Source organism: Homalodisca vitripennis, chromosome X, assembly GCF_021130785.1.
Source record: "Homalodisca vitripennis isolate AUS2020 chromosome X, UT_GWSS_2.1, whole genome shotgun sequence".
NCBI classification, from domain to species: Eukaryota; Metazoa; Arthropoda; class Insecta; order Hemiptera; family Cicadellidae; genus Homalodisca; species Homalodisca vitripennis.
In genome coordinates this window covers 13,204,969-13,314,263 of record NC_060215.1, presented here as the reverse complement: position 1 = coordinate 13,314,263, position 109,295 = coordinate 13,204,969, and the positions used below count along the sequence as shown (strand labels likewise).

The 109,295-nt window shown below is 33.3% G+C and overlaps 2 protein-coding genes across 3 annotated transcripts; one reads left to right on the top strand and one right to left on the bottom strand.

The window, feature by feature from the left end:
- Positions 1 to 23,242: 23,242 nt before the first annotated feature.
- LOC124368696 (dual specificity tyrosine-phosphorylation-regulated kinase 2-like) lies at positions 23,243 to 39,329 on the bottom strand. The gene is made up of 3 exons (XM_046825996.1): positions 38,124 to 39,329; positions 32,682 to 32,964; positions 23,243 to 24,384 (listed from the first exon to the last, which is right to left on the bottom strand). Exons 1-3 carry the CDS (start codon positions 39,135 to 39,137, stop codon positions 23,948 to 23,950), a joined length of 1,734 nt encoding a protein of 577 aa, XP_046681952.1. The 5' UTR covers positions 39,138 to 39,329; the 3' UTR covers positions 23,243 to 23,947.
- Positions 39,330 to 44,197: 4,868 nt separating this feature from the next.
- Positions 44,198 to 95,151, top strand: LOC124368695 (beta-1,3-galactosyltransferase 1-like). 2 transcript variants are annotated; one of them, XM_046825995.1, is made up of 6 exons: positions 44,198 to 44,376; positions 55,804 to 55,918; positions 67,960 to 68,207; positions 70,138 to 70,409; positions 76,822 to 76,970; positions 86,562 to 95,151. In XM_046825995.1, the coding sequence occupies exons 2-6, from the start codon at positions 55,804 to 55,806 to the stop codon at positions 86,825 to 86,827; spliced, it is 1,050 nt and encodes a 349-aa protein (XP_046681951.1). In that variant the 5' UTR covers positions 44,198 to 44,376; the 3' UTR covers positions 86,828 to 95,151. The 2 variants fall into 2 exon arrangements, with proteins under 2 accessions (XP_046681951.1, XP_046681950.1); XM_046825994.1 differs by lacking the exon at positions 44,198 to 44,376 and adding an exon at positions 50,913 to 51,024.
- Positions 95,152 to 109,295: the final 14,144 nt, after the last annotated feature.

The window sequence follows — 109,295 nt, the reverse complement described above, 5'->3', positions numbered from 1 at the left end:
CTTAAAAAGAATTGTACTCATATTCAAAGTTTAGTTCATAAAGTTAATTTGATTTTTTTATGGTTACACGAGAATGATTACATTTTCCATCAAAAACATCTTTTCAAAATCTCAGAGGGGGCCGTGGCCTCCTCCTCTGGATTCACCACTGAAGTCTTGGATAAATTTTCTAACGTAATGAAAGCCACCAATGAGAGTGTTTTTGCCAGGCTAGAGGTGATATAACAACAGCGACTAAGCACTGCCACTATTGGCTGGACTTTGTCTTCTGCACTTAGATGTAAGAATAAGGCCATGAATGTTCTGCTAGTACCTTGGCATTACCAAAGAAAGAGATCTCTGTACAATATTTAATAAAATTGTGTTCTTAACTTGATATTTTTCAGTCAATAAAAATCATTTATTGAAATACAAAAACAAAAAACATATAAATTGTACTAATATGTGGCTAACTCAAATGTATTAATTTTCACAGTGCAGTGGAACAGTTCCATAAATAGATATTCTTAACTATTTGGTAATACTTGGGCAATTATATTTAGTGAGAAATGTATTATTAAAGTGGAAAACCTCAAACCTGTACAATTATGAAATCTTCCTACCTATAGGCATATGAGGCATGCCTTTCAGTTGCACTTCATTTGATAATAAGTGTGTCTGTACAAACAAATTTGAAACATTTAAATTCTGTGTCATGCATGATACCCTGGAAATAAAGAATCTTTCCTAACAAACAGGAAATCTGAATATACTGAACCAAGTTCTAATAATGTTGTATTTACATTAATGCATTAATCTAAAAAGGTAAAGAATGTCTTATTTTACCAGCCGTAGTTAGGGCTAAGAAGCCCTCTCTAACACTTAACCTGGGGACCAACGGCTTAAGGGTGACTTCCGAACCATCACCAATGGCCGGGCAGGCGGGCTGCTTGCAAGGACAGGATCGCTCAGCAGTCACCCATCCAAGCAGAAGCCAGGCTTGACTTGTTTATGTTTTGATAACCGCTGTACCCTCTACACAGGTTTTATGTCTTAATAAAACTAAATGGACATTCAGAAAATTTGTAATTAAAAAATGAATTTCAAATTAACATTTGTAATTTTATTATTATTGAAAAATACTTGTGCTCTAAATCGTATAAAACAAGACCATACGTGATTACAAGATAATGATTAAATTTGGAACTTTACATTAATTTATTTTATTTAATGCCTTTTCATTATCTTCTATAATCAGGACAGGATGACTCAGTGTATGGCCTCAATGTTTGTTCATAGAACTACCATATTACTGTTTTTAACGCATGAAAATATTTTTTCCAATGTGTCACAAAAATTTGATGACTGTGATAACCGAAGTCAGGAGTGTTCAAAAGATGTTAATGGTGTATGTTCCTATGCCAGGAAAAATTAGTTGGATGCATCTGAAGTTTTCAAAATTTGAATCAAAATTTTTAATACATACTACAGTATACATACAATTACTATCAGGCATAACTGTGGGGAGGGGTGTTGGGGTTTTGAACCCTTAGTTTATTATACTTTCCATATTCAGTATCAAGTGTAGTTCCAGTACTTGCCCTTTCTCTCCAAGAATATCCACCCTAAAATTATTTCTGGGTACACCATATTGTACCAGTATCTATTAACTGGTTACAAAACCTGTTAATATAATAAAGGAAAAAAGTATTTTCTTTTCCTTATCAATTAATTAAATCAGTATAAAATCAATGGGTAACAATTATTCTGTGTCTAGACTTACTTTTAACCTATACTGTATATAGTTTTATTTTTATTTAATTTTCAGTGCTGTTGCTTATTGATTTAAAAAATTTAGTTCTGTAGTAGGCACACAATTTCAACTGAAATTTGAGCTACATATAGAATTAATCGCATGTGACTCTTCATTCAAATTGTGACATGCGATTTCCTTCCTCTTCTTCACCTTTAACCACAAACATGGATCAGCAACATCACACTATTTGTAACTGTATATCGTACAAATATATGTAATATTAAAACTGAGCAGAGTTCAGAATACTTTGTTAAAAAGGGTCATAGGTCTAGTGTTCTCGGATCATTTATCTGGGGTCTGGCCTTGTGTTTCTCTAGAGAACCCATGCCTAATTACTCGCAAAAGCCAGACATGGATGCTCCACTAGCTACGGACAGTGCTAAATCATCACTAAGAATAATAGATGATAAATTCTTGATTTTAATCATTTTAGTCTTAGTTTTTATAAATTAATTAAAAGTAAATCAATACTTATGCCTCCTTGGCCTTGGGTATTAAAGCTATTACAATTTACATAGAGTGTAGACTATCAGAAATTTAATTTCATGCATACAGTTTGTACCTGTATGAATTCACTGATATAAAGTAATAATTTTTATTTGTGACTTTGTTTAAAAAAAGTTATTTCATTGTACTGGCATAGCTTTGCCTTAATTATGACTTTTTGTTTTACTGTTTTGTTATTGTTTGTTAATTTATTAATTATGAGATGAAAATAAGATCGATATTTCGATCTTTAAATTCTGTGCCTCAAAATTTAGTTCCATCGTTTGGTTTTGTACCAAGACTTTTTTATCGTTAGATATATATTACAACAGGTGGTTGATTTTATATTTGTGTGTCAAATGAAACTTTTTACAAATAAAACATGTATTTAAAATGGGTATAGTTATTATTTATTACAAGTTTTATATCGTAATTAATTACAATTAATATTGTAATAATTAGAATATATGGTTTCTATTCTAATTATAAAAATGAAACTTTGTACATTAATTCAAGGACAAAGAGAAATTGCATATAATTTTAAGGGTCTTATTGGTTTAAAAACAAAAACAATGGTATTAAAAATTAAAGTATGAATCACTAAAAAATAGTGTTTATTAAAAATTTAAAGTTTAATGTTGGATAATAAAGAGGACATAAAGTTTTTATATAGAATGATTAAAAATGGTCTCAAGGAATTAATTTACGATAAAGTTTTATAAAACTTCACTAGTCACATAACATTTTTCAGCTCTCTTTGTCCAAATATTAATTTTGAGTTAGTATTTTATCAAACCTAGTGGTAATAACTAAAGTGAAATAACTTATTCATTCCATTACTCCAAATAATTGAGTTACTTGGTTAGTTTTGACGCTTTGTTTACGTTATTTGTCACCTGTCATCCACTTAGTTTGCAAATGTTTGAACCGGGTACTTCTCTCATAACTCGTCATTTCATCTATTATTATTACTTGATAAAATTATTCATTATTTATCATGCAGCGAACTTGTGATGAATGTTTCAGAATACTTTCTCATCAGTCGTTAACAAGTTATTTCGTACATTCTTATTACTTAGTTAAATTATTCCTCACTCGTCATCCAATGAGCTCATGAATGTTTCATTTCATGCTTTAGAATATTTCACCTATTAATAGCCTATTATTTCATCCATTCTTGTTACTCCGTTAAATGATTTGCCATCTAGGGGACTCCTGTAGCTCAGTGTAGTAAGTTTGGAAAGTTGACTTAAAATTTGGACAAATCAAAATCCACATGACTACAACACTCGGCATGCTGCAAACTACCATCTTCCAGCTCATCGCCTAGCGTCCACGGAGAAGAAGCCAACGTATGTCGGAGCAAAGCTGTGGAACGCCCTCCCACTAGAACTGAAGAGGAGAGACCGACTGCAGTTTGGACACAAACTAAAACTCTGGCTTCAAGACCATCCATTCTACACAATAAATGAATTTTTAAACAGAACTTTCTAACCTGCTGTGACAAAATAAAACCTGACGATTGTACTGTTCTCTAAGAATATGTTCAATAAAGAATATTATCATTCATAATTCATTCACAGCTTGAGAATTAACTAAGCCATATAAGCGGTCTTGGATGCAATAGAATTCTAATTTGTCAAACAATGTCTAGTGGTCAACACAATTGAATGCATAAGCAGGATCAAGAGATCCAATTAATAAGTGATTCTGACACCCTACAACCATATAAAGATTCACTACTTTTCCAATTATCATTTGCTCTTTTTGAATTCAAATTGATCTTCAGAAAGCTGGTTGTTTGTTCAAAAATTTGAATCACAAAAACGCCTGAATATTTTTCTCAGGACTGATAAAATTAACGCAGGTTGGTAATATATTTTGGCTTGAGATTTTTTTTAAATCAGACCCACTTTTGCAGTTTTTAAAGTGAGCAGGATTCCTATTTAAAAAGGCAGATTGAGTAATTCGGTCAATACTTTCATGATATGCTTTGAACATTTTTGTATGAGGCATCGCTAAATTAAATTAATAACTCTCTCCCATGAGGAAGTGATGGGTAAGGATCCGGCTCTAAGCAACTGGCATTAAAAACCTGTTAACCTCATCAGCAACTTCACAAGCCTATCCTCAACTTGGGCTTTCATTTGCTTATTATCGTTGTTTTTACTATCCATAATGTTCCAGAAGCACTTTTTGAAGGAAATATAATTGATTTTGACAAATCATATACTTTCACAATATCAACTTTCTGTAAGGTTTGTAAACTTTACAAAATTTTGAAATTCTTCATTGGCTGTAGTTTTGTTAATTCCACATAAAAACTGAAGTTTCTATTTAGAAATCAGAATTTTTTTGTAAACTAAGTATTGTGTGACTTTTTTATAAAAAGTTGACAACTCCCACTTGGGAAATTTCAAATTCACAGGAGAAAGAATGGCTGATACATATTTCAAGTTTTTCGCATGAAAAGTCATACACATAGTTTTTCCAAATTTAAAAGTAGGTTATTTTGAATTAAATATTGGGAGAGATACATCTCTATAATTTGATACATCAAATTACTATTTGGTCTAATTTAAATTTCTTCCCAAGAAGGACTATTTATAATATTATACTTGTATCATCCACATAGCAAGTCTTGTATAAGCAAGTTTTACCAGAACAACAAAGCCTAGGAGTCATTTATACAGCAAACTAATAAAATTGGACCTGGAATCGAGGATTGAGGTACCCCATATTTAATTGTTTCTATAAAGAATCTGTATAAGTTTTTGAAACTTTTATTATCTAGGTATGGTAATCCAACAAATTACTTTTAATTTTTAAGATATGATTTAATCCATTCATATGATTTGCCCCTTAAGCCTAAACCATGTATCTTTATTACAAGAGATGAGTGAGATAAAGAATTGAGCGCTTTGCTTAGATTCATAGTGGTTTAAGATTGCTGTGTTGATCATATACATTGGGAGACTAGAGATGTTGGTGATAGTGTTGTTAACAGATAAATTGTACCAGCAGTTAAACTCTCGTTTGAGTTTTTACTAATAATTCAAGATTAAAATACCCTAGAAAATCACTTGACTGATAGATGATTTTTTAGTGTATTATTCATCAAACCGTTATTTTGTGTTGAGTTAGATCTATTGATAAATATTAGGATTAGAAGAGAAAATTTCTTCATTCTTCTGGGAGACCAATAACTTGCAGTAATGACTGATTCTTATTCACTAGTTTTGTTTATGACTGCTTCAAAATTCTTTTCAGCTGTATCTTTTAGAAAATTTGTGTTTTGATTGAATGACTATACTGGTTCCCTCTTGATACTTGCCTATAGTATGCATTTGCCAATTTGTAATTAGTCAATTATAATTTTGCTAAAATTTTTTAAGTTATTTTGTTGCGATTGTAGTATTATTAAATCATATTTGCACTATTACTAAAAACACTACTGATAAATATAAGAAGGAAAGCGGTAATTTAGTAAGCTAGTTCATCATGTAAAAATATAGAAAAAAGATTGTATGTACATAAATTCAGACACGCTTCATTAGTGAAATAGGATCTCAAAGGATTTTGCCTGAATTTCAGCTTCTCCAATGAAAAATTGTTCTGAAAATTTGGGAACACTCTTAGAGAGGTAAATTTGGTTTTAAAAATATGTACTTACCTCAAAAAATAAAACAGGTTCTTTAACTGTCACTGTTGTAGGCTTTCAAGTTTTGTTTTGTTTACTTAAGGTGAAAACTGTTTTTGTGTGGATGAAAACATTATTGCTGCTGATGAACATAGTGTGATTCTTTAACTATGGACAGTATGAAATCACAAAAATTATAGTGTTAAAGAAACATAATAACAGCTTCACTTTATCACAAACAATAAGTACAACACGTACATCAAGAACCTACCCATCACTTGGGAGTTTTGTTATTGATTGATTTCTCATCAGCGACTCCTCTTGTATCTTTTATTTACTGTAGTGAGGTACCGTTTATTCTTGATGACATTAACATGTACAAGATCTATGCACATCGGCACAAGTGAATCATAATGAAACTTAAACCTTCCAACAATGATTTAGCATTAATTTGTGGTGTGGGATTATCATTGTCAGTAGATTGGACCATTTCACTTTCAAGAATGCTCAACACATCAGCATATATTATATATATATATATATATATATATATATATATATATATATATATATATATATATATATGTTTTTCTAGAAGACTTCTTGAGATCACTTGAAGATGCTTTTCTTATTACCTGGCACCAGATTTACTTCCAAGATGGTGCCACACCCCTGTCTTCTTATATTGTTTTCACTTACAAATAAAAAACACACAATTTCCTAAATAAAATGATTGGTTATAGAGGCTGTACACTGGTTACCTAGATTATAAAATCTTACATTGTTGGATTTTGCATATGGATTATGGAAAATGTTTACAGCATAAATTTCAATGAAGCATTACTCATCTGTGTTACTTGTTACTCTGCAGTTTTTACGACAGCCATGCTGAACCAAGAAAATAAATAAGTGAAATCTGTAAACTTGCAGAAAACTGCATTTGAATGATGAACAAACATCTGCTACATACATAATTTACTATATTTTAAAGAAATTGTGTATAGTATGATAAGTAATCAGTGTAATTGAGATATACAATCACAGTTGTTAGTATGCTTTTTACAACAAAAACAGTTTAAGTAGGCTTACTAACAGTCAAGTCTGTGAATAATATTGAAGTCAACTTCTCTATTGCAGTAAATGAGGCTACTCTGTCTTTGTTCTCAAAGAAACAGCTGATACTTGGAAGTTAGAAGAATGAACTTACTAACTACATTTTGGATTAACCAAATTGACATCTTCTTGAAAAAAGATTGAGTAGTGCCTTGTACCATCATAAAAGATGTTGTTATGCACAACAGAGTTGCATATACCCTGTTTGGCCTATAGTACCCCTTTGAGGGGAGGCTCATTCAGTGCCAACCAAAAAAAAGCTCAACTTCTCCAAAAGAGTCCATCTAGGACCTTGGTCAGTGTGGAGACGCGTTTTAGCGTTGTAATGAGTTTCTTGGAAGTTAATAACTTTACAACGTATATTACAGTGACAAACACCACTGAAATATACGAAGTGGAAGTTATTACTATGACTTCCATTTTGAACTATGAGATAAGTCCCCGTGGCCAGGACAGTGAAAAACCACAGTCTAAATTAAAAACTCAACAAGTACAGAATCATATATAAACAAAGTAAAATTATATTTGTTTATACGTCCCAATGATATCTTTCCAAAAACTTTTGTTACAAAATTGTGAAGCCAACAAATTATATAACTCAGGAGGATCTCCACAGACATTAGTGGTTTTAGTATGAATACAAATCATTCATAATGCATGAATGTAAGCAACAGAAGGGTTAAAAATAATTATTGTAAACTGTTCCAATACTTCTCAGCATCCCTATAAATCGATTACTGTAATTACGTTGAATTTTAAAACTTCCAAGACACTCATTGCGATGATTTGTAATTTTACTATAGCTGCTAAGTGTCTCGGTTGAGACACATTTTGTCACACACTCTTTATTGCATTGTTACGATTGCATAAAATAAGTTTTAGATATTGTATGTTCAGTGAAAACCATAGTTTTATATTAATATGTAAACATATTGTTTTATTTCCAAAGAAATGTTGTACTCACTGAGCTGCTCATTTACATTTATAAGTAGTGACTGCAACATTTGTATTTATAGTTATTTAACAGGTTTTTTTTAGCAATGTGAATGTATATATTATGAATCTACATTATATTTGGTGTATTATGAGTGTTTTAAAAAGTTACATTGTTTCAAAAGAGAAAAACGTTTATGTAATTTTAATGTAATACATTTTGATTAAAAATTTGAGTTTTGAAAACTTTGGATTAAAAAAAATTGTTTGTACAATTTTTTACATACTATTCCTTGTAATTTAATGAAAATAATTATATATAATATTTGGTAGCTAATAGCCTTCCACAAGTAAATCAGAGCCTGAATGGTATTACTCATTTAAAATGTTCATTATACAGGTGACTAATAACGTAGCTAATGGCTTTTCACAGGTAAATCAGAACCTGAATGGTATTACTCATTTAAAATGTTCATTATACAGGTGACTAATAACGTAGCTAATGGCTTTTCACAGGTAAATCAGAGCCTGAATGGTATTACTCATTTAAAATGTTCATTATACAGGTGACTAATAACGTAGCTAATGGCTTTTCACAGGTAAATCAGAGCCTGAATGGTATTACTCATTTAAAATGTTCATTATACAGGTGACTAATAACGTAGCTAATGGCTTTTCACAGGTAAATCAGAGCCTGAATGGTATTACTCATTTAAAATGTTCATTATACAGGTGACTAATAACGTAGCTAATGGCTTTTCACAGGTAAATCAGAGCCTGAATGGTATTACTCATTTAAAATGTTCATTATACAGGTGACTAATAACGTAGCTAATGGCTTTTCACAGGTAAATCAGAGCCTGAATGGTATTACTCATTTAAAATGTTCATTATACAGGTGACTAATAACGTAGCTAATGAAACTCGCTTGTTTTAATGTTTTATGTGAATACCAAATATGAATGTATCGATGTTTAATAACTCTTGTCAGACAATTTAGTTAAATGTTCGTTTGGTCTAAACGTATATAAAATACCATAAAAATAAACATTAATAATGCTTTGTTTTTCATCTATCTGAATGTTTTTATCCCCAAACTATATAAGGTTTAGCATTGCGATTTGGCAAAATTATTTGTTGTACAAGCACCTACTTCTTGGTTAAACATTTCTCCAGTTTTCAAAGATCTATAGAACAACATTTTCCAAACAATCGTAAAACATTATCCATAAAAAAACTTTAAAGTACCTAATTTATTAGAATCGAGTAAAAAAATATACTGAAAAATGTTATTTTTACAGTTAAAATAAATGTAACTCTAAGCAGATTATGTTATATACGGTTCTAGTTATCTTTCATGTGGTTTTAACAGATAATGTATTTAAAAAATGTTGTCTTTTAGTTTTAAAACTATCACCAATTCAAAACTTTTAAATGAACTACTTGCATAATTTTTACCAAATACTGGATTTTAGTAAAACAGAGTAGTGTGTGTGAGTTTTATGACTTATAAAATAAAAATACATACACAGCTGAACAAAAACTAAATAGTTTAGAAATATTTTTTATGGTATTTTATTAAAGTTTATTTTTATGTTTCGGTCATTTGGTATTTTGTTTTGTTTGGAGCCAAAAGATGATTACCAAAAAAAGATGATGACCATTAAAATGTCCAACAAGAGTAAAAAAAACCTTCTTGGTCTGAGGTAACTTAAACTAATTTACACAAATGGATTTAATTAAAACACAGCATGACAGTTGAAATAAAAATTAAAATCACAATTTTATATCAACCATAAGAGCACAAGGTTTTTGACACCATACAGCCACTCGTTAATAATTTAATGTTTTAAAGTTACAAGATACAAAAAATCACTAAGATGGTATGGACTTGCAAAAGACAAGTGCAGCAATACCTACTATTGTATGTACATAAAAATAAGCATAAATAAATGCATGAACATAATCAGATATGTGTTGTTATAGTGTAAGTCGTTGAATTTTACACTAGCTTATCATTTGGAAGCATACAATATTTCCAGTTTGTTCCCAAATACAAAAATTGAAGAAAAACAAATCAACAATATTTACATCATATTTTGAAGCTCTTTGCACTTGAAATTTTTATAGTGAATAAAACAAAGATAAAACTTCCACAAGACTTAATCTAAAGCAGAATGTTTTTAAACAGACCTTTCAATGTGAAGTATAAAATGTCATGATCTTGACAGTTTTCCCAATGAAACTGCAAGTACACACTGTGTGCACACACAACACTTTTATTGGATAAAACAAAGGCAGAAAGGTTGGTGAGAAGTTTTCTTAACACATTGACCACATTAAGGACCATCGGAAGCTCTCGCTAGCTTTGTATCTGTCACCAGACTGTCTTGACTAGGTACACATCTACATCGTGAATCATTTATTTAATGTGACCAAAAAATGGTAATCTCGAGTAATAGAAGCAATGAGATTTGGAGCTGACAAATACGGGGTGACCCCCATGGCATGGACATTCTTTTTAAATCTTGTGTATTTCTTATTTTATCTAATTATATACTACAGAATATATATTCCTGCGATTTATCAGAAATTACGAGATTTCATTTAAGCTGAGAGCCCCCAATGGTCCTCGCAGTTCACAGAGACAGATCTAAAAAATAAGCCTATGGCGTACAAATACAGCAAAAATATACTCTCTGTGTCAGTCAACTTGTTAAGCAGGATGCTTCCAAACGAACTTTGGAATAAAAGCGTTAAAGTAGACGTTCAGCACCTTACGTTTTTAGTCTCAACGAAACCCAGTCGACACTCTAAACCTCACGTTACATATCTCAACAGATTTTGGTTGATGATCTGCAATAACATTTTCTATATAAGATGTTGTGGTAAATAGAAAACTTTGATAAACCAAAATATAGCTTTTAAATGCCATTTTAGTTTTGTAAATTTGGAGTTTGTCGAAAAGCATAATAACATTGAAGTAAAAGGATGCCTGACAAATAATAAAAAATTAAACCATATCCAAAAGCCATGTGCAAAGAAAATCAAAGTATGGAGTAGTTTTTGAGCTCTATTGGAAAATAATTGCGCTATTTTCATACAGTCATTAACTTCGTAAAATAAATGAATTTCTATTTTCTAGTACATTGATCATAACAGGGAGATTTCAGTTCCAACATGCAATAAAACTAAACAGACTTAAAAACATTCACTCAAGAAAATAAACATAAATAAATAACATAATCAATAACATGACATTAAGAGTAATAATTGATCGAAGTCAATTAAATTACAAAGAAAATCTAGGAGTTGAATTGAGCAACACATTTTATCAGTCATCGATAAACAAAATCTGTACCATTTAGCCAGTTAAGTCATGCATTTGCTTCGAGAGGTAGGAGCTAAAAGTAACAAAACAAAATACTAATATAATAGCTCATATGCAATGAAGGAGGAGGAGCTCTTCTTATTGGAATATCAATTTTCTATTATTTTACAAAAGAAAACTCACAATTCTCCAATAATTTGTGTATTTTACCACGAGGCCTTTCGACATCGAAGATGCCATCATCAGGAGTGAATCAACAATTTAAAAACAAATATCAGCTGAGTAAACTAACAAGATTTATATGGTTAAAAGTAAAATAAAATAAAATAAATATTAGTATATCTATAAAAGTTTTGGTCAAAAAAAGAATTTAGTTATATTTTATAGGAATGGTGAATTTTGAATCGGTCCAAAATCATTGTTTAATATTTTATCTTTATGTTTTGTTATGTATAATGTTTCATATGTGTCGAGTTCTTCTTGTTTATGGACTTGTTTTAATAATGTAAAGTTTTTAAAGGTGTGGTTTGTTTCAAATGCATGTTTGGCAATAGCAGATTTTTCAGTTTGTCCATATTTATAATATCTTTCGTGTTCTTTAAATCTTTTTTTAATGGTTCTTTTTGTCTGGCCAATATAAATTTTATCACAATCTTCACAGTTAATTTTGTAAATGCCACTTTTATTTTCATCTAAACTTTTTATCTTTAGGATTTCCAATTAGGTTATTTTATCTTATATGGTGTGTAAAATGTTATGTTCATGTTAAGATGTTTTCTAAATACTTTTTTAATTTCTTTATAAAATGGACCATAACTCATGAATTGCCAGTTCCGTTTTTCTTTTTGTTCACTTTTTAAAGTTGTTCTCGACGTTTTTTGATAAATTCTTCTTTTGTTTTTTTAATAAACTGTCAATTAATTTAGTTGAGTATCCATTGAAAGCTGCTATACTTTTTATGTTTCTTATTTCCTTCATGTATTCATTGTGTTTTAAAGGTGTTGTAAGTAATCTATTAATCACTGTGTGGAAAGCAGATTTTATTCTATTCTATTCTAAAAAATAATAGAAAATAATAGCTCATAATTCACATACCTAAATAAATAACTAAATCGAACAAATTTTATAAGCTTAACCATTACTAAAACACGAGGCAAATTAAAAACAGCAGACAGGAATCAAAATACAAAAAGTTATTCAGTTCAACTTTTAGTCGACTTCAAGTCTAAAATGTAGAATGAAGTGTCAACACTATACGATTTATAATATTTATAGACTTTTCTAAATTAGAGGTGTATTAACAAGTATTGAGACTATAATATGGTAAAAATTAAATCTAACAGACATTTCAAACAAACTCAAATAAATTAACAATAAAACAATATAGTTCAAAATGCAGTCATTACACTATTGGTTACAGTTCTCTGAAATGGCATTTTGTTTAAGTGAATTGGTCGTTGAATTGTATTTGTTGGTTTCATGTTTAATTGAACTCTAAACAATCAAACAAAATCAAGGGCAGCATTGCACATTTTTTGTCCCAAGGCTACTATGACAGTAAGTTTGAATTTGTTTGTTTAGAAGTTATGTCGAAATTAAAAATACTTTTAGATATAAAAGTACAGAGAATGAAGCTCTAAGCCCCTGTTCCTCACTCATAACAATATTCTCTGTTAAAAACACTTTTACAATAGATTAAATGCAATCCAGTATAAAAAAGTTTGTAGAAAAGTGAGTGTTGAAAATAGGAATTAATATTAAATACAATTACTGATTCTAAAACAAGGTAAATAACACATAATAATTTAGAATGCATGGTCAGTACAAATACAGTTGAGTTAAAAAGCACCCTTTAAAATTAACAACATGGTCTTAGTTATAGTACAAAATTCATTACTCTGTGAATACTGTAAAAAGTTGTCCATGATGCTTTCAATGGATTTTTGAACACAAATGGGTATTTTGTTTCTATTCTTACTTTGAACGCATTTCACACCTGGAAAATTATATAAAGAATGAAATACTGTATTTAAATACTTTTATGAATGAATGAAATACATTGTTTTTGTTAGCTAAACCGATCACATTTATATTAGTTTGTTTTACATTAGTAAATGACTAAAGAGGGAATTTATATGACAGTGAGAGAGGTAAATGTGGAAGTCACTAGTATATGTATAAAAATGTGTTTCATATGTAATTAACATTCCTTTTATCTAATCCTCAGCTGTAATATTAATATATTTATTAATCTATGTAGTTGATAATCATACTGTATGATAATGTGTTATTAATTTAGTGATTAACATGATGCTATTTTAATACAATATATACAGAGTGTCCATGTTTTTACAAAAAAAAAAGTTTCTCTAGGTGTGTGAGTAATAAAAACTTTTAATTTCTGTATTTAAGTCACATTTATGTTGTATTACCACCCTAAAAAATTTAACTCTAGGTCATGGCCACTCTGTATAACCTTTATTACAATATATGCATATGTGTGAATAAAGAATTTTGAAATTGAATTGACATGTTGGTGGGTAAGATGTGTTAATAAGGCTAATTTAAATAAAAATAAATTATTAGGCATTTTGCATGATACACTATGTGCTGATGACTGTTATAACATGTATAAATCTTACAAAAACACAATAACCATGTGAAATCTCATGCCATGTGGAGTTTCTGCTTTTTTTTAGCTAAATTGCGCACTATAGACAAAAGTATTTGTTGAGAAAATTAGTGATAAAAACTTAAAACATTTACTAAGTTTAACTTTCACAACTTGAGCCAAGACAAGAATATTAAACCATCTAAAACAGGACCTACATTGTAAATGTTTCAAACTTTAAACCAGCATAATTCTTTTTTTTTAACTAATCCCTTTCAGGTCAAATTTGTGGCATTGTACTGTACTAATAAATTTGATGTACTACTCAACCTATGCTCTCATTTAAGATTTTCTTCTGACTCCTTGCGGTTATATATGATATGGTAGTTACTTCAAAAAGTACATTTGTAGATGCAGTAATGATGTACCAAGTTTTGTTGCTTTTCCTGTAATCATTCGGGAATTATCAAGCCTCTGTAGGACTTTTTTACACCTTTCATTTGATGTACTACTCGATCTATGATCTCACTTAAGATTTTCTTCTGACTCCTTGCGGGCTATTCCAATGACATGACAAAAATAGGGTAGTTACTTCAAAAAGTACATTTTTAGATGCAGTAATGATGTACCAAGTTTTGTTGCTTTTCCTGTAATCACTCGGGAATTATCAAGCCTCTGTAGGACTTTTTTACACCTTTCATTTGATGTACTACTCGATCTATGATCTCACTTAAGATTTTCTTCTGACTCCTTGCAGGCTATTCCAATGACATGACAAAAATAGGGTAGTTACTTCAAAAAGTACATTTTTAGATGCAGTAATGATGTACCAAGTTTTGTTGCTTTTCCTGTAATCATTCGGGAATTATCAAGCCTCTGTAGGACTTTTTTACACCTTTCATTTGATGTACTACTCGATCTATGATCTCACTTAAGATTTTCTTCTGACTCCTTGCGGGCTATTCCAATGACATGACAAAAATAGGGTAGTTACTTCAAAAAGTACATTTTTAGATGCAGTAATGATGTACCAAGTTTTGTTGCTTTTCCTGTAATCACTCGGGAATTATCAAGCCTCTGCTGGACTTTTTTACACCTTTCATTTGATGTACTACTCGATCTATGATCTCACTTAAGATTTTCTTCTGACTCCTTGCGGGCTATCCCCCTGACATGACAAAAATATGGTAGTTACTTCAAAAAGTACATTTATAGGTGCAGTAATGATGTACTGTAGCGTTTTTAAAGCTACATTGGTTGATTTTTTAATTAAAACTTAAATTAAATGAAAATTTTGGGAAAGAAATATTGGGATTTAATTTTAATTAGATTGTTAGGATAAAACGAATATATAATCCTTTGGCAAGTTAGTGCTGGTAACTTTAAATTATTAGGAAGGCAGTTCACGGCCTTGAATTGATCAGAATTTGTCTTGTGTACTGCAGTTACGTCAGATCTGAGAGGGCTATTGTTTCTCGAGTTGGATACGGCTGGGCCAATGAGAGAATACCGCGGATGTCCATCATAAGGGGGTGGAAAGGGAACTATAAAAACTGCCAGGTCATAATTTTCTGCCTTCTTTTTGGTAATTATCGTGAATTTAGTTGATGCCAGTGCGCTCTGTTTCTAAATTTTTTTCCGCGAGGGATTTTGAGGTAAGCACCAAATTTATTGTACGTTATATTGAAATAGTCTTCCAGATCTGATATTAAATTAATTTTGTTGTCTTTATTTATAGAAAAAATTAAATTTATAGAAACTACAGAGCAATCTGCATAACTGATTCTTAACAATACAAACAATACAATACAATTACAGTACAATAAAACAAAGAAACAATAGAACAATAAACCACAATAGAATCAAACAAGTTACATTTGGTTCAAACTTGCAAGAAAAGTGAATTAAAATTGAACTTTGATTGAATGTTGGAAATTTAGTAATTTATTAATATTTAATTTTAACTGTTTTATTGTGAATTTGTTATTGGAATTTAATTCAACTTTAAAAATTGTATGAGAGAGTTGTATCTGAATTGCAAAGACCAAAATTAAGGTACAACTAGTGGAAAGACAAGTTTAATTTATAATTTTTGAATTTTAAGTGAACTTAGTTAGAAGTGAACATTTTTATTTTATTTATTTCCAAGTGGTATTTGAATTTTATTTGAAAACTTTATTATTTTATTTCAGGAGAGAGCTCTGATTTTTAGTTTGATATATTTGACTGAAATTGTTATTTCTTGCCAAAGGAACTTTTTACTATTACTAAACGGTTTGTCAATTCTTCGGTGAAAATAGAGAGTGATGAAATTCTAAAACATAGAATTTTTGAATTTGCCAGTTTAAAATAAATCCATTATTTGATTCAGAACTGTGATTTTATTTTAGACAAACCAGATAATATTTAATAGTTTAAAAAATGTAGTAATAAATTTTATTTTTTTTTATATATTCACTCGGAGCTTACTAATAAAAAAATATTTTATATTGTCTTGGATTCTTTGTTAGAAGGTTATTTTTGACGATGGAAGGATTGTGAAGGAAACAGGATTTTTCCGGACATTTGCCATCGTTTAGTGAAACAAGAAATCGGTAACACTACGTTTCGAGATCTGCAATCTGATCTCTTCTTCAGGTAAAGAACTAACCTAATATTTGTAATAAACTAATGTGGAGTCACAATATGGTTTTAAGAAGTTCATCTAGCATGAACCAATAATAACGAAAGGGCCCATTCCTGTCTCCCCTCCTTTTTATTTCCGCCATCTTGTTTTTTGTCTGTCGTGACGATTACTATTGGTGACCCTCTGGTCAGTCGTAGGTGGTTAGTAGACGAATGAAGACGTATTGTGACCTGTATTCCGTAGTTCAGTTTTAATGATTAGTGTTGTATATAGTTTTTTATTAAGTGCATGTTTTTAGAGTTAGTGAGTTGACAAAAACATGGTGGTTAAGATTACTGACTTAGGCGTGCCACAACGCTTTGGTAAGATTTGTTTATTTTAACCTAGTTTGTAATATGCATTAGGTTAGTTCTTTACCTGAAGAAGAGATCAGATTGCAGATCTCGAAACGTAGTGTTACTGATTTCTTGTTTCACTGAACGATGGCAAATGTCCGGAAAAATCCTGTTTCCTTCGTCTTGGATGTCTGATTGATAATTTTAATCATAATATTCTGTAATATTAAATATCTATAATCCAAGTCATTTTATGTACCAAGTTTTGTTGCTTTTCCTGTAATCGTTGGGGAATTATAAAGCCTGTGCGTTACTTTTTTACACCCTATATAAGACCTTTCATTTGATGGACTACTTGAACATCAGACTCCACATTCACACTACTACTCACATACAAACTACTTGCTCTCATTTAAGATTTCCTTCTGATTCCTTGCGGGCTATCCCCTTGACATGAGAAAAATATGGTAGTTACTTCAAAAAGTACATTTGTAGATGCAGTAATGATGTACCAAGTTTTGTTGCTTTTCCTGTAATCATTCGGGAATTATCAAGCCTATGTAGGACTTTTTTACACCTTTCATTTGATGTACTACTCGATCTATGATCTCACTTAAGATTTTCTTCTGACTCCTTGCGGGCTATTCCCATGACATGACAAAAATAGGGTAGTTACTTCAAAAAGTACATTTTTAGATGCAGTAATGATGTACCAAGTATTGTTGCTTTTCCTGTAATCACTCGGGAATTATCAAGCCTCTGTAGGACTTTTTTACACCTTTCATTTGATGTACTACTCGATCTATGATCTCACTTAAGATTTTCTTCTGACTCCTTGCGGGCTATTCCAATGACATGACAAATAATAGGGTAGTTACTTCAAAAAGTACATTTATAGATGCAGTAATGATGTACCAAGTTTTATTGCTTTTCCTGTAATCGTTCGAGAATTATCAAGCCTCTGTAGGACTTTTTTACACCTTTCATTTGATGTACTACTCGATCTATGATCTCACTTAAGATTTTCTTCTGACTCCTTGCGGGCTATTCCAATGACATGACAAAAATAGGGTAGTTACTTCAAAAAGTACATTTATAGATGCAGTAATGATGTACCAAGTTTTATTGCTTTTCCTGTAATCGTTCGAGAATTATCAAGCCTGTGCGAGACATTTTTACACCCTATATAAGACCTTTCATTTGATCTATTGGAAATCTATTTTGGTCAAAATCGTGCTGGCATAGTTGAGTTTGCTAGGACTGAAAAGCCTATTACCACCTAGGGGAAAGTCCTACCTACTTCTTATGTACTTCCGGTATAATGAAATGAAAAATGTCTTTTAGAGGCGAAGTTAGGACTATAAAGTCCCCTCTACCACTTAACGTCTATAAGGGGGAGATCCTTATTAAGGTTATGCAACATTCCAAAATAATCATTACAGTAGACTCCCGTAAGTTCGGCCTCGGTTAGTTCGGCCGCCGCTTAGTCCGGCCGGTCGGCTGAGCATGAGTCACACGCACTTGGCGCCAGCCAGAAAGCGGGCAGCACGTCTCTACTAACAGTGCCGTTGTATTCTTTGGTTAGTTTACTGCTCTGTCAAACAGCTCATCAGTTCGTCTCGAACATTTCATACTGGGTGGTGCTCGTCATTTTTACAGTAGACCTACAAAGTCAGTTATTTTCTTTTAAGTTTGCGTTTTGTACTGTTGTTTATTTACTCGTGGGTTTCTGTGATTTCTTTTTGTGTATGTACAGTACTGTTGTTTTCATAGTTTTTGTGTGTGTGCGTGTGTGTTTGAACAAAAACTGTTTTGCATCGTGTTTTAATCTGTTTTTTAAAATGAGTGAAAATGCGTATAACGTAAGTACAAGTCCAATGGAACAGAGACTACAAGCTCTGGAGAGATTAGACAAAGGAGAATCCGTGCAAAGTATTTGCAAGGATTTAAACGTGGGCAAAAGTACAGTCAACGACTGGCGACGCAAACAGAAAAAGTATTGAAGGGCTTTTGTACACAAATTGATACCGAAAAAAGTTCTAGAAAAGCGTTGCACACTAAGGAAGGCCAAACACGAATTGGTGGAAGATGCTCTATGGTTGTGGTTCGTTCAAGAACGAAGACGAGGAACGCCATTAAGTGGACCAATATTAAAAGAAAAGGCCATGATCTTACACTCAAAGCTTCAACCAGAAGAGGCGTTCGTGGCTAGTGATGGATGGCTCTCTCGTTGGAAAAAAGAGACACGGCGTACATTTTATTGGAGTTTGTGGTGGAGAAGTTATCAGCAAACCCAACAGCGGCCACCGACTTTTCTGCAAGATTTTTAAAAATTTATCGATGATGAAAACTTTTGCCCAGAGCAAATATACAACATTGACGAAACTGGGTTAAATTTTAAACTTCTGCCTAGAAAAACATTTGCCACCCCGCAAGAAACGTCTGCTGCTCCAGGGTTTAAAACCAGCAAAGACAGGATAAACAGTCGCCTTGTGTTCAAATGCTTCGGGGGACTCACAAGTTACCCCTATTTGTCATTGGCAAAGCAGCAAAACCGAGAGCGTTTTTAAGAACATAAACATGGACGCTCTCCCAGTGTATTATCGGTCACAGAAAATCAGCGTGGATGGACACGTACTTGTTCAAGAGAATGGTTTGTATGCGAATTTGTTCCCAAAGTGAAAAAACATTTGGCAAAATCGAAACTCCCCGCCAAAAAGCACTTCTACTTCTTGACAACGCGCCTACTCATGATGAACATCTTCAGTGTGACGATGAAAAAAGAAATTAAAACTGCTGTTCCTACCACCCAATGTAACCAGTCTTCAACAGCCGATGGACCAGGGGGTCATTGAGTGCTTCAAGAGGAAGTATCGTCGTAAGCTACTTTCGGAAGTTCTTTCCAAACTGGAGACTGATGACAGCTTAGACCTTACCAAAGTGTTGAAGTCAGTTAACATGAAGGATGTTGTGTACATGTCGGCCAAGGCATACGACGAAATACCACCATCCACGTTTGTAAAGTCTTGGAAAAAACTTTGGCCAAAATATAGAAGATAGCGTAGATCAAAACAACACAACAGCAGATGAGCCAAACAACATTCTTGATGGCGAACCTGATGACAATGCAGCTCTATTGCACGACCTTCAGCAACTACCGAACTGTGGTCCATTGTTGAAGAAGATGTTTTGGAGTGGATCTAACATGGAAAAGGAGCTAGACAACGAGGTTCTGAATGATGACGAAATCGTCGAGTGTGTCATTCGCCAGGACAACGAGATGAATAACGACGCAGATGGTGCTGAGATTGAAGAGGAAGACGAAAGAAAATAAAATGAGCCACGCTGAAGGAAAAAGCAGCTTTGCAACTGGCAGCTACTTACATCGAACAGCAAAAAGAAGCAACTGCAGTCGATGTAATTTTTATTAAGAAGTGGCGTGAGTTTGCACATAAAAAATCATTAGAAACAAAAATTCAGAAAAAAGTGACAGATTATTTTAAGTGTTAAGAAGCTAAACCACCAATGTACAGTGCAGTACTGTATTATTTTATTTTATTTCATTAGGTCTGTGGTTTTGTAAATAAAGCGTTACTCTGTGTTGTATTCTATGTGCAAGTGTTTGATTCCTACACGCATTGATTCCCAACATATGCAGTATTACCGTGTTTTATTGGTAAGTACAAATTTAAAAATTAGTTTAGTAGTTAATTCTGTGTTGGTAATGTTTGGAAAGGTTAATTTTACGGTTATTTCATAACTTTTATTGAAAAATTACCCTTGCAAACAATAAATGGGCATTTTTTAAATAGGCATCGGTTAGTTCGGCCGCTTTTAAGTTCGGCCTAGGGTTCCGGTCCGAGGTGGCCCGAACTTACGGGAGAGTCTACTGTATTAAAGTTTTGCGTTATACTTGCTTTTTGGACTGTAGCCAGGGAAAGAATGAATCGTTAAGGTATGTTAGTATTCATTTCTCTTTTTTCTTTTTTCTTCATTCATTCTTCTTCTGTTTTTCCGTAAGCCATTGTTAAAATGTAATATCACAATGTCAAGGAAGCCCACCAGTTTAAAGTAATTTATGTGAAAACATTCATAACTTTGTTCATTAAGGTTAGTTTTATAACAGTATTTAATGCATTAGATGATTTTAATTCGTCACAGGTGCAATCTTTATACATTAATGTTTTATTTACTATCTTCATTACACTACCGATCGAGCACTGTTTACTTATTATTAATAAAATCTAAATGTAAACAGATGTTTCAGAAAGTTTGTCGAATTATAGCTGTCAACAGCTGTTTAGTGCCAGTTTAATTTGAATTATGAAACGTTATTACGTTTCGTTCTTATCATAACATTTGAATGTAGACAAACTAATTTTTCAATTTGAATTCAACTTTATTTAGTGAAATGAATGTGTTATGGGTGGTAAAAAGCACTCTAAGTGTTAATTCAGACCAAAAGCTATACCTGTTCCAAATTTCAGCACAATCCGCATAGCAGTTTCAGCGTGATTCGAGGACAAACCTCCAAACATCCAAACTTTCGCATTTATAATATTAGTGGGATTTGAGATACACACATAGGTCTAATGTTATAAATATTTTTGACAGATGTTTGGTTAAGAGAATAATGGGATGTTTTAAAACAAGGTATTATAAGTCATTCTGGGCTATTATGTAAAATGAACTTAAAAAGGTTTAACTTATTTCAATTTTGGTTATATTAACAGGTGTGAAAAAAACTTTTTTACCCAAGGAATGGAATTATATGTAGTTAGAATTAGGTATTTTAAGTTTACGTAATAAGATATTTTTAGAACTCAAATTTGATTTTGCTGGTGATAAGAGAGAGCGGAAACAACATTATTGGCGGATTGTTGGGATGCATTAATAAACTCAAGAAATAGGTCATTGGTTTTGTTGTACAAGTGATTAATTTTGTTTATTTGTAAGTGATTACCGATAAGGAAGATTCAGTAAACAAATGATAAAGATAAATGATGACAAGGAATAATGTGATGGGAAACAAATCAAAGTGTAAAACTTTTTATCAATATAAAATACTAATTGCAAAACTTTATTTATTTAAATGATCTGTGGTTCGGACTCAAACATTTTTTTGAGAATTAAATTATATTATACCGGAATACAAAATATCTTTGGCAACTCAAATAAAATAAAACTCCTGAATTACATTAAAACGAAGGGGGTGAAAGAGGTGAGCATGTGGGAGCACAATCTGTACTGGAGGGGAATGGATACAATGATATTTATGCAGCCGAGTGTTTTCTGCTCCTGGCTCATAGCGGTCGCGGGTGCCGTGGGAATTTTTTGAAAACATTAGATAAATTTTGTACATTTTGTAGGTGGGCTTGTAGGCTTTGATAAGAGCATTCAACTCTGGTTTGTGCATCATGCTTGAGTGATTTGCCGAGAATATTATGCTTGGAAAGCCATTTCACAATTTCAGCCTTTCTACTTGAAGTTGTTGGTGCAAGATCTTCTTGTTTGTTGTGATAGGAGGCGTTATCTATGACAACAGAACTATCTATCAGATTAGGGATTAGTATAGTTTTTACCCATGTTTCGTAATTTTCTTAGTTATGTCACTGTGGTAGTCTCCTGACTTTTTTCCTGATTTGAAAGTAAGCAAAGCATTATTGACAAATCCGTCTTCCCAATCTGCATGGACTATTATTATAATAAATAAAAATGTCTTTATTGGTCGAGCGTTCATCAAAGTACAAACTCTGCTTTTCATGATAACTCCTCTCAAAGTGTTCAAAATGCATCATACATAGATCACACAATAATAAAATTACGAGTAACATTTATCACTTAAATATGCCTGTAACACTTTCTTAAATTTTAAGAGGCTGAGGTTTTTTATTGCAGTGGGCACAGCATTATATTCTTTTGGTCCAAAGTGTCTAAATGCCTTTTTCTCTGTCTCTAAACTTGTCCTTGGTAGGTGTAATAGACCATCCTGTCGAGTACAGCGCTGACTCACCTCGTGCCTGAAAACCAGCTTTCTCCTAAGATATTCTGGCCTTCCCGTCTGAAGAACCTTGTGAATCAGCTTAACTGTTTAAAAGACGGGAGCAACCCTCTACCGACATCACCCCAGCACTTAATCGGTACTCGCTTATGTAATCAAACTTCCTCAAACCGTAAACAAATCTCAACACCCTATTCTGTAAGCGGGTGAGAACCATCACGTTTTCCTGTGTTAAACAAAAAGCAAAGGTTGGAAGGGCATATGTTATTATAAAGCATGTCCTTTACTTAAAGGTGTCTTAAGCCCAGAAGTACTACCTCAGTCCAATTGTTTTGGTGTGTGTATAGTGAATATATGTTTCATCCATGCACACTAAGTTTAAAACAAGTTTATATAGGTCATTATTAAACCGAATGTGTGAAACATATCATGTATGCATGTATTGCTAAAAGTATTGCATGGATATATTGCATTATATGTATAACATGTGTATACATGGTCCATGTTTTGATTGATTCCTTGGTTACTTAAAAACCTATAAAAGTTCTGTAAAACAAAATGTCGGTGGTGTTATTTTCTATACAATAATAATATAAAATAGATATATACTGTTGTGGTAAACGTTTTTCACTAACTCCAAACAAACAAAAAATGCTTAATCCATTTGAAGCATCATGATAAACTAAAACAGTAAATGCAAAAAGAAAAATACACAAACATTATTGGGCAGTATTAGCAACCCCTGCATACTCAGGCCAATAGCTTTCTACAAACTAAAGTCAGATTATTTTACATATTTAAATGGTGTCTGCAATATATAATTTTTTTACATTTTTATATATCCAGCTCAACTAATAAATGTACAATACATTCTCTTGAAAGCTCTTTTACAAAACTACAACTATTAAGTTTTACAATGTCAACAAATTAAAGTACACAAAATCACGGCAACCGGCGGTCAGTACACATGAGGATCAAACTAAATAAAACTAAACCGGACCGAATCAGTTGGAGATCAATGTAGTCCGTAAAGACCTATATCACTCTAAGGCATCGTGATAGCCCGAGGGGGCGGGCTATGTCGGTGGTAAGGCATTGGCAGAGAGCTGGGGGAACTTTCCCGAGGAGTATGACTGGGAGTGCCGGGAATGTATCGTATTGGCTCTGTCGTCGGACAGCACGGCCCGCGTCTTGTTCAAGGTGTTGGTGAGAGTGTTACGTGGCACGGGGGTGCGCAAGCCTAGAGAGGCAGAATCGCTGGCCGGTGGGCGAGGCAGTCGCCTACGCAGCCAACCGTGGCGCAATGCCGCGCTGGGAGTCATACGTTGCTCTGGGTCCCACTCCAGACATCTGCTGACAAAGTCCAGGAAGAGAGGGTCATCACACCCCTTGAGTGCAGTCGACAAGGCTTTGGAGCCTGGGGGGCCTCGATGCTTCCCTCTTCTTGATAACCCTCCGTTCAGCACTGTCTTGCCGTCGGGCATGGTTATAGCTGAACAATACCGAGGGTAACCTGCGTACACACACAGAACACATTGATCATCAATTAACACATATTAGAGTAATAGAGTAGAGAGTTCTACGGACATGGGATTACTAATCAATTTTCAACTTGAACAAATTTTGCTGCTCTTCTGTATTTCAATTGTCAGTTATTATGTTCCTAAATTTAATATTATACTTGCAGCTGCTTAACTAACACCTAAATCTGATATGAATAGTTTCTTATCTTTTTTAAAGAAATGTCTTGTATTTTTCAAAAATAATTTGAAAATCTTTAATATTAATAGGCATTTATGAATAACATTTATTAATATTAGTTCTTTATAATCAAATAACCATAGTTAAATAAACAACAATATCGTAAAGAAATTGTAAGACAGACGTAAAGGGTAATACTAGAAAGCCTATATGGGGAATCTGCCTGTGCGTAGGCTTAGTTCCATTTAGCTGCCAACATAAATTTTTTTTTTAATTCTTTACAAATTAGATATACAACATAATATAAATATAAAAAATTATTACTAAGACATTTTCAATAGAAACTGAGTCTTTTTTTTAAACATGCGTTACTCAATCTAGTTTGTTTAAACCATACAGAAACTAGAAGACAGGCATGCCTGGATAATATTATTACTAATCTAGACAGGAATAATATTGAGTGCAATGTGTTTGAGCCAGTCCTATCTGATCATGCTGGTGTCTTCACAACTTTTCACAAATGAAGGCCAGCAGAGTAGATACAGTTAGTAATAAAAATCTTCCATCAATACAAGTAAGAAATACATGCCCTGAATTAAAATTTAAATAACAGTTATTCCACATAAACTTGGCGCTATTAATACAATTTCCAAATGTTACTAAACATTTCAGTATTTCTTTTATTTGATGACATTTTCTTTATAAGAACGCTGCAAAATAAAATGTTTGTAAGCTGGAAATAAGAAAGAGTTGATAATGTAGCTGAAAAGATTCAGAGGTTTGTTATCAATTTGCTATCACTGTTTTCAAAAAAGTAAAGGTACAGTTAATAACATATATAAAAATGAGTATAGAGAATATAACAAGTACAATCATAAAATTATATAAAGACATTTAAGTAATAGCAGTAAAACTGCTTGGAATATCATTAGGTTAAAATGTAATAATTAAAATTAAATACGGTTAGATAAATACACAAATACAAATAATTTCAATCAATATTTTGGGGAGTCCGTAGTTTAGGTCAGTCAAAGAATATCTATTAATGTACTACAGTAAACTATTTAAATAAATATTTACTAAGTAAAAAAAGGGGACAGAATACTTTTAGACAGAAGAGAATTACAAAAGAGGACATTTTTAAATGTATCGCTGTATTGAGTACATAAAAAAGTGAAGAAATTTGTGGATTTTCATACAAAATAGTCAACGAATACATTTATGTAATAATTGAACCATTCCCTTATCAAATGGGTGCTAGGGAATTTTTTTTGAACATCTTAAAAATAACAAACATTCATCCTGTATATAAAAAAGGTCAGAAATCTAATGCAACAAGTACTTCTCTTGTTGTCATTTTTTTTATCAAAGATTTTGAGTAATGTATTAAAAATAAGTTGTTATTTTTTTATGACAATGAACAAATATGACAGGACCAATATGGATTTATTAAAGGCCTTGCCACTGTTAAAGCTGTTGAAAAAAATTATTGAATAAGGTAATAAATAATTATTAGAATAAATTTATTTTGTCCGCTACCTTAATTTATCTTTTACAAGCACATAACTGTATTTCACATGAATTGCTTATAGAACAATTATAAAGCTATGATTATTAAAAATAATCACATTTTGTATTTCTCTCATTGGAGTTGACAGGGATCTGCATTCGACCCTCTCCTGTTTATAGTGGCTGTAAATAATTTTTCTTACAATATACCCTGCCAAACTGTACTATATGCTGATGACACAACACTTTTGAATCAGAGTAAAAATATATGTAATCTAATCACGGAACAAAAAATATAGATTATTTGGCTTTGAAATGGTTTTACTTAGATGGATTAACGGTTAATAATGATAAAACGGAAAACATTCCTTTTTCTCTGAGTAATGACATTTTTAAATATATTAAACATGTTAAATTATTAGGTATACATTTAGATGCCAGATTAAATTAAGATTCACACATTAATAACCTGTGCAATAGTTATCTAGAGTTACACATTTATTACGAAAATTAAAGAATTACGTAAAACCACAGTGCTGATCATAGCCTACTACGCATTTTAATTCTAGTCGCATTGTTAATCTACTCTCTAGAATAACTTCTAGATACTTGGCCACATTAGAATATGTTATTGTAGTAACCTCCAGAATAGGTTGATGTAACTCTTAAGTTTCTTTTTCTTGTAAAGGTTACTATAGACCCTCACCATGACACCAGTGGCTTATAAAGTCAAGGGCTACACTAAAGTACAGTACAGCATCAATAATCCAGATTAATCAGGACCAGGCATCTGGTCCGGATAATTACTGAATTATCTGGATTTTCAAAATAAACCCATAGAATGCTGGAAGAGATCTAAAATGTCAAATTACTAAAAAATGAGCCACAATTCCTTCTAACTATCAATGAGAAATGAATGTGTGAATAAAATCATTCATGTACTATAATTTTAACACGTTTTAATGTGGAAACATACTATTCTTTGGCACAGAATTATACTTAATAATTGCGTTATTTTATGAGAAGCATTGGTATAACAAAATAAATCTGAGTGCATCAGTAAATAAGCTGATAACAAATACAGAACACAGTGCTTGAACTTGATAAACATCATATATTAATGTTTTAACTGTAGCAGGTGCTTGTTTTTACAGCTAAATCCCTCTTTCATTTATGAAGAGGGAGCAGGGTTGGTGTGCTTTCATTTCTTTTTTCAAGCCACATCAGTGTCTCTGCCTCCATAAATACTTTTCCAAATGTACAGGTCCTGCTTCTTGAATGTCACTTTCATTCTGGTCCTCATCTGATTCTACTATTTATGTAGAACCTTTGAATTAAATGGAATAGTACGGCTAAGTAAACAAAACAAACAATTATGTTTCCTCCATCACTGCCCAAATCGCCACTATCCAACACACAATTTGCACACAACTCAGCGAGTTTAAAGTAATACAATAATGTATTTCGTAAGTTTTTGCCAAAATTTAATCCAAATTATTGATATTCTACAGTAACTCTATTTCTGCTCCTGATCATAAATATTAGATCGTCACCGTAACACTGTAGTTTTATAGATCTTTCAATTGCTTTAGTCAAGTGATCATACACTACCAAGACCCATAAAAGAAGAAACCGTGCCCCTCCTTAAGGGTAGTCTTTCAGGGCCATAATCGTGGCAGTTTCCTCTCCGAGCTTTGCCCTAACTTAATTACTGTTTAACAGACATTAGATCCATTGCTGAATCCATAGAAGCATATGGTACCCATTGAGGGCTCCTTCAATAACCATAACACTAACCAGAATTTCTTTGGCTATAATACTGCTTTTCTTAACTGTTTAATGAAATCAGTTAAAATCAATTTAAACTCAACAGATACGTTGTTCTTTTGTCAAATTCTCAATAAAAATACACGATACAGGTTTATGATACAAATATATAATTTCTTAATATATAAACATAGGTCAAGAGATGTCTTGTTTAGCCGCTAGCCTTCATTTTTTATAAAAAAAATTATTATCTTTAAAACTAGTTACACTAGAGAAACCAAATTTTGCACTTAGGTTTGAGTAGATAAGAGGAAAGTTTTAAAAATATATTGTTTCGTTTTCTTTAATATTAAAAAATGGAGATTGTTGAAAATTTATAAAGTCAAATAATAAAAACTACAGTATTGTTATATAAATTGTACTAGACACCAACTATTTGAACAATTTCATTAAAATTCCAATGGTACTTGTTTAAACAAAATCTGTCAATGCATAAGCAAACATGACCAATTTAAAGATACGCTTACACAAGCCAGGAGCAACAAACTGATACCTCTCAACTGTGACATGTTTGGCGCTCCCAGGTTGTGCAAGCGTATCTTTAAAGTAGTCGTGCTTGCTTATGCGTTACGGGATTTCAAAAATTTGTATAACATGTAAAACATAAAACAGTTGATGCCTATATAAAAAAATGTTTGCTGCACCCAGCTAGTACAAGCGCATCTTTAAAATGGTCATGCTCGCTTATGCATTGAAGGATTTTTTAAAAACAAGTACCATTGGAATTATAATGAAATTGTTCAAATAGTTGATATCTCGTACATTTTATATAACCATACTGGTTCTTTTGTTATTTGACTATAAAAACTTTCACCAGACGCAATTTTGTTAATATTATATATACATTTTTTTGTTCTGTTACTGTGATGGGTTAGATATGCAAAAGAGTAAAAATAAAGAATCACAAATAAATTTAATATGTAAACGAGGGTTATAAAACAGTATTAGTTGACTGTGATAATATGATGTGTAAAAAACAACTTTTCTGTTAAACATACAAATTTTTAAACTTGCTAGAGAAATTATTACTTTCATAACAAATGAATACTGTACAAATTTGTTACATCGCGCGTATTACATTGTCATGCACACAACACCTCGGTTTGGGCTCAGTCTGATGACTTCAATCCCTCCTCATTCTTGCACAACCTGTTAGTCCAATTGATAACCACTGAAGATTGAGTGCAGCAACTAAAAAGAAGTTGCTGAATGCAGAAACAGATGCTCCAAATCCATTGCGTGTTGGGTGCCGCTTATGCATGGTGACATAAGTGGGATTAATTTCATGTTTCATGGACTAATGAAAACTTTAAACACTTTTTATCAACAAATCTATAGCAAATATATACTAGTGAGCATTAAAATTATGAAAAGCAGAGAATCACCATACGAGGCAGCAATATATTGTCAGCATAGAATGTACGCTGAGAGTGCCTCAAGGTGCTAATATATTGCTGTTGGCAATCTATTGTAACTAGGTTTATTTTAGTTTATGTCATACAGTTTATGTCAAAACTAAAGAGTTTTTTTTTAAATAGTCAATAATTTTGTTCCCTTCATTTTAATTTGTTAATGATCAACAGATTGTAAACTTAATTTTGTTATACATTTGAATCACCTGATTGCTTATTTTGTCTCGATAGAACAAATCACGGAGTTCTCAAGATGTAGTAGATTGCTATGGAATTTTCATGACAGAGTATATTTGCAAATTAACTTAGACTATAACCTTATCAACTTTGTAAATATTGTAAATATATTTTTAATTTGTTTCTAAAAGCTATGAACTATGAGTATCTCTTCAAACTTTCTTATAGTTCTAGTAACACATGCATATTCATAGTTAATATAGCTAAATAGGCTTACTCAAGAAATTGTTTTGCGTTTTAGAATCTCGCAATAAAACTGCAGTTTTCACTCAAATGTTTTCAAATTAGTATGATTATAGAAAAAACATTTTTAAATTAGTTTTTGATATTAAAATAATGTGTAGTGATTTTTATAAAAACTATAGGCTACACAATAAGATACGAGGGCTGTTTTTTTTTTCAACTTCCGATCGTGCCGCTAGACGGCTGGGCGAGCGGTATCAGTCAGCAATGCGCGGCAGTCGACTGCGCACCTCTCCCACTGCAACCTCACTCATTTTAGGACGGCCGACGCCATTTTCAATTTATCTACCGACACATAAACATGGCTACCATGATAGAATCTCCCGCCAAGTGTGAGTTGAGAAGTGTCATTCGTTTCTTGCAAGCTGAAAGGTTATCTGCAGCAGAAATCCACCGTAGAATGGAACGAGTATACGGTAAAAAGCTTTATGAGTGACAGTGCAGTGCGTGATTGGTGTAGGAAATTTAAAGATGGACAAGTTGACATTCATGATGAAGGGGGCCAAGGACAAAAGTCGGTCGCAAACGAAGACCTCGTTGATCGAGTTGACCAAAGTGTAAGAAGCAATCGAAGGTTTACGATTACGGAGCTATCCAATCAGTTTCCTGAGATTTCAAGGTCAGCCCTATACTCTATCATAACTGACAAGTTAGGCTACAAAAAACTTTGTGCGCGATGGGTGCCGAAGATGTTGTCTGATGACCACAAAGCTCGGCGAATGGCGTCAGCAACGTCTTTTCTGAACCGTTATGAAGCTGATGGCAAAGATTTTTTGATCAAAATCGTGACAGGAGATGAGACATGGGTTCTGTACGACACCCCAGAAACGAAACAGCAGTCCCAACAATGGATACATTCAAACTCTCCAAACAAACCCAAAAAATCTTTCAACAACAAAAAGATTATGGCCACCGTGTTTTGGGATCAAAAAGGTGTATTGCTTGTTGAGTTTTTAGAGCCAGGTACCACAATCAATGCGGAAGGATACTGCGGTACGTTACAACGTTTGCGGAGAGCTATCCAGAACAAAAGGAGAGGAATGCTCACATCGAGAGTAGTGCTCATTCATGACAACGCCCGTTCTCACAGTGCTGCTTTGACAAAGCGTCTTCTTGATGGGATGTTTTTGACCATCCGGCGTATAGTCCTGACTTAGCGCCGAGTGACTATCACCTTTTCCCGGAACTGAAGAAGATGCTAGGAGGGCAGAGCTTCTGAACAGACGACACGCTGTGAGACGCCGTGAAAACCCATCTCAAATCACTGGCGGCAAACTTCTGTGAAGAAGGTATTAAGAAGCTTGTACCCAGGTATGAAAAATGCCTCAATTTAAATGGCGATTATGTTGAAAAGTAACTAATAATGTACCTAACTTTTGATAATAAATTTATTTAATTACTCTCCCTAGTTTTATTTTTATACCACATCGGAAGTTGAAAAAAACAGCCCTCGTATTTTTATTTTAAAAACAAACATTTTTAAAACAATAACACATTTGTTTTATTACAAAAGTTATATATTCAATGCTTTTTAATTTACGAATGTTTTAATCAGTTCTCATAAAAACAAATGAAGTTAATGAATATTTTTCTGAACATCAATCAAAGTTTCATTTTCAGCCTGGTCTTTTAGGTTATATATCAAGTAAATCGCATTAAAAATTTCACAAATCAAAAATAATGTCCGTTCCTCAAAAAAGAATTAAACAATTGTTTTAAATCATAACATTTTTTCTGGTACATAAAGAGTAAAGTTTATAATGTACTTTTTATTAGGGTTGGTCTGGGTAATTTGGATATAATTGTATTTATTTTAAATAAATGCAATACTAAAATCTGTATTAAAGCAAAATTCATGTTTATTATTTCTTGCAGCATTGTGAATAATATTATGAGAGAAATTGAGCTGGCAGCACTGAAATATAAAAATAAAATTAAGACAGATTTTCTGCAAAAATCAATCTACCGACTCACCATTGTTTATAGTTGATTGCCATTAAACAAGCTACAGAACAATTACTAAATCGGGGTAAGTATACATTACATATTTTAACCCTTTGCAATTCTATAAATGCAATACAAAAATCTGTATTAAAGCAAAATTAATGTTTAATATTTGTTACAGTACTGTGAAGAATATAATGTGAGGAATTTGAGCTTTTGGCAATTGTGTTGTATAATAATTTTAAAGAGAGTTTTGTATGTGTACTAAACATTATACCCCTTTCTCCCGCCCGGGGTAATTTGGGTATATGTAAAATACATTTTACTGGGTTAACAATACAAGGTTTAAATTGATAGAACTTGCACTTACTTATAGAGAGGAAAGTCAGAATGCTAACATATATAAAAACCATCTAAAAGGGTTTACATGGAAACTAACTAGAGGACTTTAGATTTTAAAAATGTTGAATATTATAACCAAATTACCCTAACAGTCTCCAATAGGTTTTCACTTTATAAGGAAAATATTAATATTTAAAAAGGTTTTTGAGCCTGGCAAAAAATTTTGTTTCTTTACTGAAGTTCTAACACTGTGAAATATCTGGGCATAAAATATAGCAAATTCTTGGACCAGAAAAACAAAAATTATGTAAACATTTTATTTTTTAGGGCTCAATATTTTTATTTTTATTAAGTACAGTATAATTTTAATCCTGTCCAGTTTAGACAACATAGTTCTACCCCATTCTGCTTCTTATGGAATTCAAGACTACTTTAAAACTTTGTTAAAAATATAAACCAATTGAATTCAGCTTTTAGTTACATGATAGATAGCCTTTTATTCGTTAAATTTAATACAACATACTTTGTAATGAGTGAAAAAGACAATAAAATAAGCATAGTTAGAGATCTAGCCTATCATAGAGATGAAGCCTACCTTTGGAGCTTATGAAGTGTTTGGCCCTCTTACAGTTGTCAATCAACTTCTGAGGAGGCATCCCAAGCAGTTCAATGATGCATGCGAGCTGATCTGCTTCATCCTCTCCTGGGAGCAGCGGGAATCCCGTGAGCAGTTCTGCTAGTATACAGCCCAGACTCCACATGTCTATGGGCATCCCATAGCGTGCGCCAAGAATCACTTCAGGGGCCCGGTAGAAGCGGGACTGTATGTAGGTGTACACTCGTTGATTTTCGTAACAACTCGATCCAAAGTCAATCACCTAAAGCAGAAACGAATAATTGAATATGAGCCCCAGTACCCATCAACCACACATATTGTTTACGCGACCTGTTCAACATAAACTTTATTTATGATTTTAGTTTATCTGAAAGTTGCCGCGGTACTCATAGGCACTAAACTCTTTTACAAAATCATATGTATTTATCTCTCAACATAACAAATTTATTTAAATTCAAAATTACCTTAAGAACGTGTCTTTGGAAGGTTTTTGGTTGAATATCTGAGTTTCTTGAGTTGGGAATTTAATATACCATCTAACAAGACTTGCCCACTTGTTAGATTAGTCTCTCTATGATTATTTACTGTATATTGTTCGTTTTTATCTTAGGCATTAATTCTGGACTATGATTAGGACAAATCACCTTGTATTTCTTAAATTAAATTAAATATTTCTTTATTTCTGAGGCATAGTTAGGGCTGTTTTAGCCCGCTTCTCCACTCAAACTCAAGTTTATACAATTGTTTTAAATCAAGAAACCAGAATTTTCCACAGAAATGGCTTTAGCCAGATTTCAGTTATGGAACTAAAATTTGGCTACAAACAGATTACACAAGAAAAAAACTCAAGGTATCATAAGGACACCTATAAGGCACAGTTTTGTTTTTAATTTATTAAAAATGTTAAGAGTTGGTTTCAATAGACAATATTTTAAGGTTCTCCAGTCACACAATTAATCCTACTACTAAAAAGGCAACAACTGTGCCAGGTACTATCTTGAAATAACCACTGTGCTTTATTTTGTTCTGGAACACTTGTTATAGGTTTTATCTTAAAACTCCCTTTTTAATGTAAATCTTATTATTTTGCTGTGGAAATTAATCATATTAATTATCTTTAAAAAACCTCAAACGTGTAGGGAGGAAAATCTAACGCGTAGGTACTACACCAGGAACTAAAAAGGAAATCATTTTGCTATCAGCACATATTTTTGGTTAGGCTAAACTACCTACAAACTCTTAGCATATAAACAATTTTTCTTTATGTTAAGTATTCCAAGAACAAATTGAAGCCAAAGACCTACTCAGGTTTATGATGCACTCCCACACACACAAAATATTACCACAGTTAAAACCCTTGGCTGTCAGCACGATAGTTTTGGTTGGTCTAAACTACCTACAAACTCCTAGATTAAAAAATATTAAAAACACACTGACATACTATTGTGCTCATTTAGCTAGAAAATTCCTATTTTGTCACGGTTCGACTCGTTTTACAATAACAAACAAACTACAATAACTTGAGGTCTATAGGAGGTATAGATAAAACTTCACCAAATTAAACTTTGAAGTGTTTAAAATTGATTAAAGGAATAATAGCCTACATTTCATTACTAGTCTTGAACGTAACCTATTGCGAGGCCTTGCGTGGAAAATGCTATTAAGCTCAGTAATACAACTTTCAACATGATTATTAAATAATAGTTTTCATCACAATGCAAAAAAGCACATGAATCTTTCAAAAGATTAACTAACATTTCACAGTCTAGTAATCATTATTGCTTAGTGTGCTGAAGATTTAAACTACTACAAAGTATTTTGATGCAATTTAAAACCAAGTTAAAATATTTTGAAAATTACTAAGCATGAATACTTTATGTAGCACTACTAATTCTTTTATTTCCATATTCCTAAAGACTTTATGGACATAAAAATCCATACGAGTAGGCCTTTTGTTTATAATGTTTAACAATGATATAAAATGCAACTTAATAAATACAAGAAAAGAACATTAATTAATTCACAATATTGTACTATAGACATAAAGTTTTGAAGCTAATTCTAATTAGATGATGAACATATTAGCCTATATAACACATACAAGCAAAAGTGAATGTTTTTACTATGATTAACGCATTAGGTTTCAAATTCTCTTTCTTGTCTTCCCAAGATTGGGTTTTGTATATTTACTTCTATGTAAAACTTTACCGTCATAGAAATAAATATATAAACATAATTAAACTAAACTCAAAGAAATTAAAACCTTCACTGTGTAAAGATTGTTGAAATAACCGCTGAGGACGAATAGTTGCACTGACCCTCGATTGTGACAACAACGCCCACGATATCATCTGGGTCAGCTCCAACATAAACAAGTGAGGTGAGGAGCTCCTAGTATTTATTTTTAGATTTTATTTACAATAGGGACTAAACCTACTTACTTAGATATGTGGGCTGAACCTTTGATTATCTATAATACAATCAAAGGTTTTATATATATAAAGATTTCTAATAAGTAACCGTATAATTAATAAACTTAACACAATGCAATATTAAAAATATCTTTTGATGCCAACATCCTATTGATCGGACCCCAGAGGTTCAGGCTAAACCACCAACATCCAATTGATTGGAACACTGAGATTACGCTAAGGCTAAAACTGCCAATGTCCAATTAAACAGCAGTTTAGGAAAAAATTATTTTGAACTTTATTTACAAGCTTTTGAAATTTGATACGACTGATGAATTGGTTTTGTTTTAAAGAAAATAAGGAAACCTTTTTACCAGTTTCAAAGCTGGTATCACAGTGATGACCTTGACACAGCTGTTTGTTTTTAGTTATTTTCTCTCCTTTTTTACTTTACGCTTATTATAAGAATTTACAATAGTTGTATTTGTGTTAAACTCCAAGTTATGTGTATTCAAAACCACTTGGTTTCAAGTGTTATAGAAATAGTTTGTTTCATATAGAACTTCATTATGATATTCTTTGACATACTTTATTGTTTCCAAGATGTATAAACTATAAACCATAAGGATTTTAAGCTTGGTGAATAAGAGTTTTTTTTTAAGTAAATATTTTTTAAACCGAGCATAATTCTTATAGCCTTTGTTTGTTTAGTAATAATTTTATCCAAGTTATATTTACAATTGGTTCTATATAAACATATTCCATATGACAGGCCTAAGCTTGAATTTATTAAAGAATGATAAATGGTTTTAAAAGTGGCCAAATCATATTTGACTTTTGCCATAATGTGGATGACATTGCACTCACTATATTCTCCACATCATTTGTCCAAGTTAAATTAACATCAATTGTTAGCCCTAAAAATTTTGTCTGGTTTGTTCTAGATATTGAGTTCTGATCAATTTTTATATCCAGGTTAAGTTTATTTTTGTTTTGCTTAGTTAAAAAATATACATTAGATTTTCTCAAGTTTAGTAGCAGATCATTACCATTCAAGAAATCCAATTTGTATTTGATGAATTTAGATTAGCTCTTGTGATATGATGTTGTTCAACTTTCCTTTAATAATTAAATTAGTACCAACTGTATATAAACACTTAAATTCATACTAATTTTCTCTGGCATATCCGATAAAAATAGAAAAGGACCGAATATGGACCCCTGAGGTTCTACAAGCATTACAGTTTTATATTTGCAATTGTATATTCTTAAGTGTTAACAATACCCATCTGCATAGTGAGTAATGACATCTGCAAGAACAATGCTGATGCACATGCACTTTTTGTGTCAAAATGTGTTTTAAATTGAACATTGAACAATGATTCAACAAACTACAAGATAATGGTCTTACTACTCGAAATCCAAAATGTCCAGCTTGTGGTAAGGAGATGAAAACTAGAATAAAGATGTAAATAAAATGTGTTTCAGTACAAGAAAAGTCATAACAAACACAATGTTACAAAAAATGCACTAGTAAAGATTTTTTGTGAACACTCTAAATTTGGTTCAGTGAATATATTAATAATCATGTACTATTTTAATTGGAACTAAACCAAGTTTGAAAATGAAGAATTATTAAGTAATGAAGGAGTTGTAGTAGAAGTTGATGAAACAAAAATTGGAAATAGAAAGAACAACCGTAGAAGACTAGTACATGAATGACAGGCATTATGGAAATAAACATAAATATAGACATTTTCAAAAGGGAAAGAATAGGTGGTAGGTTCCGTTTGAAGATTTGTCTAGAAAATATACCCGTTATCCCGTTAACCATGTCAAACCATGAACAACGATAGTCACAGATTTGTGGGAAAACTATTTTGGTTTAAACACAAAGGATATGGCCATTTTACTGTAAGCACCCAAGCAATAGAATCCAATTGGAGAGCTACAAAGCAATCATCACAAACCAGACTTAGAGTGAGTGCATTGTCAAATATCTTGCAGAATAGATGTATTGAGAAAAGTGATGATTAATAATAATGATCCATTAAAGCATTTCACAGAAAATGTTGTTACATGTTTACCCTGTAAAGTAATAGTAAGTACTATGCTGTTTTGTTTTTTATATAAATGCATATATAGATATGAAAATATAACTAATTTGTTATATTTTCTATAATCTTAATACCTATATTTCTTTTATAAATAAAAATAGAATTTACCTACTTAACACAATCTTAGCATACTCCATTCGACATTATTGATCCAAATCATTGCAAACAAAGTAAAATCATGTGTATCGTATTTGTGCAAAATATACATAGATCATTTTAAAATTCATCACTAAATTGTTACTTTTTAAAATAAAAAACAGCCAAACTATGCTCTAATATTAAATACCTAAAACATAATTTGGTTTCAGTACTTTTATGTAATCATGAATATTGAAGATTCGATTCTCTTGGTGGCTGCTTATTACACTGCAGCCGATTAGGCTAAATCTTTTACACCAAAACCTCCTTACCCTCGGAATACTTGTGACTATGCCAGAAAAGATATGTTGTGATATTTAACTATCAAATCACTTGCTTAGGAACGCACAAGAAGAAATAGGTTGACCAAGTAATTAATTGATTAATACATATTATGATTATAAGAACTAAAATTCATGCGTATTATCTCAATATATATCTAATAACACCATGCAGTATTTTAAATTATATTATGTTTATATTTGCCAACTTAATTTGGTGAATTGTAAAAAACAAGGAATATTTTCTATTAAAGTTAACTATTCCTAAAAACATGACACGACCGTAATGTAATATGATAGTTCAAAGTTTCTTATTGTTTTGCCTTAATGCGCAGAATAATATTTTATCATCTCAAACATGGCTATCATCTATCACTGAACAAAAAACATTATCGCTAGACCCACATATTATCTGTAATAAAGGCCTATAACACAATATGTATGAAGTAACCCTATTAATTATAGTAATCATACCTTGATACCACTTCTTCCTTGCTGCTTAAGAAGAACGTTTTCCGGTTTCATGTCACAATGTATAATTTTGTTCCTATGTAACGCATTTAAACACTGTAAAAGAGAATGTGAAAATTTCCGCACTAAAGTCAGGCTGAAACCTTGAAATTTATTCTTTTTTATCAGTTCATATAGATTTATTGATAGAAGTTCAAATGTTATACACATATGACTACGGAAAGTAAAACTGTGATACATATGAATTATATTCATCGTGTTATCTTTGTCTTGTTTCCTGAGATGATCCAGTATTCTAATTTCCTCTTGTGCTTGGCGGTGAAACCTTTTCTCATTTCGCACCATTTTCAAAGCAACGTGTTCATGAAATTTGTGGTCATAAGCTTTAACTACTTGTCCGAAGCTGCCTTTTCCTATTACCTTAAGGACTTCATACCTATAACCAACATGATCGTGCGGTATGTGAATATAAGAGCCTTGTTCATTGTCAAAGCCGCAGTTGAAAGGGGCACATGCATTGCCAGGCCTTTTCTTTGCATTTGCACCAATAAAATATATTTCTTGGTAAGTGAAAATCTCATGAACTTCGTAAGGAGTAAGTTTGTTGAAATAGAGCTTGACAACTTGGTCAGGGGTAGCCACCATAGCCTTGGGTTTGGAGGACCCATTCTTTGTTTGATTAGGGCTATGAGTACCAAAGAGCAGATCTCCTTGGGATATAACTGTAGGTAATATTTGATTTGGTATGCTAACAGTAGCGCTTATATTACTAACACTTGATTGTTTGGCAGATTTGTTTTGTGTGTTATGACTGTTGAGTGCAGCATCATCAAGAGTTTGTCCAGTTTTCAAAGGAGGCAAATGATTACTATTTTCTTGGACTTGGGGAAGATATGCTTCAGTTGGAACACTTGTTGATGCACCATTAATATTATTCATTAAAGAACGAGTGCGGGATAAAGCCATCTCGATATCCTGAGGTGTAGGATGATGTAGAGCATTTATGATTGAATTCATACTAAGGACAAAAACAAAGAAATCGCCACTAATTCGCTAGATGGTACGAAATTGACGTTAAATCCATTCTTCCACTCACGAGGCACACGTTTCGTTGTAAAAATTATAAACTATATATATATCCATACTTATTACCAACTAAAATATACAGTCTTTACAATTCACAAAATGCTAACCACTATCGTCTTACAAACAAACTCATAGGTTAGTTAGCAGTGACAGGTTATACTTAGAAGGCAAGTACTATAGATGGAGAAATTATATATATGATTTGTCATAATATATTGTATTATATGATGTATTGGAAAAGCTGTTAGTTACAACGTAACCATATAAAATAAGTATATTAATATCATACAGAAAGTTCAAATAGATTTTAGTACAATCTCCATTTACTATTATTTAGAAAAATATGACGGAAAATAATTGAACTTTTAATAAATGAAACAGCATCAGTCAAACTTAAATAACTGTGCAGATTGTAAATATGCTATATTGAGTAATAACTGTATCGACATTCCTAAGACATCTCCTAATTTCACTGTGGGCTTTATCCTTCTTTCGTGATTGCTATATTTAGCAAGTTCTGCCTACTTTGGGAATGTCCCATCAATAAACATGTCTTGTGTACTTTACTAAACACACCCTTTTATGAATTCACTTTACAAGCTGGTAATGGTTTTTCAATTTGAGCTAAAATTGTTTGATTTTCTGGTGTTGGGATTTATTGTGTTGAGACTAGTATTAATCACTGTAACAGTCTTTTTACTTAATCCTATTTAGTGCTTTTTATTGTCTGATATATGTTATACAATTTTGAGAAAAGTCTCAAGCGGAAGATCCTTGATAGCTATATGACGATACTGGATTGGTTGTAGACCCAATCCAAAGATAGAGTGTTTCACGGTCACTCCATAGGCCTCTCAGGCGACTTCCTACTCCGAAACCGGTACAGACCCTGGACACACACCTTATGTTAGATCTCATGGATTGGGACATTTACGTTTCTAGACAGGTATTACAAAACTTAAAACTATTATTGTTTGTTTATACTCTTTTTTATAGTTTTCCTTATGGATTAAAACAAACTTACCATTTATAATGACACATCTAGATAAACATTGGCCAATACCCCTTTTGGTACATAAGGAGGATTAATTTTCTTTGATTTCAGTTTTTCATTTATATGGTTCCTAATTAGTTGTGATGGGTGCTTTCAACAATCAAACGTTAGAGGTTTTCAATAATTCACCTAGATTTATAGATGATACCTATTGGCGTGAAATAACCGTTTATTTCAAATTAGGTTTTATTAATGCAAGCGTGACCTATTCATGATATGTTTATGTTAAATATTTTATTTCTAATAATGGAACAGTTTTTATACTACTGGGAAGAGCTGGAGCAAGAAAATAATGCATGTTTTGTTTCGCTAAAAAAGTTTCTCAGGTGCAAAGTGAAATCTAAATGTTCGTCTCCTGCTTGCATTGCCTCATTTTCAAACCTATCAACAAGCTTATAAGGGCCATCCCAATGTGACTTGTAACCCAATGCAAGATAAAACTCTACCATGTTTCAAAATGTTACGGACAATAGACTATGCTAGACTGTCATACAAATCAGCTCTACAAGCAGTTTTATGGCAAGTATGGAAGCTTTGGAATCCGAAAATATTACAATTGTTTACAAGTCTGTGCATTTGTCAGTTCCGCAGCTTTTTAATGGCATACAGTTCTGCTGTAACACTGGATGCCTTGCTTGATACTTGTAGTACGTCCTGCAGTTATACATGCAGCAGAGCTTTATCGTCCTTGCTTTGAAAACAATCAGTAAAAAACCTTAAATTGTCTGCATATTTAAGATTAATTCGATTTCGTTAAAGTGACCATATGATTTTTAGTGGGTGATTTTTTCATAGGCGTCTTTTCAGTTCAAAGTCTATTCTGAGGTCTGTAAACAATATAGAACTATCTATGCTTTCAATAAGACTTGGTTCATATACCTTATTTTTGAAATTAACTAAATTGTCTACTCGATGGTAAGTGGTTTTTAGTTTTCAGTCAGTATTTATGGTGGTAAGCTACATTATTCAAATATCTTAATTTAACATATCATGAATGATCTGGTTTACGTAAAGTTTAAAATTATAATTTCTCTCCTAAATATTCTATTCGTGTTTGCAAGTTGTTGGGGAGGTGTAAAGCTGCATGTGAAATGAAAGTTGTAATTGGAGAGGATTTAATTATCTCTAAAAGACATCTTAGAGCGTGATTTAGAATTTTGCTTTTAAGGTTGGCTATTCGATCATGTCTTAAAGAGGAAGAGGAAGGTTCCGTATTCTAGCTTTGCTCTAATTACACTCTTATATACCTTTGTTTTGATTGACTTCTGACTGAGTGTGAGTGTGACTTCTGACTTTGTTATATTGAGTGTGAGCGTTTAAAGCTCAACTTAATATAACATGTTTACTAAAAACTATGGTTATAAATGTCTACCTTCCGCATGTATGCTGGACTTATATTGGGAGTTGCTTGTTAATATTTGCGGTACATAATGCAAACAAAACAGGGCAAGCACAAAAACCTCAGGAAAGCACAATACGCAATATTGAAAAGATACCCTGATTACTTCTAAAAGTCAACATCCTATTACTTAACCATTTATGGATGCGCAAAATAAATCTTGTAGAAATACTAATGGGTAAGTATATACGGAGTGTTCCACGAAGAGGTATAAACATTTTATTTTATATTACTTACCCATTTATGCGCCGAACATTTTAAAGCTCTATACAAGTCATTAAATAGGTTTTAATAATATTCTATGAAATTTTCAGCTCTCTACCAATTTTTGAAACAAAATGGTGGCATTTTAAAACACGATACTTAAAAAAACAGTATTTTTGGGTTTGTAAAATTATTTATTGTCATATTCTAGAGAAATAAAGCAAAAATATAAAAATAATCAGAAAATTAGAACATAGCCTATTAAAAAACCTACAATTAGAGTCCACGATTATTCGAACTGTAATCTATCCACAGCGACACACTAATAACAGCGCTTAACAAATGAATCGTAAGCTCTTACAAAGAAATTTTACATTATCCGGAGAAGTTCCTCTTCAATTGATACTGGCTTAGGAGTTTCACTTTGGCTCAGAGCACAAAAAAGCCCAGAGTGTGTTCGTAAGAGACCAAGGAGGTCAATGTTCGCTTTAAATAAACAGCAGTTTCAGATTTTGTTTCGCTCTAAAATCAAACTGACGGAGGAAATACAGTTCGATTCCAAGAATTCGAGCAGCCTAATGTTAATAATTTTTTAGTTTTGGAAAACACAGGGCCTATATAAATAGGCCTGAAAGAGTCGATCAATTTTTTTGGGTATCTTCCAGCAGTGAATAGTTTCGTTGATTATTTAAATCATCAGGAAAACGCTCTAAGACACTGATGCATTAAAGAAATTGTTAATGTAGAGGCTAACTCAATAGCACACTCTTTGACAAGTGATGACGATATGTAAAAAATATCCTTTGAATAACTGTTATTGAATGATAAAAATATCTGTACAGTTTCTTCAACCAAAATTTTTCGAAAATTCTAAAATGTGAAAGTGTTGAAATGGAAGTAGAAATATATGTGACTAAGAGATATTAACTGTTATTTAAAATTGTAGTTATTTTGAAAATGAAATATTTTAGAAAGAATCATTTAGAATATAAACTTTTTGCTATTAAAAAACACAACCTAACCCGCATATTCCAGCCAACACACTCCACGGGTATTGGGATTCTTGGATAGTCTGCAGCTAATAATAATTCATTTCAGGTCGCTCTCACAGCAAGAATTAGTTGCCGGTGACGATGGCTCAGGAGGTGATGGTGAACCTGAAGCTCATCAGGATTATCAAGCTGCAAAACATATGCATCACCAAACTGCGCCGGACCTCCTGAACCTCCTCAGTGAGCAACGTGAGCTACCTGGCATCCACGCTAGTTTTCTGACCAATGGAAAAGAAGTGTTTAGGAATTTTATGAGGATATAATAAAACGTTTAAATCAGTATGTTTATTGAGTTATTTTAAAGAACTATCCGTCATGCATAAGATTGAAGAAGTGTCGTAATTCATCCTGCTTTCTTCAAGAAAATATTCTTATGTATATAACCTTTTTGATAGACGTTCGTTTATTAAAAAAAATTAATGTTTAATTTGTTATTATATTGTAAAAGTAAGAGCTATTGTTATAGGGGGTTTCTTTGATAAATAGTGGCGATACAGTTAAATCTATTAATAAGATGAGTGAACTAATGAGACTTGTTGGAGGATTATAAAATGTTGATTATAATGTCACCGACAATCAAAACAGGACCGGGGTCTTTGTTGATCATGAAAAGTACGTATACTTTGACTTATATTATCAAAGCACTTGAAGTTTTTCTTGGATGCTGCGTTTCATTTGCTTCCCTACAGCAAAGGGACTGGCCCCTGTTTTATTGATTCCCAACTTCAAACGGGCCTGAGTCTTGTGTTTCCTTCTCTGCAGAAATGTTTCCTTTGATACTTTGGGAGGATTATTTTCCTCCCTGCTATAACAGAATCATTGTTTTTCTTACAACTAGTATTGATGGTATTTATAACTGTAAACCTTTATTGGTCATTTAAATTAATTTCTATGACGCTTTTGCAGTTTCAAGATCAGGACTAGACATATTAGTTGAATCCGCTTTAACGGGTCCACACTGATCCTACAATGGTGCTAGGCGGGTTTGGAAGTGTTCGAAGAGATAGACTTAGGCACGGCGCCGACTGCGACCGGCCCGGCCCAGCCCAGTCCGGACCGGTCGCAGTGGGCGGAATTGATTGCGTGTATTTCGACTTCACAAAAAGGTCGGGCTGGACATATGTAGTTAAACGATTATTGTTGACAGTTAAAAGATATTTATTTAAATACCTGTTTTATTAAAAATACAATAATATATGTTGAAAGGAAAAGAAGTGAAGAGAGAAGATGTAAAACATCGATGTTGAGAAACATCGAGATCAAGACATCGAGTGTTGTTTCTCTATCTTTCTCTCCATTCAACTAAGGAGAATCAAAATGGCTAGTTTATCAAATTGAGATATTGTTTTGTAGATTAGGTTCTACCTCAATTTATTTTGTATTACAATAATTGGATATATAGTGGAGTACAGTGGATGTTTTTTTATCATATGATAGTTTTGACAAAATGACTAGATCAAGGTTAGTAAATTAGCAGATGATTACCTAATACTGAATTTAAATTCTAACCTATTACTCTATGATTAAATAATTTGATTTGAAAATAAATCTAAGCATAAAGTGATCAAGTCTTAAAGTTAAATATATATTATTTATTCTAATTACATAAGACTATTTAGTCATATAATTTTGGTTTAAAATGCGTTTTCTAATAAACCTATCCAGGGTAAGGTAAAAATCCCTTCTAAGAAAATTGGTTTAATATTACCCCATAATTGCGTTTTTATGACAAATTAAAAATGTATTTATTAGCAAATGCAGTTTGTATTATTAATTTGTTACTAAAATAATATCAAATTAGTGCATTGTCATTCAAATTAAGTATCAAAAGTAATAATGTTACGGTGAATGAAAAACAATCTATGCTAAATGTATTTATAAATATAACAAACAAATCAGTTTGGAACAACTGAAGCCCACACTGATGGTCAGGGGCATTTCTTATCGATATTTTTCAGACCTCAAATCACACCCTAGACCGTACACCGTGATCTAATGTTGGATGATCTGGGACTTGATCTGAAGTGGGGAAATACCGATCAGAAATGTCCATGGCCATCAGTGCGGGCTTTGGTGGTGTTGAGCGACGCCACCCGCATTACTGGCGGAATGAGAAAAATATTTCTCCCGATAGTACCCAAATTTAGGCTCAGATTACGTGAAGCTCTTGTTAAGGTTATCTTTAACTTTTCATACTTATAATAAGCCTAATAACAAAACAAATAGTAGATAAGGACTTCATAGTACGCAATAATTGTGTTGTTTAAATCCATTCTCTCGACTTTCCATGCAGTTGCACGCAGGCACACATTTGTACACATACAAACTAACTAAATTCATGGGATCAATCCCTGGGATTGCGACACTGTTGCAAATATCAATCACAATTGTGCTTATGAACTCACCAACTGAGTAAAAAGTACAAGACTCCAGGTAGTGTTTTAATCGGGATTTAATTTTTGTTGTTGATTTGTTTCTAAATTTAGTGTTTCAGGAAGACTCTTAATGAGTTTGATCCCAGCCTGAGAAGGGAGGTGTTCAAATGCTGCTAGTATTAGAGTATTTTTCTTAACAGGGTAAACATTAAAAATGTCTGACAGTATTTGAATAGTTCAAATCGTGATTCGATATTCTTGATCATTCGAGTGTTGGGCGCTTGTTATACTGCAGCCCTAATTGGTAATTGTTTATATAGCACTAAACAGTATTTGTCAAAACTTCCAACTCGAAATTAAAAAAAAATAAAGGTATAGGAGCGTTGTACAATACTTATAAAAGAGAAAGCCTAAATAATAACTGAAATTATGTAGGAATTGTACCAATCTGAAATGTCTCTGGATATCAGTGCGGGCTTCGGCGTAACCCTACACTTGTAGCAAAACAAAATCCTTGTGATAGTATCTAAATTCAAGCTCAGATCACGTGAGTGCTCAGTTCGACTAACATGATCTGATGTCAGGAAAGTAGCATCAGGTTCGTCCTGTATGATCTAACGGATATAGAGGACAATGGCCACCACATTTGCTGCACAAAGAAAAGGGATGTAAATTCTATATCAAACTAAAAACTACACAATATTAGAATGTCCTTCAAACACAATGAAAAGCTTGATAGAGCACCCACTACAAATTTTGTCTGTAGGTTAATAATTTTTTACTTTTAGAATAAATCCATCGATCGAGTGGGTTACTATCACACAACCACAACACAACTTGAATACAAAATGGCTAATGACTATGACAAAACATTAAGAACAACTTCTTTATTTTGAAATGTACAATGTAGCATAATCTGACCAATCACGAAACGTGAAATAATATAATAATTTAATAACAAGATGCGCAAATAAGATGTGTAGGCTATTGGCAAATAAAACTGAGAGCACAGAGGAAAAACGATAATCAAAGTTCACCATAGAGGTAGAAACTACTGCAAAAATAACGAAAAAGAAGAAAAAGACCAGGAGCTCTGGGGAAAAACGACAATGACAACATTGCCATAGTGGTAGAAACTGTGTAAAAATGGTGAAAAAAGTACAGAATAACACTATTGAATTATCCTCATATGCAGTTAGTAGCTCAACTCTGTCCTCTAACATTTGTTGTATTTTTTCAAGTGAATGTTGGTATCCCGGTTATCCCCTCTACCAATGCCCTCTGAATCCCCCTTGTATGCTAGATTGATGGACTATTTGAGATATAATCTAAAGTTTCATACATATTATCAGTTATTGTGTAATTACGGATTGCAACCGCTTAAAAAATTCTTTCTTAAAATAAAAACATACTGTTTTAAAAGATCGATAAAAGTGGTTTTAGATCATTACAGTTAATACGGCTTATATAAACATTATTAGTCCAATTACATCCTAAACTGTTTAGGTATTTCTATTCATTTAATTCTTATAGATGCAAGCCTGAGAAAACTTCATATTGTTTGCTATCCTGCAAAAGTTTATAAAATGTTGTACATTATTTGTAACTAAGAGTTTACAGTGCATAACAATTGAAAACATTGGTAATTCTGAGCTATTATTGGAACCACTTCAATTGTTTATTTGAATTACACTAAAGGAATGTTTTATGCTAAAAGTAGTTCATAACTCCTAAAGTGTACTAATGTAGAAAGGAAACATATAGGTAGAGGAAATATGAAATAAGGAAGTTAAAGCAGAAATCAAAGAGTTTATGGTGGTTGGCTCTCAAGCAGGCCCATTAGCCCACAGGTAAGATGGTCAGCCCGACAGGTCCGACAGTTATAATAGTCAGGGTAGAACTTACAGTTATGTAGTTATCACCAGTATACTTCAAATAACAACTGTTAAATTACAAACAAAACTCTTGGTTAGGCTGGTTGACCCACAGGTAAGATGGTCAGCCCGACAGGTCCGACAGTTATAATAGTCAGGGTAGAACTTACAGTTATGTAGTTATCACCAGTATACTTCAAATAACAACTGTTAAATTACAAACAAAACTCTTGGTTAGGCTGGTTGACCCACAGGTAAGATGGTCAGCCTGACAGGTCCGACAGTTATAATAGTCAGGGTAGAACTTACAGTTATGTAGTTATCACCAGTATACTTCAAATAACAACTGTTAAATTACAAACAAAACTCTTGGTTAGGCTGGTTGACCCTCAGAACAGTAATGTGAGGTTTGATTACTTTATATCACATTGTTAGTTATCCCCCACCCAGTACCTAAGGAAATAAATGAAAACTAAAAGTCACAAACGTGAATTGCTTCTGCAGCAAACGATGACAAGTTCAACGATCTCATAGCATGGGGTGACATTATATGCACACAGCTTGGTGTTAAATCTGTGAACTGGCTTAGTAAAGTTTACCTGTAGGCAAATACTAATTCATTATTAGCATAGCATTAATGAATTGTTTAACTCTTTGACAAGTTCTGATAAACCCAATACGGTAATCTCCGCTATCTTCTTTGTGAGTGTTTTTACTCCCTCATTATGTTGCATAAAACCCACATTGATATCAGTACATTTTCTATGTATACAGAATTGATTTCTAAAGTATACGTTATACAACTTTTATACTGTACAGAATTAAATGAGCAATGACTGATTCATATGACGGGTAATTGGACTGTACATGGTTACATTATGTTTGGGTTGATTTTTATTTTTTGAACGTAATAGTCATGTGGTGATTAGTTTTATATGTGTAATGCTGATTTTTGGGTGTGTGGATGATATCTATTGACAGTGTTGTCTACACAGGCATTCGTGTTTGTTCGTTTATTGTTATCCTTAGTAATTTTAAAAAGTGTATCAACAAGCAGCCACTTCAATTAGGTATTTCTGAGGTGGAAGACGTCTTGTTTATGGAAGTCGAGACATTTGACTTTCACCTGTTTTTTACTGTCTCATGTGCGCTCACTTGCTTCTATGTCTCATAGTTTATAGTTCTGAATATCTTCACAATGCCAACCTAAGTATCTGTGAACCAAAATATTAACTACATACAAATTTTAAGATGCAACTAATCAATTTTAATATTCTTATTTTCTATTTTTTATGCCATTTAAGATTTTCTTCTTTTTCTTTGTCTTTTTAATTATATTGGTAAGTTTTTTACAAAGGGTTAACATATGAGATATCAAATTCTGTTCCTTGTTTTCTGCATGTAGTGAGATATACAAATAAAAATATTGATTAGATATTCAAAATAAATAAAGTAGGTATGTGAAATAAACCCAATTCTTCTCAAATACTAAAGTAAAACTTATATATTCAATTAAATGTGTTTTTATAATAATTATAACTTAAATTATTTTAATAAAACAAATATTGCTAAATTAAAATTTAAACCCTATTTAAAAATATTACTGTTCTGTTATTGTCTAAAATTTTTATCAAACCATACTGGCTTTAAAAAAAAGTTTAAATAAAATATTAACCGCTTTTGTCGAGTTAATTCATTACTGACTTACAATAAAAATTAGGTCTGACGAGGTAATCCATCATGCAGCAATGACGGATTGTTTTATTTTGATCTATGACGGTTGACAATTTGACTAGTGAGTAAATGGGGAAATAAATAACAATAAGTAGTTCATTTACTGTTTTACTGCTAGATTATGATGGCATGCTGATTGGTTAACATTGAGTTGCGTAGTATGCTAGAAGCATAATGTGTGCCGAGAGTCGCATTACTGGTGCAATGCTGCGATGTAGGTTTATGCGCAGATTCTTGTGTCAGGATTTTTCATACAGAAAAACTACTAAAACCGGCATCCACAAATGAGGGTGTATAAATATGTGTAAATAAAGTATATGTTTGAAAAGGTTTTATACCTTATTTTCATTAATTTAAAAGACCCATGTAAAATTCAACAAAAACACTCAAAAAGCTGTTTCTTGCAAATTGTTAGTTAATATATATATATATATATATATATATATATATATATATATATACCAGGTGCCCCATGAAGAGGTTTAAACGTTTGATTTTATATTATTTGTCCATTTATACACTTAACATTTTCAAACTCTACACAATCCATTAAATAGGTTTAAAAAATATTCTATGAAAATTTCAGCTCTAACTTTTAGTTCCTAACTTTGCCACTAGACTGTAATAGCAATCAAACAGCATTACTGCGGGCTTAACTTAGTACAAAGAAACTACTAGAGTAAATTCATTTCCAGCTGTCAGGCATCGTGTAACCAAATAGCTGTTTACAAACGTTTAAACACGGGCGTGGCCGTTTACCGCAGCTGGGTTGCACGTGTTTATACGTGCGTGGCAGTTATGGGGCTAATAAGCCGTTAAGGGATTAGGTACCTAGTCATTTTGTCTACCCTGACAAAATGTTCTATATGTGATTTTTTAATTGTAATTTACCTTTCGGAAGCACTAACATTATCTTCACGACTTTTTAATAATTGCAATTATTAAATCAATAATCCCAATATAAATTAAAATAATAATTATAATAGTAATGTTTAAATAATGTTATCAATATAAGAGAAAAACTTATATTAATCAATACAGAATCCTTGCAAGACCTGTAAGTAAACCGGGCGAAAGCGGCGGTCATATGTTTTTATACAAAACCCAACCCCACTGTAAATCTCAATCTCAAATTTCATGGTAGTATTAGCTTACTCGCGAGTTATGCACTGTCCGGAAACGTGTTAAATATTGTTAGGAGTAAAAGATAGAATCTGGCTGTACCTGCTTCGTGTGGCACTTGCGGTTGCATTAACTTATTCGTGAGTTATGCACGGGAACCGGAAACGCGTTTAACTTTGTTAGTAGTATTAATAGATGGAATCTGGCTGTACCCGCTTCGTGTGGCACTTGGTTGCATTAACTTACTCGTGAGTTATGCACGGGAACCGGAAACGCGTTTAACTTTGTTAGTAGTATTAATAGATGGAATCTGGCTGTACCCGCTTCATGTTGTACTTTAACTCATGTTTACACGAGTTTTAGTTATCTGCAATGTTTGTATCACTGTAAAACATTTATAAAAATATAGGTGTGAAAGAACTTATAAAAACACAATGTATGAAAACAATATGTAAATTCATTTCTCACCGAATTTATGTTTAAATACCTACTAAAACATTAAAATAGTACGATTGTATTACAATGGTGTTTAAGAGACAATTTTTATTGCAGCGGCAGTAAAAAAAATTATAGATTTTTCACGTGCAAATATAGGTGAAAATATGACTTACTTGTATTTATATTATACAGTTTATCCCGATTCACTCTAAATATTTTTAAACTTACATTGCAAGATTTCATGATTCTGAACAGGGTAAAGGTAGGACAGGAAATAATTTGTTATCTTATCTGTGAAGATACGCTTATCTATCTGTTATTAGGATTCCTTATCCTGAACACAATAATTGCGGTTGGCTGCGGATAGTGTGACGCTTGTAAGTCCAATCTACGTATTCGAAGAAGTTCGGTGGTAGTCACAAACCTTTGTGGACGTGCTTTGTGTAAGCCTAAGCGTACTGTACTATTTTTTAATAAGTTTGTGTTTATGACCTTATGGTCTAAAATATATTTATTCTTTTTCTTCTCAGTGTCGATTTAATATGTTCTCACAGAAATCAAGGGAGGTAATCAACACAGTAACTTGTAATATAAATATAACATAAAATAGCACAAAATACAAAAATAAAGTAAACAGTAGAGTTGTGTGTGATTTTTAGTACAAATAAGTACTTTTGTAGTTGAGTATTATTTTTATATTAATAACTACGGTACTTTAATACTTCAAATTTATTACTTTTACGTAACTGTAAGATTTATTTAACTTGTACATAGTGTACAAGCAAACTATAAACTGCCATTATCAATTTATATAAGTAAATACATTTATAGTATAAAATTAATATTTTTATAACAATTACTATTCTAGTAATTTAAATTTATCACAGTAATATCATTTAGTTGAAAAGTAATGTAAATTGTAACGTGTAATTAGTTTATACCTAGAACAAGAAGTCTGCTTCTTAAACCTTTTTGTCTAAACTTAACAAATAAGTTAGAGACGTACATATATTTATATGACCGAAATAACGTACTCTTTAATACACTGAGTTAACGGACGTGGCCCTGGGAGTCAATATCGAGCATAGTAACACAGGAACTGCCGTTTGTATAATTCTTATGACCGCTCCATACTGTACAGTGAACCTGGAACCAAGTTTAGATCGGAAATGCTGTCCACAGCTTTCATCTGGTCTCATTTACCAGATGACTCTCAACACTCTTTTTTGAAGAGTGAATACTCTTTTAAAGTTGATGACGCTAGAAAATCCCCAAAATATTATTCCGTACCTCAACAAAAATAAACCTAAGTAACTCAGTTTAAGAACTTTTTCTGAGGCAAATGTAGAAAGTTGAAAATTGTTAGCACGCATCATGTGGCATTTACAAGTGGCCTTAGCGTGCTCTGTAGCTATGCACCGTCTGGAAACATGTTGAATATTGTTAGGAGTTGGTATATCCCCTTTTACTTATTATTTAAACATTGCTACAACAGGTTAAACATTTTGAGTTGCAGTAAGTTAATGTTAGTTGTTTAAATGCAATTGTCTAAATATAGTTATTTATTTATACTGTCATGTGTAGTAACAATAGAAACAAACAAATATCTGTAATGTGATACTGGCCTAGACCCAAGAGCAGCAAAGAAGACAGTTGAGGACTTGGCCCATAAGGCGTGCCACTAGCCTCATCCAACCCGTTGCTAAACTTTCCACTCATCTTGACTGAGGGATCTTCTTAATCTTTAATCTTGGTGCTCCGAAACAATATGAGCGCTCCTCTTAGTAGGGAATAGGGTGGGTTGAAAAGAATAATTTTTCTAAACTCTAGTGTGGAAAAGTTGTCTATTGTGATAAAAAAATGAAGTACTAAATAAAAATCAGTTAACTTCCTCTGTTTATGCATCATACTATAATTTATGAAACATTTAAAAAATGCATACATTTTGGTAATTTTCTTAGGTTGATTTAAATGTTAAAAAAACATACACTTCATTTATGGTCTAACCAACTTAAATAAATTTAAAACAGTTCAATACACACCTTACTTTGTCAAGCATTGCCAAATGAAAAAAAATAGAAATTGATCAATATTTCATATTTCGCCATTTTCTCAGATTGTTAAAACAAAACAATCCATATCTCACCACGTGGAGGTGGTTGCACATTGAGTTTCACCTATGGCATTACACAACCAACTATCAATTGTTGGGTATGGTATTCATATTAAATTTACAAATATTTATACAGATTTTCCATATACAAGCTTCTTTAGCTTGCTCAGGGTTTTAATTTTCTTTTCTTCACCAACTACACATTTGAGAAATGAGACGTTACTGCTCTAGACATCAGTGTTGCTCAGATAAAGCCATCTCTAACATTGTGTGTATGTACTTTATTTGATGTCTCTAACAGAGTTCACACATCTTTCCATAGTCTGGGGGTGACAGAAATGTTTCAGTGTCTCTGGAATTTGGCTTGGTATACGCATTTTTAAGCAATTTAATATCAATCTCACTTCGGTTCTGTGACATTGGAGAAAATACACCAAACAAGAATACCAGTTGATAATTTAGTGTAATCAGAAGCTTCAACGTTGTTCTTTGCGGGCATGAAATTTCTAATAGCCTTCTTCTTCGATTCGGTTGTCTTGCTTTTTCTTAACCAATCTTTTCCTTTTCAGAAGAATCTTTACTTCTATAACCTATCTCCTGAATGTGTTCTCTTTCATCGCAAAACATTAAAAGAACATTCTGTGGGTGTAGAAACGACACATAGGGCCTATCGTTTACTGGGTTGAGAACTTAAAGTAATTTTTTGAATAAATATTGTGATGTTTGTATTACTTGAAATACTTGTTTTGGTCCTTTAGTAGAATATTCTCTCTATTTGATAGCAAACCATACAGGCATATTTCATTTTAAGATGAATATAACAATTTCTGTGAGGTTTTCTGCTGGATCTGATGATCCTTATATACAACCTTTGTTGGACGCTGCTGGCTATCTAGAATGCCCAGAAGACTTGGCAAATTGGGACCCTGGTGTGACCTCATGTGATCACATTTGAAATGTCCAACAAATACTGTTGGTATTTACACAATATTTTCTTGTCTATAGTTTGTCCGGAACCTCAAGAGCCCCAGAGAATTAGGTGACCCTCCCACCCCGACGTGCACACACTGTCACATGCATAGCCCGACTTACCTGTCATCATCATAGATTCGATGACGCACATGCTAGGCAGTAGTCTGCAAAAATATTCATTTTTAACGTTTGTTATTTTAGGTTAATGTTGTTAATTTTTATGTCTACATTTAAAAAAAATGAAAATAGAGTCCAAACACAAATTGACCACGGCATTCTTGATTTTACAAAGTTAAGTTGATCAACTGACACCTTTATTTCTAACATATGTCAGGAATGTCATTGTTATTTCTAGTTTGGACTATTTCATGAAACAAAATTCAGATTTATAAAAGTACAAAACTATTAACCTAACAAACAAATGCAGTTTTTCAGAAAAAAAGACCTGCCAAGTGAGTCATCAGCACTGCAGCAGTGCATGTGACTGTGTGCGAGGTGCACGGGTACAAGGGTCGCTGTGTAATCCCCTGGGGCTCTTGATCCAGCGGACAAACTGTACATCAGGGATCAAACAATGCGTTGTTTCTTAATCTACCACAGGGAGTTTTTCACAACCAGTGAGCTGTTGGCTGACTGGCTCAGTACAATATTTAGGTCCCACAATTAGACCATCAATATTCTGAAAATTGTTCATCACACTCCAATAGAACATTCTTCATTAGTTTCCAAATACTCTCCTAGAGAAGAACATTTTTAGTACTCAGTGGTTGCTGTAGATTGCAAGTAAATATCTCCGAGTTGTTCCAAATTGTAATTCCTTTGAAGGTACATAAACCTCAACTCTGTGATGGGAATTTTATTTGTTTTTCACACGAGCATTCATTTAGAATTGCACATTGACAAACATCTGGCAGTTTTTTGCTTGTACAGTTTATAGCCATTGTGAATTTACAAGCAGCGATATCAAAAAGTTCTAACCTAGCTTTAAAAAAGACTTACGTATTTTATCACATTGATATGACTTTCTTATTTTCATATAAGAATAGACGAATGAACGTAACGAAGAATGGTTACGTATGAAGTACCATCAGAATTCTGCAGTTAGAAAAATTGGTAAATATGCAAAATATTGATGAATTTTATTTTATACATGACAGTTTGTTCTTACCTTTTTTAATAATATTGACCTTTTTTACGATATTATAATATTTAACCTAAGTGGGCTATTGGAAATTTAAATTTTATATTGGCTAATTAATGTTAATATGCATTTCGAGTACAAATGTGTGAAAATATTTTCAGCAGTCAAATTATTAAACAATACATTTTTATTAATTGTTAAAGTATTACAAACTGATAAAGAATAAGCTCTGTCACTTTTACTGTACTTTACTTTATTTTTTCTGTTGATAACATGCTGATAATCTACAAATATTTGATTATGCTCGAATCTTATAGTAATTGTAAATTACTAGGTTCAAAATGAAAAGGAAGATGTATCATCATTTGTCATGTTGGGTCCAATGAAGGATTTGTGAAAGAAAGTTGGATTTTCAATTCATAACTATAAACTTAAAGTATTTAAGGATATTCTGTGTTTATATTTACTACAAAATGTCAAAAAGAGTGTGAAAACAAGCTAAATTTATTTAAATTTGCTAACAAATGTCAATAAATTCTTCAAATATGGTTATAATAATACCTTATCAATTAATTGGCTCGCAATAAATATTGAGATTTACTTTCTAGCAAGAATGGTCAGTTAAAGTAAAAAAGTGTATAATATAAACGAAACTAGTGACATTGTGCTGTACCCTATATCACAGAAATTATATGCTTAACTAGAACATCAGAAGCCCTTCGATAAATTTGTGCTAAGTAATTAAAGCCATATGGTAGCATTATGATGAGAGCATTTTAGCCAAGCGTGAAGCGATATGGCAGCAATGACAGTGTCCTGCCACTATCTGTCAGACTCCAACTGTTGGATGTAATCTCCTGTGCTCCTGTTAGTGAGTTGGTGCTGTGAGATCATTCTTTTAATTGGTGGATATATTATCCTGGATCTGTTTCCTGTTGGTGTTTATTTGTTTGGTAAAGAAAGTTAATTAGACTTGTTATTTTATGTATGTGTTAAATTACAGCGTTATATAGTTGAAATCCCAATAGGCTTATCCAGTCACAATTGAATATCTGTATAAATTGTAAATTTTTAGTCATGTTTGCAATTATTGATAATAATTTCATCATAATGTTGCAGATGCTTAGGAGGGCTGAAAAACGATGTTTTCGATATGGCATCATCTTGCTGTGCAGTATATTCTTCTTATTCGCATTGTATTCTCCTGTTTACCAGCCTTCTTCACAGAGGGAAGGTAGGTTTCTTAAGATGTTTTCAGCCTATAGCAGTTTAACGTTTCTCAGTATTTAACCCCAGCCTTTTTTTCAAAGGATGTTTCATAAATTCCAAGCCATTTTGGACAAAATGTAAGAGATTTGTAAAAAAATTACCATAATTCAGATATTTTTTAGGGTTATTTTGGTGTGTTATCCGTAGGCCACTATTTTTAGAAGAGTTTTCCTCACAAAGGATGTAAAAAAACTACATTAGCAGAAATAATAGACCTTATTTGACCTACTGTAAAAGTTACATGTCATTATGACAGTTGGTTTTCTTCCTCCAGAAGAAAGCGAAGTCAGCGAGAAGGAGGGTACCCTGTCCTCATCTACTATTAGTTATTACATGATATAGCTAGGTTTAGATTAGATTATAATAAATATGGTACAAGAAGTACCAATGTTATAGATAACCTTTACGAGTGCTCACCTGATCTGAGCTTGAATTTGGGTACTTTTCCGACTTTAAATGACGTTGGACGATCTGGCACGTGATCTGAGGTCAGGAAAGTCAGATCGGGAAATGCTCCTGGCCACCTCTCACTTCTGACAGTAAAAGAAAAACATCCCTTGAAATCGCATGTAAATTCAAGCTCAGATCATGTAAACACCCATTAACTTTTTATATTTATAATATGTATGTATGTATTTATCTACTTATATAGCGTAATGACAAATAGTTGATAGAGACTATTTGTGGCTTTTTGCTCACCAACATCGCTTCTTTTTGGGAGGCAGAAAACAAGAACTGATTGTAATATTAACATGTAATTTTTACATTAAGTCAAATAAAGTCTGTTCTCTCTAATTAAAAATTTTTTACGTCCCTGGTCATAAAAACTCACAAAAATAGTGGCCTCCGAATAATATAAAATCGTTTTACAGTTTTAATACCGTTTTAGGTTATGAAGTTAATTTTTCTTATGTCACTTGTTAAATGTAGTGTATAGAAATAACCAGATAATATTTTGACAAATCCTTTTTATTAAAAAAAAAATTAATAAAATATTTTCAAATCTGTTTTAAAACCATTTTATACAAAATAATTTGCTACATAAATAATTATTTTCCTTATTTTAAGGGAAACGAAATTATAGGCCTACTTTATTTACTAGTGAATTAACATCAAATTTTGTAAATATGTAATATTTCTTGATTTTGAATAGTAAATGAAACATTTAATCCTGAATTTCATTGTTCTCACAATAAAATATAAGAACAAAATCATTTCTCATAAAATTCAGTACCTAAACATATCATACCTCTATTTACAAAAATAGAAAAATGTTTATATAGAAAATTTAGATTCAGTTACTAAATATGTTACAAAAAAATGCAGCTAAGTTGCTTATCATAGTACAGTATTTTCACTAATGGGAGAATGTTATTCTCTTATTAATTGTGAAGTTAAAAGAATAATAAACGAATCAAGTCAATTCTTTATAGCATATTAGAATATAAAAATATGTCACAAGGTACTTTGATTTTTATCTCTAGCGTTACTCTGCTCTGTTAAGAATAAACATTTGGGTTACTTATAATACAGTAAAATACTTTAGTAATATAAATTAGGCTTTGAATAAATGTTTGCTATGGTTTACTTTGTTGAAGATTATTTTCTCTTTTACTTGTCACTATTTTTCAGTATTGCTTCAGGCAGAGTACTTCCTGCACTATATTCTCAGCTTACTCTATGTGTAGTATGTGTGTTACGATCATATTGAATATGTCCGTAGGAAACAATAATGCACTCTGGGACTAGAGATGTGCCAAGAAACTAGAACTAGTTTCCGAAACAGTTCACTTCTTCAGAACTCAATGTTCCGTTGGAACAGTTACTATTACGTGCCAAGAAGTTCAGGGTGTTGTGGTTCTGTTATGCGGAACGACTAGGCTTAGCTTCCAATCTAGTTTACAAGTAATGGCAATATTTCAAAGGTATTTATACTGGATTATTTAAAGGGCTGTTGCAATTTGAGATTGACAGTGGTTATTAATCCTTCAAAGTGTTTTTACTAAAATAATGAAAAACCCTAAATATAGCAGTGTATTTTACAATTTTAAGTTCATGTTCTTAATATTTAATTATGTTTTAGCTTCTGAAGTTGTATTTTCTATTATGATTTAAGGGGATGTTTGGTATTTCAAAAATAATATATATCGTACTTTTGATGTAAAATATTTCTTTAATTAAATTGTTTAGTTTACTTTAATTAATTATTAATACTGTCTGTAACGTTATGAGGGAAGTTAAAATTTGAATTGCTGTTATAGTAGTAGGCATCATGCTGTTATAGTAGTAGGCATCATGCTGTTATAGTAGTAGGCATCATGCTGTTATAGTAGTAGGCATCATGCTGTTATAGTAGTAGGCATCATGCTGTTATAGTAGTAGGCATCATGCTGTTATAGTAGTAGGCATCATGCTGTTATAGTAGTAGGCATCATGCTGTTATAGTAGTAGGCATCATGCTGTTATATTAGTAGGCATCATGATAGAAATTTATAATGGTGAAAACCAGTTTACCAGAGAGACGTTTTGTTTAAAATATATAAATATCACTAAGGCATGCATCTATGTAGTGAAATGTCTTGCATCTGAAACACAATTATCAAAGCTTTTATGAGGAATGATTCATGTACTATATCATTCTGCAACAAAATCATTCAGGAATAATGTAGTCAAGAACTTATCGGAACGGAACACCTGGACTGAAACTGTCTCGAGGAACTAGTTTCAAGCCTGGAACATTCTGGTTGGAATGTCCTGGAACATTCTGGTTGGAATGTCCTGGAACATTCTGGTTGGAATGGCCTGGAACATTCTGGTTGGAATGTCCTGGAACATTCTGGTTGGAATGTCCTGGAACATTCTGGTTGGAATGTCCTGGAACATTCTGGTTGGAATGTCCTGGAACATTCTGGTTGGAATGTCCTGGAACATTCTGGTTGGAATGTCCTGGCACACTTCTATTTGGGACACATTACAGATTTTTGAATTAATGTTGATTTAATTATGTTTAAGACTTGAGGCAAAGGTCTCCAACTCAGACTTCTACGAAATTGTTGACTTTTTGCTGATGAACCAAAAGTACAAAAGTTAAAATCGATAAAAAACTGTAGCCCACTAACACAAAATAAAATCTGTCTGTAGCGTATGATTAAATAATTTAGTAAATTTAAAAAATTCTTAATGGTTAGTCAGTCAACAAGGAAGTATGAATACTCTGACATTTTTTTGTAGAAAAATGATTTTGTTATCTTCTTTAAGGTGCGATCGGTTGAGTTAGTTTCAAATTAACTGTACTATGTTTACTAGTGTGTTGACATAGTATTGAATTAATATATAAGGGCTCGGTGTACACAATTAATTGGGACTCAGTTTATCAAGCATTTTGTCTTCTCTTATATCAAGCTATAATACATACTTCAGTAATTGTAATTTGCTGAATCATCCCCGGAAATTTAATAGTCTTCTCTGTTTTAATTTCAGAAACTATGATTTGTTGTAATTATCAAATAGAGGCACCAAACTTAATTACATAATTCAAACATATTAAAAAATATTGAAAAAACTTACAATAGTTGTAATGAAGTTTTGTAAACAAAAGAGTTTGAGCATAGCAAAGAGTAAATGCAAAATAATTTTAATGTAACAACTATTGTCAAAACTGATTTAAATTATTATTAATTCTATCCATTGAAATTTCAGAGTGAACCTAAAATAAAGTAGTGATCTACAAAGCATGGGTTCTTCCAAAAAGGTACAGTTTGATAAACAAAAGTTTGGTTTTGTAATTTTGGCACCAGTTTCTGTGTGGAATTGACAGCACCCGTTACAGGACCACTGCAGAAAACTGAACTCTCCAGATCTATGTGAGCAAACTCACTTTTGAAATAATGAAAACTTCAAATTTTAATAATTGTTTTGTTGTATAGAGTCATAGTAGAATGTAATATAAAGTTATATAATTGTTTTTTTATTCTGATCTAGCATTTATTGTATTATACATTTTTAAATCAGTACATTTACCAGCAGCTAATTCTTCTATGGTGCACGCTCGATTTACATGGATAATAGAACTCTGATCAAAGGCTCCAACCTTATATTCAGAGGGCAACCCTTTTTTTTATCCTGAGGGAAAGAGACGAATTATTTCCACACTTAGTCCTAAAAGGACCTTTTTGCCTCCATTGCTTATATTTGTGTCCTCAGAATCTGAGACTTTTACAGAAGCTGATCAGATTTGAGGGCTCCTGTTCTCTGATGTCCTTGGGGCTGAGGAGATATGCTCCCAGGAATCTTTTCCAAATTTTTAGTATGGCAGGACAATTTAGCCAAATATGCTCCTCTGATTTCTCCTCTTCTCCGCAGAGTGCATTCATCAAACTGCATTTCATCATACTCTGGGTAACCCTTACAAAGAGAACTATTGATGGCAGGTAGCCATAAGGGCGCCAATTCCGACCCTCATTGCCCTGTTTATTAAATAAACTTCTCTAAATGTACTGCTTAACTAGACAGGGTAAAGTATTCTGCAGTCTAGCAGGTTAGGGACAGAGCTGATGATCGCAAACTTTTTAAATTGATTTCAACTTGAAAGAGTGGCCATTTGTCTTGACGTTTGATTTCTTATTTTTGTTTAAAAAATAAATCTAAATTTTAAAATGATTTAACAATTGTGCGACGATATTCGAAAAACTGAATTTGGAAAGACTGGGTCCTAAATAATAAACGAGGTCGTGAAACGTTGATTGGAAGGTAGGCATACGATATTAACACCAAAACACCGTGCCGGTTCGTAGAGGGAGCGGGCAGCCAGCTTTGATTTTGTAACTCCGACCACAGAAAACTCCAAGATGTCCTTGCCCTATCGAAGTCAGAAGAGAAGAGGACAAGAAACCTAATTCCCGATATCTAGAAAACCTGAAAATACTAGAACCAATCAAAAAGCCAGAAAGCCACAGAAACATCTAGAAAGAGAACAACCATCTTGGTAAAACAGATGGCTCGACCAGCTGTAAGGAAACAGCTCCCGGTCCGTCCAAAGACCAACAAAATAAAAGTGGCAAACGCCACATCCTCCCCCTCTAACCCCGGGAGAGAAAAGAAAAAAAACTCAAAAGGATAAGGTAGGGAAGACAAGGACGGAAAGATTAGAGACTACAACTGGTACTGCTGTCGTTAGCAAACAGCTAGAAATAGCTCTAGTATGGATATCCTGCACGCTCGCGAGGCGCTCCAAAAGCGTAACGGCTAGAATCCATTCCGACTGACCACACTACTCAAGATTAAAATCTTTTAGTTTAAAGAGGCTTGAGGAAAAGCCTAGTAGTAGTAAAGAAAAACTTGAACAAAATTAACTACTTTCTGTGGTAGCTACCAATAAATAAAGGTCTGAAGTGTTGACACAAGGATGGGTTTTTTCGTTCGTTTGTTTCTACATCACTAATACGCTTGGTGGTCAAAAGGCTACAAGAGGGTGTTTCAGTAAGGTTGGGAAGGAAATTAAATAAGTGTACACTTATTAGCCAAAGCTTATTAGCCAAAGCACTTCCTAAAGTCTCCCACCATCCGGGTATCTCCACCCCGGAACCCAAGGGCCACTTAAGCACCCGAATGGAAACCCCGAACGGCTGCGGAACTCCTTGGACCGCCGGAGGGAGAGTATTACTCCAGACATAAGGTCTGTATTTTTTTTCTTCAAAGATGGAGGGAGGAACAGAAGGGATGGAAGAGACCATTCCAAAGCGAAAATTAAAAAATATGAGAAAATTACACCCATCATAATATCAACAGACCCAAGTTCGTGTTGTAAAGGCTAATTAGGTAAAAACCTGGTACTGGCAAAATTTAGCAAAAGTGGGGCCAGTACTCTCCTCCCCCTACGGGACGGCTGAGAAAAAAAAAAATTGGTGGCCAGTGGGAAAAGACAAAATAAAGTTTTATTTTTCCATACTAGTTTTTTAAATTTAGAGACTTGGAGCAAAATAAATTCAGGCTCTTAAAAAGGCGTGAAAGAAAAAACTGTAGAGCTACGGGAAGAGCTTAACGGAGTAAGGAAATCATTTGGTCGTGGTAAAGTGGTTTAATTAGGAACTTTAAAAAAACAAAAAAAAAAACAACTAGTTTCTAAGTGTTGGCCAGGAAAGGCAAAAAAATATCCTGGAATCCTAAGGAAAAGAGACCCAAAAAACTAACTGGACCAAAACCCAACAAAATTAGGTTAACAATCAATAAACCTCTAAAACAATAACAATAAAAAAAAGCCTTCAAAGGATAACAGTAACAACAGTAAAAAAAAAACACTTCCAATATAAACACTAAACAGCAAATAAATAAGATAGCTGCTGGAACATTTAGCAGCTTCAGAGACAAATTATAAAGTCTTTAAAGACACAAAGAGATAACAACAACAACTAACTACAAAAAAATATATAGACAAACTACAATCTTCAACAATATTTTCAACAATAAAAACTAAACCTATCCATCGCTGCTAAACTTAGCTGAATAACAAAGAATTCCACCTACTGCCAAAAGACTGACCCTACTAAGCAAGAGAAAGACAAAGAAAAGGAAAAGGGAAAGAAAAAGTAAGCTTTGTGTTGTAAAATGTAATGGGTTGGCCGAACCAAGGATAGCAGGCTGCGCGACTGCATTAGGGAATGTTAAAAATAAATAAACATAAAATTCACTCCCAATGTACAGCCTAGAAAAATTGCCGAAGCAAAAAAAAAATTCTTAAACAGCCAATGCTAATCCTGATCCCCCGTGTATATGTACTGTAAAAGAAGAGGAGTAAAAGTATCAGAGTGTTAATGTGGTGTAAGGAAGAGAGAAGAAGAAGAAGAAGGAGGAGGGAAAAACTAAATCTAACATCACTATGCCCTAAACCATCCCTATAAACGTCCCGGCAGCGGTGCTTTGGTCTTAGATAGGCCCCAAAATATTTCTTTAGGTGGGAAAACATGGGCCGACCTAATAAGTTTCCCTGACTTGGGGACACCTCAATGTCACGGTGACTGGAGAGGTAAAATCATGAATAAACCAGAGGGCGTGACCACAGAGGTTTGCAGTTTGGCTGAAATTTGATTAGCCGCATTACTCAAATTTACTCGTCGAAACATTGCCAAATCACCGATACGAAAATTAACTGGTAAACGACCTTGGTTGTACTGCCGAGCAACTTTTCGGTGTGCAACCTCCAACCGATCCAAGGCCTGAGACCATCTCCTCTGCATGTCTCTGGAATCTTGTGTTTGGAGGAGATCATCCAAATTCCAATTGTTTTCCAGGGGAGAAGTAATTTTGTAGCCAAGGAAAATTTCAGCAGGAGAGGAGCCAATTGACTCATGCTTAGCCGAATTAAAAGCGACTTGGAATAAATGGAGATTAGTTGTCCCAGTCAGTTATGATTTTGAGAATGGAAAATTCTCAAGGCAACGCCGAGGTTTTTATTAACTCTTTCAGCAATTGACGGCTTCGGATAATATGGCGAGGTCATAACGTGTTTGATACCAAGTTCCAGACACATGTTATCGAACTGTCTGGATTTGAAACAACCACCACGGTCGGTGACGAGTTGTGAGGGGAAGCCAAAATACGCGAACAAGCCCTTATGCAAAAGATTCACCGTAGTAGGAGCCGGTAGCATTTTTAGCAGGCAAAATCACTGTATATTTTGAAAAGGCGCGTCAACGATTGTAAGAAGCCATTTGTGGCCTTTTTTTGTTCTAGGAAGAGGTCCCACGTAATCAACAAACACCACGTTGAAAAAGGCCTGGTTGCTAATTGAGAAGCCAAAGGGCCTACCTTAGTATTTTGAGCCTGTTTGCATCTCTGACAGAAAGGACAAGCCTTTACCCTCTCTTGGATAGCCTGATTCAGGTCGGTTAGAAAAGAAAATTTGACTAATCCGATCCCAAGTTTTCTTGAATCCCAGATGAGCTCCGAGAGGTGACTCATGGTAAACTTTAAACAATAGGTCGTAGAGTTTGCTAGGTACCACTACTCTAGGTTTGGATTGATTTAGGCAATTGGTGAAACTAAAATGCCTTGAATTACAGAATAATTTTGATTGGGATTAGTACCCTTCAAAGATTTTCACAATATTGCGAATTTGAGCATCTTGCTCTTGGTGGCCTTTGATGTCTTTGAAGGCTTCCGGTACAGAAAAAAGAATAAAAGCCTGTGTGTGGTCGGTTTTATTTTGAATAGTTAGAACGCTGTGATGATTCGGTTTGGGGCTCAAATAAACGCGGAGAGGCAGTCGGCCACAACATTGTCTTTGCCCCCTAACATGCTTGAACTGCCCGAACAATCAAATAGCATAGGCCTACATAAAAAGTTTGACATGTTTCTATTGTAGAAAAAAATATCAGATAAATTTAACAGTAACACTTCACTTACCTTGTGTATAGACTAAGATTAATTAACCAAATTGTGTAAGACTCGAATAAATTCAACGCAGTAGACAAAAATCATCAAATTAGTGCTATTAAAAATTTAAACTCTTATCAACTTAAAAACATGTACAAGTGGAGTAAATCCGCTGGAAGAATAAATAAATAACTAAATAATTAATTAAATCCTAGAATAACAACAATTAATTGCATTTGGAACTAAGGGTAGGTGTGGAAAGGTTAAAAAATTTTAAATAAATCAGAAGTAGAGATGAAATATCAGAAGGAAAGCAAGTTATATAAAAAAGAAAACTTTTAATTATAGCCAACCCAAAGTAAATAATCTGGTGAAACTGAATGGGGGTTTCAAATATTAACCAGAAAGCTAAGAACTTTAAAAACAAAAGGTAGGCTATACATAGGCGGCAGTACAATACGCAGTCACCAACAGCATCTATGAAATCCTTCGACTTTACTTGCACAGATCTGAGCCAAAGTTTAAATTAAAATACTAAAAGGTGCTAATTAAAGTTTAGAAAGCACAAGTAATTAAGTAACCAGGTATGTTTAAAAGCAACAGGCCACACTGTAGGTGATTAGTAAAAGTTAGGTTAAGAGTTAACTTGGTGAGAGAAAAAAAAATTTATTAAAATTGGTTTAAAGTAAAATTTTAAGCTAGAAAAAATCAACCAAATACCTATGCCTAAATAATTAGTGAGAATAAGTTACTAAAGTTTAAGAAATACTGCCACTCACATGTTCAATTATTACACAACTAGGCTTAGGTAGCAGTTGGTTGCAAGAACTGCTTGGCTCAGACCTGCACATTAAAAACAAGCTACTTCGAAAAAGTTTAACATTTTGAGTAAAAAAAAAGGCAGTGTAAGGAAAATTTAGAAAACTAAAAATTTAGAAAAACGTCTACCCCTTTAAAAAACTTAAAACTAGTACTTAGCTCTCATAGCTGTGTAGAATTCCTCCGCTCCCACCGGCAAGCCTAGCCTTCCATTTCAAACCACGCTCTGCTACCAATTTGCGACGATATTCGGAAAACTGAATTTGGAAAGACTGGGTCCTAAATAATAAACGAGGTCGTGAAACGTTGATTGGAAGGTAGGCATACGATATTAAACACCAAAACACCGTGCCGGTTCGTAGAGGGAGCGGGCAGCCAGCTTTGATTTTGTAACTCCGACCACAGAAAACTCCAAGATGTCCTTGCCCTATCGAAGTCAGAAGAGAAGAGGACAAGAAACCTAATTCCCGATATCTAGAAAAACCTGAAAATACTAGAACCAATCAAAAAGCCAGAAAGCCACAGAAACATCTAGAAAGAGAACAACCATCTGGTAAAAACAGATGGCTCGACTCCAGCTGTAAGGAAACAGCTCCCGGTCCGTCCAAAGACCAACAAAATAAAGTGGCAAACGCCACAATTGGGTGTGTATTGTTTTTATGCATGTTACTCTGTTGCCATCACACATCTTGTTTTGACATTATCTATCAGCTACATGATTTATCTTTAATTTTCTTTATGGAGTAATTGAAAAATCTGTACCAATTTGACTCTCCTGCTGGGTGCTTTATTTTTTAAGAAGGTCTACATACAGTGTGAAAGATTCATGTTGTTATGTAATGCACCATTGCCTTTTGCTTTTTGCACCAATACTAATTTCACACTGCAGGTTCATCAGATATTAACGATACAATCTTAACAGTCTTACTTAAATTTAATTTATTTACAAATATATTGTTATGATGTTATTCTATAAGATGGCTATAATACTAATTTATAAAACCTAATTACGGAGAGGAATATAAAAAAATACCAATATTTTGAATACAAGTTTAGGTGATTTTGTAAATGCGGTTACATGTATTGACCGCATTAATAAAATCCCACTTATATCCGGAACACAATATCAACAATTTCCCAAGTATCAATATAGTTCCGTAACTCCAGAAGTGACACAAACCCGGTATTGGGAGTATAAGACTTAAGTGACCACACCTGATATCAGGTGCTTATGTACGAGCTTTTGCAAGAATAAATCATTTCTGATCGCTTTTAAAATCTTATGGCGATAAAAAAGAAATAATGGAGTAATTTACTACAAACATGGAGGACACATTAAAAAAAGCTTTACAAAACCGTATTGATATGTTGATTAGTTCTTCTTTTTTACAGACATAAGATTTTTAAAGCGATCAGAAATGATTTATTCTTGCAACAAGCTCGTACATAGACGCCTGATACCAGGTACGGCCACTTACGCAATGCTCTTGTACTTCCAATACCAGGCTTATGCCACTAATATTAAGTACCATATTGCAAATACAGGATGGTTATATCAATTTTGAAAAAATTGTCGGGTTTTCACTTCACTTTTTTCTGAAAAATTGTGTATAACATTTTACGTTTGGAGTATTGGTTATGGTTTAACTAATTATTCCAAAATATATTAATTTAATATAATTTAATATATGACACAATTTTACATATGGAAAGAAATAGTATATTTTGAAATTAAATAAAAATGCCTTGGTTACAGAGATAGAGTTTGGGTTAAAAAGACCTCTCTTCCACTCAAACCCAAATTTTTTAAGTCTTATCCAAAATAATTGTTGATAGAATATGCTGAAAATTGAATACCTAAAATGTAAAATTTATTGAGACTAATTTTAATTTGTAACAATTAGGATGTAAGGATAACTTGATTAGAGATATTTTTTCCATCTTTTTAGTTTGTTAAAAAAAAGAACACTACATTTCTTTATATTTTTAGCATGCTTAGCTCTAATTCTTATCATCTGAAGAAAAGAGGATGGATTCCATTAATATTATGTTATATATTTTATAGTGATGACATCCAAAATTTTGTTATCTTTCAAATTGCCTATCTTCGGTAATGATTAAAATTAGAATGTTTTGGCTCCAAAAATCTAGTTTGTGTTTTGTTATTAATAATTTCAGTTACAAAACAGTTTTTGTGAGCGTGTGCATGTTTGATCTCCGAATTCCATATTAGATAACCAGAATTTTATAAATACTAAAATGAGTTCTTGAAGTTTATAATATTATTTCCCTACCTTATCATATGTTTATAAGATATTATCAATGTATTATGACAAAATGAATAGTACTGTCAGTAGTTTGTACAATAATATGAATAGAAGAAATCGTGAATTTGGTAACAACACAATATACTCTGCTGTGAATGTGGATGTTGTGTTTAGCTCCATTTCATCTTCTGCATAGTCAGAGATCTTACACTATCCTGGACTTGAATCCTGCAATCTGGAGTCCATGTCCGCCTGAAGAGTTCCAGTAAGACTGCAACAGTACCTTAGCAATACCACATAGTACCTGCCATGATTTCATATCATTGAATGCACCAACATCAGGGTACTGAGATAAAGGACATCCAATAGGCGACAACCAAAGTAGTAGAAGTCGGCGACGTAGACGTTCAAAACATACTAGAAAACTACTTTGCTATAATTTTAGTCTTATTAAATAGTTACACTTACCATATATGCAATTTAGTTTTCTTGTGTCTGTTTTATTGATATCCAAGATTACAAATGAACCTCAATGTCGTGCCTGTTGTAGTGATGGTGCAGGGTTGGGAGACAAATATCAGTCGGAATACCCGCCAATATGTTCTACCCGAGAACCTGACCACCATCATCAACGTGAACAACCTGTGCCCTCCAGATCTGCTGCTAGTGGTGATCGTGTGTTCCGCTCCTGCCAACTTCGAGCAGCGCACAGCCATCCGTGACACCTGGGCATCCCTAGCTGATCACTCTGCTAGAGTGGCCTTTTTGCTGGGCGAATCTGATAATGCTACAGTTCAAGTAAGTATGCGTCACTTCTCCTTTCCTCAGATTTAACATGACAACGTTCTTGTTTTACATTAGAAAATTATTGTTTTTAATTCAGATTTTTTTCCTCAATTTTCCCAATTCTTGGATAATCTACAGTAACAGTAAGCAAAAACTCTTTATTACTCCATTTGAGACTAAGGAAGGATGCCTGTCGTATCCTTTACATACCACAGAGACTAAAGAAGAGCCACGCGCTTCTTGAAAACATGATGTTATTTTGGTCCGATAGATTGCTGTAGTTAGTAATTTGTTGAAGATGAATCTTCAAAAAAATTGAGATTCAAGATTTAATTGACTAAATTTGACAATCAAATCTTGATTCTGCCGAGAATCTTTGTCCCTGTGTACTGAATGGAATTCACGTTCACGTCATATTCTACCTTCCTTATATCAAACTAGTAAAAAATGAATCATTGCAGCTGGAAAATAGTTTTGATTATTTCGTCGTATGTCAGGTGTGATAGTGATGAAGTGTCATAAATAGAAACAAAAGTGCCCAAAACAAGGTGAGTTCTTTGTTTTATAAGCGTTATTAACGTTTGGCTAGAAAAAGCTGGTGGTTATTCTGAGTAGGAAAATATGATATTATATACAATATTTGACTTAAAGTTGATATATTCTATGTTCTTTCTTTAGAGCATGCCTATTGATGCGATCGACTACACAAATTTGCCGATCGCTAAAAAGTGGGCGGTAGCTATTCAGTATTATGCAAATTATCAATTGCTAAAGTGTAAATAGTGTATTTAAATAAATTTATACATACATATATTTAAATATATGTTAACTCCTAGTAGTCCTAACTTCGCCGCAGAAAGCCAAACAAAGTTCATTTTTTTCATTTCAGTTTTATTTTTATTTAACAACAAGAATTATGTATGGTATTTTCATATTATTCATACAATGTTACACATTAAAATTTGTGCAAAGATCACTTGTTTTTCACTTTAACCCTTTGGGTATTACTGGTGGGTATTACATCTGGATACCTGGATGTTTGGAAAGTGGGGAGAAATACTAATGTTCTGTTAATAGCCTGTAACTGGCAAGAAATATTTAAATATTATAGGTAACTGGATGTTTTACATTTTATTTTTGTGTTATTTATTTTTTGTCAAATTGATCATGTTTAGTACTAAATATAGATTACAGAATATATATTAAGTTATCTCTTCTTTGTTGTTTATTTGGTTCAAATATAGAAGGCAGCACCAACCAGGCAGTTGTTACACTGTTGTAAGATTTTTTTCAAAGTATAAAAAATGTGTTTTCAATAAAAATTGATCATTGTGTACAGTTTTAGTTACATTAATCAGTAAATAATTAGTTTTATTCTTAAGATCTGTTTGAAGATGTGTTCCTAAGGCAAAATGGAAAGAGTTTTTTTTTATCTTGGGCAAGTACATTATGTGTTATAACCTATTTGTTACATGTAATGTTATTATGAGTGGTGCTAAAGAGCTTCTTCGTGTACAATCAGAGCTTTTACATAAAAATGGAAGTTACAGGCAATAATATAAAAAGGTACAAAATGGTCTAAAATAGGTCTGGTATCCCCCATTAGTCGCTAAGTAGATATCACTGCTATTCCCTAGTAAGACAATCTAAATTTGATTGGTACCCAAAAGGTTAAACCATGGAAGCATGGAAAATATTCTATCTTGCAGCTGTAAAGGAGTGTTGTGCAGTAGATATAAAAATACATATGTTAAATATGAGTATTTGACAAAGGTGAGCACTTTTTGTAATGTACAACCAAATGACGTTGGTAACACACCGTTATAACAAAACTAAATTGGTGTCAAAAAGTAAAATGTGGTTTTCCTATAACCTCAACAATAATACAACATGATTAGCAGATTAACGGTTTTAGTTTGATAAAAATGTATTCCTTTTGCAGGCTAAAATTCAAGATGAGACCAGTATGTACGAAGACATCATTCAAGAAGGTTTTACAGATACTTATAACAATCTTACCATCAAATCCGTTATGATGCTGAAATGGGTTCAGCAAAACTGTCCTGCTCAGTTCCTGATGAAATCAGATGATGATATTTACCTCAATCTCCCAGCTCTGACCAAGGCGTTGCGGCCTGTTGCTGAGCGGAAAAACATCCTTGTTGGTTCTCTCATCTGTAAAGCGAGGCCTATCCAGGACTCAACTAACAAGTGGTATGTCTAATTACTGTTTTATACTATTTCAGAATGTTACTGTATGTTTTATTTTCAACAAGATGGAGCTCCTCCACATTATGCTCTTCCTGTGGTGATGGCTAGTGCACACCACCCAGATCACTGGATCGGTAGAAGAGGATCAATTGAGTGGCCAACAAGGTCTCCACACTTAACACCCTTAGACTTTTTTTGTGGGGTCACTTGAAATCAGTAGTTCTTAAAACACATCCCACTGGTGTCCAAGGCTGGAAAAACAGTATCACTGCTGAGTGCAGACGCTTAACCAGAGAAACTTTTAGAAAAGTTAGGCAAGAATTTGAAAATAGGTAATTTTTTGCTTGAACAACAACGGCTACCAATTTGAACATATTATTTGAAGTCTACAAAGGATTAACAACAGTATTCAGTGAAAATTTTGTTGTTATTAGCAGTAGTTTGTATACTAGTAATTGTTGTTTAAGAAATTACATTATTGGCTGCTGACACCAAACGGCCTGGCTGATTAAAAATTTTTTAAACCAAAATACAGCATTTTTTATGAGCTTCGATTTGAGTTGTCACAAGGTATTAGTTGCCATTTCAAAATTTTGACTTTCGGTATCGGTATGGGGGGGGGCATGTAGGTGAGCACGCTCATTTTGAAAATATTGTTTTTTTTGTTCCTCCAATTAGTACTATACACTCCCATTTACAGAATTTTGATACTTGGGCTATAAGTCTTAATACGAGTATGAAGTTTTCAAATGAACACCCTGTCGTTGAGAATTGGATAAGTGCTGACAATGTAGATATACTCCTCATGTTTTTCCAGTGACACCTAAGATCGTGTTGTTGTGCTTGATGTATGAGGTGAGTCATTTTTCCATTGGCTACTAAACGTTGTGGCAACTTGCCCTTAATTATTGGGTTTGGGTGAGAAGGAAGAACACACTTTTCCGTAACCCGCATCGTTCGCCCCCCCTCATCTGCTATCACTCTGTCATTAGTCACTCGTAACAGTTTTGGAAAAACTAATTTGATACTGATATAAAAACGGATCCTACAGTAAACATTGAGTTGTGTTATTTAAATCCAACATATTTGTCTAGATTATTACAATTGTCTAGATTATGATGCTAGGCAGTGAGCTTCCGTGATATTGAGAGATGAGGCTTTGATGAGATGAGTTCTTTCGTGCGTGACTTTGATTTTGATGCGTTTGGGGTTTCTGAGACCTGGCTTCGTCCTAAAACCTCATCAGTTGGTTTCAATATACCGGGGTACATGCTGCTTCGTCGTGATCACCAAGGTACCCTAAACGACTCCTCTATTGATACACAGGTGGAGGTGTGGCCCTGTACGTGAGAGAGAGTATTCCTTTCGAGCGATACACTCTAGCGGATGTGGGCCCTGGAGTTGAAACTCTTTGCATTATTGCCAAAGTGGAAGGAGTGAGGTTTGGTCTGTGTGTGGTTTACAGGCCGCCACACGTGAGGTACACTTCGATGTCAGCTCTTCTACACTCTCTCGTTGTTTGCCTGGCTATGGAAGTAAACACAGTAATGTGTTTCGGGGATTTTAACATTAATTTATTATCATAGACATGCCATGGAGCTAAATGTTTACGCCGACTCTTGAAAGAATCAAACACATTACAACTTATAAATGAACCAACAAGAGTTACTGCAACTTCAGCCACCTTGTTAGACCACATAATCGTGGACAGGTCGGCTGAAATCGAGAGGACCAGCGTCATAGACGCACCTAGTATTATAGATCAAAGAGGAATAAAAATAACGGATCACAGGCTTATTTATTGCACGGTTAAAGTTCCTAAATATAAGAAAAAAAACACCTAAAATGATTATCTACAGAGATTTTAAACATTTCAATGAAGAAAGGGCTGTAGCTGCAATCGCAAATGTTAACTGGAATAGTGCAACGCAATTAGATGGAGTAGATAATATTGAACAATTTATTTCAAGGAATATTAAAAAGGTATTTGATGAACACGCCCGTCTTGTTTGTAAAAGAGTCACAAAAGAGAAGGCTCCTTGGAGAAATGATGAAATAATTAAGAATACAAAAATTAAAAATAGACTGCATAGAAAATATTGGAAGTCCAGAACTAATGGGGACTGGGAACTGTACAAAGAGGCACGAAATAAATTGAACCTGATGATATGGAAAGCAAAAAAGGCATATTTCACTGAAAAATTATCATCTTCAAGTAACCCAAAAGATTTCTGGACGTGCCTCAAGAAATGTAATGTAGTTGGAAATTCTACCAATAACTGTTTGCCTCATAATTTGAATATAAATGATATTAACAGAGATACTTTGTTGAGATGGGCAGTGCAAATGAGGTTAGTGAAGAAAAAGTAATTTATTTGAACTCGAACAAGATAAATAATGATGCCGTTAATTTTAACTTCCAATGAATGAAATAAAAACCAGAGCAGCGGGCAGCGATGAAATTACTATTCAGATGATTAAAGCCGTGAGTCCATATGCACTAGGTGCCATCACACATTTGATAAATGAGTCCTTGTCTGAAGGTATGTTTCCACAAAGATGGAAAGAAAGTATAGTTCATCCCTTACCTAAGGTACCCACCCCTCATAGTGTTAATCAACTTAGGCCAATATCGATTTTACCAGCGATGTCCAAAATATTGGAGAAAATTGTTACTAAGCAATTGATGAAGCACATGGATGATAAGAACATTCTTCCTAAAACTCAATCTAGCTTCAGACATAATCATAGTACTTGCACTGCCCTGATGAACTTATTTTCAGATTTTATTGACTCTAAAGACAGTGGAAAATACAACTCCATTGTTATGTTGGATTATTCGCAGGCATTTGACTCAATTAGTCACAAAATGTTGTTGGCCAAGATGCACTGTTACAGCTTTGGAGAAAACACTATTGAGTGGGTGAAGTCTTATCTTGAAGGAAGAAGCCCGGTGACAAGGGTTGAGGGCGAGACATCTGCCTCTCTAAGTAGGGAGCGAGGTGTGCCTCAGGGAAGTTGTCTTGGTCCTGTACTGTTTAACCTGTACACCTCTGACTTCCCAAAGTGTATTAAACACTGTACGGCTCATATGTATGCTGATGACTGCCAGTTGCGTTTGTCCTATGACCCTAGCTCAGTTCAGGTGGCTTTTGCCCATATAAACTCTGATCTTGAAAACATCAGTAAATGGTCTGTAGACAATGGGTTAAAGCTCAATGTAGGCAAGTGCACTGCCCTTCATACTATACCACACAACACAATACAGGCCTTGACAGACAGTGGTGTGGGGATTGCTCTTGATGGGGAGTTTTTGACCTTGTGTGACAGGGTGAAAACGCTTGGCATCATGCTTGATAGCGATCTAACATTCTCTGAACACGTCACTTATGTCATACAACGTGCACTTGGCAGCTTAAGAGTTCTATACAGATTCAGATCTCTACTGCCGGAATTTGCGAAGCTTCAGCTTATGCAGTCGATGGTTTTTTTCCGTCATTTACTACTGCTATCCAGCCTATGGTAACAGCATCTCGCGGGGGGACGTAGAACGTATTCAGAGACTTAAAACCTCTGCTGTGCGTTTCATTTTCAACTTGAAACGTTTTGATCACGTGTCCCCCTTTCGAGATGCTGCCAGCCTGCTACCAGTGGAGTCCGTCTGCAGGATGTTGACTTGGTCATTGGTCCACAAGGTCCTATCACACCAGGAACCGCAGTACCTGAGCGAGCGGTTGTTGTTCCGGGAGGGGGTCTCGCAACGCAGTACCCGCCATGGCTACCTTCTTGACTTTCGAAAAGTCAGGCATGAAGTCGGGAGGATAAGTTTTTCGTATTTCGGCCCTAAATTGTACAATGACCTCCCCCTTAGCCTTAAGCAATACAGTTGAATTTCTTTTAAATTAAAACTTAAGGACTACATATGTGTTGATAAATAACGTAGTTAAGTTGTTAGTGTATAAGTTTTAGTATTAATATAATCCAATGTTGTTCCATTTAGTTTTAATCACAAGTCTTTGTTATTTAGTATTTAAGGCCATTAAATGACTTGAGTTGTTCTGCAAAACAGTGTATGTACTGAGAAACGCTTGTAAATAAAGGCACTTTGATTTGATTTGATATTCATTTAATTGAGCATTGTACGTAAAGTATGTACTACCAAGCTATACACATCGAACAGCACTAAGGTAAACAAAACTTGATAACATAGTACAATAAAATAAATGGTAGATAATTTATCACACTGACAAACATATGGTAGCAAATCACAAAGTGTGCTACGGAACACTGCAGTAAATGATGAATGTGAATTTACAGTCAATGTTGAGGAGAAGGGCAAATTCTTATCACTACAAGAAATCTTGTATGGTAACTGTTGGCTTGCTTACAAATGCCAATGTTGCTAAATGTGACGTACCTTATCTTAAACCTTATCTTTGAATTATGGATGTGGGTTGATTGGTATTTTGAGTTGTATACAACACGAACAACTAGAACTTTGAGTTATAGAGTGTTAATGTACTGTCCCAGACACTGGAAGATTAACTTATCAAGATGTTTATAATCCAATATTCGTGTAGTGAGAAATTCAAGGGGATTTTGAAGATCCAACTTATCATAGATGTTAAGTTGTTGAAGGTCAATTTATCAAAGTTTGATTGTACTTATATTGTTGAAAGCAAGCTCTTTGCCACTTGTGTGGACATCTTGAGCCAAATGTTGTAGATAGACGGTCAGTATCTTCGTTTTCCTATGACCTGTCAGTAGTTGCAGTTTGTAGAATATTCTTGATTGCTCCTTGCAGTAAAAGGGTCAGTATCTTCGTTTTCCTATGAGCTGTCAGTAGCTGCAGTTTGTAGAAATTTCTTGGTTGCTCCTCACAGTAAAAGGGTCAGTATCTTCGTTTTCCTATGAGCTGTCAGTAGCTGCAGTTTGTAGAAGTTTCTTAATTGCTCCTTGCAGTAAAAGGGTCAGTATCTTCGTTTTCCTATGAGCTGTCAGTAGCTGCAGTTTGTAGAAATTTCTTGATTGCTCCTCACAGTAAAAGGGTCAGTATCTTGGTTTTCCTATGAGCTGTCAGTAGCTGCAGTTTGTAGAAGTTTCTTGATTGCTCCTCACAGTAAAAGGGTCAGTATCTTCGTTTTCCTATGAGCTGTCAGTAGCTGCAGTTTGTAGAAGTTTCTTAATTGCTCCTCACAGTAAAAGGGTCAGTATCTTCGTTTTCCTATGAGCTGTCAGTAGCTGCAGTTTGTAGAAGTTTCTTGAATGCTCCTCGCAGTAAAAGGGTCAGTATCTTCGTTTTCCTATGAGCTGTCAGTAGTTGCAGTTTGTAGAAGTTTCTTGAATGCTCCTCGCAGTAAAAGGGTCAGTATCTTCGTTTTCCTATGAGCTGTCAGTAGTTGCAGTTTGTAGAAGTTTCTTGATTGCTCCTTGCAGTAAAAGGGTCAGTATCTTCGTTTTCCTATGAGCTGTCAGTAGCTGCAGTTTGTAGAAATTTCTTGATTGCTCCTCACAGTAAAAGGGTCAGTATCTTGGTTTTCCTATGAGCTGTCAGTAGCTGCAGTTTGTAGAAGTTTCTTGATTGCTCCTCACAGTAAAAGGGTCAGTATCTTCGTTTTCCTATGAGCTGTCAGTAGCTGCAGTTTGTAGAAGTTTCTTAATTGCTCCTTGCAGTAAAAGGGTCAGTATCTTCGTTTTCCTATGAGCTGTCAGTAGCTGCAGTTTGTAGAAGTTTCTTGAATGCTCCTCGCAGTAAAAGGGTCAGTATCTTGGTTTTCCTATGAGCTGTCAGTAGCTGCAGTTTGTAGAAGTTTCTTGAATGCTCCTCGCAGTAAAAGGGTCAGTATCTTCGTTTTCCTATGAGCTGTCAGTAGTTGCAGTTTGTAGAAGTTTCTTGATTGCTCCTCACAGTAAAAGGGTCAGTATCTTCGTTTTCCTATGAGCTGTCAGTAGTTGCAGTTTGTAGAAGTTTCTTGATTGCTCCTCACAGTAAAAGGGTCAGTATCTTCGTTTTCCTATGAGCTGTCAGTAGTTGCAGTTTGTAGAAGTTTCTTGATTGCTCCTCGCAGTATAACTGAAATTTGTGAGTATGTGTATTATACCTACCTATTATTCCGTCAGTAAATTCTGCTGATTCAACATATGCAGGAAAAATATCAAACATATTCAAATGTCTAAGCTGACATTGTTTTACTAAAGATTTGTCAGACTAGAATTTAAAGTGTTACCTTGTCCAGTGCAGATTTTGTAGGGTGGTTTTGTTGAAGATTTTGGTATGCAAGATATGATTTTAAATTGTTGTGAATAACACTTGAAAATTAAGTTAAGGAAAATTGATTTATTTATTTATTTTATTTCAAATCTGTATGTGTTCCACTAAATGAAATTGAAATCACACTCATCTTTTGTATTGCAGGTATACACCTCAATACCTCTTCAGTGAGCCTTTCTATCCCAACTACTTATCTGGCACAGGCTATGTAATGTCTCAAGATGTCGTTCCTAAACTATATAAAGCTGCCCTAAAAACCCCAATCATTCACCTAGAAGATGTTTATATAACAGGTAAGTCATAGCTGTAAATAAATATTATAAAGTATCAAAACTATTGTTTTAAATTCTAGCTAGAGAAGCACAAAGTTCTTAGTTAAATCATAAGTACGATGTTAACTATTGAATGAAGTAAAGTGGAGATTGTGATACAGTATAATATTAATTAATTTGTGCAGGAGTGTTAATCAATTGAGGAGTTAGGTGCAATAAGAGCAACTCGATACACTAGAAAGTAATACATATTTTCAGATATAATCAAAATTGTACGATTTGATTAGCCATTATATAGGAATACATACAGGATACTTTTGTATTTTCCAATTTGCACATTTAGTCATTGGGTACTTCCCTGACAACATCAAAGATTACAGCAATGTTGATGTGTGCGGATGGCATAACCCTTTTTCTGAAAGGAGACACACCAGAAGACCTAAGTATCCGTGCCTACATTGGCCTAAACATGACTTACGACTACTGCTTAGCAAATACCAAGTAGCAATTCCTCCTGAAACAAAACAGATCAACTCCAATAGAAGAGAACACATCCAGGTCCTTTATAGCATTGACCTTTTAGACTAAACTAACTTTTTGGGTCTCCCCCTACACTCAAATTTGATATGGGGCCCATATATTGATACCCTGTGCAAAAAACTTGACTTTGCTCTTTATGTGATAAGAAGAATAAAATGCATCAGTAACACAGAAGTAGCAAAGATGGCACTTGGCTCTGTTTGAGACATACTTGAGATATGGCGTAGTGGTCTGGGGTGGCACATCCAATAGCAATTTAACTTTAATACTCGCCCTACAGAAGTCAGCTATACGATTATAAGCAAACCTAAAAGCTCGAGACAGTTGCAGAAAAGAATTTAAAAACCTCAAAATTAAAAAAGTAATCTCAATTTATGTACAGGCATTCATACTCCATGTTGATAAATTAGGACTCTAAAAAAACAAGATTACTACATACTCATGACACTAGACACTCATCAAGAATTCCTATTGTGAAACACAGGACAGCTCTTTGTGAAAGAAAAACCATTATTTATCGAGACTAAACTCTACAACCATCTCCTTGCTGACTTCAAGCTATTGTCAGGTGAAGCACTGATACATTGATTACACTCCTGGTTGACAGTTACCCCAATCTACTCAATCGAAGCATTTAGACAAAATCAAATACAGTTGACTTAACTAAAGAAGACAACACGATCAAAATGTATGTTTTTGAAATATGTTGAATTGTATAAATTCAACATATTTGACACAATTCTTTGTACTTGATGTTCAGAAATAAAGCATTATTCTATACTATTCTATACTCTGGTGCAGATTCAAACTTCTCAGTTTTATAATATGATTATTATAATACGACTTCAACGGTAAGAAAATGTTAATACCATAATTTTAATTTACCTTCAGAACACTCAAATATATAATAGCCATACAGTATCTGATCAGTTAAGTTCAAAGAGCACTGTATAGAAGACATTACAAGAAACATAAGCTATTTGAAAAAAAGAAACTCTGAATGTTTGCCCTTTTCCCTCTACCTCCTCGATAATAATTGTGATATAGACCATCATGTTCATGTTTGGTGGAGTCTTGATCGATTGTGATATAGGCAGTAGATAACAAATTTGTATTTCTCAATAAATACCGGAGTGTACATAGAGAATTGTCAGTTGTTACATGGAGGTTAATTACACAAGTTATCATAGCTTAAACATTAAACTAAATCATTCTCATATCATTTTTAATTTTTATAAATGACAACCAAGCAGCTGAATTTACATGACAAATTAATTCTCATTGCTAATGACACCACAGGTCTGATTAAACCTAATTAGAGACCACCTATCTCAAAAATTACAGAAAAATATTAATTAAATTGTCTCTAAGCCAACAAACTTTTCTTAAATATTCTCAAAACATTCATACTTAGTTTTAGTTTCACTTTAGAGAACTACTTGAAATAACTTTTTATGAGATTAAATTAACTTCCAACAAAAATTGTAAGTTCCTTAGTGTTACTTTGGGGGATAATCTGAGGTTGGAAAATCACAGCAGTTAGTTCAATAAGAAACTAAATTCAGTAAGTTATGCTACTGAATTAAAGATGACTACTTTGTAAAATTAAAGATTTAACGGATTTAATAACAGGAAAAACTATTTAATTTGGCTATTTTGAATCTGAAATGAGACATGGAATTGTTTGTTGGAGTAGTTTACCATTCGTTGAAAAGGTTTTCAAAACTTAAAGGACAGCAATTCGAATGTTAGAAAATTTAGAATTTAATCATCCGTGTAGAGGCCATTTTTTATCTTAAAACTTTGACAGTGGAAAATTAAACTCAAGAATCAAGAATCAAGAAGTTTATTGCAACAAAACATTCACAGATTTTACAAACTTCAGATGTTGTGTGAACAGGTTGCTTGTCAATAATAAATACTAAATCTGTAATACAATTACAGAATAAAACTTACATTACATTAAAATATTACAAACATTTAAAAACATGTGATCGTAAAGACTGTCATGTAAAAACTCAGTTATGCTATAGTAAGCTTTACTAATTAGTAGACTTTTAAACTGAGTTCTTAAAACAAGACATTTTAAGCTGCTTCAAATGAGGAGGAAGCTTATTATAAAATTTAGTTCCCATATAACTTGGTGAACTTTCAAATAATGTTAATTTGTGTACAGGAAATTGCAGTCTATCTTTAAAACGGGTGTTATACTGGTGCTCATGTTGCTTTATATTTCCTGAATTTAGACGATTATGAATAAAAATTAAACAACTATAAATATATACAATGATGGAATTGTCAATATTTTCTAAATCTGTAAATATTTTTTTTTTACATGAGGTTCTTATATTCAAAAATAGCAATGGTTCTTATGTATCTCTTTTGAATTTTGAGGACAGAGATAATGCCAGAGCAGCTGCCCCATATTTGTATTCCATACTGTGCTAGTGAATAAAAGCAAGAATAATAAACTATAAGCCTAGTCTTAATGTCTACCAACTCCTTAATGTAAACATTTGGTAGCAAGCTGAACTCAGTTTTTTGTTTAAGACATCTATGTATGGTCTCCAGGACAAATTTTTATCAATAAGGAGCCCCAAAAATTTACTAAAATCTACAGCAGTCAGAGTTGTATTCTTGAAATTTATCTGAAAATTTGACAGGGTCTTGCTTTTGCAATGTTTGGAATTTTACAATTTGAGTTTTATCACTATTTAGTACAAGCCCATTATATGTAAACCAATTTTTCTAAATCTATGAGCGAATTAACAATTTCTGATTTAATATGTTGTCCTCGGTTACATTTTACTAGGGATGTAGTATCATCTGCATACAATATCAACTTATTTTTAACATTATAAGGCAGATCATTTATAAAAATAATAAATAATAAAGGACCCAAAATAGATCCTTGTGGTACACCACTACATATGTTTGCCCATCGATGATGTATGTTTTATGCCATTATTGTTGAGTAATATTCTTTGCTTCCTATCAGTAAGGAATGATTGGAACCATTCCAAAGGCTTACCTAAGATTCCATAAAATTTAAGTTTACTTACAAGTAATGAGTGATTTACACAGTCAAAGGCCTTGGATAGGTCACAGAAAATACCAGCAGTATCCTGCGACCCATCCAAGGCCTCTAGAATTTGCTCAATCATTTTCAGATGCTGCCTCAATAGTGCTGTGGCCAGAGCGAAAGCCATACTGATTTTTACAGAGGAAACCATTGTTTTCTAAATATGTACATAATTGCTTGTGGGCTATCTTTTCAAAGACTTTTGATATGCTAGGTAATATTGACACTGGCCTGTAGTTGTTAGGGTCTTGCCTTTCCCCTTTTTTTAAAAACTGGTATTACATCTGCATATTTAAGTTGCGAGGGAAATTGACCGCACATGAAAGAGTGGGTTAATAATTAAAGCCAGAGGTTGTGAGATGTAAAACGCAGAAGCCTTCAGCACTTGCACTGGGAATCTCATCCCACGCAACGGACTTTGTGTTCCTCAGACTCATTATTACTCTATGGACTTCTTGTGCACTAACATTTTTAAAGACAAATGAGGCTTGCTTATTACAATTAAAGTTACTTAAAAGTTGAATCGCAGAGTTGATCTGTGGGTTTGCACTAATTTTATAAGTAGTATTTACAAACATAATATTGAGCGTGATGAGCAATGTGCTTAGAGTCTACACAAAATTTCATCTTTTTATTTTGAGTCTTGTACAGTCTTGTTTTTTAGTCGTACTAATACCTAACTCTGACTTCACTACATGCCCACACAGCTTTACTTTTGTTTTTGGAATCACTGATATATTTACAGTTATACATTCTTTTAGCAGCAGTACAAACTTTTTTAAAAATGTGTTTGTAATCTTTTTACATACTGAATAAAATTTACATCATTGCTAGATTTAGCTATTTTATGTAGTTCCCTTTTTTTCTTACTTGACTCGATTATACCATTTGTAATCCCATCTCTTGTTTTTTTAAAATATTTTTAGATCCACATTTAGCTTTGACCTAAATTTATAAGGGAAAGAAGATTCAAAACATGTCTTAAAACTGCTAAGAAAACTATTGAAATTCTCCTGCACAGTGCTTAAATTGACAAACATTCCATGATGTATTACTTAATACAGTCAACCATACCAGCAATATTCTGAGCCGTAAATATCCTTTTTCTAGTGGAACCTTTTTTTGTGCTGTAAAATCATTCTTACAATCAACTGATATTAATAAGGCTCTATGGTCAGATAAACCTAGCTCAATATTTAATAGTTTACTTTGCTTAACTCTATTATTGGTAATAATGTTGTCTATACATGACATAGTTTCTTTAGTTACTCTAGTTTGGCATTTTAAAATTGTAAGTATACCCATATGAAATCAGTAAATTTTAAAAACCTATTTCGTAAATTGTAATCTCTGCATGACTCCAAAATATCAATATTAAAGTCTGATGTTATATAAACCTGGTTTCTTTTAGATTCTCTTTTTAGTGCCTTAAATAGTTTTTCAAGTTTAATCAAAAAGCCATCTTACATTGGACTTATTTGTGTTATGATAAATTGAAATAACAAGTTGGCTCTCATTAGGGATTGCTATACAACAACTCTCAAAAACGAAATCTTCTTTGAGAGAAACAAACAAATCATTTCTTTCAATAAACTGTGTAACCTTTTTTAACTAAAATACAGGAACCTCCTCTAGTACTACTTTACCCTAATTATAGTGAGAAGCCAATACAAAACATTCAAAAGTATTCAAATTTGATAGCTGAGAGCTGTTCAACCAGTGCTCATTGAGACTAATGACTTTAATGGGAAATTTATTTACAAACATTTTGTAATTCTGTTAACTTTGTAAAGGACAGAAGACCTTGAACATTGTAATGAAGTAACCAGTTATTTTCTATTAACAAAAGTATTTTCTAATATGTCTAAGTTATCAATATAATTCTCATAATCATCTACATTGTAACATTTTGTCTAAAAACTAACTTCAACTCTGTAATACTATTTAAAATAATTTTTATTACTATCGCTACTCATCATTTTTTGTTTTAAAGGGGCCAAACATTTAGGTTTAAAGGATTGGTTTGATTGACATCACTGACACTAGAGAGCCCATCCGAAGATGTTTGTTTCTCCTTCTCTTCAACTGGTAGTGGCTCGGGAGCTTGAAGTGAGATCCAAGATGCAGGTTACTTCAGTGGATTTTAGACCATTGTGTGCGGTTGCAGGTGTTCTGTGTTGCTATTACTTTCCCCTCTTACTAAAGGTGACTGCATCCGGATGTTTTCCCTGCGACGTAGGAAGTTCTGGTTGAGTTCCTTTAGTCCAGTTCCTCACATATTTTCTGGGCGAGCCACTGCTTTCCTTTATAATTGAAATGCATCCCATGCCGTGTGTGTAACTGTCTGTCTGCTATACTGCTCTTCACCAAAGATACATTAGTAAATTTAACACTTGTAGCCTCTAGAGATTCATTTGATTTTCTGATTTCATTATTTACACAGGACCAGTTCCCTCAAATCGTGTCTTGTAGGCAAATCCACTAAATATTATCTTAGAGCTCTTATATTTTTCTAAAGTCTGTTTGATTGAGGTGATTGCTTTTTCAGCCTCGTTTCGGGCTACGTCATTGGATCCACAAAGCTATCACAAGAACATCATCTGGTCCAGAGCTTCCTCCATCAATGTTGTGGGAGTTCAAAATTTGCTCAGATAACCCCCCAGGCCTAACAAAGCCAACACCCTCAAACGATGTTGAGTTTTTTGTTTAAATGGAAAGCCAAGTTATGGCCAAACTCTGGCTTGCAAAAGAATACAGTGCAGTCCCTTTATCTCCCATCACAACTATGCAACACATAATCTACACATTTCTTGCAAGGCCTCTTAATTTTACAGAATTTTGTATAGAACTTCATTTTGAAGTAACCGATATATTATTAGATAAATTCAAATTAATCATTGTTTCATTGTACCATTCAACTGATGGTGACCATAATATTTTTCTCAATTCACTTTAAAAATCTGTTATTATATTTAACTCAGTGGACCAGCTATACAACAGTTATTGGAGACGATATGAACATTAAATTTGATATTACAAAGAACGAACCATCCGTTAAATATTTTTTAAATATATTAAGGTAGTACATTTTTTATTGTCTGAACCAATCTCCTAAACGAGGTGCAAATTGCCTTGACAACATTTTTGTCAATTGTGAACAGAATAGGGTTAACTCTTGTAACATTTTTTGTTTTCCCTTTTCTGATCACGATGGTGTAATGGCTAACCAATATACTCAAGCTCTTATTCCACCAAATGGTAAAAATGGTTTTATTGGGAAAGACATGTACTTAAAAATTGTTCTGCCTAAGCAAGAAATATGCAATTTAGTATCAAGTTTGAATGCTTATGACTGGGAACACTTAATTAATGAAATTAAGTTCACTGACGCTGAACAATCTTTTCAGTCCTTTTTTCTAATTCTTTTAATAATATAAATTATTACTCAGTTGTTAAGAAATATCACTTATACCTAAAAGCAATTTTAAATATAAATGGTGATACAAATTTTAAGAATTCCTATTGATAATATTCTTTCATGGGGACCTCACATTGTTTTCTGTCTACTAAATTATCTAGAATTATTTTTTTATTGATACGTCTATCTTGCTGCATAAGTGAAAATTATGTTCGGACTGCATGCAATTTATATTCAGCTATTTTCAGTCAATTGTGAGATATGGATTAATACTGTGGGGAAATAGTGCTAGAGTTCAGGAAATACTGGTGCTTCCTGTTAAAAAACTGTTACAATTGTTGGTAAAGCTGAATATCTTGATCATTGTAAACCTGTTTTCATTAACTAAGAAATTCTTACAATAGTTAATTTATATTTGTTTGATTTATCTGTTTACCATACCATACACATAATTATTACAACACAAGAAACAGTAATAACATTTTAATTGACTATTGTCGACCGAGTAGATCTTTGAAAAGTCATGTTGTAGTTGGCTTAAAAGTGCATAACAAATTGAAACATCTGATTGAAAAATACTCTCTTAAAATGTATCAAAATAAGCTTTATGAATGGCTGTTTCAAAACCCTTTCAATAATATTGATGAGTTTTTTTCTATTAACAAAATAGACTTTTAATGATGGTTTCAAGATAAACTCATGATATAATCAGTGTTATACTCAACTGGGCAATTAATGTCTTATATTGTTATATACATAATATTTTTGTATTATACTTATTCAGTATTATTTAGACAATGCTATTTAGTCTGTAGCTGAATTAGACTTGGTCAATACATGTAACATGTTTTACAACAAATAAACAAATTTATTATTATTACATTTTCTACCGATGCCTATATACCGAACAACCCACTTTAAAACATCTTTTTCTTACAATAGTTAGCATTTTTCAATAAACATCAATAAGCATCTTCAGCGTGAATTCCTAAATTAAAGGTTTTCTAAAAACCATTATAAAATATTTGCATTAATTGTAAATTTATATTTTTGATAATTTTACTCCGAAATTCATCAGAAAATAATTAACAGTGAAATATCATACTCCACCTAGTCTTAGCTTTATGTTACCAGTGTTTTATTTAGTATTTTTTCAATATTATTTAGTATTTATTGTTTTATATCTTGACGAGCCTTGGCAGTGTAATGTATTGGGCTAATAGAACATTTTACTTAATTTAATTACAATACTATTGAAAATCACTATGAAAACAATTTTTTTTTTAAATGAAGGACTTTTTTTATATACTGCTTAACCCTATGCACTCGAAGGCAGTATTTATAATTTGTTTGCCCTTTGAGCTCTACTGGCCACCGCTGGAAGTGCAGATTAATATTTGCCGTAATGTTATCTCAGCTCGTATGTCCAGCTGTACTGGCCATGATATAATAAGTCCATAGCTCATAAGGCCAGCACCACTGGCCACTAAAAATAGCAGTTATTTTCTAATATTCTCTTTGTTTCATAATGAATGGTGAGTTCTCAAATCTATCGAGCAGCTTTGTTTTAAAATTATTTTGAAGTAAAGCATTAAATTTTAAATCAGCCTATAACTCTTTTCTAAAGATAAGACTGTGCAAATAAGATGTATGACGCGTAGTGGGCTTATACACTGAGGTGATAGAAGGGATAGAAACCTCAAAAATTTTACTAGAACACGCATGCTAACTATTCTTGACTACACATAGGTATGTATTTTTAAAAGTTTTGTTTCATAAAAAAAATTAAAGAGTGAGAAAAATTTAAAGTAGTTCATGTCTGAGTATAAAAGTAAAAGTCTACTTTATAACATTTTATTACATATCTTTGTTAACAATATAAGTATAACAGTTAAATTTCCCAAATGTATGTTTATCTATGAAATATTCATTAAAAATACATTTTTTCTTTAAACATTTAAATTACTATGCAAATAGCGCAGAGTAAATTAATTCCGATTTGGGGAGGCAAACAAAAAATATGGCTGCCGAGCTGTCGATGAAAGTAGCGCGGCCATCTGTACTGGCCATACGAGTTGTGAGGACAAACTACAGCTAAACTAACGCGAGCTGTCTGCAACCTTGGTGTGGCCAGTGCTGCTGGTCTTTCGAGTGCAAAAAACTTAAAACATTGAACCCTAGGATTGACACGAACTCTAAACTAGACAAAAGATCACACTGTGTGATAAAACATAAGAGTTTTAATAAATTTGGATCCTCAAAAAATGCATTTATTCAATATTGTGTCTGTATGTCAAAATTGTTTTTATTTTCTTTTTAATCATACAGATTATCATGTTTACTAATGTGAGACTGAGTCTTGATCGATTGGAATACACCGTAATGCACCATACCCAAAGTCTCATTAGAATCATATCTTGTTTCAGTTCTAAAATAATGTACCCCCAACTGAAAAACAGTATAACATTACAAAGTGATTATTTAGCAACGACTTAGTACATTAACAGATGCGTAACCTGCCCTGATCTGTCCTGTCCAGAATAATCATGTACTGGTATGTTAATGTTTTCAGGTATATGTGCTCGTGTAGCTGGGATCAAGCCAATCAATCATCATGGCTTCTTTTACCAACGCAGAAAGCTTTCCGACTCGTGCAGGTCAACAGTATTTACCAACCATCGGATGTCTCCTGAGGATCTCCGCACCGCCTTCTCGTACGTTTCTAACTGCTCGTCTACCCTGACCACGCCCCGTGCCCCTGCCACACTGGTCCCCACCTCCCACGCCATCGTCCATTCACGCTCCAGGCGTCTGTCCCTCGCGGGCCAGTGTCACTAACGACGACAATTCACTTGCAGTAACTATTCAGTGCTCAAAGCTCTAGAAGTAACGTTTTAAAGTTTAAAGTCGGGGTGAAACAACAGAGTTTTAACTGCAGGAATGTTTTTGATCTCTAGCTTTTTTTCTGGATGTTGAAGTTTTAACGAGGATATTGTAAAGTTTCTTTAAATAACATATCTTTAAAACATTAGTTGAAACTTTTTACATAGACTGCTTAACATTACCAACGCTTTTAGCTGCCGCTTATTTTCTTAAGGAATGTGATAGTTTCTGAATCTATGTAGGTATAAGGTCTTCTTACAACTGCCCACAAATGGATCTAAGTATTACTATTTTCCGTACAGAAGTTATTAGTTGGTCCTCATGTTGAAGGCCGTTTTTATGAGATGTTTACGTTGTTATAGCACAAAACACTTGACGTCAGATGGTGTATTTTTGAATGCACATCAATCATTGAGCACAGTAGTCATATGAGCTGTGATTTTGTATTGTTATTAATAATAATTTTGTGTTGTATTTATAGGAACAGGTGGTACATTGGTTAAATGTAGGCATATTGTTTTATTTTTATGAGTTTACTTTGGAATAACGAGTTGATAAATACTTCCTCGAGTAACTGATGCATTATCTTAACAACTTTCAGATGCAGAAATTTCCCCAGGATTGTATTTTCCCGTAATTTAAAGATTGAATTGAATTTGATTTAATTAATTTCTCTAACATTCTGTTATAATAGGCTGGAAAACCTTTACTTTTTTAATTAATGTTATGCTATTTAACATCGTAATGAATTTTATCTACTTATTCAATGATATTTTTGTTGTAAGAGGTTTTATTTTGTTATTTTATATGTAAGTTTGGAAATTTATATTAAAACTATAAGTAATGTAAATAAATAACAAATACCCTATGATCTTTTACAGCTGCCTTAATGATAAAGACCTAGACTTATGTTTTTGGATGATTCCTGTCAAAAATATTTAATTACGTTATAAAGTAATTAATGAAATATAAAAAGTGTAAAAGTTCAAAAAGTTCCTTAAAATTGTAACGATGTATTAGTTTCAGTGTTAAAAACGTGTTTTAAAACGGATTAGTAAAAGATGTTCCATAATAGAAAACTACCACAATTAAGTAATTTTTTGGTCTATCGTCAATGATTGGTATAAAGGGAAAATTCAACTGATTTACATTTAAAATGCTTTAATGTAATGGATTCATAATCATTTTTAACTGATTGAAGACTTATTCCAGGAAGTTTTGATTATATGCCATATGGGTAATCTCCTCAAAAACAATCTTTAAAATAACTGTAATGTTAAGATTGTTAATTCATTATGTTTTTATGTAAATTTTCTAAATTAAATGTGGAGCAATGTTTTTCTACTTGTATTTCAAAATCTAAAACAGGTTGATGAGATTTGATCACCAAATGCATTTTCCCTGTTACTTTTTTGTACTGAATAAATTTTCAATATATTTAAACTGACGTTTGGGTTTTGTAAAGTTGTTGTTGTGGTACTTTTTAAGTGTTAAACTTTAAACGCACTACTTTGATTGGCATACTGTTAACCAAAATATGTCCACTGAAAACCATCCATGCAATAATTTATACTCCAATAATGTGTATATTAGAGTTGTTTGTTTTTAACTCTTGACAAGCTGTTGTTTGGTGTCAAATTTTCATATTTTAATGAGCAACACTAAACAGTAACAAATACCAAGAAAGAGGATGAAATAAGTGGAAATAAAACAAAATACTGAATAATGAAATAAAGTCATGTGATATAAATATTTTATTCTTAGAATCATTAACTGCTGTGCCACTAAAAAAGCGTTTTGTCCAAAAGCTGAGTTAAGTTAGATTGTTACATTTCATTACAGAGAGGCTAATTCTGATTTTCGATTCTGGAATTTATCTACTCCCTGCAATCATCGATTCTTCTCATCCTAGCTGGTACAGGTTAAGTTGAAAGAATGGAAAGAAGGGAGGAGTTAACTCAGCCACGTGTTTTCTACTTGGGAGAGCATAGAAGTAAAGGGAGTGTGTAAAATGTTGTGATAACGTTGAGAAAAGTCACCATAACCAATCCAACCAATACCCAATAAGTCGAATATTTGGAAAAAATATTAATTCAAATGGTTTGTTTATATTTTAGTCAAGTGTAGGACAAAACAAATAAATGGAAAATATTTTATTCACAAAAACAACCGAACTTGTAAATATAATTATTGTAAAACTTAAATTTGTTTTCGTAGTTAAAATGTAGTATTGAATTGTGTAATCGTCCTCTTGTTGCCTTGTAATGTAAATTGTAATCCAGGAGTTAAGTGACTTGTGATTTGAGGAAGCAATGCTAGAGTTACTGAGGGTTATAAATGGCTGGGCTTAGGGCTGAGAGTAGTTTCTTCTTTGCAACTGACTCAATTCCCTGTTAGCAGAAATTTGTCAATAGATCATAGTTTAATGCTGTGCCAGAAAAGTGCTGAGCTGACAAAAAGAAATGTACGTTACAAAATGTGATAACGATAACCGTTCTTTCCAGTGGTGTAACAATGTTCATCATGTGATGTGGTTTTTAGGTGGTTTACACAGTTGTAAAATTTGACACGAAGACATCACTAATCAGCAGTTGTGGCAATCTAATTTCTGGAAGTACAAACATACAAAATTGTCAAAATATTTGGGGGAATATCACAATTTTTTCTATCATACCTTGCCTTAAGTATCCTTCACTAGAAAATGTGTTGAGTCACAATGCTTCGTCTGTCATGACAATTTAGCAAAACACAACATCACTTTACTCCTCTCTACTATTTTCATTTAACTCTCTGTGTATTTTTGTTCGCTTAAGTTGTCAACTCTGAACAAAATGAAGGTTTTTTAGTCTCTACAATGTGTTTGGTAGCACTGTACTGCTTGGTACCCTACTTGTTGTCAGGTGATAGCAAAAGTGACGAAAGTTGCCAATATCCATACTGAAAGTGGTTTCCTGTAGTGGACAGGAAGGGGTTTGATTTGAAGGTTATATTATATTATACAAACTGTTGATATTATTGAAAGTATTTGTCCAGTCTCAGCCCAGATTGTTTTAGCCATATCTAGCACAAAATAGCAATCTAAAGTCAACTAGTGAAGAGATCGACAATTGGATTAATTTAACCCGTTGGCAACTGAATTAATATTCTGCTGCTTTGACCAGTTATTACAATTAATTTTTATGAAAGTATAGGAGTTCTGAAGAATAGCCATTAAAATGTTATTTAATAAGATATCTAATCTAAATTTCCACCAAAACGTTAATAAAACCTTGTTGAACAGATTCGAAAGGTTCTACAAAGCTCTTTAAAATTGTTAAGGTGAATTTTTTAAGCTTTTATAGAAAGACAAATAACCCTCGTATTCAGGTGTTCTATGCACGTAATAAAATTTGTTTTCTAAACCCTGCAGAATATATTGCCATGCAATCTTTTGGTAACCAACTGTGATGATATAAATAAGTTGATTTTAGATGACAGGTGTATATGAGTTTGTTTGGCTCACGTTCCAAAATCTCCATTAAATGAATTCTCGGTTATTGTTATTTTTGTGAAATAATTTATGAGTGGCGATGTTTTGTAAGTGTGGTGTTTAACTGTTGAACGAGATCTTCAAGTTGTTTGAATATAATAGAGTATTATGAAAACTATAGTAACAATTGGATTAAACGAATGAAAAGACAATTCAATTATGTAATATATTGTATTGATCAAATTTGGTTGTTGAAGGCAATATGGTCTGTCCTAGTGAATCAAGTTTATTTTTGTATGAAATTAGCTTTAATTACTCAATATAATCTCATAGGTCTTTTAATTTTTTCACTTTCTATGAGTAGACCGTAGCCAGTTACAATTTTCAATTTTCAGAGCTGTTGGTTTTATTGATGATGTTGAAGTAGAAGTTTGATAGTGAAACTGATGTTGATGTTGATGTGTCGTATGATGCAAGAGATGGTGATGTATTGGATTGAGTCGTGTAACTCCCATGTGGACTTTACTACTGAACTGATAGTAATGGTACACAGCTGCTGACATGTACATAGGTTGTAAATTATTGTAAATTGTTTGTAAAAACATTTTTTAATTTATAAAGTGTAACTGTGTAAAAATGTAAACAAAAAATTATACACACCAAATAGGTAAAATTTGTATAATATTCTTGCCAAAATAGGCAGTTTAAAATTGTATTACGTTAGTTTTTACTATTTACTAAACATAATAAAAATAATAGCATGCAGATTAAACATTTTATATTAGTTTTAATAAACCTTAAAAGACAATTATTGTGTTGATAACTTGAGCTTCAACTCAGTTTTGAATATTAAGATACAGTTTGAGCAGCCTTAAAAACAAGCTTTAAAACATTTTTAAGTGGGATTCTGTATATTATTTCTAAGGAATCGGATTCAAACTCAGAATCAGACTGCAGACTAATTATGAAATCAAAATCAGAACCATTTCCGTTTTACAGAGTACATGAACCGTTTTCTTCTTTGAACATTTTCTTCGAATTTTAATTTTACTTTCCTTCACATTTTCAAGTGATACGTAGAGAAAGCTCTGGTCTTTATTCCAGCACACCTTATCACCAACAGTTAACAATGCTTCTCTCAGACCATAAGCTATTGCATTATAGGTAATTTTAATTCATTACATCATTCAGTCTTATACATAAGCAGCTGTGTAGTATAACTTACAAAGCCACTGTTAATAGATTAAACAAACAATTTGGAGTTTGTATTGTACATTAGGTGGTTTAATGATTTTAGCCAATAAACAGTGGTATTAGAACTCAATAGAGTGTTGAGTGAGAGATTGAATATATTTTTAGTATAAGAAATATAGATTATGTTAGTACAGTTGACTGCTAAGAAACATTACTATTTTTGTACGTTAAATGTGCCGTAGGCATAGTAGAGCTGTTTAGTGTAAAATATATTTACTGTTGACTTGTACAATTTTATTTTTTAACGCATCTTCTGCCTTGCCACACCTGCTTTGGTGCAGATACAATCCGATCTGCCACCTGTCGTAGTATATATGCACAACCTGCTCAGAATTAAAGTTAGGCTAGTTTAGAAAGGGTTAAGAGGATATAAAATTGTTGACGGTGTAGAATCTAAGTAGTTTATGGTTTGTCAAGTACTTTTATAAAGTTGTGCTTTGATTGAAAGTAGAAATTGATTGACTTTGTACTTTCAAATTCCAAAGTGTATCTGAAATATGCTAATATGTATTCTGGTTGACTACCACTGTACTAATGGTTTTATTCATGGCATTATTAAAAAATGCACTGATATGAATAACAAATTAAGTAACTCTATTTAGATCAAAATAAAATGTACATGAAATATTGCAGCACATCAATATAAAATCAAATTGTTCATAACTACAACAAATATGTTTTGTTTTTACCATATGTTTACTTCATGCTCTATGTTTGACAGACAACAAAACCAAGCCTGTTTTACCATAACGTTTTAACACTTGTCTGCCTCAAGGTATAAACTATCAACATTAGCTCTCTCAAAGTAAGTATTTCTAAACTGAACACTTTATGTAGGTTTATTCATTTATATATTATGATCTCAAAGATCCAGTATTTTTATGTGTGCCTTATTTGTTCATGGATCTTAATATCCAAACCTACTTTGCTATTGGACCAGAGTCGTCTGAAGTTGACACACATGAATGTCCTTTTAGTTTTATAGAATATGTTGACGAGTATACGTACTTCTAGTTTCAACTTCGTTTAGTTCAAAAGTGCCATGAATAAAAACAGTGAAATGTGACTTGTAATGTTGATTATGTACAGGGTGTTCACAAAAGGGTGTCACAAACTACTATGGCTGATAGTACTCATTGTTTCAAACAAATGCTGCTAGCCGCCATTGCTAGCAACAATCAATATTATGCGTTGACAGATTATGTTGGAAAGAGTTGTTGGAATTGTTATAAAATCGCAAACTAGTTGGTGTCTTGTAAAATTGTTATAACCTATTTAAAACAGCTGATGCCTATCAAAAGACAAAATGTTTGCTGCTCCCGGCTTGTGCAAGCCTACATTTAAAGTGGTCGTGCTAGCTCATGCATTGAAAGATTTTGTTCAAACAAGTACCATTTGATTTCTGGTGAAATTGTTCAAATAGTTGTGTAGCAAATATTTTATAACTATACTGGTTTTTTTGTTATTTTACTTCAAAAATTTTAACAGACACCATCTTGTTAATATCAAATAAATTAACACAATTATTTTTTTATTTTCCTCTTATCTATTCAAACTTACTTGCCATATTTGATTTCTTTAGCATGAATAGTTTTATAGATAATAACATTTTTATAAAAAATACAAAATGGTGGCTAGTGGCTAAACGAGACAGTTCTCGAAATATGTTATACGACATTTTTTGTTTGAAATAATAAATACTATCAGCCACAGAAGTGTGTGACAGCCTTTTGTGAACACCCTGTATATAATAGTTGATATTTTTTGTTACATTTTCAGCAGCAAATTTATGCTGGCAAACGAGTATTATTTTTGTGTAACGGTGAGTTTTATTATCCGGAAAGTTTTGTCTCTAGTCTGAAAAGTTTTGGGTGATTGTACTGTCTGATCAGGAGAAAAGGAAACCTGTGTCTTTTTTCTTTTTGTAATGTACTATAATGTAAATTTCTTTCTCTTTGGTCAGACTGTACACGTAACTCCAGCATCCTACAGTTCTTCTGTGTTTGGTTTATGGATGAGCACTTCTATGTAACACCTTTCCCAGCAGCAATTCATTCAAAGGGAATTTGTAGAAAGTTTGCTGTTTGTACATGTAAACACTTGGAATCCTTAGTGACTAGATTGTACGATGCAGATTACACAATCTGCAAGTCTATGATCGTGGGCAAGAAGTGTGTACATGGCAGTGCTGCAGTTGTTTCATAAATATGTGTTATCACAGAGAAAGTCGTTATGTAGAATTTTACAGCGTAGTATGCATAGAAAACTCCACATACCTTTAAATCTAGCAAACAGTATTTTTGTCTGGGATTAGTTATTACATTTCTCAATTAATTACAGTATTGTAAATAAATTCGTAGCTCAAACCTTATTTTTATACTATGTTTTTGTCAATTGGTAGTTTATTTGGTTCCGAGTCTTGTTTTTACATTATTGAGTTTTAAAATCTCAAATCATGAAATGCTTGATAGTGCTGATAGACTGTTAGGAAGTTTTAGGCATTTCCTGACGAGTGAAAACATGAAATTTGGAACTTAAATGCGCATTCAACGAAGGATTTGTAACACAGTGAACTTTTAAGGACTTATTTGGGGGGGGGGGGTGGAATTTAAATTCCCCAAAACTGTTCTAAAAATGAATTAGGGACATTTTTAAATCGCTAAACTTAATACGTAAAAGTTTAATAGACTTTGTAGACATAATACAACAATGGGTAGTATAATGAATAGTTTTTATGTTAACATACTGCAACAAAATGGAGAATATTCTCAGTACTTATAAACTGTTCATTGGTGGTTATTGCCACGAGGTTTGGTCCCTCCACCTCGGATCGATTTGTGTGCAGAGAGTGCAGCAATTGTTGCTAATAAAATCTCTTCTGACAACGAATGTAAAATGTTCCAGAGGCTTCAAGGTTAGAGTAAGACGACACAAAGTTTCATGTAGATCTTTTACACGACATGGGGAATTAAACAGAACTATACATATCGGAAGATGAATGCTGAAGTAATGTTGTGCTTGAAAGGTTGATTCAGCACACGTTGCTCGCAGGGGCCTAGTTCCGTTGCAAGGCTGTCGCTTGTTGAACACTAGACAAAATCACCATTATTGCAGACTGTGATACCCAGTCGGTGTCAATGTTATACTGTAAATTACATTTTGTGAACATTTACCCATACAGAACCCTTAGGAATGTTGGTAGATAAGTAAGAGTTTTTATCACATATTCTAAATGTGTTGAACTGAGAACACATTGAAGTATCCATAGTGTCTAGCACTGTCTAGTCTCTTTGTTCATTTTGTTTATTAGATTAGAGAACTTGGAATTTATACTTTCAAGTTATCGACTTAATCATCTGATTAGTTAGTTGTAAAATTAAATTTATAAAAAAAGTGTTATACAAGTGATCTGTTACTTCTTAAATCTATAGTTTTTCACAGTTTAATTTTCACGTTTTGTGGTTACCTTAGTTTACTGTAACTGAATTGATGTATTTTTAGTTTTAATATGTTATTTTGTAATACTTTAAATTGAAATAAATTCGTCTAGAAAGTCTATTGTCTAATTCAATATTTAGAAACCCATCCACATCTCATTGATACGTTACATGCCAGTTAAACTGCACTTAAGAGGTGATAAGATCGGACGAACACTTTCTGCTCAAATCTGTTTAATTTGTAAACAGAGCATGTTTCTAAACTAGGATTTTTATTATAGCTTGAGAAACTGAATTACACTTTGTATAACTCCAACTTGAAAACTGTCACCAGAAAATGCACCGAGATTAAAGAGCAAGATTCAGATTCATATTATACCCTTTATTGAAAAAAACTAGCACAAAATGTACTTTTAATAGAGCACAAAAATACAATATTATATTAAATCAATTGATAAACCTAAAGTATACAAAAATCTATCAATAAATCTATAGTCTTTGTAAAACAATATTGACGCGTAACCATAATGGAGTCTTTAGAATACAGAAAATATTGTACTGAATCCTAAGACAAGTACATTTATACATGTTTATTTATTTATTTATTTATTTACATACGGTATACACCATTTCACATTTGTTATAGGTATTGAGAAAATACAAGAGGCTTGATATAAACAATTTACATAAATAGTTTACATGCATACATGCTAAAGCAAACAGAAGAAAAAAAATAAGCAAAAACAAGTGCCAAATAACATCAACATCGTGAATAAAAAGAAAAATTACAACAGCAATATAGTTCATAAACAAGTGCAACATGAAGGTGGAACCGTAAAAAAGACTTAATTAAAGTACCGGTAGCGTATAAAATATAGAGTTACTTATATACTACTGAGACATACATATGCATATGAACAAATACAATACGAAAGAAAAAAATAAAGATTAGCGTAGCCTATGTTCATTGATATATATAAAAAAAAATCACAAGAAACCATTTCCATTTAGCAAAATATAAAACATGCTACAATACATGCAAATTTTGATGCTATTATAATAATATATGAACAAAAGTGTTAAGAAAATAGCAAGCAATATATAACATTCACAAGAAACCATCTCTATTCAGTGAAATATACAATATGCGACAATACATGCAGGGTTTGATGCCATTAAATATAAACAAAAGTGTTAACAAAAAAACAGCAAGCAAAATATAACGTTCAGTGTCAGAGTTTCACGTGTGGCCAGAGAGATATTTAGTGACCTCCCTCTTGAATGATGTGTCGGACATGCTGAACAAATCAATATGCGCAGGAAGACCATTTCCCAACCTGTGAATTCTCGGTATTGTACTGTTGTACGCATAGTTCGTAGCGAGGAATTCCCTCTCGAAAAGCTGCACAGATCTTGAAGATGGTCGGGGACAACGAAGATTGATCCTCTCTAAAAGTCTCGGGGAATCACAAGACGACGACATGTTAACACAATAATACTTATTTATGTTTGTCTACGACGTCTCAGTTTTTTTGGAGCTAAACTAATCATCTTTTTCAAATTTTTTGTAAAAAGAATACAAAGGTTTGTGTAGTAGTACTCTATTTAGAATTGCTCAAAAGTTTTAATGATTGTAGTATGTTTAAATTCAGCCAGTAAATTAATTAAACCTTTTCCTCCTATTTATGAAGTTTTATTTTTATATATCTCTAAATTATGATATTTATTAGGTATTTAAAAAAAAAACATGAGATAAAAATGTTTTCTTTTAAATATAATACGATTAAAAAAACGTGCAACAGTATATTATTTTTTTAAATTATGAAGATTATAGACAGCAAAAATTGTTTTACCAGATATTTTCATTAATTTAAGATTCTAATAGCTTGTTTTTTCAACTAAAATTTTTTGTAAATTACTGAGCTGATACTTATAATTGGTCGTTCCGTAAATGACTATGGCATAAGCAGTACTATGTGAATTTATGAGAACATGATAACTTTATTTTGAGGCTTCTAAACTGCAAACTGCAATAATTCTCTTCAGTACATACAGACCACAAGAAATTTTATTTAAAACATTGTCTACATGTTCAGTCCACCTTATACTTTGGTTTGTAATAAATCCTAAGAATTTGTGCTACCAACACTGCTCTTTCTCAATGAAAATATTGGGTTGATGCCTATTCCTGTTTCTGTTGTTGTAAAAGACATAACTGAATTTGCTTGAGTTTAGCAAAATGTTTTTATTCATCAAAAACTCTAATCATTGAAAGTTTATAAAAGCGGATAGCAATTGTTATCTGAAATGACCATATATGTGTCATCAGTACATAAACATGCAGTGGTGCTTCTTTCCTTCACTACTAAAGGCAACTGATTTATTTAACAGAGAAAAGAGGGCCCTAGTATTGATCCTTGTGGAACTCTATGATCAACTGTTCTTAGTAAGTGGATTTTTTAATGCTATTTAGCATTGTTTGAAACATACTTAGTTACGACATATTGCTTTCCGTTATGTACGAGTATGTATGAGCTGATCCATTTGAGTAACCTTACCAGGAATACTCACAATTTTAAGACTATTTACTAACTTACTAACAATGTTGCACACTGTCAAATGCTGTCGTCAAGTTCAAAACCATCCAAACATGTTAACCTCTTTCTATGAATAAATTAATGAGTTAATAAATTAAATTCCTGGTCTGTAATTGTGGATCGTCCAGATCGGAAACTATGTTTTTAATTGTTTAGGGTATTGTTAAATTCTAGATAACTTAAGAGCTGATTTTAAATGACATTTCCATATATTTTCAAAAAAGGTGGCATAGACATTAGCAAGATCACTTGAAGTCCCCGTTTGAGAAGAAGAATTACCTCAACTTTTTTGAGATTGTCTGGGGAAGTTACTTATACCAGAGAAGAGTTTATTGAATGTGTTAACAGTTTTTTTACTATTGGACATGATTGCTTTAGGACCACCAACTGAAATGTCATTGAACCCTGATGAATATGTATTTTCAAATGATGAAATTAGTCTGTAACCTAATTTAAAACTGAAACTACTTGAAACTGGGTTTGAATGTATAATTAAATGTTGCTTTAATCTCTAGTTTGGGGAATACCAAGGAAGTACAAAGTTATCAACTTCCTCAAGACAAAAAGTCTAAATATATTTGCAACTGATTGGATCTGTCAGTACTTTTTCCCTCAACTGTAAGTGACACATTGGATGTTGAAGGTTTTTATTTTCATATTACATATTTAAATTCCAAATTCTCCATTGATCCAAGGTGTCCAGTTCTAGAATATAGTGAAGATCAACTCCCCTCACAACCCATTATTACATCTTGAATATAACCAACTTGAAGCCTAACACTGGAGAATGCAATGAGATGAAGTATGTACTGAGGGACAAAAAAATGGGTCACAATATTTTTCAATCTGTTAGTACTTTACATAACAAAATCGCAAAACAATTAAGCATGTGTCATTTGTTTGTTTGTGAAAAATAAATTGCTTTTACAAAAAATGTGAATGCATCAATAGTAATAATCTTTATTTACATATTCACTAAGAATAGTTACAGAGTCAATGTTTACACTAAAATTAATGTAATATAGGGTTAGGTTAAAAGGTTTAAAACCATTGAAATATAATGGAAGAAATCTGTTTGAATTAAAGTTAAACATTTTTGTTAGGCAAGGTACATTATTCTAAAGTAAAACAATTTCAACATAAAAATGAACTCTTGTGAGAAGTTAAAAAACAGTGTTAGAAAGTTATAAATTGTGGTATTTATCAGCAAACTGGTCTTGTGAATTTTAGAGTCACATATCTTGAGATTCTCTCTCAGCTTGAAGAGTCTCGTTCCACTGAAGGGTGGTTTCTTGGTACATAAAGATGTTCTATGTGCTGGCAGAGAGATTGTTTGCGCTTCGTGTGTTGTGGATGTGAACTTCACCAACCATTGATAAGTTTCCTTTTGAGGCATGAGTGATAACTTCAACAATATAGATGGATATCACTGTCAGGATCTCAAAGGACTTAAAAGTCTCTTGTAGTTGCAGACCTGCCATTGTTCGCCCACTTCTGTAGCACCAAGGTACGATGAAGGTTTCCAAGAGATGAGCCTCATACAGTTATTCTATATCGAACATGTGCCTCAAATAGAGCATAATATGCTGTTTTCAATTCTCCATGGGTACCAATAGCTTTGGTCCTATTCAATGCAAAGTTTGCAGTACTGAGTCTTGAACACAGATTATCAGTGTGATCGCCCCAGCAGAGGCTTTGGTACTAAATTAGGCCTAAGTGTTTAACAGTATTGACTCTTGGAAGATCAAGAGGTTCTGTTAAATTGTCTTCAAGCCGTCCAGAAGTAAGATATTTTATCTTTGCAGCAATAAAAACTAGGTAATTGTTCGAACAATATTGTTGTCCCATACTGACTGACTGATATCAAGTATGAGTGTCCAGACCCTCAGTGGAATTGCTGCTTGATCTAAATGTAACCAGAACCGTGTTATCTGTACACATTATTGGTGGGTGATAATACTGAGGAGTTTAGGTGCGCCAGCAGTAAACAAGACAAATAGAAAGGAAGCTTTTGGAACGCCTGTTTTATTAGACAAGGGTTCTTACAACCTTCTTTGTGCCATTCATATTTTGTTGTAATTCAACCGCTTTAATTGTTCTCTCCTTGTGAAACAGCTTTCAAATCATTTAACAGGATTACCTTCAAAACTGAGAGATTTTATTTTGTTAGCAATTAAATTATGGCTGAGACAGTCAAAAGCTTTACTGAAATCAAGGACACACTTTTAATTGTGCTTCCTCCATCCAAGTTGTCAATTGTACGTTCTATAACCACAAGTCAGTAAGGGCACTACTAGTCAGTATAGGATAATCTGTGTTATCTATCTGGATAAATGTTGTAGTAGTTGAACTGGTCTAACATTCTGGTCAAGACTATTACTTATGCAATTTTTTAAACACTTGGGGCTAGAGAGATGGGCCTGAAATTTTGCAAATCATTTTTACTTCCCTGTTTATGAAGGGGATAAACTTTAGATATGTTAAGTTTGCTAAAATACCCTGGGGACAAAGACGTATTCATCACATGTGTGAAAGGCTCAAATGGAATGTAAAACTTAAGCAGCTTGGCACTCACATAATGAATCCCAGATGAAAAAGTTGATTTTAGTGAAGTTATTTCGGTACTGAAAACATCATTTTGAAAAGGAACTCCTATTGATGAGGGGTGTTCCACGAAAGGCAGCATTGTCTAAAATTCTGGCTCTTGACCGGTTGTTTTGAAATAGAGTTTGCTCGGCTGTAAAGAAGATTTTGAAATGCTCACAAAGTCTATCTGAGTCATCTTCAACTATCTCGTCTGCAATATTTATATGCCATCTCTCACTGTTGATGTTCCAAATAGCTTTAGTTTTATTTGGGTTCGGGAATGAAGTTTTCATTTAATTCCTGTCTTGAAGTTCTTAGTATTAAATATTACGCATGACTTAATTGAAAAACTGGTTTTAATTGCTACAAATCTTATAATTAATCAAATGAGAGAAAAAAATACATGATAAACATTATTCTTTCCTTAAATATGGAGTAGTCCAAAGGTGTTTAGTACCTTGTCATTTGTTGGTCCATCTCGGACTATTCTGCAGTGTGCAAAACCACAGAATAATACTGTAAATCATGCCCCATATCACCTTCTAGTCCATATTCCATTCCTCATACATGACGACCAACAAGCCGCAAAGAGTGTAATTCACCTTGATGGTTTGTTATTGCTCTTCCCATGACATTTCAAACATGTTCTAATGGATTAAGGTCTGTCCTGTGTACAGACAATTCTGTAACATTGATCTTCCACACACACACATAACATTACATCATGTGTGTGTGTGTGTGATCACATTGATTGTGTTTTTCTGTAACATTGACTTTTTTTGTCTTGTAAGTAATTTTCCACTTTCCTTTCAGTGTGCGGATGAGCACATCACCTCGCATTAACAAATATAGTACCCACAAATCTCGAAAACACCACCACATGTTCTAATAAAATTTCTTCCACTTACTTTTTAGCATTTAATACTCCTTTGTTTAAGTCAAAGTCAAAATTTGCATTACATGAACATTAAGTACAGTAATTTTGTCAAGTTTTACAATAGAATATAATGTAAGATGTACATTTAGAGAGAGTTTATACATCTTCCTTGAACGCTTCTATGTTGTAAATTGTCTTCTTAAGAAGGAATTTTTTAGCAGTTCCTTTAGTGCATTTCCAGTTATACTTTGTAAGTTCTCCGGTAGTAGATGTCTAAATTTACTTCTTGCATAGGAGGGCTTTTTCTCAAAATGAGCAGTTCTAGAGGCATGGCGTGTGTGGTAGTTATGGACATCTTCAAGGGTTTGGAGATTGAGTCGGGAATCATGTAAGATACTCGTACATTCGTAAATATTTAATCTGGTACAATGAGTGTCCCCAGAGTTTTGAATGCTTCCCTGCAGCTTTGTTGAGGCTCAAGATTGGCAAGGGATATAAATTTTTGCAGTATTAGAATCTTATTCAGATTTCCAGTAGAATTAGATTAAGCCCCAGATGATTAAGCCATATCTTACATGAGACTCAACAAGTGCGTAGTTCGCAATCTGGGTACAAACTGTTTTTATACGTTTCATAACTTATATTCCACTACTTATCTTATTGGAGATCGTGTTCACATGTTCAGTCCACGAAAGTCCGCTGTCAAGTGTTAAGGCCAGAAATTTGACTTGGTTGAGGACAGTTATGTCTGGAACATCTGCGGGTACTCTTTTTTCCTGCTAAAATGCACTTGTGTTGTCTTGTCAATGTTTAATGCCAGGCCATTTGATATACTATACTTAATAGCTCCTAGTAAAGCTGTAAGTGAGTTAGTAGAGAGTTCTTCTGTAGAGTCATTTTTTATAAGCAGTGTAGTATCATCTGCATACATTATACAGTCAGTACTATAGTTTTCGGTGAAAGTTGGGAAGTCATTGGTGAATAGTAGTATTAAAAGTATGGGGAGATTTTCCTTGTTTAAAATCACAAGCTCAGTGTGGACTTCTCTTGAAATTCCTCCTCAAACCATTATGGACCCACCAGACTGTCCCTTGGTGATAGCACATTGAGTAAACCTCTCCCAGTCTGTTCGCACACTATCACGGATGTCTGGTGATCTCGGGGAGAACCAGGACTTATCAGTACACAGCACTTGGCTTCAATGGTCTGCGATCCAGTTTACATGATTTCGAGCAAACAGCAAACGAGATCTTCTATGATGTGGATGCAGCCTAGGACCTATAGCTGAATTGTACACTTTAAGTCCCATTGCCTATAGCTTTTTTCTAATTGTTCACTTCATAGGATTTCACAAACTCATTACGAACTCCCATAAAAAATTGCTCAAACCAACAGACAAACATCAGTCACGTATTGTTAACTTAGTTAGGGCTTGATAATAGGCACCTTCTGTTATTGCCTAAACTGGGATATATTTTGCATATTTTGGACAGACACAGTGAGGAAGGCAATGCTGGCAAAGTCTGGTTCTGGACTGATTATGGAGGAAGAAATGTGTGCTTATGACACAATACTAATATTTATTAGGATATTTTAAGGATAATTTGTAAGTGTCAATTGACAAATTGTCCACTGATAAGAGAACTATAGAAATATTTAATCCAAAATAAAATATTACACAGCTATAACAATGTAATTTAGGTGTCCCACCTGTTTAACCTTAGTGTAGCATTACTCAAAGATATTCAGTTTAAGCAAGCACTGATTTAATGTTTTTGCTCCTCACAACCCATTACATCTTCAATATCACTAACTTGAAACCTATCAACAAAAAATATAGAGTGAATGAGTAGCATTGCTTCAAGGGTCCGTTTTCAGCATGTAATTATTTTAATAATGCTCCTCATAACCATTGTTACTTCTGGATTCACCAGCAACTTGGAAACTGTCTGACTTACCACGCTCAACTATATATTAGGATAGTCTGGTTTTGTCTGCAACTCTCTGAATCGGCATGTTCTTGAGGTTTTGGAGACCAGTGGTTTGACCAGCATATCTGACACAGTGTTCATGGAGACATTGGAATATACTGGTTTGACCAGCAACTCTGTAAGGGATCTTGAGATTCTGGTTTTTACTGGTAAGTCACCATGCTTACAGATGGACACTGGATTTATAAGCATTTTCTACCTCCATTCCTGTGGGGGTGATGGATTATACTGTTTCAACAAGAACTCTTTGCTTTGGCAGTTTGAACGGACTTTTGGCAGATTACATTGGTCTCACCAGAAATTGTTCAGTTACTCATGTTCATTGATGTATTAGGTTTCACAGGTATCTCTTGTGACTCTCTGGATTAACAGGTTCAAAGAGCCTTTGGGATACACTGATTTCACCAAGAATCCTACAGTCATGGCAATTTTTGGGATCTTGGTTTTATTAGTTATCCTCTGTCATCAGTCTCATTGGGAATACACTAGTTGTGCTTAAAAACTCTATGTTTCACCAGTCTTATAATGGAACATTGGATCTGGACCAGGACGTCTCAAAGTAAAATTGGTACCCAGGTGGGATGGCTGAGCAGTACACCCTTAGGTTAACATTTTATCTCTCACTTCAACCGAATGGTCCAATGTTTCCACATAGCAGCCTTCTATGTCACTATAATGCCATGTTGTGTCATTAGGATGAAATAGAAGTTGCTATGGATTTGGTTAGAATAGGGCAAGAGTTTAACATTATTATACAGAGTGTCCCGTATGTAGGCAGTCAAATTCCAGGAGGTTATTCCAAAGGTTAAATCAACCAAAATATCATGAAACTTGGTATGGGTATTAGTCTTTATAGTTTATATATTCTTTAAAAGTTTTAAAACAAAAAATATCTCAAAAAACTTGTAAGAGACAAAAATGTTGAAGAGTTTAGTCTTACCAATTCTGGAATAAAGATTTTTCAGATCGGACAACTATTACTCGAGACACTGAAATTTTTATCAAATATAAACTTGCTTCTTATAATAAGAAATTTAAAATTTGAGTAAGTTAATTTTATTTACCAAAAATAGGTACAGGAAGAAGCAGCCTATGTATGATATTTATGGCCTAGTTCTCTTTCTTATAACTAAAAGATGTAAAAAGTATAAATTGTGATTAGATTAATAAAAAGTACTAGCAATCCTACAGCATGTGTTAAATGTGTTCACCATTCATCTCCATGCATCGTTCTTCAAATCGATTTCTCATAGAGCTTTTATTCGTTCAAATACTTCCGGTTTCTGTCTAATCGTATTAAAACCATTTACTATTTTCCCTTAACATTTCAATACATTCCATAGGTGTTTGTTATTCCAAAGATTTGAGGTGTTCCCAAACAAAAAAGGCAAGTGGGTTTAGATTAGGAGTCCTGGCAGGAGAGGATACAGGGCCACCAGGCGCTATCAGTTTGTTTATAAAATATGTCTTAAGATGTAGCCTAACATCTAAACTAAAATGTGCAAAAGCGCCATCCTCGCCATTGGCGTAGTGTAGCGGGTACAACGGTTATCGCAAGATAATCAGATCAAGCAACGTCGAGCGTGGCTGCTGCTTGGGTGGGTGACCGCTGGGCGATCCTGTCCTTGCAAGCACCATCTCGCCTGCCCGGCCATTGGTGATTGGTGGTGGTTCGGAAGTCACCTTTAAGCCGTTGGTCGCCAGGTTAAGGTGTTAGAGAGGGCTTTTTAGCCCTAACTTCGCCTGGTAAAATAAAACATCTTTATCCTCCATAAACCACAGTGAATTTATTTCTTGTACAGGCATACCTTCTAATAGTTCAGGTAACAAGTTTTGTAAAAGGTCCAAATATGACGCCCTGTATTGTCTAGAAGTATTTGACAAAACCACAGGCCCTAAAAATTTTGTGGCGTCTGCTACTTTTATTTTGTTGGCCGGTGGTCGGACCAGTAGTTGTGCCGACCTTTTTTTCTATTTTCGGCCACAGCTGGGCTTGTCGTCTGCTATTCCTTAACCTCCTTAATAGTTGCAGCTGTATGTATTACTTGTTTGTTCTGGTTGCTTTTAAAAGTTATTCGAGGATAGTCTTCTCTCGTTATCTTCTCCTGGAACTACCTGACAGTGAAGACGTGATGAAGAAATGCTGTGGTCAGAGAACCAACCGTTCTTCAAAGCTGGAGGCCCCGCTCCCTAAAGGTCCCGACACAGTGCAGTGGTCTTAGTATTGTTTCCTTGCCTTCCGAAAAGGGTCCACGTACCTCTTAGATTAATTTAGGCCCCAGTAATATTGCAAATTAGGTGTTAACCAACGTTTAAATCATTGTAATTTTCTCCATTATCCTTATCCAAACATTGAGCGAAAAACGTAGTTGATATTTGACAGAAATAGTGGAATCAAAAGATTTTTTCTTAAAAACCATTGACACAGATTAGTTCTAGACTGGAAACACGGTTGAAAAAGACTTAGAACTCTTTGAATATGATGGATATAATTGTTGAAATTTTAAATGTTTTATATTCTTTCCTCCTGTGACAATGTTCTGACACTCGTACTTGAATCTTCTCCAACGGCATTCAATACTCTTCCTTGAGTTCCTAATGTCACTGAAGTTTGGCGGTCCAACTTCTCAGCTTGTGTAAAAGTTTCACGCTCCCGCTGAGTCCTATGAAATTTGCGAATGTTTCTCTGTGCGGAAATCTTCTGCTTGGACATCTTTCTGCACAGTCTCACTGCCTTTCGCGAGTTGCCATTAGACAAGCCACAACTAAAATGGAAATATGTTAACTCTTCATTAGAAATACATGGGCATTTTCGTGTATTAATAAACTAATAAGATAATAGAATAATATCATCGTAACCATAAAAAATTGCTAGAAAAACATCTTAACCTCACTGTTTTTGTTTAGTAATGAACTATCAATAAGAAATAAAAACATGTATTTTCCAACAATGAACCGTCAATGTTACAGTCAGCTGATGATTCCTTATTGAGCAATGTGCAGTATTGCTCATGCTATACTGCTACAGCTCAAATCCACACATCTAAGAGATTTGATTTCTCAATTATTTATTCTATTACCAGGGCGTTTTGAAAGTAGGGCTTTATTTTTGTAATTTTAAGTTTTAAATAAGAAACAAGTTTTTATTTGAAAAATTTCAATTTCTCGGTTAATAGCTGTCCGATCTGAAAAATCTGTATACCATAATTTGCAGGTTTAAATTCATTAAAATATTTGTCCTATGCAAGTTTTTAATATACAGGTATATATACATTTTTTGAAATATCTAACTTTAAAAACTTAGAATGACAGCCGTTTTAACAAGACATGTTGTATAAAAATGAAACTTTTAAACAATGTGTAAACTATCAAGACCAATATTGATACCAAGTTTTATGATGTTATCTTAAGTAACTTTTGAGAGATTAAGCTTTTTGCAAAAATCACATACAGAGAGATTGACGAAAAACGAAGCAAAATAAACTATTATGTTCATATGACCTTTTTTTGTTTGTTTTGACGTTTGGAATAACATCCTGAAGTTTGGCTCGTACATACGGGACACCCTGTATAATTCTAGTTCCTACTGCGATTCTTCCAGTCCCTGGCAAACGACCGACGGAAGGTTGACAGCTGGACGGGATAGGTGCTGTATGTACTTAATACTCAAATGACATTTCCTTGTCTAGTTTTCAGTGACTTGAATAATCCGTTGCGGGTACAACTGTTATCGCAAGATAACCGGATCAAGGAATGTCGAACGTGACTGCTGCTGGATGGGTGACCGCTGAGCGATCCTGTCCTTGCAAGCAGCCCGTCTGCCCGACTGTTGGTGGTGGTTCGGAAGTCAACTTTAAGCCCCCAGGTTAAGTGTTAGATAGGGTAAAATAAGGCATCTTGGAAGACTCAGTTGTTGAGCCCCAGTTTTAAGATTTTGTATGATTAAGATTATCCACCAATAAAAAAATAAATCATTAAGATCTTACAATGTACTAAATAACTATGAATTAACTTTAAGGTCATCTAAAGTAATAACTTGACAGTTACAAAATGTCATGCTAATGTGCTATAAACTGTTTTAAAGATATATAAACTTAACTACTAATATTAAAAATATCATCGGCATTTGAATGGTGTAATAAACATGAAATTTGCTGTATATCACGACTGTTCTGAATATCCTTCGAAACAAAACTGACAACTTTAACAACACAATTTTGTTCAAACCAATTTCACATTTCCTCGTTCTTTTCTCATCAAAAAGTAATCCTGAGGAAGAATGTTGAGGATAATTTCAATTCATTAACAGCTACTTTGAAAGTTAAATTCATTCTCACTCATCATTGTGTATGTCATATTTATTATGGTACTGCGCTATCATTATACAGTAGATATACCAATGACATGAAGGATGTCCTTTTTAATTGTTGGAGCGATTGTCGAGGCATCCAACACGCGACCTGACTACCAGAAGCGTAACTCGCTGTAACTCCTCAAAACTAGTGACTCATGCCTAAAATAATGTATGGGATGCAAATAGGTGGCGATGAATAGTTTAAACGGTTTCGTTCCAAATGTCTTAGACGTCATATTATATTCATATTTGTCTTAAAAAAAAAAATAAATAAAAAATATATGGAAAATTGGTTCTAGACATGTTATACTTGTGCAAATGTCGACTTTGCAAATTTTAATAGCAAACTCAAATTAATAGATTTTTATTTGCGTTGTCAAAATATATTTATTTGTCCTATGTTCAAAGTTAAAATATTTTCAATCTTACTCATAACAACTGTATCCAATATTGTAAGAATTTTCTGAAAAGTGTACTTAAATATAGATGTGTACTATCTTGGATATGCGTACAAGTGTGCACAAAATCCACACTTTCGGTATGTATAGCACCCATAACAGTTTTCATATGACAAAGTTGATTTTGAGATTTAGGGTTCCAGTTAAAATATTGAAGTTTTTTTGTCTGCTAAATGTTAGGTTGATTACTCACCAACGACTTGAAGAAATGCAAGCAAAAATAGCGGCCGGTGTTTGGACTGTTATATAGGCTATCCGATTCACATTATGCAGAAATCCTGCTAACACAATTAACATTTTGAGATATTTAGACCTTTCTACGAGACCAATCAGCGATCAGTACGTATTCTTTATCAAAGGATGGCATCATTTCAATTATCCGATATTATCTTCTTTTTTGAAGTTATTTTTGTTTTTGATTATTTCTAAAGTTTCTTTTATTATGTCTAATCTAATCAGCTCTAATCACAGGTGGCCTATGTTCTGAGAAAAAACCCATACTCATAGGTGTAAAATCTTTGTGCTGGAGATATTTGTACGCTTTGAAAATGTGTATTATTGAATAAATAGTTTTTGAATTTCTTGTTCGGTCTTCGATAAATAAAAGAATTTATAAAATTAGTAAACTATTCAAATAGAATTAAGGAGAATTTGCAAAGAGAAAATTAAATTAAAATTAGTGAACTATAGGTAACATCAGGTAATCTACGTAGTGCGGAAATAGAGAACAATGTACACAAATAGAGAGGTTAAAACAAAACAATAAAGGATTGCAATATGATAGACGAGAGGGAGATCTAGGAGTATAATGATAGACGCTAACCCGGTAAAAATAGAAAAACGCACGTTAATTAACGAGATTTTTGTATCCTTTAAAGTCTGGTTGTTGTTCAAATCACGTAGAAAACCATAATTGCTAAGAATCTTTACCGGTAGTCGACTTATCTAAAGGACTTGATTGTTGAACATCTCAGACTGCTGGGGTCCCATGGCCTTCAGACTGCTAGGGTCCCATGGCATTCAGACTGCTGGGGTCCCATGGCATTCAGACTGCTGGGGTCCCATGGCATTCAGACTGCTGGGGTCCCATGGCATTCGAGGCTTTCCTCTCGTGTGGGCCACAGAGCTCAAGCTATTCGAATTTTAAGCCATGTTTCTAATTAAATGAAAGTGAGCTTTGGAGTCTCTCAAGGATCCATTCTCAGCCCTATTCTCTTCCCGCTCTATGTAAATGAGAGAATAATCACCGCAAGTAAGAATCGTACAGTATGCCGATGGTATGCCTTTGTTTCAATAAATTTCAATATCAGTTTTGGAACAAACAACCTGAAATCAACAGCTGTGCACATTTTATGGCCAAAATCTGAAAAATTCTTCAGAATCCAACGTTCTAAATCTTT

Coding starts and splice junctions, on each gene's coding strand:
- LOC124368696 (XM_046825996.1), bottom strand. CDS start 39,137: ATGAATTCAATCATAAATGCTCTACATCATCCTACACCTCAGGATATC. Junction 32,965..38,123: donor AAGGAAGAAGTGGTATCAAG/GTATGATTACTA, acceptor TTTCTGCTTTAG/GTGATTGACTTTGGATCGAG. Junction 24,385..32,681: donor ACACTTCATAAGCTCCAAAG/GTAGGCTTCATC, acceptor GTGTGTACGCAG/GTTACCCTCGGTATTGTTCA.
- LOC124368695 (XM_046825994.1), top strand. CDS start 51,001: ATGTTCTCACAGAAATCAAGGGAG. Junction 70,410..76,821: donor CAGGACTCAACTAACAAGTG/GTATGTCTAATT, acceptor TTTGTATTGCAG/GTATACACCTCAATACCTCT. Junction 76,971..86,561: donor AGAAGATGTTTATATAACAG/GTAAGTCATAGC, acceptor TAATGTTTTCAG/GTATATGTGCTCGTGTAGCT.